This window comes from Photinus pyralis, unplaced genomic scaffold (genome assembly GCF_008802855.1).
Source record: "Photinus pyralis isolate 1611_PpyrPB1 unplaced genomic scaffold, Ppyr1.3 Ppyr1.4_LG3b, whole genome shotgun sequence".
Classification (NCBI taxonomy): domain Eukaryota; kingdom Metazoa; phylum Arthropoda; class Insecta; order Coleoptera; family Lampyridae; genus Photinus; species Photinus pyralis.
The window spans coordinates 15,936,794-16,080,972 of NW_022170510.1; the positions used below are offsets into that span (position 1 = coordinate 15,936,794).

Here is a 144,179-nt window from a genome sequence, read left to right on the forward strand (position 1 = left end):
CAGGGTCGTTGAGAAGTCTCGAAAGGTTTTTTTTTTTATTAATGTCTTTATCAATCTCTCTAGCTACTTCCATAAGAGTAATGAGTTGAACTGTAATGGTGATTCACTGGGGCTAGGTCAACTTCTAACGAGATGTTGCGAGGTTGAAGTACTGTTGCAAGGTGTTTTGCGAACATTTCGGCCATTTCATGCCCTTTTCTTACCCATTGCCTTTCCGCATCCTTGTTTGGCGGTATTTGCACTAGAGGTCTCGTCAGTCTACGAGGGGCCTTCCATCGACGCAATTCTGCTTAAATTTTTTTTATTAATTTGCTTAGTATGTTGCTCATCTTGTTAAAGATGCTTTTGTACATTGAGTAGCTGGCTACATGCCAAGTGCGTCTAGTTGTAGGTCTGTCTGTAGGCCAGTAAGAAGGTGTACCCGAAGAATGGTATTTGCACTTGGTTTCACTAATGGTGTTCAGTAGGGTTTTTCCTTCACAAGGTGTAATTAATTTTGAACCCCAGGCCGTATTTTTGACGTTGAAGTCTCCTTCAATCAAAAATTTAGGGCCAAGTTTGTTGAATATATCGGTGCATTATTGCTTCGTTATTGATCAGACCTGTTGTATTGGATAGTAATTACAGTAGCCTGTATAAGATTCCCTGATTCCTTTTTGCTGTAGGTATATTTTCTTTCACTATGATAGGTGTTCCTCCTCTGGCACGTTCACTAGGATGGTTAGTCCAATATGTATTGTCCTTTTATTTTGATGAAGTTACTAGATGCCGATAAATGCGAGATTTTTTAAAATTTCAATAAGAAAATGTGAAATTTTGTTGTTTCCTATTTCATTATGGAGATATCTATTTTTTGGCATCGGTGGGGAAATGTTGTGCTCAAGCTAGAATACAAACTGCTCTTTTTGGCAGGCAAAAATCGAGTAGGCATAGTTATACAATTTATAAGAAATCAATATTTTAATTTTGAACGTAAGTTTCGGTATATATACGTGGACGTGATTGCACTGAAAAGTTAAGTCACGTGTAGAGGCAATCATTAGGCAGCGGATGTATATAAGCGTCTTAAACGCTGCATGGAAAGTACAGAGCAAATTGGATAATATATTCAAGTAATATTTCTTATTAGTCAAGGGCAGCTGTGCTCGCAGTCTGTTACAGGGCGCGATTGTAAGGTAAAACAAGCTAATTATCGAAAGTTTAACAAATAGGATTTCGCCAGACGTTGGAAACAAACAATTTCGGTGCAGTAGGTTACATACATTCACGCCTGCACCCACATGGTAACTGGTCAGGTTACTACAAACAGCGTCACGAATTAGGCAAAGCTTTAAGTTAAATGTTGATCAGTTTTAATTGTACAGTTTTGACTTTCGAAAGATCGCAAGATATTGTCTCGAGAAAGAATGTGTCGTTCACCGGCTGTTCCATAAATGGAATTAAATTTATCAGAATGTCGTTCAATAAAAGTAATCCATGATTGCATTACTACCGTGCGCGTCATATGCATCCTGATGCTTTGGGAATAGTTATGAAATTCTGGTAGACAATAATAAATATAATTTCCTATCACGCAAGATCATAGATTATGATTCAGAAACCATCATATTCATATATTCAGGGGAGGACACGAATAAGGGTCGAATGGTGTACCCTCAACCAAGCGATGGCAGTAAATATAACTGTGATAGGGAAACTCGGATCGATGTTGCATATAAAACGGATCATCGCACCCCCAATACAATACTGCTACCATCTGCCCTCTCACGGAATCTTTATCGTACTATTCCGAACACATTGGCGATTGCGAATGGATGACTTACTATTAATTTTATATATAGATAACAACACCTAGCAGGAGTTTCAATAGAAATCAAACGAAAAATGAGTGATTAATATTCTTTCACCGAACACAGTATAAAAGTTTGTAAAACATAATTAAGAACATTAACTTAGAAATTCTGAATATTACCAAAACCATTTGTAAGTAAATGCGATGTAACTTAGTTCAAAACTTAATTACAAGAATTTAGATCCCTTGGGCAGCATCTGTGAGAACCTCAAACTGTAAAACGCGTTGAATAGAATTATTTGGAACCAACACAGCATAATACTAATTTCATTTTATGCATCGATAAAGCAATGTAAATGTATTAACTCGAACACATTCTTATCAATTTAATTGATACTCTTGTTACTTAACGCTTTTTAAACATTTTTTGTGTTCATACAATAGAACGGTTCGGTATGTAAGCTTTACTGGTACTCGTCAGGCATAAAATCTTAATTGCTACCTAAGTTAATCAAATCCATTAAATCTTCATTATAAATTCATTAAAGAAATTAAAAAATTAACATGTTTAGCGTCTTTGGGAGAACGGAGTCGGTCTACTCCATTGTACCGAGCGAGTTAATTTTAAGCAATATTAAAATTTGCGTTGTTTAAGGTTTTTAATTTCATGCTTTGGTATCACCAACTGCGTGAGCTATCAAAAAGACTTTCGTATTTACCGATGGTAAGTATTCTTATCGAATTAGGGATAGAGTCGCAACATCGATCGGAACAGTTGGTTTTAGTTAAAAAGCAATTTAAAAGCAAATGCACAGTGCCATTAAACGCAACTCATTCACACTGCGCTCTCTTATGTTTCACATTTTAGTTAAATGTTTGTTCCTATTAGACATAATGAGTCAAAATTTTCGCTAACACGCAGCAAATGGTTGTCTGCGGAGTAATAACAGAATGTTCACGGTAATTTCTAAAAACAAGGGAAGATCCTTTTTTCTAATTTAAATGCGTTATGTTTGCTTAGCCGGCAATTTAATTTAATTGCATTGCAGTACTTATTTAAATTAGCAGTCATTTTATACCGTGAAATTGTATCTACGAACTCAATCAATTTACCTTGTTAAAACTTGTGAAACTGCGTTGTTGAAATACCTATTAGCAATTGACACGACAACGATGTAAACATAAGATTTCATTAAGAAAAAATGGGGCTTTGTTTTAATAAGTAAACCCATTTTTTTTATCATTGATCAAAGTGCTCAATAAAATTATCATATTTACGACTATACCATCGCCGCAAATGACACTTTATTATATATGTAACGCTCCTCAAGCGGTATCGTGTCATTTGTGATTTTTCCTTTATTTCCGGAGACAACTTCCCTTCACTTACACCTATATTTCACAGTATTTTACAACGATTTACCAGGAAGTGAAATGCGCTTGGTTTTTTTAAAAGACTTCGTCTAGGTAGGACATCTTCGTAATTTAACAAATGCAGTTAGGGTTAAATCAGTGGTCATCAACAATAAAAATAGGTACATATATTATATTATTACATAATTACATATTACATAATCAAATTTAAGAAAAAAAACTCACATAAAGGAAAATATAGTTTGTTAATTCATTTCATAATTTTAGTAGGTTGGAAAAGTTAATTTTATAATAACACCCCTCGAAAAATAGTTCTCGGTAGACGCTGCCACAATAAATAATTTTTTTCACTACTAGCGCCTCGAGATGTAATCTTGGTGCTCAGGCAATAATACTGGACTTCTCTACCTTGATATATAATGTACTATTTGAGCATGAAGATTTACTTAATTTTTTGTAATCATCTCTGACACAATTAATTGCTTACACATAACAAACAAAATAATAACGTTTTTATTTTAACGCAAACTAATGAAATTATTACATTAATACATCCGTTTACCTTAATGTACACTTGCAAATTAATGCATTTTTTAAATAACAAGATCACTGAGCGAAGAGGCGGGGGTGGGGGGGGGGGGGGGGGGTGTAAATTGAATTTTATCTCTCATTGTATTGTAACGAAAGGAACCGTTTTGTACCATCTACTGCCCTTTTTTCTGTCCTCTTCTCAAAGTACGGGGTAGAGAGAGGGGGGGGGGGGATGGAACTAGTTTTATCCTTCATGGTACTCTCATGAAAGGTCTCAACGAAAGAAATTAATTTCTACCAACCATAGCTCTCCTTATCGACCTCTTATCGTGATCGGGTAATTCCCTTACCTATACGAGTACCTCAAGAACGGATTGTCGGAAGAGGGTACTCACAAAGGGCGATTGAGGACGTCTGCAAGAAATATATCCATTAGTGATGTCAAATTCAGTCGTCTAACTTTTCGTTGAAACCTTTTGGAAAAAAAAAGATTTCTTGCAACGGAACAACAACAATTTCGAATAGAAGAGTACTAAAGATTTAAAAATTTGAGAAAGACAGAGAGGTCTGAAGGGTGTAGAAAACCTTCAGCCATACACACATACATTCAAAAAAAATATTCCTTTAATCTCCTTCACGACTTGTTATTGGAATTCCAAGAGCTCTTCTTTCTTGGAATGTATACCAATTACCAATATGTGGATGGGACCCCTCGGTCTTAGATCCATCCCCAATTTCTTTAACTTTCCACATACTTGTGATGATAATGTTTAGGTAGGGCTTTTAAAAAAATAGTAAAAATTCAATGCCTCGCGGCTTTACTACTGCGGTCGGAAATTAGCGCATGCGCAAAGTGTGCCTTCTTTGGTTGGAAAGTCATAGACTGTATTTTACGGAATCATACGACTGTATTTACATTTGGTTATATCTCTTCAACTATTTATTCGTTTGTTGAATATGTTACATTTATTTATTTATTTATTTACATTTTTTGATTGGATGTTCTGTTGGGCAAATAGGAAATTCGTGCGGTTATTCGTTTTCTCAGTGGAAAAAGCTTAGTCAGCTGAAATTAATCGCCAAATCAATGGATTGTATGGGGAAATCATTACTAGTAATGGAATGGCTCGGAAATAGGTGAGGATCAATCACGAGGGGAAACCAAGTGGGCGCCTTCACTCATTACCCCCCCAATTTCATTCAAAAAGTGAACTGTTATGTGAAAACGACAGACCATTCACGACTGTGAATAGTTTCACGTGAATAGAAGTGCATAGAAAATCACTTGTTGTTTTAGCGCACTTTCCAACTCATGTTGGAAAGCGTTATTATAGCCATTTTCTCCGTCCGTCCGCCCGAGGCCTTAATTACTCCTACATATATTTAGTTCGTTATTTTGCATTCGGCTTTATGGCTCTGACACCTTAACCAAGAACAATCTTGACGATTAATGTGCGCATGCGCAATGTCAACTTTCTTATTTATGGAGATATTTTTTAAAAATATGAACTACAGATGCTTCTAGGAAAGACAAGTATATCGCACATTGTAAAAATCAGATATGCGCATGCGCATGCTGCGCAATGTTATTTCTTATTTATAGAGATATTTTTTGAAAGTTTAACCAAAGATTCTTCTAGTAAAGACAAGCATATCGCATATTTTAAACATGAGGTGTGCATATGCGGAAACTGTGCAATGCTAAATATTAAAGCCATAACTTATTTTCCTTTGTATACATAACTTGTTTGTTACATGACCTTTCGAGAAGTACTGATCAATTCATGAAAAATGCATTATACTTACTCGCCTTAAGCCAAAAACCATTTTTTTTTCAAAACGGTTTAAAAACATGCCTCGGCGCTAACGAAAATTCATCTCTGTCACTTTACATAAAATCGTCATGGTCAATCCTGAACTTCCCGAGATGAAATGGCACAAATCCTGAGATTTTTTAGGTATAAAATGCTGCCGTGAACCCGCGATCTGAGATCTCAAATTTGAGAGTATTATTTTCTATCATGTATCACACATGGGTTGCCACGTTAAATCTGTTAGATTTATGAGGCGCAAGGGGTAAGTATCTATGCTTGCTTATTTTGTAAGATAGCCCGTACCTGCAACATTTATATATTGTAGGTAAACGATATTAATGAAAATATTCCTTATTGGATTTTTGACACAGATTGAAACATAAATTCTGAATGCTAATGCCGTCACTCGTAGCACGTATCGAGTCGGTAGGGCGCCTGAAATTCAAAGAATGCAAAATGTCTGTGTCTGTTGCAATATGGTCGGGATAATAATTCACAAAAGGGAGAGATGGGGGATGTCTGAATACGTAAGGGCTTGACATGTGTTATGCTGTAGCCATTAAATATGTACGTTCAATGCAGTTGTCATACCTGGTGTAATTCGTGTTCATAATGGATTGACTTTTCAGACTTAGTTTGCCTACTCTTCTAGACTTGCTAAGAAGTCATTGCGGGGTGCTGTTGAGTTACCGTGTAAAATTATAAGGTGCTTACTTTTTATGTTCATTGTCAAGGTACGATTGTTAATGTGTGATCGAATTGTAGAACAAACGTTGCCGGTTTACAATTCTATTATAAGTGTTAAGTGTGTACGCATTTGAACATTCCGTATTCCTTAAGACCACTTTGTAGGATAGCCGGTACACATTTTCAGTTAGGTATATAGATGTCGTATTAGGGTACTACAGCACTTAATTTAATAGAAAATCTACCAATATCTTTCAAGTATTCGTAGGTGTATGGAGTTTTCAGCAAAACTGCTTTAATACGGATGGCACTGTTCACTGACTGGACACAATTTTTTAAACAGAATGATGGGAACACTTACAAGATGAGATATGGCGAATCTTCCAGGTAATGTAGCTATTATTGATAAGCGATAGAATTTGAAAATTTTATACTCCTGAACGACACAGTGCTACTGTATAGTACGTTGGACTATAAATCCGGAGGTCGGGTGTTGGAACCTGGGTTGAGGTGAATTTTTCTTCTGTGGCAGAGATGGGTATTAATTACCTTAGCCTTAGACCAATTTCGAGCTACTCTGAATTAGGTTTTTCTGCAGTTTTCCTAGTTCGTAAAGTATCTAAATACCGGAGTAATATAGAACAACTTAAGACCTTTCGCAGAGGCTTTATGCGGGTCACTCTGTAATTGTGCGCAAGCCTGTTGAGGGCCCAGAACAAAAGAGGGATAATAAATAAATAAATAAATAAAGAGAATTTCAAGCCCTTTAAGAATATTGCAAAAAAAAGCAACCGTTCCATTTAAAATCCATTTTCCTCTTTCCAATAATAAAAGAAATATACGCTTGGACACGCCGCTTGCACCTGCCCCGTCCGTGTCCGCCGGTCCTTAAAAATAGTTTAACTTTTTGCAAATCAATTTTGTAGAATGTCTGTTGAAAATGTGCACCTTTTATTTTGAGCATTTTCTTAAGATTAGACTGGGTCAATGTTCTTGGATTAAGTGCTAAGCTCAAAAATGTTTACGGTCTATCGCATAGGTCTATTGGTACAGTTTCCCTATTAGCAAAAAAAACATCAAAATAATCAAAATCGTTAGTTATTCGCAAATTTCGTTGGGAAAACGTCGAACAGCTGTGCACCAATGTGTCATTATCTCATTAATATTTATAAAGTATCAAAAGTGAGATGTATTGTCGATGGGGACGGTCTGTTGGAAGAGTCAAAACTTCCAATATACGTATCATGGAAAGGGAAAAATGGAGGACCTGGACGATACGTATTTTTCAATGAGCGCCCAACCTTCAAATTCGAATACTAGAGTCGGAATAGGGTACTCTCAAAGGGCAAATGGGAGGTCTGGAAAAGACGAATCGATCGATGGGGTGACAACCTCAAATCCTGACGTGAGCCAGCTTACTAAATAAGCCATAAGAAACGTTAACTTTAAATATACTCGGATTTGTATATTCGTAGCCGGGCTATTTTTAGAAGCTCAATTTAGTAATATGCGTCCTCGTTCCATTATAATTTTTGTTATTGGGTAAAACAAGAAGGTGGCCTGTTTATTCGGACGATATTTACTTGAGACAGTTTAAATGCCATAAATGTTCATAGTGTTACCACATAAAAATTGAATAAATAGATTTTAAGAAGAAATAAACGAAAAGGAATGGATATTTTAACTTGTAGTGGAAGCGGGCGAAAGAGTAAATAAAAGAACATCGTTAACTAGTAGAAATGTGCTTTCGTTAATTATATTCGGTTCCAATTCGCCATAAGAGGACTTCAAAGTAATTTCTTTTCATTTAGAATCGATTAATTGAATGAAATACATAATAAATGCACGTAGCCTGTATAATTAATGAAATTGCTTCGAAATATGTAAATGTATAAATGCAGCCACTGAGAGCGTGGTTTAGTGACATGACGTAATTTAAAGTTAACCTTGCCGCAAATTTACGTTGCGCGTTATTACTATTAATTAAAATGTAGCCCTTGCGAAGCTTTACGTCCGGCTATGGGCGCAACTTGTGCTGGTTTAGGGTAGTTGTATTTCAACTCTTAATACCAGTTCGCATTTCCTTGTCCAATCTGTTCCGAGTACTGCCCTTTATGCTCGCATGCGTAGTAGAGCCAAAGGGCTCAGTAGACGAAAAAGAGATATCACAACAGATCTGACTTTACACAGTAATGTAACATGGGTAAGCATTCACCTAAATAATTGTCAGAGAAAAAATAAATGTGTGGAACAAAAACACAGACACTTAGGTTTGCTAATTTCGAAACGCATAGAATTCGGTTGCATTGTTGACCAGCCGTTTTTGGTGATTTAAGTGTTCGCGTGTTGCGCAAGTTATGTTCGAATTTGTGGTAGAAACCAATAACTTTTTGGAAGATCACGAGTCTATCATTCGATGCAGCTTTTATCGAGTTATTAGCAGTTTGACAACGGTTTGTTCATATTATTTTGTTCAGATGATGAGCTATGGAAAATTGGCATTCCTTGAATCACGATTTTGGGTCATGTCTTTAAGCATACAGCTTTTTGAATGCCAAAAGCTTTTAACTCTTCAATTTATTGTAAACCTATTTCTTGTTGGCATTTGACTATTCTCGAACGCCCGTACGATTTTTAATTGGGGAGAAATTTTTGGTAGATATAGTTTTGCCGATGCTGCTTTACCAATTCAAGCCACTCGGACTAGATAATTAAGAAGCTTTGTTCCCAGACTCAGATACGAACCCATTGGTCGTAACAAAGCCTCTTATCTATCAGACTAATCTGACAACTTTGGTTAATTTCAGAACTATAAGATTTAATCCTAAAGATGTTGGCGTTTCTGCTCCTCGGGGTCGAGTCAGTCTTGGAAAAATTGCCTGGCGTTCACCCTGTGGTAATAATAGGCGGTCATAGAGCGTAGTGCTTGCAACACTATCATATTGGAATTCGTTTCAGATACGCTGGGGCCCTTAGACACTTATTCCGTAAATGGTAAACATTTGTAACGTGCAGGTACAAAAATGCTTGTTTTAGGGACGAATAGGAGTTCCTAAAACGCATCTCTTGTACTAGTATACTGCTTTTTGGAAATAGTACAGCAACATTAATTAATTAAATTAAGAATTAAGTTAATGTTATGCAACTCTCTGGTGTTATCACATTTTGCTCACTGTTCCCCGGTTTACTCATCCTGTATTACCCATGATACAACGCATAGTATTCAACGTGTTCAGAATTCTTGTCTCCGCTTTGTATACGGAATCTCTAAATATGACCACATTACATAAGTTAAAGGACGCTAATTGGCTATCAATGACGAGTAGACGGCATCTCCAAAATGCTGTTTTATTTCATAAAATCATTTCCGATAAGCGGCCACCATACTTATACAATAAGATCAGATTTAGGACTGACATTCACAATTTAAATCTTAGGCATAGAGGGCTACTAACTATACCTCAACATAAAACAGCACTATTTGAGCGGTCATTTAGCTACACCATTGCTGTGATGTACAATGCATTGCCGTCGCCTCTTAAGATTTTACCAACTCGTCAGTTCAGAAAACAATTGTTTAACATTTTATTTCACTCTTTAATTTGATTTCGTGTTACTGTTGATTATTCCTGTTCGTATTGTCTTTTATCTTTCAATCTGTTCATTCATCATTTCACTATACTTAGTAAGTAGTTATTCTAAAATAATTTATGTAATTCGTACTTACCAACGCCAACGCTATCAGGAAAGAGGAAAACAAAACAAAACAAAACAAAAATCATTATAATAATTCCTGTAATTTTATTAAATGGAGTTTATTGTGTAAGTGTTTCTTTGGCTTTGCGTTTGGGTTGAATACGAGTGGGTTGTAATAACGTGGTGTGTTTCTGTGAAGAAGGAGTTTTGTGTTTTTTAATTGTATTTATGGTGTTTCTTTGTTCCTGAGGTCGTATTTGTGAGGTTGCTTGGGTTTTTGGTGGAGATATTGCAGTATTATTATTATTATTATTATTACATACCCTTGCGATATATTTTCAGTGTGAAACCTCCAGCAGTGTCGTTTTTAAACAATTTTTATTATTGACATTGTAAGACGATTTTTGCCTTTTGGTGTGCAGTGGACGTAATAAAAAACGCTAACACACGTGCAGTAAACAACAAAATTTAGAGGAGGAAGCCAACTCTCGGTTAAAACAAGAAATCGGAAATCCAACATACAATTGAATATAGTGAACAAACCTCGGAAGAAACACCAAGTAATAACAGATAGAAAGTCATGAAACCAATCAACGGCCCAACTTTACGCTCAAACCAAGAAAAGTGCAAATACAGAAAATCTACAAGCCATAACACTTGCTCAACAAATATTAATTATAGATCGTCTCATACTATTTTATTTTTTATTTTATTATTATCCCTCTCTTGTTTTGGGCCCTCAACAGGCATGCGCCCAATTACAGAGTGACCCGCATAATGCTATTTGGAGGTGCCTCTGCAGAAGGTCTTAAGTTGGTCTATACTACTCCGGTATTTACCTTACGAATTAGGAAAACTGCAGGAAAACCTAATTCGGAGTAGCCGGTAGAATGCTCGGAACAGGTAATTTCCACCTCCGCCACAGATGAAAAATTCACTTCAACCCAGGTTCGAACACCCGATCTCCGGATTTATAACCCAATGCTCTACCACTGAGCCATAAATCCGATAATAATATAAAAACGGAATCGGGAGAAAGTGGTATAACTTCACAATAAGTTTATTGTTCATCTCAATATCGCTATGAATAAAGATAGGTATAAAGGTGGTAATCATGCGCACCGTTGGAACGACCCTCTAGACTCCCAATGAATGAGAGAAGTGTTTATAAGTGCATAGACCTTTCTAAGTGGAATGTTCCACTGTGCAATGCATTAAAGGAAGTTGAGCTTATCCAATGGCGTGCGATATTTACTGTTTTACAATAAATACCTACTCATATCATAGATAAAAACACACACCTTCAATGCTGATTTTCTGCTTAAATATTAATAGCATATATTTACTGATCATTACTCTGTTAATTTATTGATTGACCTGTCAAATGCAGGAAAACGGGTATTTATTTAATAATTTCAATTGTAACAAGAAGATTTGGGATCAGTTTTCCTTCCAACCATATCATGTCATCGTGGTAGTCTTCAATTTTGCTTCCAGAGTTAAAAATTAGTAAATTATTTGGCACAAATCCATCCTCATATTAGTGGTTGTAATCCCGTCGAAGTTCCGTCTGACCAACATCATATTTCCCCATGAGGAAATTTTTGTTGGAACGTTTTTCTAAAATGCATCTATAACAGAGATGTTGCGACCATACGTTATACAATGATGCACGTATCGAAAATTATTCAAAATAAAATAATACTGATATATAATAACTACACTTATGTCCGTCTTTCAAGGAAACTAACAGTCGGTCTACACCTTTTTCAAGTGTAATTCAGAAACCGTAAGATATATTTCAGAAGACATTAATTGTAATTCAGATTAGTCAATTGAATTTCAGAAAGTGTTAAGTGTAATTCAGAATGGTAAATTGAATTTGAGAAATCATCACATGTAATTCAGGATAGTCATTTTAATTTCAGAAAGCGTAAATTGTAATTCAGATTAGTTACTTGTACCTATTTCAGAGAGTGTAAATTGTTTTTCAGAGTCCGTCATTTGTAATTGAGAATGTATCAATTGTAATTCAGAATTCGTTATTTTTCTTTAAAAATTAAATTATCAAAATACCTCTGGATGTGATTTTGTTATTGTTGTCAAGGTATGTTTGCAAGCGTTAATTATTAAATAAAAAAGTGTGAGTTAGTGAGGCACCTGTTACATGCAAAATGTGCTGAACCCTTGCAGAATGGTCAAGACATTTTTTGTCCAATATTGAAAAGTTGCGCCACAATAGTGTACAAGTGTGACACTACCTTAAGTTACTGATCTGAATTACACTCCACAGTTTCTGAATTACATTTTATACACTCTCCGAAATTGAAATTATTGTTCCGAATTACATGTGATGGTTTCTGAATTACAATTAACATTTTCTGAAATCCATTTGACTAATCTAAATTACAATTTACGCTTTCTGAAATTAAATTGACTAATCTGAATTACATTTGATAGTTTCTGAAATTTAGTTTACTAATTTGAATCACATTTAACACTTTCTGAAATCCAATTAACTCATCTGAATTACAATTTACGCTTTCTGAAATTAACTTGACTAATCTGAATTACATGTGATGGTTTCTGAATTACACTTGAAAAAGGTGTAGTCTAGGTTGTTGTTTGTGGATTATATGATAATTGTGGATATGTCGCCTGAAAAATTCAATAGTGTGTAGGTCCACTTCAGATTTAGAACTGCTTCTGACGCGCTTGTTGCTTGGTGTGGTAAAATTCTCTTTCAGTCCACTTTGAATTTCCTTTCTGAACTTGTAATACCAAATTTTTGGAAATTGCCAACGCATTACAGCAACGTTCTAACACACATCCTAATGGAATTGTCACAACATTCGTAGACTCTTCTTTCATAAACTAAATTATAAAATAATTCTCGAATTTTGCTATCGTACACCATGACTTTATCGCACTAGATGCTCGAAATCGGATAAATGCCATGCAAATAACAAGAGAAGTAAATTTCCAAATTAATAATAATATGAGTTCCCTACAAATAAGTTACTAATCAATATTGACCATATCACCATTATCCCCAAAGAGGTTTAGTTACTAACTACAAAGATTAATAAAAGATTATTATGTTGCAATTTAAATGAATAAATAAATACTCGGTGTTTTCCTGCATTTGACAAACTGAAATCTAACGGAACTGGGCAAGGTCAATCAATACATTATCAGAGTAATTAAACTTGATCCATAAGTATCTATATCTTATAAATATTTAAACAGAAAAAGTCAAGAGTATATTTTTAGGTGTGATATGAGTAGGTGCTCTAAAACAGCCACTCGATTTACACAACTACCTTTAATGCCTTGTACAGTGGAAGATTAAGCGTCTAGCTAGAGAGTGGTCGCAACGGCACGCATGATTACCAACTTTATACCTAGCTTTATTCATAGCACAGAAACATTGAGCTGAACAATAAACTTAGCTATTGAGCCACTGTAAAACTTAGTGGGAACTTACACTACTTTCCCCCGATTCCTTCTTTAGCTGAGACGATCTATAAGGACCCACAAAGATACCAAACATGACATTTAAGAAATCTAATTTCAACTCGAACTTCAGTATATTTAAACTAAAAGAAAACATTTGAAAATACAATAATAAAGTTTTAATGTCACACTCAAAATTTCCAAAAAAGAGGATATCTCAACCTTGGGAAACTAATTTAACGCAAATTTCCAATGTTTGTTCATGAAGAACTCCATGTTGTGTTTGAGTATTCAGATGTAGACATAGAGAAATTAAAATTGAAAATTGAGACTCAAAAATTTTTTATTTCTAAAGGCGATCGATTTCGACGTACCACGTTATCATCAGGACGAGCGTCGATTATGAAAAGTACATAAATATAAATTTAACGGTGCGGTGACAAGTCATGTTGATGATGACGTGGTACGTCGAAATCGATCACCTTTAGAAATAAAAAATTTTTGAGTCTCAATTTTCAATTTTAATTTCTCTATGTCTACTTGCGCTATTCAAATCGATGGTGTAAAAAATAACTATAATTGTGTAATCAACGTGAATTTTTCTACGATAACCAGACAACGTTTTATGTTCAAACATGACACCGAATTGCGATTAATGAAACCACATCGTTCAATAAAACGAAAACAAAATTAGTAGTGAATTTTTATTTAAAACAAACAAACTGTGTATTACTGTAAACATTGTGAATCCCAACACTGAACAGTCAAAAAGAGGTATTTTTTTCAGAACAGTTTCGTGTTTGGGAATTGCGTATAGCGTACCACTTTATGGTCAGTATACGTTCAGCGTAGATTTCTTTGTGCATATATGGGTAAAAGTTGAATGAACATTTCATTCACAATATAAGTGATTATAGGGATTCACATTCGCAAAAAATCGTTTACATTATTCATGAAAACATTTTCCCCGATGTCTGTTGTAATCATGTTGTGATATAAATTTAAGTAACAAGAATCACCGAATTAATTTCTAATCCCTTAGCCTTGAAGCACTTTAATGGTTGGTATATTAACCTCTAATACCTTATGAAAGGAACGAAAACTCAACAGGGGTATGGTATACGTAATATGGAATGTTGCGATCTCACTATATAATGTGCACTTATTTATAAAGGATGTTACAAATAAAGTCTGGCCTTCAAGCACTCACCTAGTTTAATTAAGAAGTCGATGTGGCAGCGGAGGCCGTAGTAAAACTTCAAACACGATTCAACTTCTGAGAAACTACCATTACAAACTTTCAATGTGGTTACTTCGCTCTTCAGTACGAAACTTGGCGAAGGTTTATAAATTGGTATTTTGTAGTGATTTAAAGTCAATAAGAAATGATGACAAACATAAGATGAGCGTTTGTTTCGGTTAATACAGGTAGGGTATCAACCCCAAGAAGTTTCGTAGAAATTTCCTTTCCATTAGACGTCCTCCAAAGTAAAAACAAAATATATCAACCTGTGAAAAAAAATTGAACAGAACAAATTGATAGCGGTGGCTATATATTCAATATGTAGGAAAATGAATCCATATAGATTATTGAACGACCCATTTAAGCAATGCTGTAGTTAGTTTCGGCCATTTTTCGCAGCCGGTGTAAAGTTTGCATATCGGCCTTCTGAAACGAAAGCTTCCCGCCCGCTTTATTAAGACCCGTCTTGGCTTTTTATCCAAACTTGTAATACCAGTTTTACTTTAGCTCTGTCTGGGTAAAGGTAAATGTTTTAAATTTAATCCATCCGAAAATAAATAAGAAAACGACAAAATTTATTAACCCGCAATTTCAACTTTTAAAACCCCTTTGAAGAGGAGGTTAGAAAAGGTTTTGTGTTAGGAAAAAGGAGGAGTCCAATCTTTTTATATTTCGTATTTGTGCGTTTTATCTTTATCAAGTGGAAATATAATACTGTAAGAAAATTCGGTTCCCCAACAAAACTGGACTGCAGGGAAATAAGCTCTATCTTGCATACAAATGTTAAAAGATGCAAAATAATGTAGATAGGAGGTAGCGAAGATTCTCTATGCTTTAGAATGCATGAATTTATGTAATTTAAATTCCGAGTACTATTTGTATTTGAAAACATGTGAGAACTGAGAAGTTCCAGCAATATAGAAGCTTGACGTTTATGTATATTTTATCAATATTGCAAATGTTACCTATTCTCTTTTAAGTTCTGCCTTGTTTATTTATACACGTAAACATTACCTACTTCATTTTTATATTCCTTATAAAATGAGAAGGATAAATAACTGCAGATACAACATACGGTGAATGTTTAGAGGCACGTTGAGGATGTTGACCGTAAAGGTGTATCCAAATTTAACTGGTCATTTTTACGGATTTTATCTTCTGATATTAAGTACTGAGAAGATGACCGAAAGCTTGACTTTGGAGTGCTACGATCATTAAACTTTGAAAACGAAATCATTTCTTATTTCCGCAATACCTACTCGTAATTTATATCTTACGCACAACCATTTACCTTTCACGACACAACTATGCAAATGTAATTTCGTTCTAATCAAGACTTTATTTAAGCCCTTGTAAATTCAAACCCTACCTACCTACTTCGCGTGTCTCTTAGTTTTCCATAAAAGAATTTAATTAAATTTACATGCAATGCATCTCATTATAAACTGAAGTACCTTATTCAGTCATTCGCCAGATTTATTACAAAAATTAATGTAGTATTTTAGTTTCATATACACGCAGATAAAAAGCTACGATAGTAATTTACATAATAATTATACTGAACGCTTTCCATTTTAATATTTAAATAGTGTTAAATTCGCATATAAACCTCACATAAAGGATTAGTCTATATGTAAAATTAAATATTTAACATTTTATGTGTTGCTTTTATGAGCGTTATGTAAATATTATTTGATAATTAAGTTATGCTCAAAGATGCTTTTTAAATCTAAATAGGCTCAGTAGACTTTGGAACATGGTTGGGTGGGCATCTTTGGTTAAATGGTTAAATTTGGAGTCACTTCCCCAAACGGAAATGATAGAAAAAATACTATTTCAAGCAATCAGTTCGTTTTTACTCATAATATCACACAACTACAGTTTAAACCGCTGCTAATTCTGCAAAACTTACAGGGGTGAGCCTAATTTGGTCTACACGTGGTAGAGATTTTTAAAGAAATCACATTATAGGTACTTATGTAGCAATGTACCAACATCAAATGGATAAATACTAATCCCAGAGCAGTGGTATTGAGGTCTGTATGGTTTCAGCTGTTAGTCATCGTTCCGACTTTCTATTTTGTCTTTCTTTTCTTTCTGATTTTTATCATAATTTTGAGCAAAACTAGCGACCTGATTTTTTATACTTTCAAAGGTGATCTCTATTGGATTGGATAGGAGGGTGAATTAGGTCCACACGTACTTAGGTCTCACATTCGGGCCCTTTGTACTACCTCCCTGACGATCTCACATCAAGTTCTACCTAAATTTGTGTTGGGTTTGGGTGTTTTGAGGTCAATCGGCTCAAGGCAATCGCATCGCCCAGAGTACGAGAGTGGCCCACCTCTGTACCTCTGCTATTCAACAACCCCTTAATTTTAAGACGCGAGGATTCCAGTATGACCTGCTCTCTCACGTATGGATCTAGTGGAGGCAGACCCTGAAGGGCTTCCATGACGGCTGTGGGAGTTGTTCGGATAGCACCCCTGCAACCAAGGTACGATAGTCTTTGCACATGATTAAGAAGTGCTATATGGTTATCGAGAGTCTGGTTCTAGTGGGCCACCAGACAATAATTGCTCCAACAGAACATGGGTTTAATCACGTGATCACGGCAGTATACAGCCAAAGGACAGCCTTCGGAAATGATTCCCACAATGGGCCAATTGCGCGGCGATATTTCCTGAAATATGGAGAGTGCGTGTTGATTAGGGTGCGGCGGAAATCGTTTTAGCGCCGAATCACTTATGTATCTATCGCACAGTTTTTCAAGTGTCTTGAAATGTTATCTCTATTGATTAATGCCGGCTCGTGTGGCGCAGTTCAGTTGAAGCTGGACTGCGGTACTATGGGCCCCTGGTTCGAATCCGGATTCGGCCATGGATATTTGTAAATGTATAGTATGTTGGTTTGGTAGAGCAACCTTGGCTGAATACCCTAGTATCTACGTCAGCCAGTGTGAAATGAAATGAATTGGTAATTACTGACATAATTAATAATAATTATTAAAGATAATTTTTAAGTTTAACATTTAAGAAGAACCTATGATTGGCAACCGAATACTATCAAAGTCACGTAATTAAATTGATTATTAAATTAATTAAGCCCACTGGATTAAAACGCAAAAATTATTAATCACACCTACTCAAACAAAAACTCTCCTTATGCCCGGTTGCACAAACTATGGTTAAGGTTATTTAGAATGTTAGCTACCTTTGATTATACGCTCAGATGTTTTCCATTCTAATATTTTTAATCAGTGATTAACCTTAATCATCGTTTGTGAAACCGGACATTTTAATCATGTAAATTGTAATATGGCGACCAAACTTGCTATTCGTATGTCAGTAACCGCCCTTTTAAATTTGATTTCGATATCATTTTTGGGTTTGAGATATCTTATTCTCTAGGTCTCACGTTTTTTAAATTATACTTAATCGAGCTGAATAAAATTTTAAATTTTTCTGAACGAGACATTAATTCTCGGGCTGAAATATTCCTTATATTGAAATGATTATTCCTTGATTGGATTTGAAGAAAGACAGACCAGGTCACCAATTCCAATATTTTTTATCTTTTGTAGTCAGTAATCTAATAATCTACTGGTAGAAAACAAGAGAAGTCTTTATCTTTAGATAAGATATCATGCTTTACTTGTAATACCTACTAAGTAAAACGAATAACACGAGATCTTCGGAGGAACTTTTCAAAAGACAAAAATTCAAAATTACCCTTATGTGCTTTTTTCCCGTTGTTCCACAGTGTCTCCACTCCTTGACGCGAACTTGAGAATAAAAAGAGATATCCAACAATTGATTTCTGCGAATTTAATTAGTGGTGGAGCAAAGAAGGGCGTATATATTTTTTATTAGTTAATGGAACTCTATAAAATTAAAAAAAAACCTTAAGCCACTTGTGAGTAAGAGGCGAAGAGTGCACTTTCAAATTTGGTTTTTCGATTTTAATAATCCTTATGGACATTTCATGCCTTAATGAGAATACAAATATGAGATAATTTTTAATTTCAGATCGAATGACACCAATACCAAGTGGTGTAGTTCCGGAGCCTTTGTGACTCAGATATACAGACAGACCGACAGACATCAAGAGTGCAAAAGTACACTTTTTATTTTTTGAAAGTGAAAGTGCACTGACAAATGCCAAAAATTTCACAAAAAAGCGATCCACTTATGTTAAGGATAGGTACACTCTGCACCAACTACAACTGTATTAATTCTTTCCATGAGCACATTATCTCTTTAAATACCTATAAGTTGTGTTATGCGCGTGAATGCACAATCAATAAACTGCATTAAAAGATGAAGTTAAAGAAATTAGGTAACATTAGATCATGAAATTACCAATTAAGAACCCTTTGTAAACAAAATGATAACATCAGGTTTTGAATGAAAAATGTTATCTAATATTAATATTTTTCATTAATTGACTATACCGTTTGTGAACTGTTGTAAAAAAACAAACCTGTGAATTCTAGTGACCTACGACCTTGTTTATTGTTAATTAAATTAAGTAAGGCAGAAGTAGCAATTCCCAATGCTAAATTTTCTGTACCTAATTTGTACAGCTCGTTTGAATTAGACTTTAGGTAGAATTGCAATAATCGAATAAGACAAATAGCGTGAATGAGGTCAACATAGGCGAGCTTTATCACTTGAGAGCGAACGATATTTGATATAGGCACCATAATATGTGAAACAAACTGTCGCCCCATCGTACAAATATTAACATTGTGTTTTTGGTGGAAATGTTGACCCTTAAACGATTGGTATATACGTACAGATAATGCTGATTGAAATAATTAATAATAATAACAAATGTGGGATTGTTAGAAAAAGAAAAACAAATTTTGATCTGTGAGTTTAATGAACTTAAACTGAAACACTTACTCAATGCAAGGGTTCTGTCCACAGTTCTAGGGCCGTTTAAATAAAAAGCTCGTTTAGCAATGCGGATCATTGCCTCAGAATGCTATATACTTATACCTACTGTCGAATCGGCATCAGAGAAAGTTATATAATTGAAAAGTAAATAAGTATACCTACTTTCACAACGTAAGCGCCATCTGCTTAGATCAAAAGGATAAGGACAACAACTTACATTTTTACTGCATTTAAATGTTATTTAAAAAACGTTCAAAATAGTTCTGCTTTTATAGGAGTTCGCTGTTAAATTGCAGCAATTCTTGTGTTGAAAAATTTAACTATACAGCAAGTAATCCTAAAATAGTGAGGATGGGATAACATCAAAATGGGTGAGCGTGTTAAAATATAAGATGCAGGTGCTATATATGTACGTTACTCATTATTTATAAAAGAAATCTCTTCCTTTTATGCGTAATTCGAACACTTTTTATTACTACGGATTTGTAATAAGACTGTGTATGGATATTATTATTTACAAGACGTATAAGGTATATATACCACCGTGATATATATGTACCTAGCCTTAGATATGTGGCTACATAAATTTCATACTGTAAATTTATACCACAGGTTAAACTACCTATATCATACAAGATACGAGAGATAGAACCCGTAATCAGAATGTGAATTATTAAAAATTTCTTATTAAAAAAGAAGCTTCCAGTATTTGATATACCTCAAATATAATATTTTCAAACGCATTTCAGAAGAAAGCCGTTCATTAATAAATAAGAAGTTAGCATGACTCGTATAATAAAAAATGGATACAGAAAATTAATTTCCACGTTTTATTATGAGCTAGAAATGGTTTGAGACAAAGATAGACCGAAAAGTATTCGCAAAAGAGTAAGCTCTCCTGCTCAATTTCAGGTCCGACCCAAAGCACGTTATTTAATCCCAAACCAATCTTTTACCCTGCACACGCTTTCACACTTACGCCAGGATCTTTGCCTTAAATTTGTCTGAATAAGAAAATATTATCTTTCTCAACAAAACTTTCACAATTTCAAACCTTTTCTCATGAAAACGCGTTGTAAATATTTATCAAAGTTTTGGATACTGGATGTTTATGTTTTATATTTTTAAAATGAATCATTTCCATTCTGGAGGAAACTAATGGCGATCTCCATTAACATTTTATAAGTGTCGTCAAAGTATTACTTATATCCTGCGACGAAGCAACTTTCGTATAAACATTTCAGATAAAGCAATTTTATTTCCAAACTGCAAATTCACTTCAGATATCAAACTTTTCCAATTTAAAAGTCGTTATCTAACTTCGGAAGTAGAGAAATGGAGGTAGTTAAACAATAAAATCTTTGACAGATCATCGTTTAAGGTTCCTTAGCTTCCTTGTTTTTATGACAACTAAATGCGAAGTTACCAATTAATATTTATAAATTCCTTGGACGTATAACAAATATTCACATATCTACACAGTACCTACCTATTGATAAAAATGAGCGCCCTTTGTATAACATCCACGTTTCACAATGCTATCCAATTCATGCTGTGGAAGTGTAAACCAGACACCCTCTTCACATTTTTCTACTGTTTAGCTTGGCTTCATTCATTTGCATGAACCTTTATTAGCCGGAGAGCTGCTAAGCTTGTGTTGGAATAAGCTGGTTTAGCGGAATTTAGAAGCATCTCGCGGCATCCATTACACGTTATCAGAGAGTAATTCGGAGGATACTCCCTGATAGTTGTTTCCTAAATGGTTCCGGTAACAAGACTACCCGCTACAAAAAGCAATTTTACCAGTACAAGCACTGCTGATATTGTAGAATTTAAAAATAACAAAGGAACTTCATTTCATTTTGTAAGTTTTATCTAAACGCGTCTGTTGAATAAATATTAGTGATTTCGATGCGGCGCCCCAAAATATTTTTTTTCCGTCATTCGGTTCATTTTACACGGGATTCTGGGCAGTGGGCAAGCTAGCCTAGTGTAAAATTGAAATGAAACTTCCTATTGAGTGAAAATTATTTTGGTGTTTATTATTACCGGCCATACTTATGCGTTTTTTTTATATTATCCCTACAAGTTGAAATCTAAACTTTTTCAAAGGCGAGCGTTACTGTCGATTGTGGGGATCAGAGAGGGTTGCAGTTTCTTAGATTTTTGCACGAAAATAAAAAATATGAGTAGATATTGTAAAATAAATCCAAAATTGCAAAAAAATCAATTCAACCATTTTATGCAAATTCCCAATTTTATACGGCTAATGTTGCCTTAGAAAATTATGTCAAATGAACAATAAACGATATTAAAAGTGCCTCCGTCGTATACATGCAATCTGAAAGAAACATAGTTATATACATTTCATTTTTCGGGTCTATCTTGTATTAAATAAATACCAAACTAAGTAGGTACCTATACCTATATTATAAATATGACCCTAACAGCTGTTTGATCTACCGTCGGTATCAAGGTAAATCACGTGTTACTTTCCACATTTTTTTAAAGTTTATAACCAATTGCAATCTACATTATTTTTCCATAAAACCGATTACTTGCAATGCAACAACAACAATAAAAACACCGACATTATAGCTGCATGTTCGTAATACGTTAATGCTAAAATATTAAAATCTCTTATAGATGCTTGTCGGTGTACTAAATTTACAAACGAATAACTATATTAAATGGCATATATATTCATCTTTAAGTGGCTTTTCCATTTGTAGCACATATCTGCTTATCTGCGTATCCAAATTGCACACGGTGCATAACATTTGCATTTTACAATAGAAGTAAAAAAATAACTGAACAGACAGTCTCGATGTAGGTACCCCTACCTACAATACGATTTACTTTATGTCATTCCAAAAATATAAACTGTTTAATTTTATTGTTACTGTATATTTTTATTTTCACAATGTAAATAACGTAGCATGCCTAGTACCTGAAATGGTAGTAAAGTATGCAAATTGGACCATTTACACGCTTTATGATTATTCTTCAAAAATAAAGGTAGCGTTTTCTTCCACGTTCAATTAAAAAGTCATTTCCCAGAAAGTGTAAAATTTAAATACACGAATTAAAATTTCGTAAGGGTAGCAATGGAATTCATTTTACATGCACCTACTACAAACACTTAATAAAAATAATGTTTAATTAAATGCTGCTTTGCACACCTACGTCAAAGTACCAGAAAGTAAAGTCAATATTACCTAGGTACCACCCAAGTTTTATTCTGATTATCAATGATAGAGAAAGTAATTTAACAAACTGTGTTCAAAAGAAGTACGGACGCATTTAACTTACCTATACTTATTATATACAGGATTAAATTTGCAAATTGGTATTTTGGCAGATATAGGTAAAGAAGAGTTGTTATGTTTTATTAGTCAGATCTGATCCCAAAGATTGTAGATACTGCCCTGAGAAACACAAGTGCATAGACAAAAACAACAATCCGTACCTGTGATTCTTTTCATCCTACTGCTAACCAACATAATTCTTACCAAATGACAACCAAAATTTAAAATTTAGTCTGGAACATACTTCAAAACGAAATTTGATTATTATATAATATACCTATAGGTATGTTTTTTATGCAACTATATCCAAAAACATGTACTCGTCATTGATTGATTGGTTCATTACTAAAAATTACTAATAGTTCTTTAGCGTCATTATTACAAAGAACGATTTTTTAATTTTTCTTCATCCACCTTAGATTATTGTCCATATAGATATACCAAGCTATTTAACCGTAGTTGTTGTTGGAATTATGTTTAATGTCGATCTTGAGCGATTGCGGAAGTCTATTATAGAAATTTTGTTTATGTTTACTAGGTATGAATTTGTTTTTATGACACCATTTATTGAAATCTTCTATCACTTGCGGAGATCACATGCATGTTTGGGAGAGGAGTGTAATACGATTATTGCGGTATCATCTGCAAAGATGAAGACTATACCGTGACGAATGTGGTGTGGTATATATGTCATTAACGTATGAAAGATATATTAGGTGTCCCAACACGACTCCTTGATGTCCTTAGTGTAAATATTTCAGAATATTGATCTCCACATTTTACTATTTAGCTCCGGTTTTTGAGGTATGATGATATGTATTCAGTGGCGTGACCTCGGATTCCCATTGCGAATTGACATCATGCTCATGTTAGCAATAGATAATTCTAGCAGGTTTATTTTTTGTGTAGGCTTTGCCTATTTATACTTCACACTTCTCGTTAGGAGCACAACAAATAATGAATTCCTCGTTAATTATTTCGACACTTGGTTTTTTGAACTTCGCGAAACTGCCATGATAGCATGTCTCACATTTCTTGCAAATTATACGTTTTTTTCGCAATGCCATTAAAAAAAATAAGCCCCCCTGATCATGCAGATGTACGCCACTGACTATAATTTAAACTACGTAGATTAGTTTCAAACCTTTTATAATTTTCCATTTACCATTCAAGTTTCTTTAAAACGATAAAACTCCCTTGATAGTTTCAACACACTACCTGCTCACAACACAGTAATTACTTATCCAATAGAAATATTTGATGCAAACAGACCAAATTTTAATGACACAGATTCCAAACATTAGCGGCGTAACGTAATATAGGTGTATTGGGTCCCATTATTATTTTGATGCTTTTGAATACTTCTCTCTCTAAGATTATTGCGTACTGGCATTCAAAGATAAATGAATGCTAATGAATTGGTTCTAATCATTGTAGGTAGTAGGAACCCTTTCATATATATAATAATAAATCTAATAGGTAGTAATAAAAAGCAAGTAACATGCTAAATTCTGTTGGCGAGTAACATGCACTTTAGATTGTAAAGTTACTAATGTAAGCACATCGTGCACATTGGTACCAATTGGGACCGAAAAGTAACAGACGTTTGAGTTTTCACGACGAAGTAGATATTGAGGTCTTATGACCTTCTTGTACCTACCATTTTTATTCGTAAATCCGTTAACAAGGCCATGTAAATAAATTTCATAAAATACTTTTCATTCAGTAAAGAGTAAAATCAGTCTGTTGAGTCTATGTGGGTAGTTAGCAGAGGGGGTAGGTGTTTAGGATTTAATTTTAATAGACGGCTATAGGCAACCAGCATTACATACGATAAACGATAGTTGTTTTTAAATGATTAAAATGCAAATTCAACGAACAATTGTTGTCCCCTTTTTTCCCTACGACAGTGTACCTATATGGCCTTTTATAACAAAAATAATGCTATTAAACTCTACAGAAAACGACGGATATAATCAGATATCATATTATTCAAACCCAGTAAAACAATAATAAAAATAACATTTTCTACTTTTATAAATTGTTCATAAAATGAAAACAAAAAACATAATGAAACGAACTGGACCTTCTCTTTCAGTTCCGATTTTAAAATAAACTAGAATAAATTTTTCTCTGCTCCTAAAAATAGCAAGCTATATGGACTATTTACCTAAACCCTTCCCAAGCTGAAATCTTAGTGCCTAAAACTAGTACGGCATTTTCTCCCTGTACGACAATCTTCTGGATTAAAAATTGCCACAAAATGTCATAAAAAATTTTTAAAATATGACAACATAGCATTTGCTTACCAAATCGCTCTAAATTCAAGATTAACATGAATGAAGACATTAGCACACCAAATGAGTATAATAACATATGACAGGTGTGAGGTGGACCGTATACTGCATAATTAACTAGATCAAATTAATTCACTCCTTACCAATTAAGTTGACAATATGCAAGTCGTTAATGTTTATTTATTTGTATATCTATCACAAATTTACTACATTTTTTTTACAATTGAGAAATGCATAAACTCGTTTTTTTAAAATTTCTTTATTATCATTGTTCTTATCAAAGATGTTTTAAGCTTAGCATTTTAGCAATTGGTTAGCAAACTAGTAAATCGTTATGATTGAATGGTCCTCATTATTTGCTTCATTATTTGGGATAATAATGTAATACACCGTGTTACAGTTCAACACGACAAATAATGGTTGTTATATTAATGCTGTACCGTCGTATTATATATAATACCATTGTTTATATCCATTATATTTATTCCAAATACCATTCGGATTGATGTGGGCAATCAAATGAACGCGAATGCTATGATATTCAACTACCTCCCAGGCGTTAAACCGACTTTAAAATTTCTAGGAAAACTTGGTAAGTCATCGATATCGAATGGTCTGTTTATTGCAAAGAATGCCAAACACTTGTTACAATTCTAAATTTCATACAAATGAAATTCTTGAAACAATCTTTAAAACGATTTTTTCAATTAATTACTAACAAAACTACATATCATAGACAAAAAACGGAATAAAAAATAAAAAAATTATTGTTGTTATTTTTATCCTTTTGTTTGTGGTTTTAGTAAATTTTCTTTTTTCTATAATTTTTACTTGCAGTTGATATTCACTAAATGGAAGGTTATTATGTGTTCAAAATATTTAAACAGCTTTCCATTTTTTTTCAAAATATGAGAAATGCTATTATTTTGTTGAATATCTCACGAGATATCTCAATAATCCAATACTCAATTATTTTCCTGATTACACTATTGTAATCCTGAAAACAATTTAACCTACTTCGTGGTCATAACAATACTAAAGTTAGCAGTGGTGCCGGAACACACTGCGTATTGACATATTAGAACATCAATTTCTAAGTGCTAACTAACGCTACAAACTTTTTCAAAAATTTACTACTACTTTACTAACGTTTTGCCGTGCGTCCAACTATCCGTTCATTGCACCGCGTCAGGGGAGCTAAGGTTTTTGTGATCTACTGCCGAATGTTCTATTTGGATCTTGTGTTGATAGTTGATAGAGCTTTTTGGCTCATTTATTCACCAATTTCATGGGAAAAACGTTATTTTTAACGCGCAGTAACAAAAATGTTAAATACCTTCTATTCTTCTCACGAATATACAAACCCTGGTTAATTGAAAATGTCAATACGGGGCGTGGGATAGTCCTTATAGTCCCATCAGTAGCAACTGATGAAAAAGCCTGTTGAATTCAAAGTCGTGCTTGAAATACTCTTAGCATTCTTACAGTTCGTAATATTGATAGCATCATCAAAAACGTGCTTATTTTTTTCAAATTGCCTGGTCCACATATACATATAACGATAATACAATATGGAATAACATAACGTAACATCAGATAATATAGTATAACATCACAGATAGGTATAATCACATATCTGTGGTATAACAAAACACAAAATATCATAATAAAACATCATTCGCTAAATTAGATCCAGCGTAATAATCCATCTATTTGCTGAAGTTTCCGGCCACCGTCGATATTCTTGGGAGTTAAAAAAGACATGATGAAGATGAAGGAATGGAAACTTGAAGGAGATTGACAAGAGTACGAATCCTTGCGGTATACGATGACGGGTACCATTTTAGGTCTCCACTTCGACAGTTTAATCTCGAGGCCCCTTACGCCGACAAAATCTTCCAAGACACCATTTCGATGTAAAGTATGTAGAACTTTCTGGTTCCACGTCCTCTCGAATGGCTCTACAAAGTCAAATGCCGATGATTTCTTTCAAGTGGATCGGTGTCTTGACACTGGAAGGTGATGTTGTCCAGTGCATTGGAGCTTAACTTATGGTAAAGGCTGTAGTCATAGAGCAGCTTTCCTTGCAAATGAAACAGAATCGCCTCAAAGATCTTTGCTGCAGCAGACAGGGGGCTGATCGGCCCGTAACTTTGTCAGAAGGGCACAACGTTCACCGATCTTTAAACAATGGGAAAATATTTCGCTTAAAAGAAAGCTTTCAAAGCAAAGACTGCAGTGTGGTCATGTTCTTTATCGCCCATTTCTGAACATCTGATGGATGCCAGTTGCGCTGCCCAAGTTCCTATGGGAAATATGGTTGCTACCTACATTGTTAACGTTTTTTCTTTCCATTTAACATTTACGATATTTAAGATTCATTTAATACCCATTACATCTGTATATTTTCTCTAGAAATTAGTTTATATTTATTGGTATAGGTTCGTAGTTCATTGTTCTATTACTAGAGGTCGCGAAGTATCTTTCTGTCCCACAACATTATTGGTCGGTTTCCTTTCCTTGATCTTTTTAGATTGCGCATAAGCTGTATCTGTAGAAGAGCGTTCGTTATTTGTTGCCTTGTAAGTCGATTATACGCCAATTTACTCAACATTTTACCCAGAATTTGATGCCACTGGTACTTGACATAGTCATCTTATAAGATAAGACATTATGCGATCTACTTAGAAATTACTAAACCCGAAGATTTACTTAATGTTCTTGTTTTAACTGCAAGTATTACCGATATCCTTTTGGAATATTATTGGTAACCATTGAATTGCTTCGATAGGTACGCTTTACGATTTTATCGTTCCGACACCGATAAATTACCTACGTTATTTTTGTAAACTTAGTTATTTTGCTTTGTAAAGCAGTTTTCTTAGATAACGTTAACGACTATTTTTGTGAATTGCCGTTATACCTGACTTTCGATACAGCCAAGTAGGTATTATTTTTATTTGGTCACTTAGTCATTAGCGTTAGTTGTTGTGAAAGCCGATTTCGACATATATTTATCTTTTTGACTGCGAGTTGCTTCTTTTGAGAAATTAGATTGAATTTAAATTTGTTATCGAGTATACAGTCTTACATTTCGTATCATTTGTATTAAATTGACATATAGATTTTGACCAGTCCAATGACTATAATTTTTGGTTCTTTCAGCTGTAGCAAGACCTGAACAAGGATCTCTTAGTCTATCTTGCTCCTCTTCAGTAAGTATTTTCTTTCTTTTTCAATTTACCATAAGACTAAGTGGCGTCCATCCGGTTTACTTATCTATTTTTGCTTTGTTTTGACTAGCCGTAGAAGAGAACCCATTAACCACCCCGACCCATCTACATTGCCTGTGCTTACCGTGGTCAACTAAAGGTAATTTTGTTACGCGTGTTCAAAGTGCACGCAACAATTTGTACCTTCAGTCAATTTTGTCTAGAGGAATTCCCTGTAGGTTTTCGTGGAAACTCATGCAACTTATCTTATAATTTTAGTTCGCACGCGGTAGTTTCAGAAAAAAATATGTGTAAACTTGAGAAGAAAGTGTTTTTCAACTCTCGTTATTGATACACTCGCTACGCTCATGTGTGAAACTTTGAACTCAAGTTGAAAAACTCCACTTTCTTCTCTAATGGTACAAATATCTATTTTTCACTATACTAGCCTATGATGACATGATTATTAACCTTTTCTTCACTTGCAAGGTAACGCTCTTATGATATGTTGAATTTAATAAACCAGCAATTATGTCAAACCGTTTTTTTCTTAACAATATAATTTATGCTAATTTAGAAGACTTCAAGCACTAGTAGTGAAAAAATAATGTATTTACCACGGCAGAGAAGTTTATTATTGCCTTCGCACTTTACATCTGGTTACCCAGGCAAGAAATACTAACCTTCTCTACCTTATAATATATTATTATTGTTTTGATCTTTTATTTTATTTCCATCCGATTCTTGCGCCGGTCGGTGCCTCGTTTCGTTGGGACTTCTATACATACTATCTTGAAATGAAATAGGACTTCGTAAAATTCATTATTGAGCCTAGTAGGCACTAACGCGAAGAGTCATGTAGCCTCTGTGCATTTTCAACATAACAAAAATTTTGCAGCATATCCCTCCAAATTTACATTTTAGTGCGCTTTATACTTACTTTATCTTGGGGAGTATGCGCAAGCTATATAGGTCAGATTATAAATAGTGGTCGCGTAGCACTGTTCTCATTTGAATAGACGGTATTCCTAAAAAACCCTCTTCAAAAAACTAAATTAATGATTAAGTAAATGCTATAAATAATATAAATTCATCTTTTTTTAATACCTAATTTATGTAATTAAATCTAAGTGAGGTAAATAAAGAACTATGGGTATAATAAAATGTGATTAATAGACGTTTTTATTTAGGTGTAATAGTTCATTAATTCATGTAACCGGAAACAAATTATTTATGTTTCGAAGCCGCAGCGTGGATTTGCGGCATTTTCAAAATGAAATGGAACGGGACCTGAAATGGTATATTTTATGAATGGAATGGTTTACTGCGAAATTTAATTTATTGTTATACTTTGCATTTATCACAAATTAAAAAGGCATTTTTTAAATTTTATTGTTGCTTCTATTTGTGGTAAATAAAATTTTTAACTCTTTTCATGTGACAATTTCTCCAACCTACAAATACATCGTTGCCATTCATTAGGTAACACACGATTACGCATGAAAGAAAATCTCTACAAACCACTAGGTGTTAAAGAGGGGGCAATGCAAAGTTAAGAATCCAGAATGAATGGGATCCAGATAGCCTTGTGTAATATTAATTAACTGTTGATTCATTGAACTGCAATTTCTGAGTAATAGGAGCCCATTTATTTTGTTTACCACAGCCATCATCCGGAAATTTATAGAAGCCATTGTTTCTGGCTATGAATAAAAATGGAACTATGAGTTTAATCCAAAAGGACAAGTTAAATTCGAAGGTATCACGCATTGTTATTAAAATTACCTTGACCAACGCGTCCCGTGAAAACTAATTCCGGAAAGTGTAACAAGCAGAATTTCATATCAAAAGCTTAATGTTTGTTTTAGGACTTGTACCTACCTATATGTATTCGCTATCCCAGATTTGCTCACGATCAGATAGGATACCTCGCCATTAGTATTCCTCGTTAATTCCGAAATGGGTTCTGTTAGTAAAGGCAAGCAAAACAAGGCCATGATATCATCTCGCCGTTTTAAGATTGCAGGGGCACGATATACGCAGTTTGCGTTCACCGCTTTTATCGATTCAAAAACACTGGATAGTGCGATTTTCTTACTACCTACCTATCGTTTGTGAATCGTTGATGGCATTATGCAGCGTATATAGTTTATTGAATATTAATTGAAAACATTTATGTAATTTGATACTATATACTTAACTGTATCTTTAGAACTTATTTAAATAAAATGAATTGAAATAGATATTCTATAGGTTTAGTACCTATCGTTGAAATTCAATAAGTACGGAATATTTTGTTAGACATTTAGCTAATACCTACCCATAAATTTTCGTTATTATACTCGTATTTCCAATAATGATAGAAAAAGCATATTTATTTAAGTTTTGCATTAAAGGTGCGCTTCTTTATTTTACACAATTCGAAACATGGCACTCCTGGAAATGTAACTGAATCTAAAATAATATAGGGCCGTTGACAAGGCGGAAATATATTAGGTACTATCCAATTTTTCAAAAATCAGTTTCGGGTCGAAATGGGAAACTCTCAGTTTATTTATCTCTTCCACCATGTGATCTACAGTATTTTCATCATTTGCTTCTGGCTAAGCTTCACATTTTTTTCTGGTCTGTGTCCCGAGAAACGATGTCAGAAGAATCTATCTATCCATCTATCCTAGGTAAAAAAATGAAAGAAGATTTTTAGTCAAGTGCCTCCCATGCAAAGGAAGGTTTTGGTCTTCTTGGCTAGTTATCTAGGTAACCGGATTTACGAAGTTTCAGATTTGGTTTGGTCAGTGCGATTCGCTTATTTAACAAAAACCACGAATGTCAACAAAACACTAGTAATAATTTAATCTATTCTTATGTTATCTAGAATAGTGATTGCGATACAAAAATGTAGGTAAATGCGGGGTTTGCGCATTTTGACAAATCTTATACCAAAGGTGTCCATATATTTTTTATATATATTATACTGGTATAGCGAACTTAAATTTTGGGCGATGTGTATATTTTTCCATCAACGTACATTTGAGCATATTTTTACTCCACTCGGCGCGTTTTTAATTTGTCCATGACTGCTTTTATCTTCTGTAGTTCTGTCAATATACGAATGTCTAGTATATGTATCCTGAATGCTTTTGTGCAATTTGTTTATAAATTAGGTATCTTCATTGCTCTTCTGCAGCGTGCGGTATCTAGATTGATTCCCTTCTATACAGCTTGCAACTGAGGTTTAATCCACTTGAATCCTTGCATTCCACATTTTGTTCTACGTGGTATTGACGGCCTAAACAGTCAAAAACACATCGTTAGATATTTAAAAAAATTTACAATAGCAATAAATAAAATTAAAATTTTTTGTTGTTGCATATTTCGTCGTTTGGAATTGGCATAGAGTAACAAATAAAGATAAAGATATAAAAACATATAATTATGATACGACACATCCGGTACCTACCTACATATTAATTGGACGTATATGCTGGCAACGACTAAATGAATAAAATAAGCATTTAATTTACCTTAAGATTCCATTCAAAGTTTTATCTAATCTATACTGCTTTATAGTAGAGAAAAAATATTGCATTGCACAAGAATTCGTCTTCGTTAACAATCAAGGGATTAAACTAATTATCTCAATTGAGTTCAAATAGGCTACATGACAGTGGAAAAAGAATAAATAAATGTTTGTTTCATAAGATAGAGTAAGGTACCAGGGTATCGCAAAATAACTTTCTTTGGTAATGTACAAGAGAAACTATTATATTTTAGTAAAAATAAAATTAAAAAATAACGACATTTGTCACGTGATATCAAACGCCAATCAGAGCGCGTGACGTCACTATCCTAATCCTCTGTGCGTTGATATAGTTTGTCCACGTTTTTTAATTTAGTGCTTGTTCCATTTTATGGTGATCATATTATCCTAAAGTTTAGTTTTTAAAACCAGATAGGAATGGAAAGTGGGTATACGAAAGCTGATAGCATCAAATCTGCCAAAAAATGATGTAATGATGTTGGGAATATTTCTTGCATCAAACAGAAAGATTTTTGCTCATCAGAAAACTGCCATATAAGTCTTGTAGGTTTTTAAGTTAAGCTTATTACAAGAAATGAGTTATTTAGAAGAATGTGTACAAGACCGGTCCAGATTTGTTGCGTATCCTCGTATCGTATCCCCGTATCGTATCAGTGTAGACAGGGAGACGTTGCACAGAACCGTATCAAAACTGTGATATAAGATGCTTTGTTTTTAGGTCATCGAAGCTATCATATGGAGATGATTTAGTAAGCTATGTCCACTTTAAGAGTTTTCTGTACGTCTACGTAAGCGCAACTTTTTTACATTACGAACATTTTGTAGATAAAGATCTAAATTTTAAAGTAGTTCTTAAAACACCTTTTTTTGGAAAAACAGTTCCTATAGCGGGCGTTCTTATGGAACCTTACATTGGGTGCAGTCGAACAGAAGACTCTTAAGCGTGATGGCAACTTATTCACAGTTAAGTCAAAATTTGCCCGCAACATACGGTTCACGCAAAGCTGTATGCAGTTTCCTTAGTTGTCGACGAAGAAAACAATTATTTTCTTTGCCCTACCATCAAGTCTCTTTTATCACGTTTAACAAGTCATGATCTTTTTTTTACCACACACCGTCTGTTCGCAACGGTAGTGTGGGGCTCACACCCACTAAAACCCCTTATCCCTTAATCTCCAAAATATCCGCCTCCGGGCATCGCTCAAGCATTCTTCCAGAGGGGTCTCCATTCCTCTGCACTTTCCAGCATTGTTTCGATTATGTTACCCTTTTCTATTACTTCTCCTACTCTAATAGCGACGCGGTATCTCTCGGCTTCCCACCTTGGGCACTTTAACACTCCGTGTCCTGCATCATCCACAGCACCACAGTCTGTGCAGGCATCACTGTCCATCTTTCTTATTCTTTTCAGATACACCCCATTTTCTCCATGCCCTGTTAGAAATTGCGTGACAAAATAGTTGGTTTCCCCATGCTTCCTTCTTACCCATCTAGTCCGATTATTCGAAACCCTATCGGCAAATGGCTGAATCGGATTCGGAAGTTGTCCAAATTGTCGTCTACCGCACGCCTCGGGAGTTAATGTACGTGAAACATGTGCTGCTCATGTCAATATAGGTTTCTATATTACGTTTAATGAGCAGTCGTCGAGAACCCTTTTGGATTTCTCTACTCCATGAAGCATTTGAATGATACAGCATCCTTGTAACCAGATTTACCCGCCTGGTATACTTAGCTGTGCCATAGAAAAATGTGACTAGAGAGCCCTACCACCACGACAAGGTGTACCCCATGGTAGGGCACCACTTATAGTAGTTATGATTCATCACGAAATCTTTTAAACTATTTACGCTGGGGTTATGTGTTTATAATTGTCAGGACTGTGACGTCACAGACACCGCCACCGCCATGACACAAAACAGCGTTTTGGCGCTACAATAAAAATCTACAATTTAAATTGCATAAATTTGCAATAATATGATTTATTTTGCTGAAATATCATATTTTAAAGTTATAGTAGAGGTATACGAACAGTTATAAGTGGTTTAAAAAAATTTTTCATCTACCCTATTGACAACAGCCGCACAAATAAATCTCCACCCTCAACCTCGCGGATTCATTTCAGATTTTCAGCATAAATAAGTAGGTACCTATATACCAAACAGGGTAAGATCGCGAAATTGTATTAACTATGAGGTTGTAAATAGTGAAAACGATTTGTACTTTCATTTGGCTATACCTCTATTAACTTTACGTTTTTACGTGTTAAATGTAACTTTCACGTTACATTGTAACACCTTGTTATATTATTTTAACATTGATGATCCTCCAAAACGGCATATTATATCTTTGACATCATATTTGGAAATAATGGGTCATCCTGCATGATGGATCTATAAATATGTACCTATAAGATATTTACTTAAAAAACTCGTCGGGCTCGTCCTATGGCTCGCTTGGTATTCAGGATAGAATACACGCTGCATTGGTATAATATACTGGTAACTGGTAATAAAGCATTACCTACCGTATTGTTTCGGGCCTAAGTAAAAGTAGGTATGCGGGATAGAGAGCAGCTTATTATTTGCTGCATGTGTGTTAATGCGTAAAATGTAATTCCAATATACAAGCTGCAGAAGATTCCATTGTCCTGTATACTTACACATTACGATGACTATCGGTAGGTACTATATATAGACAGGGACTGAAAAAATCTGCCTGAAAGCACCTAGTAGGTACTTACTTCTTTGTTAGTTACTGTAGGTAATAGAAGTGACAATAACATAGTTATACCGTTTTTGAAACAACTAGGTATCACTAGCTATGGCAATATTTCTTAAATATCGTTGCGCTCAAAAACGGTACGAAATATCGAAAAAATGTCATATTGAATACAGAATGTGCGTTTTTTTCTAACTTCCTACCGTTTTGGTTAAGCAGGATTTTCGATTTCAATTTTCCTCTTTCGTTTATTCAAAAACTAGGTAGCTACTTATCCAATCGCAACCAAAATTAATAGGGTTGACGCATTCAATCGAAAACTTTATTCAAATCGATTCATGCGATAGATAATGAAGAAAGAATTCTGGACATACGCACTCACAGACACATAAGTGGGTAGACGACAACAATTTATCTTTCCGTGAATTGAGGTCATAACACGAGAATATGCACTGATGCGACGCGAGCAAACTGTGTTCATAACATCAATAGCAGAAATGCAATCATTTGCCTCAATTGTACGTAAGTATAGCTACATTTTTCTAAGCCGACTGTGTAAGCCGATACGAAGTCAAATTTGGACAACTTTCGCGTAATTGATAGGTAGCATTTGTAGGCATTTAATTTCGATTTCTAAAATACAATTTGTGGTAAAACTATAAGTAACGTCACGAGATGCAGATTATGACAGTGATTTAAATCCTAAGTATAGGTATAAAGTAATGGTATCCACTAACACCGTCCGTCATCCAAAGGTTGCTGTAAGGTTCATATTTTAGGTATATTGTAGAAGATTGGCATGATTTAATAATTTTCTCTACTAGAGTTACTAACGAGCTGCGGGTGCCTCGCCAAGGTTTTGATTTTTATATACAATTTATAATGTAGGACTGTAAGTACTTAAGAGGTTAGGTCAAGATATCTTGTGTCTGTCCAACACCGGACAAATGTTTAATTGTTTAGAGTTATATTATGTCGCATTAGGTAGGTACGTACATATCGTATAACAGATGTACACTGTTTTGTTAGTCAAAGGGTGACAACTTCACAAAACGAATAGATATCCTTTTGCTCATAAAATTGCATTAATACAGACAATCTGAGGATCACAACTAGCGACGGAATAGGAGCATCGTATAACGCGAATGTTTACCACGCTCTATAAACTGCAAACTTTAAAGGGCCGTTCATGTAACTGTGGTAAGCACCTTGGTACAACAAACGTGCAGGCTTCCCCATTATTTGCAGACATTAAACATACCGGTTAGACGATAAACTAGCTACTCTACAATGATGCAAACGTCATGGCTTTTATCATGATATTCATCTGACTTTTTTTAGGTGGTGGGCCGGGCTTGACGAGGATGGACCGTGACAGCTGAAATATCTACTTACAAAGTTGGTGACACGGTAGTATGTTGCGTGACGCTAGTGTGGTGAAGTTCTCTACGCACAATTATTCCGCGCCCGCGGCCCGACGGATTCAAAATATGCCTCGAGGTACACGCATAGAAAAGCAGCTTTGTTGTAAAATCACCAAAATCGATAATAAGAGCATAATGGGTATGTATATAATTCACCAATTCCCTTTGAAAGAACGATTTTTACATTAGAAGATTTATGATCCACAAAAAACAGACAAATCAAATTTCAAACAGGTGAAAAACAAGCATTAATATTTATAGGTAAAAAAATCAAGGTTACTGTGTATTTTATTTATGCAAATTTATTGTACATTACCAGTACCTATCAGCTACACGATCCCTTAATTGTCTTAATTGAGATTCGGGATTTAAAAATTGCTTACTTACGAATGAATTTTTTTTACATTTCATACAGTAATGCATACTTTTCATATATTTGAATTTTTTAGCCAACCACGCCCTTTTTAAATGGAAAATAGGATGCAAGATCCTCCTCTATGCAGCATGCAGTAATGTTTAATCTATCCATGTGAATCCGATACAGAAGGTGACTGCTTCGGCGGATATCCCCAAAATTTATCGTAAACGATGTATACCTTCTGACATTTTATCTGCGTGCATGTAGGTATATCCATATAACTTAAAGTTTATGTAGACAATCTTAGAATATGATTGTATAGAATAAACAGACTAGTAAAGAGCATTTTGAATCTCCTATTTCAGCGGTCTTCAGGTTGCATCCACCACACCCAGCCTGTCACAGTCTCTATTCAATATAGGACATAAAATAGTAAATCCTGCCCACAGAGTCGCGGGGAAGCTACCCTTCGAATTGCGTCGGCGTCGACGTCTACAGTTGAACGCCGCGACGTGAGATCAACATACCGTCAACAGACGTCCTTTAAGTTAGTAGCAGTTCTACCTTCCTAACAGAATCACATAGCACACCTCAACTTGTTATTCATACTTGACAGGTAAGTGAAACAAACACGTCTTCGAATTAATGACTTGAATATTTTTTAGTTGCAGACTTCTTCTAGACAACATTCTAAAAGTCTAAAATGATATACGGGACGTTAAATTCGCGTATGTTGGTGAGCATGAATTATTTTTACATAACTTTAATTACCGTACGCAATAGCGATTAGTGCAGTAAACGAAGGTACTTGTGCGGTACTAAATTAGAAAAGTGCTTTGATCAATCATCATAAAATGTGCAGGGTTCGCTTTGAGATTCTACAAAACGCTTCAGCATTCCATTTATATAGAACCTTAAAGTGACAGCCCATAAATTTAACTTTAAATGTATCGCGTCTTGAGAATCTTAGAGCTTTATTTTGTAAATGATGTATATTGCATTAAAGCACAGTCTAAGTAACTGCAATTTCCCCTGGGTTTAGCACCCCTTTAAATCTATCGGTATTGGGTAAGGATGTACAAAAAGCAGGTAAAATTTAGTAACCCCACGAGTACTTTCGTAAGGAAACATGGCTGCGAGCTATAGGAAAGTGTTCACCTGGGAACTCTCAGTAAACCCTCTACTTTCAAATATTGCCACTGAGGGATTAGTTATGTGGAATATTTCTGTATTTTTCGCACCTATATACCCTACCCTAATCTTATAGTAAACAGCACATGTTTATGTTTAATACCATACTTAGTTGTTATTCTAATTTATAGATTAGGTGTCTCTTCTGCTCGATAGGATCACTTTGAAGACAGAATGTAAACCCCCTGTACGTATACTGAATGTATCCTGAGTGTCTTCTGTCCGGTATACCTTCAGTATACGTAACAGGAGGCCACACTTTTCACCGCTGGACCTTCTGGACGCATCTTCTTCGTCTTGATTCAGCTGCAGAAATATAATTGTAAAACCGATTAAATTGTTAATTTATACTCCTGTATGTACCTACCTACCTATGTTATATGCACTTATTACTATTCAAATAAATATATTAAGCAACTTGTTTTAATTAGACCTAGAAGTGGAAGCATTTGGCCATGGAGAATAAATAATGCTCGAAATTACCTATAGGTATTTATTCTCCGTGATTACATACAGAAAAAATGTAGATATAAAGGCAATAACATCATCAGTAATAGTAGGATTGACTTTTGCACTAAAAATATCACTGAATAAGTTTCATAGTAACTCCATCAGTTAGGTACTTCAATTCAATTTGGAGCATAATTGTTGTTTTTTGCATTTCAAACAGTATTTGTCTTATTCTTCGAAATTTATGTTTCACCTAATCGCTTACTCGCCCTAAGCCGTAACAGCTCAGAAACTTTTCTTTTTATAGCATTTTTACATCTTAACTTTCGGGCAATGTGAAATGTCTCTTTGAAGTCGTCAGTTTTGGTATAAATTGAAGGGGTGCGGTGTAAACTGTTTAATTGATGCAAAAACTATTTGTAAGGATAGATTTAAATATTTTTGGTACAGTGGAGTTGCAAACCTTAACAAACAGAAATATGTTGTGGCAAATTACAAAAAAATTCAATAGATGGTCGCCTCGGCGTGTTTGAATTAAGAAAAAAGTGGCTAATTAGTAGGTACACGTCACACGAGGCGTAGGTAGGAACGGTGGATAAAAATATCGATTTGTTCGAGGTGTTATGCAGCCAAACGCATGTGCATACAGCGGAGTTGATATTCATGCTGCAGCTGCAGGATTTCCTCTAACGTCGGAGTCCGAGGGACAAGAGGGCAACCGTCAAATAATGGTGCCCCCTACACCCTGATTGGGCGCCCCCTGTTACTATAGCAACAACGGGTGGGGTCGCAGCCATGTTGAAATCTCCCGCTGAACTGTTGAGGCTGCTGGGAATCTCTCCTGGATGTCATACAATTTAGATGCGAGATGCTATCCCTACAACGGGACGATGTAAAACAAAAGAAGGAAATTGCGGTAGAATTAATTCTTTTAAAGTCCCACCAAAGTTTATTCGCGAAGAAGTATTTCTACAAAATTACAAGATATGCCACAAAATCTAGGTAGGTCCCGCCATTTTTACATTAACATCCACCCAATTTAAATTACACTAAACCCTGATGAAATGTGCATATGAAACCTACCACCACGCAAATTTATACAGTATAGACGTACCTACCTATAGGTACTCTGTGGCTACGTGCAAAAATAATTATACCTACTTAGGTAAAATTCTACTTATTTCATATTAAGAAAGCTATAGGTATTCAATAGCGCTTAGGTAAGCAAAGTGTTACTTAATAAATTTATTTAGTGAACTTTTTTAAGGTAGTAGGAAACTAAAAAAATATAGATAGCACTTAGGTACTTACATACTCTTTAAAGGAAACGCAGGCGGCTCTGCTTTATTAAAGGGAATGAAAGTTATACCTTAAGTTCAAACTTCAAATTATCTTACCTACACACACATCAAGTGTAAAACGTTACGATGCAAGCGATTCCTTAATTTACAAGAACATAAGGTACCACAATAAAGTTAATGTCTCATTCTAAATTTCTCACCTTCAGTTAAAAAGCGGAAAAAGTTAAAAATGTATACAACGTAATTAAGTGAACATCTTTAAACAGTCATATATCATAAAAAGACATAAATTCGCGTGACCCTTGATTTAAAACCGTGTTTACAGCGCACTTTATTATAGTTTTACTGCCTATCTTGTAATAAAATAATCCTTTTACTACGTGTAATTTAATAGCATCCCAAAACTGACTTTGTTATAAAATACAATGAGCATGATAAAGTTGTAATAGTTTTTTTTAGTTGTTATGTATCTATCATTTAGGAAACAGTCAATAAAGTTTATTTATTAAACTACTGGATATTTTACTAAATTCTATTAAGCGATTACATGCTATAAACACAATTTTATTAATCGTTGGGACGCCGTCAATTAGATACCTACTGTTGAATCATTATGATATGTAATAGTATATTGTGGTTTATTGAAACCATTAAAGGGGAAGAAATAAAAATTGATTAAGTTATAGTAATTGAACACAACCTCGCATCTTTATTAAGTTGTGGCATTACAAGATGATGCTCATCATAAAACTTAAAAATTGCACTAGGTATGCGTTTTAAATTACACCTACTACGAAATACAACTTTATATACCAAAACGAAAATATCCTTGATGATAGATAAATGTGACACTTTGAATGTGTTCTCTGACTGTTAACATGCTTTACTTCAGTTTACGTCCTCGTAATACTCGACTTATATCACACTAGAAACCGCCATAGAGGAATTTTATTAATAACATGCATACTTAGATAGGTGTGTAGCATGTCACACACTGACATCGAGAGTCTGCATTCGCAAAAATGTCAAGATTCAATATAGGTAGCTGAGAGAGTAAAAGGAAATTAAAAGCATCAGTATTCATTCAATTGATGCTTATAATAAACACCTTTGACACGTGCATCTTATAATTTTTATTGGTCATAAAGCAGCCACAAAATTAATAGGATATTTTCTGGAAACGCACACTACTGGAAATCCGGCAGTTCCATTGTGCTCATCAATCTCTGCCGGAATATTAATAATGACTACACAGTTGACTTATTACTTCCGAATATCTATGTGTTTACCTATAAACGTTATGACCTACCACAATTGTACAATTGGTGGAAAGTGTTCAAGTACGAACGTTTCATGAATAAAAATAATAACGTATGCACCTGTATAGGCACCTATGGATAAATATAAAAATCTTCATTTCTCTGATGCTTTTTCCAAATGGGTAAACATTCAATAAATTTGATACATCTATCTTCCGCGTGAATTTTTTAAAAAGAAAAATCTACCTATTTATATTACGATACGCATCATGTCAATGACTGCATATATAGTCTTGACCTAGGTAAACTACCTACAATGACGAAAACACAACTACACGATATCAATGACTGACAGCCCCTTACAGCCAGACGCATTACCACAATGACGTCACAGACAAGCTCATTACCAGCGTATCCCATTTGAGAAGTACGGAGGGAAAGCACAAGGCAAGCATTTATATTTAAAGAGATGAGTCTGTATATACCTACCTATAGGTACATGCATTTCACCCTACAGGTTGGAGTAATTAATTGAAAATAATGGGCAATATGTACATATATATCTACCTATACGTCTTATAGAAATTTCAGAAAAGTTGCGATGGTGGTTATAGTTAGATCACTACCAAAACGATCCCATTATGGTAACGACTACTAAATAAAACTAAGTGGCAGGAACTTGAGTATTATACAGATTTATGTAAATGTTCGGTAATCACGCTATACTTATATTGTACAATTTATATTATAGGGACATAGGTAATATAAATAAAGCTTAACTTTTATTCCATTTTATAACAAGGATTTAGTATTTGAAGTTTGTTTTGTTAATCATTAAATTGTTAATATGAAAATCGAGAGGAACGATGAAATATTTAGGTACCTACTACGCAACCTTTGTCGATGGTGGAATATTAAAAATATATTACTGAATTGAATCGAGTCGCAACGTTTTAAGACAGCTACATCTCGTTGGTGGCGGCAGTGTGTGGTATTGATTAGAGTTTTCTTGGATGAGACAAGCGAAGTTCAAATATTTCTATATTTTTGTGTGGCTTGTATTTTAAAGAAATGCAGGAACATCAATACATAGGTACAAATTTTGGAATCATGTTAATATGGTAGGTAGGTATATATTACAATCTGAAGATACACACCTGATGATGCGCATTTTTTCTAGGATCGCCGTTATCTACTCACACACGAGATAAGGAAAAGTATTTCATTTCCATTCATTTTTTATTACATGCATAGTATCGACTGCCATCATTGTAAGTTTTCTGAATGCAAACATTCCATTTCCTTTTTTGTAATTTTGTTGTGACGAGTATCTCTCGTGTTATGAAAGGAAATATGTGGTCGTTCCTTTAATTAATTCCGACCACATTTGTGTAGATCAATATTTTACTCTGCTCAATAACGAAGTAACACTTCTTATTTTCGTACGTGCACATTTTTGTTAAATAGCGGGTATATATTTTGACGCGTTCGCTGTGCAGTTGCATGTTAAGAATGCGCCTGTGCAAACAAAATTTAGTAGAGACTTCCATAACTGGAATCTCCCAAATTCAGTTCTGAAAATTAGAAATGATGGATATACGATTAAATAAATAAATAGGTATTTTTTGATACCTACCTATACAGGTAATCTAAGTGTCCTGCATATACCTACTTAGATACGCTGTTTACCCACTGAACAATGTATTGCAACATCGCATGCCCTTAGTTCTTAGCTAGGTAAATATAAATATAGGTAAGTATAGGTAATTAAACCTAAATTGGGGTATAAGGTTGTGCTAGAAAAATATCAATCATCAGAAATTCTAAATATTTGTAAAAACAGATCAAATTATGAAATTATGTTGTATGTACATACCTACTTCGCAAATTACTTGTACATAACTAAAATGCATAACATACCTACCTATAGCGCCACTTACCTATAGGAGATTCGGCTCGTTTACGAATCCCTGTAAATTATTGTACTCGATAGTTGGATATTTTTATCTATAGGTATATTGGGCAAATAAGTAGGTATATATTATTAGGTATACTCGTATTATACTGGCAGACCTCGCGAACTTCGTAATGCCTTTGAGAAATCTCGTTTTCGTGGATGGGATATGTGCTCGGTTTCATCGGCTGCGCCGCGTCACCTCGCGCTCTCTGCGAATTTCATATTGCCCATCTATTCTATGTTTTTTTGGATGAGACATACGCTCAGTTTCGGCGGCTGCTGTTGTAGTTTCGGCAATCCTGATATATAATTTGTTTAAGGGGGTGGAATTTTAAATTAAAAAAAATATTTCTTTTGGATTGAATACCTAAAAAAAATTATGTCACAGTGGAAGAGGTCTTATAGTCTATATGCCTTAATTCAAAATTTAGGCGACGATTTAGTTTCTCTATAAAAACGAAAAACTGAAGAAAAGGAAAGCGAAATCGTTCCATAAAAAAATAAATGGTATAACATGTTACATAAAAGAATAAGTACTTTTCAAGTACCTATACTCTCCAAATCTGCAAATATTCTTTTGTGGTAAAGTCCAAGAAGTCTTAGATGCTACACCCTATATAAAAAGCAAAAGACTTAGATGAGCCACTGAAAAATAATTGAAAAATCTTGGTTATTTTAAGAATTTCAAGTATGTTGCATTTTTTTTGTAGAAAATGTACCTAATAAAGTAAATGGTTCTACTATAATACAAACAACAAAATGTGTAATTATACAATTGTAAAGGTTGTACCTATATGTTAAGAAAGTAAAGAAAATGTAAATGAATAACCTATTCAAGAATCGTGTGCGGAACGTAGTACTCGTATATGTAGGTAGATAGAAGTGCAGTAGAATTCAGCATCTTCTGTTGGAAAAACATCAAATGTTGCTATTAATACGTGTTCTGTGATCCATTGCTTCATTATCTATAGCATTGAGTAACCGCTAATTTTTCACTCAACGATTATAAGTTGCATCAGCTTAGGTGCAAACTTGGAATTTTTTTGGATTCGTCATTTTCATCATCAAAAACCCAAAACTACCAAATTTCGTTCACATAAAGGTTCTTTCGCATGTGAACGAAATTTTGGGCGATAAACACCTTAGATTTTTCAAAATCCCAAAGAACATTAGATGTAGAAAAACTTAACCGCGGAGATCATATGTATTTACCGGGCCATTTGCACATAATGCGTACGTAAATAAGTATAACTGTTTTAAACTTCTTTTTAAATAAGTACCTTTGTAAGTACCTACTCGTATATCTGGTGTATGCGGCATGTTTGAAAGTTTTCCAAGACGATGCGTTTGTTAATATGTTGCGCCATTTTTATTACCAACGTAAGCCTTTATTGTAGAGGATGATTCAAATCCGTCGCTCACCATTGGGACCTCCCCTCTTTGTGATTACAAAACACATTTGAAATTTTTGAAAAATATTTGAAATTTGAAAATTTGAAATTTAAAATTCAAATCTCGTTTTCATTTTTCCTATAGCTTAAACGATCGGAAATCGACGGTTCCCGTTAGCATCTTCTATGGAAGAATCTGAATCTGTTATCAGTAGTATTTCGATAACACGCTATAGTTGTACACAGGCTACAGGCTCCCTCTTTCTTATTTCTTATGGACGCCATTTTTACAGAATGAGATAGAGGACAAAAAAAGAAGTGTGCATGTGATTATTTTTTTTTGTTCTCTATGTCATTCTGTAAAATCCAATATTTGGTCTAAAAGAAATAAGAAGTAACCTGTATGTTTTACATCTACCCTATAATGGAAATACTGTTAACAGATTCACATCCTCCGAAAAAAGGTGCCCATATAAGGGTTTAACCCGACAGTTTAAGCCAGGGAAAATGAAAACGAAATTTAACATTTTCAGATTTTCCATGATCTCAGTTATTTTCAAAGATTTTCGAAAAATTTCAAATGCACTGTATATTTGTTACTGTTACGGAGATCTCACAAGTGAGTCATGAATTATTAGCCACCCTGTACAGTTTGAATAAAATGCAAATGATCAAATATATAAAAAACTTACTGAACACATCGGGTTGCTGGAGTTCTAATATCCGGAGGCTATGCAAGTACAGAAAACGCCAACGGTCAGTTTAGGTTACTTATAATTGTTTTTTTTATGTTTTTCGTTATACCTAAATTTCTTAGCCTATTATACTTACTCAGATAAAATTAGTTGTCTAGTGCCCGGTTTCACAAACGAGGATTAAGGGTAATCAATGTTTAAAAATATTAGAATGGAAAATCTGAGAAAAATTTACTGAACCGAAACACAGAATTCCAGCAAAATTTTAAGTTTTTCTTGAAAAAACTGGGATACGTGGAGTGAATGTATTAATTTCCATGCGCTTACTGTTTTTTCTTTATTGTTTCTTTTTGCTCAGCATTAAAGAAGTCATATTCCGTAGGTATATTGAACTGAAGTAAATTCTTGGAAATAAGACAGAACATTCGTTTTGAGCATGAATAAAAAACTAGAAAGTGGTATGATTTCAAATACAGAAAGAAATGCTCGATAACCAAGAAAAGTTTTGAAACGGAATCATGATAGGAATACTCAATTCAATTCGACTTTGGTTTTCCTAAAATAAATAGGAAATACCTGAGAGCCTTTTCACCTAAGTAGATGTTTGCTAAAAATTTGTCGATTAACCAATCCGTATTCCAATGTGGTTCTTCTCTCCCATCATAAACAGATTTTGCTCAGTAAATTGGCACCGTAATACCTTTTATTCAAAGGAAATTATAAAAAGGGAGAGGTGTAATTCTGCCGCATTGCAAGTATGTTAACGTCGTGAGATTATCTAATTTTTTGATCGATTTGGCTTATGAGAGGCATTTCTTAAAACGTAATTTGCAATCAAATCAGTAGGAAATTTTAAACGCTTTAGTTCTAAATTGGGTTATAAAAAGCAGCACCGCGTCAAATAAACGAGATTTCTTATTCTGCACTTTTTCAGCTCCATGCCTATATAAATTACGGGATAGCGTTTCGGTGCAGTGAAATGTGTTTGTACGACTATAAGAACGAGTCTGGACGTACGAACAATCAGCTTACAGATGTAGTTTATCGGGAAAATTCCGGGAACAATTGGAGTTCTGTAAACATAGCCTATTTCGTTGTTCACCTGTCCCCCATTCCCGTCCGTCTTTCTTACTACTATTGCTTATTTCGTTTTATTTATAGAGTTATTTTGCTCACCCTGCCTACAATTTCCCAATGTTATTTCTGGAGATCGAGCAGTATAAACGAAGATTGTTCTTATATCTATTCAGAACACGAAAAGATTCTACCTCCCGTTCTAAAAATATACATTATTTCCAGTTTAAAGAGAAAGTTAAATTCAATTCAAGCTTTTACTTATTTAGTCAAAAAGGGTTGAAAGGGTTATACCTAAAGAATTATAAACCTTTTCAAGATTAACGTTTCACACTGCAGCGTATAATACAACCTGATGGAGTTTTAAAAATAGAAAGTTTTCCAATTTTTAGCTTAAGAGAGAGCGGCGTCGTAAATAAAAGCGTTCACATCGGGGGCATTCTATTAAAATAAGATTAAACGCGCATCTTGCCCTAATAACAATTGATGGTTGCATTACTTATTAAATACGTTAAGTTAAAGTGTGAAATTTCGACATAAATATCCGGTTAGTGGTAAAATTAAACAAGTTATGTATTCCATGAACGTGAAGGTACACTAGTCGGTATTTTGTCTATTTTACGACAAGAACTTGCACCTTAGCCACCGTATAAAATGAGCTTATATTCCTTTCTCTTATCTGCAAGGCAGACTATCTCCTTTCATTTTCTCCCTTAGAGACTATTCGTACTTAAACATTGCCTGCCTCGACGGCCCCAGACAGTATAGATACAAATTTGTGTGCCATTCCTACTCTATTTCTTCTTCTTATTGGATTCCGCGTGTTCGGTCTACTTTTTCCTAAAAGTTAAAGTCACGCACTTTCAAGTAAATATTTCCACAGAAGTAATAAACTTCTCATAATTCAACACACATGTATATCTCAGCAAGCATACTATTTGATTGTTTATTAAGAAAGAAATATGTATTTATTTTAACATAAATGCCCTTGTTGGGTTTAGACTTTTTTGTGGTAAATATAGGCTGGCTATATTATTTGAATGAGCCACGATTTATAATGCTTTGTACTTGTTAAGAGCTGCATATAATGTATATAATTGGAAATTGATAAATGATCTCAAATGGATCACCAAAAGGCACATTAGGCATCAGGTATTGGTTCGTTATGATCTAGTGTAAGTAGTATAGTGTATTTCTCATAAATTATAAAAAAATTCGTTAAGCCGCTTGTGAGCAAGAGGCGAAGAGTGCACTTTCAAATGATGTTTTTTCGATTTTAATAGCCCTTATGGATTTTTTCATGCCTTAACGAGAATACAAACATGAATAAATTTTAATTTCTGATCGAATGACACCAATACCAAGTCTGCAAGTGGTGTAGTTCCGGAGTCTTTGTGACTCAGAAAGACAGACATCAAGAGCGCACTTTTTATTTTTTGATATTTTTTGATATTGTTTGATATTTTTTACCAAACTTATCCTTTTAGAATGGCAATAATTCCAAAAAGCAAATAAATATGTACATTTACCTATTATTATTAAATCTTGAAATAATGAAAACAAAATTCTGACGACCTCTCTAAAAGAGCGACACCCTAAATCTCATTGAAGTAAAATAAACCTACCTGCCAGAAATATGTTTTAACTTAATAAACAAATATAAGAATTAGGTACCTATTCTTAAAGGAACAAATCTAAATCTAATAAACGTTCGAGATGACGCACAGAAACTAATAAGTTAATTTTAATTCACTCTCTTACGTAATCAAATGTAAGTAATAAAACAATGTACTTTTTTTTAAAAGTGACAATTGGAGTATCGCTGACCTTAGCTGGATGGAGCCTTTAACGACTCGTTTCTAATTTCCAAAGACCTGCTCGCTGGAACATTACACGTAGTGGTTTTTGACCCTGAGATGCCTATACTGCTTTACCTCGATTTTGGCCGAATCTTCTTAATAGAAATTTTCCAAAAAGGCAAATTTAAAGCTGTCCCGTGAAATAATCGTGGGCTGGTGAAATCACAAATTCTAGCACTATTGTCTTTTTATGAATCGCACTCTCCTAATACATGGTCGCTTTCAGACTCCGCGAGTGAATACTTTCTGTACATTCCGTACTTCGCGAGTCGTAATTGTCGCGATATAATTTCAATTGATTTGCTTACCATGAAAGATGCAAAGTACTTTGATTTATTAAACAAGATCAGCGGAATTGTTAAAATAATTATTAAAATAACTGAATTAACTTCATTAAAAGTGAAAAATAAATCAATTAGATAGTATTTTTTTGTTAATCTTACGTCGCTAAGTATAAATTTTAAGTTTGTCGTAAGAAAAATGGAAGAAAAATTAATATTACCGTTTGGTGAGTTCCCCGTTTGTAATGTCAAGACCTGCGGCTGTATAGTTCCTATCCGTAAAGCGCCGAATATTTAGGTACAAAGGTATAGGTACACTTAATAGGGTCCTACCTATACCTAGTCAGTTGATATGTTTTGGTGTAATAGGATACCTAATAACTTCCGATAATGAATAATGACATTTATTTATTTATTTGTTTATTTATTTATTTATTTATTAATTATATTATTATTATATATTATATATATAATTATTATAACTAGGCCACACTGCCAAAACACCTAATTCGGAGTAGCCGGCAGAATGTTCTAAGTCTGGTCTCGTCTAAGGAAATTCCCATCTCTGTCACAGATGAATTATATACTCAAATCCATACTATTACTTAGTTTCCATTTACAGTAACCGTTTCACCATATTAGCATGTTCTGGAAAACTGGCTGATGTATTGCCTTTTGTTCATCGGGATATGTGAATTATCCTGTAAGGTGAACAAAAAATCACATCATCTTCTATTTACTCTGTGCCATTGAACTCACGTTGGACATTGAAAATGATACAATGGCTAAATTCCATCGAATTTATATAGACAGTGCGCCAATGAAGATAATTTTTTTGCTGACTCGATAGGTATGAGCATGTGCCGGTATTTTGACTCACTTCGCAATTATTTGGCACAGTTAAGGGAGATGAAGCTTTCATTTCAAGACATCTTGACCTATCGTGGGCACCGACACTTGTTGAATGAACACACTTGTCCCCTCAGCACAAAAATATGATGTCGCGATATTTCCAACTAAGTATCTACCAGTGAAAATAGGTATATGAGGTTAACATTATGTCGCGTGTCTCAACTACATTCGATCAACGAATGAAACTAAAAGTAGGGTATAAATACAGGGTGACACACTCTAAGTAAAACTTCGACATATAAAAGATAATAGAAACCTACGTACTATCCGAGTTGTATAATACTCCAAAGGTACCCGAAATATAGGTAGTTGACCAATAAAATCTAAGAAGTATACACGCACTTGTTCATATCTTGACATAAGAGGCAAAGTAAATTGCGCACAAAAAGTACAAGGGATGTCGCACGTGCTGTGGATTGTATTATGAAAACATGCAATAAATATGCGCAAAAGAACGGCGCTTTTCATGTATGTATGGTATACGAGTTAAATCCGCACAGGCATATTTATACTTACACCCCGTGAAAAAAGAAAAAAGTCGATCGAAAGCGACTCTGAAGTCAAATAAAATTCAGAACAGTGCATAAGAATGCGGTTTTGTAGACTGGTTTAATTGTAAGGCGGGTTTACAAGATAAGCGTTCAGAAAATGCAAAAGAAAAAGTGAACAAGTGCATGGTCATAACTTCTAGACTTAATGGTACTTATAAATACTTCTTTTCGATCTTAACTAAATCTTATTTATTCCTAATTATAGGCGACTTTATGTGACGGTATGGATAATTGACGGTAATATAAAGTACCTACCTCCCTGAATAAACGAGTTTGTATAGTGTACGAATTTTTTGTGTTAAACGGAGATGTATATTTTATCAGATCAGTAGCAGTATTGAATACCAAAGACCAACTGGGAGTTATACAATCGCACGTCATTCTGTATGTCAACCCAAAACAAAGTGAGAAAATGTCAACCCTAAGTAGGTATTCAACAGTTCTACTATAACGTAGTTGCACCACACCGTTAGGAACCTGAACGAATATTATAATAATTCACAGTAGCACTTACAACGTCGTATTGTTGTGTGGTAACTATTAATTTTTTGATAACGTCCTAACGACAATCATAAAATGGTAAACGTGCCTTAATAAAGATAGAGATCAGACAGGTGTATGATAAGTAGGTAGTACTGAAATGATATGTAGGTACTTTGCAATATTTTGGATGAATCGATAAATTGTATTCAATTTGCATTCATTTCTATTTGCCTCTAACACCTAACACCTTGTCATGGCCTCCAACATAAAACATTCCGTAAATTTCAGATTATAAAGTAATTCAATCCTCGACCGTAGTATACCTATAGAGTGCCATAACTACACATTGTCTTGTAGAATTAAATACAATACCCTCATTAAATTTGCAAACCTTTCTTCCAGAAAATTAATGTTTATGAATACGTTGGAGTTTTTAGATAAAATCTGAGGTAGGTACTTATAGATATTGCTTTCGCACATTTAAATACATTGCTATAGGTACATACGTCTTTAATTGTTAAATTATTTTGGATGTATAGTTAATATTAATGTAATTCTTTTGCAAGACACTTTAAACGTCAATAACAGCAATTGTTTAATGTAAATTTAATGTAATGCAATATTTGTTTGCACAAAATTTTTGACACACATTAATTATTCCTTTCGAAAAACTAAAATAGACCTTACAGTAATTGCGTGATATAAATTTTAAATGAGCTGATGAATGAACTCTGATATTGCAGCGCGAATAAAAGGTAAACATTGGTAATTTATGGTATTGCTAATTACTGCCATAATGTATAGGTACTTTAAAGGCAATTCTTCAACCAACAACGTCAGCAGATACTGTCCACAAGGTCTTGCAACGTCTAAATTACGCAAACTTAGCCATCAACAAATGCTCATAAATTAAACTATATACTCACTTTTCAAGTTGTATACCAACCCACATAAAGATTTGATACTATCACAATTTATAATTCCTATAAACATGAATCTGTGCAAGTGTGAACATTCGAATTTGATTCAAACAACTTTCAATTGACATAAGCATCAACTTCCGATGAATTTTGTCGTTAGGCGTACCCATAGTTAAACACCTTTATAGTTTTAAACAATTTATCGATTTCCTTTCCATTTTGACACTAATACATTCCCATATACCTACTCATAGGTACACATAGAAATTGTAATTTTCCAGTTTTATAGTTACAATAATATGTTTTTAACTTTTCGAAATACCATAGGTAAACAAAATAAGAAGATAAAATTACTTTAACCTAAAGAACAGTTATCTAGGTATTAAGTAATAGGTAACATGTTTTACCCTAATTTTTATTAATGAAATAAAATTGATAAATTCTAGGTAACAACTTACCTACCTACCCATTGTCGTTCCACGCATAGGATGTTTTGGTTAGGTATAGGTAGGTATATAAAAGCCTACAACCTAAAGAATGATTGATCGTTATTTACCAATTATGCGATTATTATTATTACTTACCTATATTACTACTAACGCGGTTCAAATAAAAACGCAAGAGTGCAAACATAAGTATAGTCTAAACGATTAGGTGGATGGTAGGTATTGCTTTATTACTTTCAGAGATATGCACAAACTTGTACCACCGATTACCTTACACTGTATAGAGTAATCAGCGTGCTTGTACTTACTGATCTTATTAAACGTATCTAAAGGCCCGTTAAATTATTAAATACATTTTCTAGTTTTTAAAGTAAATATATAGAATCTAAATTGCCTGGTATCTATCTCCTCTTCTTTCCGTATGTTTGAATAATAAAACGAACAGTCTCGAATATTCATTAATTCTTAATTAGATAAGTAGGTAGGCAAGTTTTCTTAACTTTACGATATGCATGAATTGGGTAATTAATTAGCTAATTATAAAAAAAAACTGTTATCTAACCATTAATTTCGAAGTATTAAAAATAGTACCTACCATTGTCTAACTATATATACCTACTTTATGATGAAATGCAAGTTTGAAATAGGAAATCGGTTCATCTTCATATACAGTTACTTTCGTAGGTAGGTACTCACTCATTCGATCCCTTTAGGACTTAAACGGGTTAGCGTGCGTAAAAGAGATCTTAATTGTTAAATAACAACGGAGATAGAAACAGATGATTTACAGACACCCCTTTAATTTAATTAGATAATCTAGCTGCAGGCGGTGCGCCACTGGGTGAACTGCTGACAGGATAAAATATTGAGGATGGCATTTAAAGTAAGTAATTTGATTTATTAGTAATACGTTAACAGTAACAAAATTGGTAATTTAGATGATTATAGAAAATGGCCTGGCTAATGCCACATGTACCTAGAGTTTACAATGCATAATCATTTGTAGGTAGTATATTAGTAGTCGCTTATATTTGCTTACATATTTCATTATACCTAGTGTCAAAACGAATCATGATTATACAGGTTGAAAGTGTTGTCTGGAACACTGAATTTATATTTAAAACAATGATTTTTTTAAAGAAGCTCTTTATGGTATCCAAAACTATAAGACGTTTGCTATACCGCAATCTACGAGCTTTAAATCTGTGGTCAGTGGCGTGGTGTACTTCTTCATGGTCAAGAGGGTTTATCTTTTTAATGGCAACCGCTAGTTTTCATTCCACAATCCTTAAAATGTATAGGTACCTTTTTGGGTAGGTACCTACAACAGATGGGAAAAGTAATACCTATGTATATTATTACATAATCAAATTAAAGCGAAAAATTGAAATTGAGGAAAACGGTTGTGTCTTTGAGTGTGCCAGTGTTGGACTGGACCCCAAAAGGCCCATCAGGAAGTGGGAACAAAAAGCCCACTCCCTACCAATCAGCAACATTCGGCAACGTCGGGCGTGATCAGTACTTGTGGATGAGTGGCCGCTTCGGAACACCACGTGCCGTTGTACCTTTTTTTTTTATTTTTTACCCATGGTTGTCTATTGATTTTAGATTTTATTTTAATGTCACATATGGCAACATTCTAATTTCGTTATTCAATGCATATAATTAATAATCGTAATTCCTAATTAGATTTAATTTAGTTTTGGCGAAAAAAATATTTAAGTCATAACTTTGACATTTAGGTATATTTCTTCGTTTTTTGTAATAAAACCTGGCACAACTTTCGTAGATTATTATAGACGGAAAAATAAGGTATTTAATATATCTAAAAATTCAATGCCATTGCCATTGCAGCGCTCCAAAGTTTTTTTTTTCAAAAATCTGGCCCGTTATTTTTCGTTTCCGTGTATGGCTAATATACATAGGTATCGAAAATTTGAATAAAATTAGTCGAACCGTTACCTCGGAAAATAGTCAACGTATACGCCCGTACGTACACACAGATCGAAAAAATGTTTTTCTTTAAAAGTTTAACAGCAAAATGTTGACATTTGATGAGATTAATGAGATTTTGACATGTCTAAAACATGGTGATCGCAATAGCTATGCTAGGTACTATATAAAAAAATATCCTTCGAGAATATGTAATGAAAACTAGTGGTTGCTAATTAAAAAAAAATATACCCCCTTTGACCATGAAGAATTACAATTTTTACCATTTTTAATACCATAAAAAGCTGTTTAATAAATTTTTGTTTAATTTTAAAAAAAAACATGTTTATAATGTAATTTAATTATCTACATAGGTATAGGTACCTACCATTTTTTGTGCAATCGACGATAGCTGCTTTAAATGGTATCGTACTTTTAGTCCGTATACAAAATGTAAATAGACTCACTTACTTACCTATAACTATTTGCGATATTGTTTCTGAAATCAGTGAAGATACATTTTTTGAATCCTACTATAACCGATAGAAATTTTGTAATGAATATGTATGGTTATACATGCGTCTCAATATGATAGCATCATATCGAAACAGCAAGGCATTTGACTTTTGGCGTCACTTCCTCCAGTACGGCGGCTATTCAATATTCTTAACGTGTACCTATACCTATAGTGCTGGCGGTACACGACGATTTTCATAGGAATGGTGCATTTAATGATGCAAGCATACCACTTTGCATAATTGTAGTATGGACCTTAAAAAATGATTTGATCCGTAGTTCCTGAAATTTCATCCCTTAGGATTGGAATTTCAGGCGGGGGTTCAAGTTTCATGTGAAAAATGTAAATTTAGCCACCAAGGCCTGTTTGTAGTTACCGCCGCAAGATTCTAACCTGTTGAACGCAACGCAATGCAATGGTCAGAATTTCCGAACAACCACCGGAAGTCATGATAGACCTCCATTTTTAAAAATGGCCGCCAAAAAGTGTAACTTAATGGTGAGCTCAAATGTTGGAGTGTTGGGTATCATTTCAAATGTTTTTGAGGTCTCTGAATACGTCTGTTGCCACAAAAATACGAATAAACACACCATATGGCCTTTCGGCCGCTATATAGAGAATATCGAATAGACAATGGATGTTTTATGAAAATAGGATGTGGCTAGGTAAGTTTCAAGTTTTCGAATTAATGATAACATATTAAGGTATGTATTGATTTTAATGTAAATTAACTTCTATTTTAATGCGCATGTCGGTGCTAATCATATCGACATATCCTCAATATCTTGGTCGGGGTCAATTTCTGTCTGGTTAGAGCATTGTCCTTTGCACTTTCTGCACGTCAAGATACACGGCAGTTGGAACCGGCGGCAACAGCATCGCTACGTCTTGCAGCCCGTTGGGCAGCCGCATTTATCCAAAACTCTGTAAGAACTCTAGATCTGCTTGGACGAAACGCTCTTCGTCTACATGGTTCCACTAGCCTACACGGTGTTCCGTGCAGACATAAGGAGGAAGCTGATGGCCGCATCATCCTGCACACCAAGGATATGGTGGTCCACGGTGCAGAACGTGTTGTGATCCGGAGCACTGACACCGATGTTCTGATCCTGGTGATTTCGTTCTTCTTCGAACTGAAAGAGAAGGGGTTCAAAGAACTATATGTTCTCTTTGGATCTGGACTCCATCGTCGCTACATCAGTCTGCATGGCATTGCTCAATGTCTCGGAGAGGCGAAATCAGTCGCATTGAGAGGTTTCCATGCGTACACCGGCTGCGACACGGTGTCTTTCTTTGGATCCAAAGGGAAGCGTTAAGCGTGGGCTGCGTGGCAGGACGAAACGGCCATAGGTGCATTCGGCAGGCTTGCTTGGCCACTACATGAAGAATCTGACGCTGAGATCATGCAAGCTTTGTAAAGGTTTACAATCTTTATACGGTGTGCGGGATGGCTCATGTACTAGTGTTGATCAGGCGCTGAAACACCTTTTTGCTACACAGCATAAGCACGTAGGCGCTATCCCTTCAAATCGTGGTGCCCTGGTGCAACACGTCGAACGGTCTGCGTACCAGGCAGGCCACATCTGGGGCAGGCTGCAGTCCCCCAACACCAGCAATGTGGGGCTGGACTAAGGAGAAGGACCAGTGGAAACCGCTCTGGACACTTCACCCCGAGATCTGGAGTTCTTGCAGAGCTTTGGATAAATGCGGCATATGTCGATATGATTAGCACCGACATGCACATGTCCACAAATAGAAATTAATTTACATTAAAATCAATACATACGTTAATATGTTATCATTAATTTCGAAAACTTGAAACTTGCCTAGCCACATCCTATTTTCATAAAACTTGCCATCCACTGCCTATTCGATATTTCTCTATATCGCGGCCGAAAGGCCATATGGTGTGTTTATTCGTATTTTTGTGGCAACAGACGTATTCAGAGACCTCAAAAACATTTGAAATGATACCCAACACTCCAACATTTGGGCTCAGCATTAAGTTTCACTTTTTGGCGGTCATTTTTAAAAATGGAGGTCTATCATGACTTCCGGTGGTTGTTCGGAAATTCTGACCATTGCATTGCGTTGCTTTCCACAGGTTAGAATCTTGCGGCGGTGACTACAAACAGGCCTTGGTGGCTAAATTTACTTTTTCCAACATTTTTCACATGAAACTTGAACCCCCGCCCTGAAATTGCAATCCTAAGGGATGAAATTTCAGGAACTATGGGTCAAATCATTATTTAAGGTCCATACAACAATTATGCAAAGCAGCAGTTTATGAAAATATAGGTGGGCACACAAAAAAAGTGATATCTAGTAACAAAAGATGTAGATAAATAGGTACATAACAAACAACTTTTGTTAAAAATAATTTTTCCGAAACTCAATGACTAAGTAATACCTAAATCCCGTATTTAACCGCCATTTTTCAAAATGCCCGCTTTAGCACAGTTTTCTGTTTGTGGATTTTAAAAATTTTCAATGAGAAAGCAACAATTTTCAATACCCTGTTGCTTCGTTTCTATATAAATGATGATAGAATCTGTGTTAAAGTTTTTTTTACCAAATTTTAATTTAGATTCAAAATTGATATCGCAGTAACCTGATAGATATTCAATTATGTTTCTGATTTGAACATTTTGATTAAAAATGCTCCCTTTAGGTACCTATGCTAATGTATCAATCTCATATAGCTAAAAAAAAGTTACTGATAGTAGGTGCCTAAGTAGGTATAATTTTGAGTTACTGAATTGTGTATTTCAAAATTTAGCCCAACTTAGAAAAAAGGGACAACCTCAATAGGACAGATTTCAGACTGGAGTTGCCAAGAGTAGGTATAACGAGCGATCAAAAATATGAGTTGCTGTCGGGTCGCCTTTGGAAGTTCAAGTTAAGTAGGTAGGTACCTATACGATTTTCCAAGTAAACAAAAATTCCAAAGGTGACTCGACAGCAAAAATTAGTAAAGCGTAAATAAGAAAATAAAAAATACAGTGAACCTATTACTTCAGTAGTTATTTATTTGGTACAAATCCTTTTAAAAAGTAAAATTTCTTAAATTCCACCTAATGTGTAAAGAGGAAAACAGAATAACCTTCTTATCGTATATTTTTGTGAACTTAAAAATTCAGCCTAACCCTAACATTTTTCCTAAAATTAGAAAGCACTTTGTTGTAATTTAAACTGAGCGATAGCTACAAGAAAACAACAGTTTTTAGAAGACTATTACTCCGAAACCAACCCGCTATATATGTAAAACTTTTTATGACAGCAAAGACTTGTAACGTTGTCAACTAAAGAAATGAACCATAACATACATAAAAACTACAGACTGGTTACATATATGAAACTTAACATTATTGCTTTTCTGATTGGTTTCGGCTCTTAACTCGTAGGACATCACAAAATCAGCTTTTATGTGTTAGCTATATTAGACATGGAAATTAAGTACATTTTTTGAAATAAGTATTAAGTAGGTACCTACCTACCGACTTATATAGGTACTAAACGTTTATAATGGAATCAACATGTGTTTCTGTTCTAATTAATCTAATTGTAAGGATCGTATTAAAAGTTAATCCCATCATTCAGTCTTAGGTGTAGGTAGGTATGTAGGTACATTTTCTATAAGTAGAAACACGGTTGTAGGTATTAAAAAGTAAACATATAGGAAATGGCCGAATATTCTGAAAAATAGCAAAACATTTTGGATTAGAAAATAACAAGTGTTTACATCCCCTTAAAAACCCGTCAGAATTCATAATATTTATCTTAACGTCTAAAACGGATTCTAGAAACATAAACTAGCAATAAAAAAACATGTTCCGTCTTTTTAAATTCATGATGAGTTATGAAAAGCAGAAAACTAAATGTCAGTGTGATTGATGGAGAATAGAGGTGGTAAAAAAGTGCGTGAAGGTTTGTATACCCACCTAGGCGTTTGCGCTAGATGGGGCGCAATGCGGAAAAAGCGCGAGAGATTAATTTTTCGTATAGAAACCCGTATTAGCTACCGCTATAAAGTACAATTTATTGATTTAATCGTCCGTTCAGTTTAAATCATTCTTCTGTCATCGATTTAACGGAAAATTATTAGTCAGGTATAGCTCACGTGCCCCACAAGTACCTGGTACCGTCTTTATGTTTACATTAATCCAAGTCTACTAGGTATACCTATAATAAAGTTACGTAAATCTTTCATTTACGATTACACGGTAATTACAAAAAGTTACCCTTCAGTTCAAATAGGAACCGCTTCATTCTGTGCTACCCTCTGTTATTGCAAAGCTGAACTACGTACACTCACGCGGATCGTTTCTATGGCATCCTGCAGAACCCAAACTAAACTTGTAGTCGAAAATTCTGATTGGCCCTACGCTGAACTGCCATTATGGTTTCTCCACATTTTACATAATAAATGGTTGGAAAGCTCTGCCTTTTTTTTATCCCTCAACCAACCAATCAGTAGAATTTAAGCTCTCCCCGGTCGGCCATCGCGATTTGGGACGGTCCATAATATCAATAAGATACACCCACGCAACTGGAGGGGAAGCAAAATAAAGCAATCAAGCCAATTATTGACATGGAAAATAGAGAAGTTCAAGTATTTATTCCAAGGTAAAAATAAATGTAAGGAATTTACATAGAACGTTTTTAAATAAAAGTAATAAGAAAGGGAGAACCTACTTTTCTGGCTTCTGGTGACTGACGTGTGCTGCCAACGCATACCTATATTTTATAATTAGATTCGTAAAAATGGCTTCAATTGCATTTATAAATTCACACTTAAAGGTGTGCAACCACCGGCGTTCTAAAAGCCATAGTCTAGGTGCTGTGAAAGTATCTCATAAACGGTTACTTTTATGCCTCGTAAAATTTTAAGAGTCAATGAAATACTGTCTGAGACAATCAGTAACAGGTTGTTGACGTGTGTAGGTGTAAACAGTCACTAAATGAAATATTATTATTTACAACTTCCTATTATGCAAAAATTGATGAACTCAGTGGTAAAATGACTATAATATCTAACTTGTTAAACTTTAAGCAACGAATTAAGATCATCTTGAAAAATTTGACTTTCAGATTGGCGCGATAACCTCCATGTCAAATTTCTGAACCCACACTAGAATATCACCTAATTATGATTTAAATAAATAATAACAAATCAAGTTCAAGGTCGCAGATACTTCACAACTAAACCGGAAGGAAGTCTACTAACTAGTGTTGTTAGGCCGATGTCTATAAAATACTGGGTGCGGTGCTTTTACGGCGTACGACTCCTGACTATAACAGTGTTTTACGACCCGCGTCCTGACCTGCCTTAACCGTTTTATTCGCCGCGTTTATTGCGTTTTTATGGTCGTTATAGTGTAATTTGTAAATGTAGGACATTCTACTAATTTCGGATGGGTTTGATATTACTTACAACTTTACAACTCTCGGTAGACACCATGAATGAAATGTTTTCGACAGTTTTATGAGATATATTCATTACCGACGCAATTTTTAAAGAGAGATAATAGATTTATACGATGCTAGAAGATATACAACGGCCCATAAAAAACCACCGTATTCACACAACATAATCTTGAATGCTTCTGTGCTTCCGTACACGCGACAACACTTTCCTACGCATGAAATAAGTCGGTTTATGATGTTTAAAGAAAGTGGCAAAGTCGTCAAAACATCAAAATGTGTGTCACTGTTAAAAAACGATGCCCCCAAGGATATAAACTTTGTTTTTAAACTATAAAGTTGCAAAATATCATTTATACATCACACTCATAATTAAAGGGATTTTAAAAAATAGACGAATTATTACCTACAAGTTTTGAAGAGGCCGCGATATTGCAGTTATGGGAGATTGATGCGGTGTACCTATAGGTACCTACCTACCTACTTATACTTTAACTCATTATACCAACGTTTTGTTAAATAATGTCAACAACCTAAGTACTTGCATGTACCTATTACCTAAGTACCTATGCGTAAAATTTGCCACAAAATTCAAAAATGGATTTTAAAGAATATACTGTTCCGTTTAAAAAAATCAACTTTTAACATGTAGCTAGGTACGTATTTATCTCCTATATACAAATGGAGGATTACAGAACCCTGTGCACGACTAGAAACTGGAAAGTATCAACTTGCAAAAAATGTATCCAAATGGATTACAGTAAGTGCATTAAAAGGAGTATTCTGAGCTGCGTGTGAAAGACGGTTTTTTCTGAGTTTATTTTGTATAGGTAGGTAGGTACCCAATAGGCATTTTGCAGCTACCTATTATGATCTATAAAGCTATATACCTACACATAAAAAGCCACGTTAAATAGATTATTAAGATTCTGTTACAATGGGGCATGCGCACACCCCTGCGCCATCGATATCACGCCATTTTGTTTTACACCGTTCAACAATTTAGGCTAGACGGTAAGGTTAAAGATATTTATTTAAAAAATATATTAGAAAACCAGCTTTATGTACCTACCTACAGTAAACATTCACTCCAAGTATACTTATGTTTAATTATTTAATATACCTAGGATATCACTCATCGCATAGGTACCTACCTACCTACCTATCTATCTACTTACATTATGCAGTAAGAACTATACCTAACAGTAAAAATTTGAAAAATGTAATACAAAATATTTTGTAACGATTAATTAAGTGGACATAATTTATTGTTACAGTTTTGGCATCTTCTCTAGTTATAGGGAAGGTAATTTGATGCGATTGGCGACTTTTCTGTGCTATTTCAGTAGCAATTCATTTATTAAATAGGTCTCTATATACATACACATAGGTACAAAGACAAGGTTTTAACTGAGACTAACTAGGTACCTACCTATAAGTACTCGTATATTTAAATAAATAGGTACCTACTAGGTACATGTTATATTACCTACCTACTAGGTATAGGTGAGTCTACCTATAGAAACCAACAATTTTCATTCTGCTGATGACATTTCATTTGCTATCCTAACGTTTTAGTATTCGTTTCAAGTTTGATTCAAATAATCCATATATACCTATACCTATATTGTTCCTTGTAATATATGTAAATGTAAGGCCTGAAATGTTTATATTTTATCACAATTAGGTACCTTCAATACAAGTAAATTCAGGGTAGGTATAACTACATTTATTTTATTTATTTATTGATTTATTTATTATCCCTCTCTTGGTACCTACACAAAGTCTTGGAAATATCAATTATCTGAAACTAAATCTACTTCAAATTTGTTATGTATACAGGGCGGTTCACATTCGTGGCTCACCATTGGGATCTCCGTAACGGTGAGAGATACAGGTGAGTTAAATGGGGACAAAGTTCCTTTTTTTATACGAACTTGAAAGAAATTGTACCTATAGGTAAGAAAGCACAGCATGGGGAAATAGGAAACCATATCAGAGATAGGAACACAGTGGGTTAAATTAAAGAAAAGTTGCGTATTTTGTTGTTTTAAAAATTCGGAAATTCCGATCAGTTTCGAAGGTATAGGTATAGGTAGGTATCTATCTACCTACCTATTCGAAAAAAAACCGAAATAACGAAATTTTTTTTTCTGACACATGTGTTTGCAAAGATATCAAAGACACGCGTTTTTTAAGCTGACAAGATGGTGTCCACGATCATCATCATTTCATCCACTTCGTACCTACTTTTATATGAACCGGGAAAAAAGTATAGGTAGGTACATACCTACTGTACTGAGTAGCATTTTTTACAGCCATCAATGAATTATTTTGAAATTTTGTCAACACCTATACTATAGGTACGTACTAATGTAAAAAATTTAAAAACAAACCTTTTTCTCACTTCATACTATGCACAGCGAAAATTACCTTATCCCACAAAATATAGGTACCTACGTTTATATTCAGATTCAAACTTACTCTGAGTTCGAGAATTAAGAAATTAATTATAATAAGTATTAATTTTACGTATCTATGAATTAAAAAAAATACAACTGAATCATGGGGAGGGGGGGGGGGGGCAAAAAATAAAAACGAATACAGTTATTTAATTGCGGATTCTTTCGAATATCTTCGGAACGGATCAGAATTTCCGAATTTTTAAAACATCAATTTACTAATCCATATAAAATACGCAACTTTTTTCTAATTTAACCGACTGTATCTCATATGGTTTCCGATTTCCCCATGCTGTGATGCATTGTTATTTTGCACATAATGCGCCTATTTGAAGAAAAAATTGAGAAAAACTTTAGTGAAACTTTGAAAGAATGCTGTATGGGAGCTTCAGATAAAGTTGGTTTATGAAAAGGTTGAAAAGAAGAAGTTAAGAAGTGAACGAAAAAGTGACAAGAAATTGAGAACAATTCGTTGGGAACCTTAATATAGGAACTAGGAAGATATTTGAACGCAAATTAAACTAACCTGAAGAATTAATGGAAAAATGAAGTGAAATTGAAACTCAAACAGTTTTTATTATTTCTGACGGCGATCGATTTCGACAAAAAGTCATCCTCAGGCCGAGCTGGAAACTGTACATTAAAAAGTGTATAAGAAATTATAAATAGTTACCGTTAAATTCTAAATTGAAGAAGAAATTTTAGAGATTGACTCGAGGAAAATGTGAGGATATAAAAGAACATGAAAGAGACGAACTTGAGGAAGGTTTGAATTACTTGAAAATAACTTGCCAAAATGTTAGAAAAACTAAGGAAAGTGTCTCTACATGTATTGAAAATGATCCCCTCCAATAGAGAATATAGTAAAAACAAGTAGAAAGGTTTTCGCCCTAAGGCTGATCTGTACTTCCCAAAAGGCCATAGCTATGTGCGTTATGTTTTTCTTTATTGGAGGAATATAAGGTGAAATTTCATGTTTGCAATATCAGATATGTTTGTCTTTAAGAGAAACATCTGTGATTAAAAAAAGATATGGCGATAAATAAGACATCCTGCGCAGGCGCATATTAATCTGATTTTTGCAATACCTATACGATACGTTTGCTTTTACTAAAAGCATTTTTGGTATGCGCAGTTTAATCGTCAAAATTTCCCTTAGGTAAGGTGCCAGAGCAATACGCTACCGAATGCAAAAAGAACGAACTAAATATGTATCTTGAAAACTGTAGAAGTAGTTAAGGCTTCGGATAGACGGACAGATGGACAGACGGACGGACAGAGAAAGTGGCTGCAATATAGCGCAGTCGACTTCGTTGGAAAATGCGCTAAAAAGTTACTTGTATACACGAATTAAGTTAAAGCAATTTAGATGACAATGACTTTATAGGTCATTACGATTTATTAATGACAAATTTAAAATGCAAACTAAATACCTATAGCAATGTATGTTAAATGGCGCTATACATCTGTGTCTAATTTTACCAATAATATACCTATAATTGGCACAGTCTGTAGGTAGAAGTCCACCCTGTAGGTATAGGCATACGTCTACACACATCCCACGTTTGATTAAAATTACTCAAAAGTTTTGCACACAAATTCCCGCTTGCAATTACCATCGCAATTTGCCTGACTATGTTATTTATTTTGGTGATAAGAGGGTGCACGTTTATTTTATCTTGAAACAAATCATTACTATTGTCCCAATTTGTATACATTTTGTACCCCTCATTTGTTGGATCCAGATAAACACAAAATATATTTGTGGTAAGAATAATACGATAAATCGCTTTCAAATATAGTAAAACAACAAATATAGCGCAGCAAATCCCTGCATGTACAAAATTAAAGTCAAAGCAGTTAATGTGGGTGAAGAATTATCACCGCGTACACATGCACGGTAGTTTATATACCTACGTTATATCCCCCTGGGCCTTGAGTACCTACTGATGTCTTTAGACCTGGCTAAAATAATAAACGTATCACAAATGGCTTAAAATTATTATCTGATGCTAGTTAACCGGAAAATTACGATTGAGACTGCTAGGATTTTTGTTCAAATTAGCTGTGTGAGTAGATACGAAGTTAAAACTATATCCAATTTAAACGATCATGTAAAGATAGTTTCGTACGAAAGCTCGCACTTTAAAAACATGGATATTATTGATATTTGTTAGTTGTCAAATATGTCCCTGACCACTTATCCCTTTTATTATTATTAGAGACATTGCCGGTCAGACCATTATCATAATTCCGTTTCGAAATTTGCAACTTGTAAACATACTGAAGAGAAGAATAAAAATAATGTTCTAAATGTATCATACCGATTTCCCAAAATGTAGGTCATATAAACAAAATCATTTGCAAAATCCGAGTAAATCTTAGTCTAACGTAAGTAATCAATTGTCTGGAGGTAATGCGGCAAAATGAGGGATGAATATACATTATCCATTCGAATGAAAAGTGGGTGGTGTGGGTATGTTCTCTATGTATAACTTACCCAAAAGCAGTCGTCGCGCGGCTTGTTTCAGTGGAGCCGCCCCTTTGCCACTGAAAAAAATATTTTAAAGTTAGACATGACCTAGTAGGAATGATAGGTATATTAAAGATTATGTTTATTTCTGTTCATGCGGGCAAAGTGGAACATACCTATAGGTACACGTTTTACGTTTGCATACGTTTCTTATGGAAAATTTATGCGGGATTTCGGAAGAGAGGAAATTGCGCATTTACAGGATGTTTACCGGGAGGTTAAGTTCGTAAAGTTGGGATAATTATCTGTAAACCAGATAAGTTAGTATAGTGTTAGACCAACAACAAAACTTTTCACAGATTTCCTCATTTAGAGATCACCTGAGGGGATAAATTACAACGATAATTTTATGCATGCAGATGAAGTATATAGGTACCCCTATATATGCATATAGAGTCATTAATTACTTTGAGCTAAAGGATAGGTAAGTATATTCATAATAAGGAATTGGAACTGCTTGAAATTCACCTAACATATATCCGTGCGAGGTAGATACCTACCTACCTACTTTGCATAGGGTGAATGAAACCAAGTCGCCCTTTCAGTTTGAGTGCATATTTTATTTATAATCAATTCATACCAATAGCTTATCCAGTTGAGCGATTATTATTCAACCTAGTGCACTAAGTAAGTTAGGTACCTACCTAATGAATCAATATGTAAGTAGGTAGGTATATATAAATATAGGATTGTAAAAATCTAAATATATCTATGCCACTTTCCAATGTGTAAACCTTTATTAAAAATTTAAAGCTGGAACTTTTCGATATCATACATCAGCATTGTCCATGTTAATATACCTATACCTATAGGTATAATATAAAGTTAACTAGGTATTATGATCAATGGCTCCTGCTGAGCGAATAGCTTTGAGTGAAGAATTATATCGTAGAGACCTTGTAAGGAGGAACTAGATTAGGGTCAACCCATAGTACCTATCACAGGAAGTATGATCAAGCGCATACTCTTTTCGTTTTTAGAGGAAATGAAACTTCTTGGTGTAAAGGGTGGAAAGATTGGAACGGAAAAGGCACAGAATTCCCTAACATTTGATCATTTATTGGAATTCTAATTCCTATACAGACATTCAAATTCGAGGGCCACACTGGGGATCTCGGAAACTGTAAGAGATAGGCAGGTAGTTTAAATTTAGCAAAGTTGCGTATTTTGATCCTTAAGAAATGCCGTTTTGAAACTGAAAAAATTCCTACTACTTCCAGAGATATCCTGAAAAAAAACGAAATTTTGCAAAATCGTTTTTATTTATTACCGAAGATATTGAAAAATATATTTTAAAATAAATGACACATGATTATGGCCACTTTTATCCCTCTACAAAATGCTAGTTTTTAACTTTTAGTCTTGACATTTCGTCTCCGATTAACTATGCTCAACTTTGTTTTTTCTTATGCAAGTCATTTTTACCATTTGTGTCAGTAGTCGGAATTTTTTTAGTTTCAAAACGGCATTTTTTACCATTTATACCAGGTTATAGTCTAATTACTGTGACTGTGACTAAAATGCTTCACTTATGAAAATAAATATATGGACTGTCTTATTCAGGAACATACCTACTTAATATGATGTTTTAAAGACACAACACTTTCGAGATCACGGTCCGCGGATCAAGTAGGTACCTACCTAGAGCCCGCGGGTCTAATCAGATCTGAGAGTGAAGTTGTTGGCAAGTCAGGTCAGATCCGCAATTCAAAAGCACTGCCCCCATCAAAATAAAGTAGGTAGCATGATGATTTTTGACCGTACCTGACTTGAGTTGAAAATCGAGCATTTGAAAAAAAAGTGCCAGACAAGACAACGATTGCATTAATACCGCCAGAAAGGAAACAACTCTCATGCAATTACACATTATCATTTTAACTATTCAGTCGTATAGTCTTACCAATGACTACGGCGTAGGTGACTGTCTAACTGTGCCTCCTTCTCTCCATGAAAATTTACTTGATCCATCTTGGAACCAATTCTTTCCCTAATAATCCTGATGTGTCAAAAGTAGTAGTGTGCAATATACAAGGTGAACATTTTGTTTGGAACACCTGCTACCAATCTACATACTTTACATTTGTGGTCAGTGGCATTTTTAATGGCAACAACTAGTTTTCATTTTCTAGAATTCTTAAAATCACACTTTTTTGTATTTACCTAGCGTTATAAAAGTATACTAATCAAATTTAAGAAAAAAATTGAAAGTAAAGAACATAGTTGTGTTAATTAATTTGATGGTTTCACTACTTCGTGTTAAAAAAAACTTCTTTTGTTAGTTACGTCAAAGCAATTTATTGTACCAAAAATCATTAAAGATTTATAAGTAAATGAATTTTTTTACAGTGACGTGCGTCTACAGAACTAAGAGGACCACTTTTTATGAAAGAAAGCACTATTTTCTGTGAAGTACTATTAAAGAATAGACCTTTTTTTAATATGCCAACTTTGCCACATTTCCCTATTTTCCTGTACTAGCTCCACAAGACTTTGTTTGTTATCCTGTCCATCCTCATTATCCTTCTATAGCACTACACTTCGAATGTCTACTTTTGTCTTGTGTACCTAACCTTACTGGGTATCTAAATTGCAATAGTTATTTACCTAACAAGTTCGGCAAGTTAATTTTCCCGCATGAGCACTTTGTTTGCAGCACGACCGTAGGGAGTGCTGCATTTAGTGCGAATGCGGGAAAATTCTTTCCGAAAGAGTTAGGTACAATATTTTTTGTAACGAATTGCGTAAAAAAAGGTCAAAATTAATAAAGTTTTGTAAATTAGCTTTTTTTTAATCATGAGTTGGTAACACAATCATATGTTTGGTTGGTAACATAATTTTGTAACTACCCACTTTTAATAATGCACTGGTCACATTTAAAACTTCCACATCTTTGGTTAATACATATTTTGCCTTTGCAATGAGTGCTACTGGTCACGGCATTGCATCGTTTGCACTGAATATCTTGAGTTGCGTAAATACACTCGTTACATTTAAAATCCTTGGAAGCTTTGTGTGTGTTAATATGTGCTTTCTTAAACTGCATATGCGAATAGTTGCAGAATATCACTGGTCACATTTTAAGACGTTTTAACAATAAATTTTACTTTTTCTTGAGTTCCAATTCTGAAAAATAATTTGATTGCGTTATAAGTTCTTGTTTATATATTTACGTAAAACTTAGTGTACGTCTGTTTCCGATTAATCGCACTAAATACCCTCAACCAACGGTTTAATTGATTTTACAGCAGATGACAGTTAACCATGACATGACGTTCGTTGACTTCAATAAGTACTACCAACTGAAGAACGCGGATAACCCCTTCTGTCCAGCGGAAACTAAAAAACACCGCGATGCGGGAAAGTCGTTTTCCCGTGCATCGAGGATGCTTGGAAACATTATCTTTCCATTCAATGAGTACAAAAAATTACTTTACATGCTTTAAAGTGTGGTTTCCTATTCGGATCTTTTTCCTATCCTAGCTCTCTCCTCAACAAAGCGCCGTCCTGTCTAGTCCCCATCTGCACATTGGCTTCCGCCTCCTTGCCTTCTACGTTTCCGCTCTCTGTTCCTTGTAGCGGGTGTAAATTATCCTCCCAGCTTTATTATGCTATCTTTGCCTCCTTCATTATCCTAATAGTGTTCCAATTAATCCTATCGAATGCTTTTTCTAAAGCTACGAAAGTTGTTTTCCTAGTAACTTCTACTCTAAGATTGTGCTAAGCGTTAATATAGGTAGCTTCGCGCGTGCCATCATTTTTCCTAAACTCCAGCTGGTCATCCGACAGCCTCCCTTTGATCTTCTCCTCTATGCTCCTTTAGTCATAGATTATTAACGAGCTCCCAGCGCGTTTATAATTTTGTTGTGTCTCTCCGTCCGTCCGTCCGTCCGTTAGCACGATAACTCATAAACGAATGGACCGATTACGATGAAATTTTGCAGGTGGATTCTTTATCAAATTTGTAGATCGGAGTTCGTGAATTGGCAATGGAGCCCAAAAAATAAGGAAGGCCCTTTTGACATCTCCGTTAGTTATGAACCGAATTGCATGAAATTCAATATGCGCATAGCTTTAGCCATATAAAACACAATTCCAAAAGTTGAACCTAATCGATCAGCATTCACAGTGCCCTTTGCGCATCTCGACCATTTACAGACCGAATTACAAACTTTCTTATTTATGAAGGTATTTAAATGAAATTTGATACATAGCCACTTGGAATAAAAGTAAATTTAACGCCAGTTTCAAAATTTGGTTTTGCGCATGCGCAGTGACAACTTTCTGATTTATAGGGGGATTTAAATGAAATTTGGTACATTTACATTTACAGACCGAATTACAAACTTTCTTATTTATGAAGGTATTTAAATGAAATTTGATACATAGCCACTTGGAATAAAAGAAAATTTAACATCAGTTTCAAAATTTGGTTTTGCACATGTGCAGCTTATTTATGGAGGCATTCAAATGAAATTTCATACATATACACTTTAAATAGGTAAAAGCAAAACTAACATCAGGTTTAAAATTTGGTTTTGCACATGCTAGCCATACCCAGGAGCTCGTTTGCTATATTTGTTTAATTTATTTTAGCTAGTATTTTTGATGCGTGCGCTAGCAAGCTAATTGTCCTGAAGTGTTGTCATTTTTCCGCGCCTACTTTCTTCGGGATCATAATCAGCCTACGTACTACGTCGTTCGGCATTTGCCCTGTCTCGTAGGTATATACCTACTTATAGGTACCCACTATTTGTTAGTTTAAGGAGCGTATCCTGCGCACTAAACCAATCTATAGCAATAATTGTGATACTTTAAACTTTTCTAAATCTATCCTGCCTTCTTTTTTAGGTTTGGCCAACCATTAAACTGAAGCCTGCATCTCAACGAAAGCTTCCTGGGGAAAGATTCGGTGATGGTTTCCCATGACCTTCCATCTAGCCTAATCTGCTTGTTTGTCTCGATTACCACCCCTGCGGTCCCTCCCACCGATCCGAATTTCTGGAGCCCGCTATATGGACGCATGTAACACTTGCTCGCATTTCTCCCCAGATGAGGCACATGATGCGGAGACTGATGCCATACCGAAATGGGAGCGTAGATTGGTAGCAAACTTTATAGTTTTGTATACCATAAAAATATTGCTTTTGAAGAGAAATATCCAATGTTTAAGACAAAAGTTCACCATGTATATAAATTTTTATGAATGGGGTTAAAAGCGTGGAAGGTTGAAAAATACAAAAAATATCACTTTCAAAATTAGTAGCATCTCCCTGAAATGTTGTCATTGGTCAAAATGAATTTGTTTGTTATACTCAATATAATCATACAATAGTGTACGTATAGGTTTTAATCAGTCATATAACCACCGAGAAATAAAATAATGGCTTAATCTAATTGCGTGGTAATGGAGTAATCGATAAACAAATTACCGATAATTGGAAGTAAAATCATCGAGTCATTGGTAACCAAATAATTTATCAATGACCAGTTAAATCCCTAAATTGTTTAAATTTTTTTAAGTTGTTTTAATCAGTGACCACAGACTCCTTCTATGAAGGCTGTTCTGAAAACTGCCATCAGTCAGTTTTAAATAAAGTATTTTCAACGGGCGGAGAATTGCTGATAATAAACCATGTATACCGAAAAAGTAGGATATCGTGAGATAATCGGTGAGGAAAATGGCGTGAGAAGACGATAAGCAAAAATAAATATTAGGTATGCTTAATTGTTTGGTTTTCATTAATTATGAAATGCCAAACTGTTGCTAATTAATTTTTGTTCTTGGGTTTTGTTTATATAACTAATTATGAATTAGCTTAACCGTACACTAATTTATAAATTTTTAATTTATTATATTATGGTATTATATGTCTTAAATACATTATTTTAACCGTTGTTATGGACCTACTATTGAAATAAACCTAAAACACGTCGAATTTTATTCTTAACTAGCATTATCGGTGAACTTCGTAACGCCGTTTGGAAATCCCCTATTTCCCGTACACCGTTCCCGTTTTACACCTTCCCCGTGGGAACTTCGGGAAATCTCTTTACCATTTACCTAAATAAATGACGGAAAAGAGAAAAATTGTTTTTTACATCTTTCCGTTCAATTTTTTCGGAAATTATCTTTGTACAAACATTGTCCTGATCATATAAAACACAATAAAAAAGATTTATCTAATTTGGTGCAGTTGGTCGCATACCTACATAGGTACATTTCGGCGATTCATGTTTATTTACCTATATACAGAAGATTTAACAATTTATAATATGAAAGTATGTTACCTATATATACCATCTTCTAGCACTCAATCTGAATTATAAGAACCCAGTCGAAAAAGTTAGTTATTAGTTTTAGTTTGATGGAGGTAATCGTGAGAGACGTCAACCAAACGCAATGGACTACGACTAGAATGATTGTGAACGCCCAATAGCCGAATTAGTTATAGAAAATGAGGTGGGTATTATAGATTGAAAAATATATGTTAAATGATTGAATAAAAATGTTTTATTGAATGGTTAAATTGAGATTTGAGCGAATAAGATGAATTGATTGATCTATAATAATCCACTATTCAATAACATTCACTTATAAATTTCGGTAGCGTTCACCAATGAGAATTGATTTAAAATTCTCGACATTCCCATCAGAGTATAGTTATTTTTTTACATTTTCAACGTGCTGGCGATGTGGGAGCATTAACTTACTTAAGTCGTATTTATATAGAAGGTCATAAATAAATATATTTTCAACCCAAATAAAGCCTTGAAGGTTTAACAACCTTCAAATCAGATAAAATAAAAAAGAAAAGGGTTACGCAAGAACTAGGAAGCGATCCCTATACAATACAGTCATAAATAGCTCACTTTCCTTTTCTACATCTTTAGCATTTGAAAAAAAATTCTAAAGCAAGGTGACAGGACCGTAGAGGGACTAGGAAATGAGTGCTCTTGGAAGAAATTGAATAATAAAAATTATGAATGAACAGCTATTCTACACACAACATTCGTTTTCTTAACTAGGTGTGTGCTATGAATATTAAAATGCATGAACCAGAAGCTTTTGTTAGTTTATACTGAATTATGAAGCGTTCAACAAAACTACCTTCACGTGTAGCTATATAGGATTAATAAACTATATTTAGTATAGACACATGCACAAAACACAGAATTAAGAACGTGTTTACAGATTACACAGTCTTTCAAAAAATTAACTGCAACCAAAGTATAAAGGACATCAATTTTTACCCACGGGTCATTTTCTCAACTCTAAAAGTCATTATAAAGTTAAATAAACAAAGATATAAATAATAATTGGTGCATAACGCTCTATAAACAAAGTGGCATTATTGTGTTAACGACTAAAAGCTGAAAGCCTTTTTAAACAAGCGGGTATTTTGTATAGAAATCTTATAATTTTAATTAAAAAAGAGAGGTATACATATGTCAACAGTGGAGCTTATGGTAACATACACAAGATCTATTTAAGATCAAAGATGCCTACAGCATGACTAACATATTGTACATGTAAGGCAGATTCAAGTTATAAACGAATCATTATTAAATCGACCTTTTACACATGCGTTAAATATAGGATTATTTTTATTTACTTGCATCTTTTATCCATTTAAAGAGCCGCTGTCGACCTGTTTGTACGTACCGCAAATATACATAATTAAAAAGTCACGTTCTTGTTTAATTAGCAGCCTTAAACAAAAGTTACTGGGCTCCAACGCAGTATTTAAATTAGTCTCGTGCTACGAAAAATGTTAAATTCCCTGTATTATGTATGTACCTTATTATAGAACAGGCATCTTCAGTATCTCGTGCAACATTTCATTCTACGTCAAGAGTGATGCCACAGATACATTTCATGTTTTAGGAATTTTCTATATTTTTTTCATGAGATTGGGCAAATACCTTCGTGATAGTATTACACCACGTGATCCTTTATATACCACGTGTATACTGACAAGGCAACTTATATATTTAAGGTTACGCATACTTCTGGGCTTCCTACGTATTTTCTAAAAATAAGAAACTGTTCTCCGGATAAGTTCATTTTTGAGTCATTCAATGAGATTGCGTCGAAAAAATAGTAGAGAGGGTTTTGTGCACAACGTAGGTAACTTCTTATGATTACGTCCGCTATACAGCGAAATAACTTTGTGGAACTTGTAGAGCTGAGGTGTTCTCCAAATTAAAGCCATCGCTGCTTGCTTTCCGTTTCATTTAATATACATAAAAGTTTTAGAAAGCATCCATTTTCTGTTTATACGACATAATATGCAAGACAATAAAATTATTTCTTAGGGTTTTAAAATAAAATCCTTTACTAATTAAATGCAAATGACTGAGGTGGAAAGGAGCACAAAAACTTCCTGTTTACTTACTCTTATGTCACGTAATTAATTTTAGATTAAAAACGGGGTACACTCGGCATGGTAATTAGATAGCAAAATACATGAACATGCTTAAACTCATTACTTTTCAGACGCAGAGTTTACGATATTAATTGAATGTTACAGCTTTCTTTCGATGGATATAGGTACAATAATTACTAACAGGAAAGAATGACTTTCAAATGGAAGCTCTTATATATTAAAAAAAATGTATGCAATTAAAATAGGTAAGCACCTACTTTTATATTCAAATTCTAATTTACTAGCTCGGTAACGCCAATATGAATACCGAGCTGTTATTAATTTTGTTTTCAAGTAAAAAAAAATTATAGTCAAAATTTATAATGATGGAGCCAAGTAATACGCTATCCATTCGGAATTAAAAGCACATTCACACGTTTTTGAACCCTATTCAGATTTTAATTAGGATTTTATTTTACATCATTATTAAGAAGTTATTTTTAATGAGGTGGGAAATGTAGAGATAAATAACGATTGCAGTATACAGTGCGTTCAAGATAAGAGGGTCACGTCAATATCTCTTTTACCTATATTTGGTGAGATAGGAAAAATTTGTCGAATATAATGTTATATGTGACATTACGATCTATCCGATCGCATATTGAGGCTTCCGGTATCACTTCCGGTTTAAGCGAAATTGGAGGCTACTTTATAATGCCCATGCTTTTTTAAGATATTTATGCTAATTTCTTTGTCGGCACTGCGCGCAATTGGATCAAAACATTTAAACTCTTTATTTATGCACTAAGATCATTGGGAACAAGATTGATAGCTTTATATGGATGGGCAAGACATCGATATTATAATTTTTGTGGATCAGGTCTAGTTTCAAAAAATCATGTCAAAATCCTCGTTTACGCACCAAAGGCATTATTTCAGTGACCGAGACATTCATTTAATGTGGACCAAGATTCATTTTTGATAACCGCGTGTATTATGAATCTTGATCAAAGGATGATGAAGTATTATGATCGAAGCGCTAAAATAAATGTCCAGGAAAATAATTTGTGATAATACTAGGGACCCTGCAAGATTGATTGGTGTCGGTTTAGGTGTATGTAGTAAAATCATAATATATCACATTTGATTACGTCCGAAACCGCGTTCTGTGTTTATAAAACGGTACAGAATTGACACACCCAGCAGGGAGGCATCAAGTTCAAATGTTATTTGATGAAGAACAAAGCGATAAACATTATCTTTATATTTGAAAGGCCTACCCATCAACCGGATTTAAATCAGTAACTCTTTTAGTCGTAGTCAACGCTCGACAACCCATATGTCACTACATCTGGATATCACAATTTCCTAAAATACCTAAATGATCTCTATTAAAATCCATATTTTAAATTTCAGTTCTAATTTAAACGAGATGAATTTGCCCGGTTTTTAGGGATAGGCCCCGAAAATCTAAGTAGAACAAATATTAAAAGTAATAAAAAATGTAAGGTTGAGATTGCATATAAATGAATAGGTATCTATTCATCTATATCTATGGATAGGTAAATAAAGGGATAAATAAATAAACAAATAAGTACTCACAAAACAATATCATGACCCCCTATGGAAATGCGCTATACATTCAGCATAAGTACCTATAGTTATATCTGAAGAAGTTTATAGCACGTGCACAAGGAATGGATCGCAAGGAAATTCGCGACTATTTCAAACTTTTATCCCTCTATCTTAGAAGAGAATGACTTGTTCAACAAACCTGGATCTTTAACATGGAATATGGATGAAACGGGCTTGTAATTAAACAATGGTCCTAGGAAAGTGGTAGCGAGGAAGGGATCTAAAGTAGTTCGAGTGAGCACCTATTCAGAAATAGGATAGACCATTAGGTACTGTTGTGGCATGCTGCAACGCCGAAGGGTAATTTCTTCCTCCAGTAGATATCAATATTTACGGGCAAAAATAAAAAAGCAGATTTTGAGGAGGGAATGCTTCCAGGTGCACTAGTAGTCTACATGTCTGAGACTGGCTACAGGAACACTTTCTCCCTAGAAAACCGGAGGGTAAAGTCCGATACTTGATGGGCATGCATGCATTACCTGCAGTCCCTGGACCGAGCCGTTTTCAAATCAATGAAAACGGATTATTACCAGCGCTGCGGTTAAATGACAGAAAATCAACTCAGGACGTAGACTCACAAGGTATCCGTTTGGCCCTTTACTTAACGAAGGGTAAAACTGCTACACCAAAAAAATTCAATATCTGGAGTCAGAGCAACTCCTTTCAATCCAGATGCGATTCCCTACTACGCATATTCATGGCCATAAACATGCCTACCGTTAGTGTTCGTTCCAAAACTAAAAGATTATGGACGCAGAAACAAGTTTTGAAACGAATGCAAAGTTACTATCTAATTTCAAAATGGTGAAATATTTTGTGTTTGAAGTGTTCGTAACTGTTCCTCGCAGCATGTTTAGGGTGGAGGTTTTCTATTTATAATTTATTTCGCGCAATCGCGAAATTTCGGATTTACCTACCGACGCGCATTTCACCATCACATGAAGGCGAGTCAAAGCCCAGGAAGAAAAAGAAAATAATGATCCTCGTACGCGTTTTTACCAAAACCATCTTTTGGGAGAAAGCCAAGCGGCCTAATCTCCATACAACGCTCAGTAAGCAGGTTACGACCCAGAAGATATCTAACAAGCGACGTATGGTACTTCAAATAGCAGCTCCGATTCCAACGAAGAATAAGATATCTGTAATGAATCTCGTGATGGTAAATGGATCGATCGAGTGTGTTGGTTGTGGGGAAGATTACGGCTAGACAAAAAAGGAGGTAGATTGGATTCAATGTGTACGTTGTCAACGGTGGCTTCACGAAACGTGTACTACGTTCACGGATGTGTACTTACCTTGCGGAAATCTATTTCCAAGAAAAACACCACTCATTAAGAACGTTTCTTCTTCTAAAATGTATTTCCGTTAAAAAAATAATTAAACAATATTGACATTGTGTAAAAACTATATGACCAACTATCCCTATACCATATGTCCATCTCAACCTAACGTCTCCAGTAAGATTCAGTATTTTTCCCAAAATTTGTCAGTCGGTAGTATTTCCTTTATTTATATCAAACACGCGTTTTTTTGTAAGGATACATGTCTGACAAAAGTATTTCAGTTTTTACCAGTAATATTAATGAAATGATTATGGAATCTAAAGCAAAATATAAAAACTTTAGCCATCTATTCAAGACTAAGTATATGTAATGTGCGAGGAAAGAGGTGTTAACTGCATTCGCATTCATGTGCAATTATTGAACTGATATGAAGCAATTAGAGCTAGAATTTGTTATTTTAAAAGAAAGTTGGTGCGATAGTTAAGGGCTAAGTGAATTACGAAAGTGAGCGAACGAGAAGACATTTAGTGTCGAAATTCTTCGTCAATGCCGAAATAAGTTACCTAGTAAAGAAGACCTCTCATTGGTAAATGGACAATTGAATAAACCAACGTTTTGATTTTCACAGGTCAGCTACGTCAGTTGTCAGAATTTTGTTTTTATTATTTCAAGATTTAATAATAATAAATGTACTTAAATTTGTAATTAACTTTTTGGAAATATGTATTGCTATTCTACAAGGGAAAGTAAAGAGTTTGGTCAATTATACACCTGAATGCGAATTAGGTACATATACTCTCCAAAACATACTGGAGTATGAATTTCTAAATCAGTATCTTTCCAAATTTTGGTTCCAAATTTTTGGCAATTAATGAGATATCAGTGAAATAGAAATGAACTAAATTCTTTCCTCTTTTAAACGTTTTTTACCTGAGCTAGCTGGAAGTAAAAGTACAAAAGGTAAGTTTCAAAAGTACTTTAGCAACATAATAAGACAAAGAAATTACAAGAAGAATTTACACCACAAATTATCAAAGTATCAAGTATAAAAAAAAACCTGAGAAAATCTTAAACCCTTTTGCAAGATACAAATACAAATTGACACCCCTCTTCGGGTCAGAATTCCGAACCACCCTTTAATACAAATACAAATATAAAAAATTAAAATACATAAAACTAGTGAACATTAGTACATAGTAGGCCGTCTGCATTTGATTACACTTACTTAAATTTAAAAAAAAATATATAGGTATATAAAAGGACAAAAAATGTGGAATGAGATTCTTAACTAGGTTTCTATTTTATATTGGTTACGACCATCCTCTACTAATCGCTTCAACTTTAGGTTTTTGAGTCCTAGGTTAGCTTCATAGCAATGAAGGGTGGTAGATTTGGGATTTACTACTCGTACATTGGTTCCGTAAATGACTACATAGTGTAGTAAATTCACCTACTCTGATAACAGTCCATTCTTTTGAACTGGCGAGCCCGCCGACCTGACCTTCAGATTGCAAAACGAAAAGAAGCGTATATCGCCAACGCAAATACGATGGAAATTGCTTAATTCCATGATAGCACGAACTTTATCTCAGTCTAACTAAAATTGATGTATCTGTGTTAGATTCATATCTGACTAAATGATATTTATATGAATTTGGAAAATATGAAATATCGCTTCATCACATAGGTGGGTAAGTGTGCGTACTAAGGACGTCTCCTGCTATTTTTAACCCCCTTGAAATATGCTGAAAGCTTTTCGCCATCGATGTCAAGGAAATCACATACATCGTAAGACATTAAAGTATTCTATTGAGAAACGAATTATTGTTTTATGCTGTAGAGAGAGAATAAGAAAAACCTAATTCTGGGCGCGCTGTTACATTTCCGCATTAAAGCTGTGGGTAGGTATATTTCATAAAAACCAAATCCTCTCTAAGTGTTCATAACAGACAATGTACAGGGCAAGTTTTAGGCTATAGAAATACCGAATGGTAAGAGGGTAGGAAAGTATAAGAATTAGTTTACCCATCTGAGTACATGATTTAACGTAGGTAGTAATTTGCATGTAAACTGCGAGTAAAAAGGGTATCGTGTTAATGTCACAGGATTGCTTCTGAATTGTTCGAAACCGCACTGTGTGAATACTTATCTCACCTAATTTAAAAAGTGAGGAAGTACGTATGGCAATAATTTGTAGTTAATTGATCGAGATCCCCCAAAATGTTGAAATAGGGGCCAGACTATGCTAATGAAGTAAAAGTCGTCTTATTAAAGCATGTTAATTACAGCTTGCAGGTGGTCGTTATGAAGTGAAGACGTGGCTTGAAACCAAATTACTTTATTTCGCAAAGAACTTTGCAAATGCAGGGGTTAAACCAAACTGTTGAGAAGGGTATTTAATATCTTTCTGTATATCTATAAAATGGAACGAACCAAGTTCTAAATTCATAAAAATATAATTGCCGCGCCTCCGTTGATTTGCCGAAATTTTGGCTGAATACATTCAACTCGAAACTAAAACAAACACATGCCAGTAATTACGTATAACAGTAATAGATACAATACCAATTGTATTGGAATGAGTGGAATTGCTATTAGAATCACCATATGCTGCTGATTAAAGGTAATTACTGGCAAATGCATAGAATGTGTTTGGTTGCCCGTTCCGTAAAGCTTCGCCATATTAAAGCGAATGAGAAGCGATCATATCAACGTGGTGGAATTAGTTCAAGATGGAAAAACTTTTTAATCTAAAGGGCACTTTTATATCTACGTACGTTGTACGTTTCTTTTAAACTCACTTTCTGTAACTATAAAACTTTATTTAAGTACGGAACATTTAAACTTTGTTCTTTATTTAGATAAGTCAGATTAGTTTCACTGACGTAATTTGTTTCTATACTTCGGTCAATGCTGTGAAATGTTATTAATCAAACCGCGGTAGGTGTTTGTACAAAAATGGATAAAACGTCAGCAATTAAAAACTTTCGTTCCATATTATCAACGGTTTTTAGTATGTATATAAAGTATTTCATTCGATTACGAATAAATATATATAGTAGCAGTAAAAAAACATGAAAAATCTTTTATGATACAGCCTTCCAATTTTCTACTCTGCAACGAAAGTTGGTTGCCTCCGCATAAATTCTAGATAATTTGAAGTTTGATAAAATTTATCTTTGAAGGGACGGTATAAGAATAATGATAAAAGAGTGAGTATAATCACAGCGTTTGAACATAAAGGAGAACTTCCGATTCACATCTTTACTTGATTCTTTTTAATTTTAATTAATAAGAACCAAAATGTAGGTACCTATATACTGCACGAGACAGCTGCAATAAGAAAATTGCATTTTTGTCTTTTGGATGCAGTTGCAGTATTGATGTGTTGCGTGCGCATAATCTATGATAAGTATCCAATGATGCATCCGGGGTATTTCGAAAACTTCTTTCAAACACACATTACATTATCCTGTCATTTTATGCACGTAATTTCATATCATGGAATAAATGTAGATTTTCTTGGAAAATTAAGTCATTGGTATAAATTTAGGGTTTAGTAGCGCCCACCACGCAAGAATAGTAAAAAAATTAAAAGTTTGTGGTGACACTCTAAATGACTTCACAAGTTAATTAAATGCACTTTAGGTATTAGTCGAAAATATTTGTAAAGATAGGTATGTTGGATGCTCACACAATTCTTTTTATTAGCATATACCGATAATAAAGAAGTAATATAACTATAAAGGAACCGAAGCACTGGAATCTTAATACTTTCGTTTTATACGGCTTCTATACACTTCCTTATTTGGTAATAATGGTAACTGCTGCATTATTCTAAATATAACACTTACTTAAAGTCATTTTATCCCTTCGCAGTATGCTAATCAAATACCTGGAGTAAACATGTGAAAACACATGATGTAGTAATAAGTTATCTATGTTATGTGATTGCTATATCTATAATGCTTAGTTTTCGTTGTGTCTCAAGATTCCTCTTATTATTACTTTAACTATTAATGCTAATATGTTTAGTATTATTAGCTATTATTATTAATGTAATGTAATGTGATGTAAAATGTAAAACACATATTTAGGTATATTATGTGTGGTAGAGGGGACCAACACGCACATTTTTTTGAAATAATCTGAAAGAATAAAATGGTTCGGGCAAAACTTTGGGAAATGTTTTTTACAGAATTAGAAAAAAGCCAAAAATCTAGGTAAACCCGCAAGTTTCACCTATCTGTTCGTTGTAGTTCCTTAACAATAAAATTAAAGAAGAGTCGCGAATTTTGCGGTTTCTGAGAGCATTATAACAGTCCAATTTTTTTGTCACACCTTGTTCATTAGGTGGTTTTTAGACGTTATTGTCAACCAAATAGAACATTGTAAATAAATTTATGTAGTTAACATTTGCTTACAATTAAAATGTTACAATTAGTACCTTAGTTTTAGTTTTACACTAGAATAATGCGTTGCATTGTGTTTTGTTAATTCATCATTAATCTTTGTAAATCTATAGCAGTGCGCGAAGTTGTATAGAGTAAATATTTACTGGACTGCTCTAAAAGTGCAGACATATTTTATAGTAATTGCGTAATGTCGTATGGTATGGTATCGCATGGAATCGCATGGTACCGTAGGGTTTCGTATAGTATATTGTACGGTATCGTATGGTATCGTGTGGTACCGTGCGGTAGCGTGTGGAATTGGTGTGGCATCGTGTGGCATTGTATGGTATCGTGTGGTCTTGTATGGTATCGTGCGGTATCGTATGGTTTCGTATCGTACGGTGCCGTACCGTATCTCATCATATCGTATAATATCATTACATATCGTATTGTATTCTATGGTTTCTATTTCGTTCTTTTGTAATGTATCGCATTGCATTCTGTTGCACTGCATTGCATTGTACTGTGTTGATTTGGTTGGGTTGTATTGCGTCGCATTATATGACATTACATCTTATTTCATCTTATGGTATTGTATCATTGCATCATACAGGGTGAAGATTTTGTCTGAAACACTAGAACAAAACAAGATTTTTTAAACAACTTTTTATGGTGTCCAAAAATATAAAGTTTCCTACCAATTTATGTACCTTAAATTTGCGGCCAATGCCGTACTGCTGCATTGTGAAGGAGGTACATTTTTTTAATGGCACAATAATAACTGGTTTTCACAATCCATATTCACTTAACAATGCAATATTAAAATGCTCCACTTGTGATACCTCTCTAGAAAGCTAATTAAACTTGCTCTTCACTGGTCATAAAAAAGTAAAGTGAATTAACCTCAAATGTTAAGGTAAGTCTTGGAAAACGTACAACGCCTATAATGTTCACGAATAGAGATATCTATTAAATGATAAATCTGGTTGTTGTAAAAGAATTCTAATTGCGTATTTTTCAATAATTTCAATTGTTTATTCCACGCTATAAGCTATTTTTAAAAATAAACAAAGAACCAGACATTTAAAAAAAGTGATAAAATAGACTTGCTTTAATTTATTGTCAGTAAAAATCTAAAATCATGTTTAATAAGCTTTTCAGAGAGGTATAACAAATGAAGCATTTAGTTTAAGATTCTTACGTCAGTATGCGTCGTGCTTAAGGAGGTGGTTTAAAAATGTCATTTGGATTCCCCCTGGTTTTCGAAGAAACGGTATTCTTTATTTTTTTTCCTGTGTAATCAAAAAAATTTAGCATTGTAAGTTTTCGAAGGACCACACTGTGTGGTTTTTACGTATTGTTTTGTATTATGATGTATCGCATTGTTTCTGTAAATATATATTATCCAAATTGTATTGGGATGTGAAGTTTACACGATAAAGGTCTTCACCAGACCATTAATATTGAAGACAAATGTAAAATAATTGCACTATTTTGACTATTTTCTTCCAAAAATCCATCTCAAAATTAAGACCATCTGAAATCCACTCCAAAAATAATCCAACTAACCCAAGTGAGCCCGCACGAGCGAGTGCCAAGAGTACCTAACCTAGGTATTAAAATGAGTGCATTCTGATCCGAAATACTACCCTTCGATGCTAGTTTGTAATTTACCGAGAGATCACAACTGGATCATCCCCGTACAAGATCCTAATACTGCTCTTTAGATTCAAATAGCTGGGGTTATAACGTACGGAAACCAGCAGTCTTAAAAATGCCCGTTGGTTTGCAAACTAAAAAGTAATATAATGTAGGTACCTAAGGCATTTAAATCAATTTATTTTCTTTCCTGTATGCAGATAAAGTTAAACTTATATCTATCGCAGTATCATTAACACTTTTTGACGATTGCAAGATGGGCAAAAAAAAATCAAATTCATAGGCAAAACAGCATTAATGTACTTTCAACGTACACAACAATAGTCAATAATTCCCGAAGTTCAACAGAATAAATTAATGCAGTTCTTCTATTGCAAATGCAAACCATAGGTACAGAATTCCCAATTTTTGCTCTAGGTCACGTACTGGGGATTACTCTAAATTCAAAGTGTATAATTCCGAGCTTCAGTATAAATTCAATGAAAAGATCTGACCCTACAATTTGTAACTCCTATAAAACGAACAATACAACGTCAAATATAATTGTAGCTGCTCTCATCTAATTTACTTAACGTTACGTTCCAAATTTTATCAGATTTGGAAGAAGGGTTCCAAACGGTAAGAATCAGAGCTAAAATGAATACACAAATACTAAGGATACAAGAATTAGTTAAGTAATACCATTGAATCAGATTTATTATTCAATGGTAATACCTATGCTCAGAAGAGAATTATTGAAATTTGATTGCTTTAGAGCTTATGCCGACTGTGACATGTGTCAGTAGTCAGTACAGCGTGTTACATACGACATACAACAATAAAACTTAAAATACAGTTTGAATATGCATTCCGCCTTCCGCCGCGCCGAAAGAAGACCACGAGCGACGAAATGTCATAAACATAAAACAAATTTATAGCGAGACAATGACACGCATCCTTTATAACTGTTGTTTATGCAATGAAGGTCGTCTGTCGGCATTGAAACAAATAAGAAAGATGTGCAAATATGCTTGTACTTTATTACCTTTTTTTTTATTACCAAAAGCATTTTTTATAACACCGACACTTGTACGCGCGTATTAGGTTTATTCATACTATGTCGTTCGTTAGATACTGAATCTCGTGCGACAAAAAAAGGAGGAAAGGCAGCGGTCAGTGGACCCTGGTATTATTCTGTATATAGGTACACTCTATTTAGGCCCATAAAATTTAACAAGGGTAGGGTTTTTACATAAATTAACACACTTACTGATGGAAATAATAAAGAAGGACGCAACATTTAGGTAGAAAGTGAAATTTTTCAGGTGCAATAAAATAGACAATGGAAAGTATGGGGTTAAAACGTAAGGTAAGATTCAACTAAGAAATTGTTAAAGGCGAAAAACCGCGTCAGGGTCAGTTCCTGTTTGTTGGCGTTTACGAAACCAAGGTTAGGATGTGATTAATGCTTACTGTTTTAAATAAGAAAAATGGTACTATTGGGGGTAAGTCACGACAACATAATAAAGTTGCTGTAGATATTAATAGACGTGTTTTTAATTAAGTGCATGTTACGTAAGTTTGTCGTGGATTTAAAAGGCTTCATTAAAATCGGTTGAAAATTTTAATATTTTAATAAAATAATGTGTGTATTAAAGCGACATAATTATTTCGTTATTTTAATTTATTTATATTACTTTATTATACCTTCTGTATACGACCATGAATATTCATTGTGATAAATTAATTTTTGCATGGTGGCGAATACTTCAGAAACCAATTTGTTTTTCTTAATTGGTGCAAATGATCCCATATCCTATACCTAATGTTTTTGAACTTGAATAATTGCAAAAATCTGCTAAAACTTGACTTCAATTCTATTTCGTAGAAAATCGATGGTAGTATTATTCGGAACTTGTAAGAAAACACTAATCGTACAGCTTTTATACTCAACTGGCAGAAGAAGGATATATACATGAAAATTATAGCTATAAAAGCCGGTTTAGTTGAAAAGAGCACTTAAAGATTATCTAAAATTGACTTACCAAACTCATTATTTAAATAGCAACCAGCTTTCACCAATAACTTCCCCAGTTGAATTCACTTCCTCTATTCCCAACCCACTATACACTTACCAAAATTCCTGCCTGAACCAGAATTCAAGGTCGTATGATGGTATCTGCTAAGCTAGGCAAAGGTTGGATCATGGATGTCAGTTACTTATCCAATCAAGAGGAAAAGTCATCTCGCATCATCTTTATTAATTTCGGATGATTTTAGGAATAGTTTTCAAAAAATGTTTGGACACTTTCAACTTGATCGAAGGGAAGATTTTTTACCATACAATTTTAAACGGCAACGTAATGATTAGCCTTATTAAATTCTAGCCTTCTCTGGTTTCTTGGATAAGTGCTAGAAATTCGTAACAGACTAACACATACAAGTGGGAAGTTCGCTGACATTTTTATTGTAGGTATTTATCGCATATAAAAACAACCCTCTAATTTATCTTGTATATTTTCTCACCAATTTGAAAAAAACTTTTTAAATCTCTAAAGTTGAGTCTTACGTGATAACTCTCTGCACTATAACCTGTTGTGGGTTTTAGCTATTCCGTAGAAACACGACCAATCCGGTTGGTAGTAAATAAGCTTTTGCTACTTACAATCCATTGATGGATTTGTTAAACCGGCACCGAAGATGGAAACGCAGCACAAGGATTATTCCAAGCTGGAAGCTGTGCTCCCACTCAACGCGTAGTCTCTAGGGTAGTCCGCTTCAGTACCTACATTTTCTCTCTGGTATACCTCTTAAAGTTTCTTTGTCTGATTCACAAAAATCGCAAACTTGGTACCCCTTTCCAATGTAAGGCTGATGCTTGTCCAAGTTCTGTAATGATAAACAAAATGCAGTCCAATTTCAATTCCATGACTTGTATACGCACTTTTTTTTTGGTCTTTTAACCGCATTGCTTAATAATATGAATGTTTGCTTTATCATCTTCAATTCTGGATCCGGTTAATTGAGGTGATGCTGTTTACTTTGCACCATCCAATGCCACTGTTTAAAGGCAATATTTATGATTGTTTTTAAACGAATCTTATGTATTTTTCACTTACAATTACGCATTAAAAAACTACCCTGTGTTTAAATTGTTTACATATTCTCCTTTACTTTTTCCGCCGTTTACTGGACCCAGCATAGTATGGTCTCTACAAGTACCCCCGCGAAATCATATCAAATAATCTATTTTTTATTATACCTGAATCACAATCTCCGTTTTAAATACTCAAATGCGTGCGAAAAAAGGCCTTTAAAAAACACCTGCTTTAAAGTTGCTAAGTAACGATACTTCAAGTATGACTTTTGAAACTGTCATCTGGGACTGAAATAAAAAATCCTCTTAGGTCGCTTTCTGTAAATGCAGAACATTTCTTTGGCTTGTACCTATCCTTTGCTTGAAGCTTTCACAAACGCGCGTAATTTAGGGTATGCTTCCAAATCTGTTTCACTTTTTAATCGTAGCATTGTTTGAACTTCTGAATGTATGCACCAAAAGATACAAGATTTAAATACCTTTGACATTTCCTTCATATATGGCAGCATTATCGATGCATTTAAGACTTTATTCGTAAGTAACTTCCTATATTCATCCATGGAAACAACTTTTCATATTCTTTATAATAGGCTTTACTGGATTTGGATTTTACACCTACCAACGTTTGTTTAGATTTTACAGCAAGCGATTTAATGGACGACGTATTATCTTTTTCAACGGAAATCGTTTTATTTACAGACGATGATTTTATAAGCAAACGTCAAGTGACATTTCCATGGCAATCGTGAAATTTCGAACACCCAGCCCACTTAATTAGACATGTATTCGAGTATAACGTCAATATGATTTCATTGTATTTCCTATTTTTAAATTATACTGCAGGTATAATAAAAAATACTATAAGATACACGTGTATAATTGGTCTTTAAAGCACTTGCAACGTTAAAGGCACTCCGCTTTGCGTCGTGCCCTTAAACTCGTTGCGCGTGCTTTAAAGACGTGATTATACACTTGTATCTTAATATACTATTTTGTATACGTACGTCAAATGCGACATTTCGCTGATCATAATCAAATAGCTAGCTTCTCTGTTTCTGTTGATTTCTATATCTGTGTTGACTAGCCATTTATATACAAGCAATTGCAGCATAGTAATAAAAAAATTTAGTGTTTACCACGAACGAGTGAGATCCGCTGACTTAAGTGCGAACTTAAGTGGACACACTGTATATTATGCCCACAAAATTCGCATGAATGTTGCGTCCATTCCCGTTTGAAATGTCTATAACTCCAGCCAAATTATGCAGTCAACAATTTTCTAAATGCATCATTTTACTCTGAATTCAACGCAATTATTCAACAATTCATATCTCTCAAACCCTTCAGGATAAGTGAGTGCACTTTTTTATAATCGAATCCTTAAAGTTTAAAGGAATGTTTGGAATCACCGCTGAAATTCTTGACAAAGTTTCCAGGGCTGCTGCGATTTTTCAAAATTAGCAATAAAAAATGACAACAATCGGTTTTTCAAATTGCAGCTATTATATCCGATGCCAGAAATAAATGTAGATTTGAATTTTAGGACCAAAAAAAGAATAATTATTTCATTCGATAAATGGCAATAACTCAAAAACTACCGGATATAGACATACCTACAGAATGTTAATAAATGTGGTTCTAAAATTCAAAGCTATACATTCATTTTGTGGCATCAGAAATAGTAGTTGCAGTTTTTGACATTTTTTGATTGCAAATTTGGAAAAATCGCAGCAGCCCTGAAAACTTAGCGGTCACTCAAAACATTCCTTCGATTTTAAGAATTTGATTATAAAGCCAGAGCACATCTTGAACGGTTTAAGAAATATGAATTTTTGAATGCATCCTTTCATCTCCACATTGTTAGAGGACAAATGACATATCAAAAACTATGACGCGTAAGTATCTGTATCTACGCAAATATTAAATGCATTAAATTGAATAAAATGACGCATTTAGAAAAAAAAAAAAAATAGTATGATCCTATTTAACAAAACCAAAGAAGCGCCAATTTCCGATGTCTCAGAATATTCATATAATTTTGGCTGTTTTTCATCGGTGATTAGGAGTCTGTCTTAAGAACCAATCAATCGATTTCCTTTTCTTATCAGGGGTGAGTAGAGAATTTTATGTCCTTTCAAATGATGCGTCACAGAGTAGGGGGTGCCATTTTAAATTTCGAAGTGGGGTGGCTGGGGGGCGAAGGAATGAAACCTAAAATTCTTTAGGTACCATTTTTGAACTTCCCCCTCGATATCTAAATTTGCGTGTTTCCACTCAAAGGAATAATCAAATCAGATCAAGTTAAGGGTGGATACATTGAAAATGAACACACTGTATATTATTAGGATGTTCACCGGGATAGGTGATACAACGTTTATCAGGTTTGCTATTATCTACTTATATATACATAAAAATGAATGTTTGTCTGTCCCTTATGCCTGTTTAAATCGTTCATTCGATTGTGATGAAACATTGGGGAATGGTTGGACGTATTCTCGTGAAAGTTTCTGAGTTACTGAAACACCGAAATTCCCACGGGAACGGGAATTCACGTTTCTCAGTCGAAAAAAGACTTGAAATTTAGAACGTAGGTTTCTGTGAAGGTGGACTCCGAAAGAACTTCTCAAAGTTTCTACAGGAACAGGGAAAACCAGCAATAGAATACGGGAAAGAGCACGATTTTTTCAAAGGCGATACAAAGTTCACTGGGACTGCTCGTATTCCTATAAATATGAAACTTAACATTGCGCAGTCTACGCATGCCCACACCTGTAAATTAAAATATGTAATATGTTTGCCTTTACTATAGAACTGTGGTTAAAATTTAAAAAATTATCTCGATATATTGTACAATGTACAAATAAGAAAACCGACATTGTGTAACTTGCGCGTGCGCAAATTAATCGTCAAGGTTTTTCTTGGCTCGGGTGCCAGATCACAGAGAAAATCTAGGAGTAGTTGAAACCTCTGCTGTCGACGGACAGGTCGACAGACGCACGGAGAAATTGGCCATAATAGCGCCTTCCAACATGACTTCCTCTAAAAACTGCAATAAACAGTACTATGAATAGATATTAAAATTGCAGTCGTGATTTGCCCAAATTCGTTTGTGACGTTCCGATTGTAATGGCCAATTGCCATACATTCACCGCAAGTTTTTTGAGGATTTTTAAGTAAATGGCACTACTCTGTTGCCTCTTTGAAGAACATGATTCAACGTACTTACGTGAAAAATGACGATTATAAGTATTTTAGGAGTGATTCGATATATGTAGACTGTTAAATTCGATCTTCTGGTATTTTTCACAATAACGGCATACAAATGGGTACCTACTGTCGAAAAACATTTTGAAACAGTTTTCCTACGATATCACACATGGGGAGTGATCATTTGAAATTTTAAGAGGGTTCTGGGGTTCCCTCCCACTCACCATATTTTAAGTTGGAAAACTGTATGCAATAGGTACCTAATAATTACAATTTACATTGTACTTATTTGATTAAACAAACTTCATTCAATTTATGTGATTGTGGCCAACCTTGTTTTAGTAAATAGTTAATGGTGTATAGGTATCAGTGTTTCTCAAACTTTTTTCTCTGGCAGCACACTAAAATTATTTAACAAAATTCGCGGCACCTCTAGTATTATTATTTTTTTGCTTTTTTCCAGTTAGTAAAGAGATGACGGATGAGAAGTCTTTACAAACAAAATTTCTAAACACATCAAAAGCATTAAAACTAGTTGTCAGGTAAACTCCTTACTTGACTTTCCGACTACTTTTAATAGTCATTGCAATTATCTTTAGCCATAGTATAACATTTAGAAAATGCTTTCTAGCGCCTTTATTTTGAACTCGACGCAAAGAGTGCAGAAGCCTTTTTTGTAGACCTCATCAAGACACATCATTTTTGTGATTGACATTTTGCACTCTGATGCTTACTTTTAGAGAAAAATGAAATTTAGAAAAATAAAATAAATAGTTTAACTTTTCAATTCAAAACTTCTCAAAAACAGAGGAACTCACAAAAAAATTGTAATGAACTTTTTGTTTTTTAGGCCATTTTGGCCAGTGTATGCGAAAAAAATAATAAAAAATGTTTTCAAGCCGTTATGACTCTTAAAATTGTGACACCCTCAACAACCTTGCAGATAGTTACGGATCAAAACCAAAATAGGACGTTTTCGATTCCCCATATCACCCTATATGCACCCCAAATATAAGTTATAAGATTGAGGAAATCTGATGTAATGCAATACCAGCATATGATTGATTAATGAATTATGAACCATAGAAATAAATAAAATAGAAACTAAAAAACAGAATTATAATAAAAAACGAATATTCATTTTTTATAATTATTTTAATTCCTTTTTTAATTTATGTAATTTTAAGCTTATTAAGTAAATATTTAAAAATTTCGCGGCACCCTTATGAAGTGCTTGTGGCACCCACTTTGAGAACCACTGGTGTATATAGATAAGTAGTGAGTAAAAGTGATATGAGAATGTGAGCAAACTTCAAAAAATAAACTTTTGATTATGTGAAACACATTGTACCTACCTTTAATTTTACTTTTGCAACATTTCAGTTTCTTCTATACCAGTAAGTTAATTATTTTTCTTTAATTAAAGCGAATGTGCTGTGTGCACATTAGCGTCAAAGTGCTAATTAAAATCTTTCGACAAGAGTGACACAAATGCGCGATCTTTTAAAGTAGGTACAGTAGCCAATTGCCCTTACACGAGAGGAAAGAGATCGACGCTGATGGCGCATTGTCACAGAAGGTAGGGAAAATTGTGCATCCAGCGAAATGAAACTTGAAAGGATCTTTATTTAGAAAACAAAAACTTTTTGTAAACGTACTAGGTAATGACATTGTAAACAAGTCACGTGACGGAAGATAAGGTCCCATGAGCCAACAGATAGCCGAGGGTTATCATAGCGGGCCCCGTGTGTCGAAGTCTAGCCGCGAGTTACGAGACAAGGGTTGCGGTTTGAGACACGCAACTACCCTGTTGGGACGGAAATATTTGCGGAAAAGTCAGTTGATCTAAGTTATTACACGGTGTCACGTTATTATTTAATTTTTGGGGGGTACGTCATCATCGATATTTATAGAATAGTTAAAAATATTGGCGAGGCCCGTCAATTACACCGCAAATACTCGCCATGTATACAGCGCGGATCAAACCTTGTTGCGTTTCATTTTAGTTAAAATATAAGCAATTTTCTTTTCCACTTTAATCAAAGTACAATAGAAAATATTTACTCAGGTTCGTATTTCGTCTGCAAACATCGCTTAGGTATAACATCAACACCCGACATGCAACGTGACAGAATTCAATTTCCCCAGTTCGTTGGAAATGTAATCAACTGCAAAATACGCTCCAAAATAAAATCATATCCATATTTTTTTGTTTAGTATTCCGCCGTGTTTATTATGTTTGTTACGAAATTACTGTCGAATGAGTTAGTCTTTTTTCTTACTGATTCGTGACGACAAAAAACTCTAAAATCCAATCCATAAAAACTTGCCGGTCTCATTATCGACACGTTGGTTGCGCTTATACCCATAAGTTTAATACATATGTATAACCGTTAGAAACGAAAACATGGAACATAAAATTTTTTTTATTGCCTTCAAAGAACCGAATGTGAAACAGCATTTGGACCCAGCTCTCAAATAAACTAATTGAGTATAATGCCCTGGTGCTGTCACGAAACCTATAATTGAAATGATAGTGCAAATGCCCTTGGTCATTAGTATTTGCATTATCTGCTAATTATCATTCAATAGGCGACAACAAGTTGTGATTATCTGAAGTAAGGACCACCACAGTTTTCGTTATACCGTTTGCAAATAAATTCGAGAAATTATTACAAGATTATTACAGTTGGAGCGTCGAAGTATAATTTTAGTAAACCGAAGTTTAAAATGAGTGGGTAGTTTTGAATGTCTGAATGCTTGGAACGCTGCATGCGAATTGCACATCGTTGAAATTGCATGCGGAGTACCTTCATATACTCCCAACGAACTTTTATAATTATTATTCACGGTAGGTATAGGTCTATCTAAATGACAAAGTAATCAAGGAAGGAATATCAATACCTTTCTTTTACAAACAAATTTAATTGCCTCTTACACATTTTTTTATAAAATCACATCCCCATCGCAGATATAAAGTCGTGGCATCGTACATATTATTTTCGAGCGAGTGAATATAAATTGTGAATAAAGTTCTTTTTCAATTTGAATTTAAATTTCGTATATCCTTTCTTTACGTATGAAAAGCGTTAAAGAATACATTCTTGGAACAATTTCGATATCAGAACCTATATATCAGCAGAGTTTAATACAAACAAGTAAAGAAATTATGTCGGTAACATAAAACTGTGCACTTACAGTCGATAAACAAAGAGCTTTATCAGTTTAATAAAATACTATCAATTTGAAAGTGTAATTAAAAACGTATTGCCATTTTAAGGATCCGTAACAGAACGAATCTAGTTAATTGCAAATTCAATTCTTGAAATTATAGGTATATGTACCAATTAAAATTAAAGTGTTTGATACCTACTTAGGAATGCATTAGACTGAGGCGACTTATAGGTAAGTTTCGTATCAGGTAATTACCATGATTGGTTCATCGTAAAGTGATTTAAATTATAAGATAATCTAACAATAACCAGACATCGTGTAAAGTATGAAGGAGGTTGTTTTGTAATGAAAGCAATAACTAAAACAAAAAGAGATAAATGACTTTGACGCTTGACACAATATCTCAAGTGGTCAGATAGAGCCAACGTTGACTTGCATATAGTTTTTTGTTATCCAAATTTCTAACACAAGAAAAATGAAAAGGCAATAAAAGAAATAAAAGCTCTAATTTCAAGGAATGAAGAAAATTAGAGAGACGTGTAAATAAAACTTAATTAGTTTAATTAGATTAATTAGTCCAAGATCCGTAGGTCTGTTTGCTGTTAATGTGGTAACTGCAAAACTCGAGGGTTACGATAATTTAAGGATTTTCTGGCAGTTTATAATGACAACATTGGTATTCTTAGCTTGTGGTTAATGTCGCGAATGCAAAGGGTTTCTTTAGTAAATCGATTAGGTACTTATAGCGCGTTCCGAAGTCGGCATATACCAATTATTTGTCCGCATCTGTATAAGTTTAGGTGTTCTCCGAAAAATTTGAATTGGTATGTAATCCGAGAATTGATCTGCACAATTTAATGGTTCTTAATTACAAGCTTGCTAGACCAATTAACTGTCATCCATATAGGTATTTGGCCTCACATTTATAAATCGCAACGAAAATAAACCTGAAAACTTTGAACACTTTACATTTGAAAGTTTCATCAGAAAGGCGAGGATAAAATGAAAACCTTAAAATGATCGCTACCGTTCACTTACATTTTGTCAAAATATCTTTATAAAATCAGAAAATCGTGCAGTCATTTCATCAAAAGTATTCGTGTTCGAGGTATACTAGCTAGAAAGATTACTCCTTCCAATCTAAACTTCGTCTGCTCTTGTTTTTGTTTTTAAGAAGCATTCTTTTAGTTGAAATTCACAGCTGTGCCACCCTTTACTTATATAGCCCCTTAGAATGGTTATAAAAGTTCGTGTTAAAAGAAGTTTGGTCACAGTCTAAGATTATGGTCAAATAAAATTTCAACTCATTTTGTTTTCAAAGATCGTTGCAAAAATATGACGCCATGTTCTGATACCCACTAAATTGATCGAATATTTTCATAAATCCCACAAAATTAGATTTCCCTTAGATGTAATCTAAATATAATCCTGATTTATAGATAAACTTTTAAGCTGAAGATTACATTATATCAGACTTAAAAAACAAACGCCTGCTTAGAAGATGTGTGTTTGATGTTGCTGCTTTTCTTACAAGCAACGTGGTTGATACAAATTTATACACAGACGAAATGTTTATTATTATCCAAATGATTACATCTTGTGATTACGCAGGGAGCAAGCATGTTTGAATCTAAAACAGAGGTTTCCGTAAATAACACAGTTATCCAAATTAAAAATATCGATAACACGTTATTTATAATTCGAACGAATGAACCATGATTATTAACTTGGGCTTGTCACTAAAATAAATCACACTTAATTTACGATAATATGGTAATAAATTACACATATTTTCAATTTATTTCTATCCCCATTAATATTTTCTTAATTGAAAATATATGACTATAGTTCATTGTAACGAAAGTCCAATCAACTACTTCATTTTTCTAAGTTAGGAGTAAAGGCACGTTTTCCGTCGCTATACACTTAGAAACAAAGATAAAAATTTGTATATTAGCGCCAGCAGTGGGTAAATTGAGGAACTATACATAACACCGAAATTCTCTACCTGTTGCTTGATAATACTAACCAATGTGAAAACGTTTCCGATATTTTTTGTAGATTCTCATTCATAACCCCATGGCAAAGTATGGTTGCAGTAAATCCCACCCACCCTTTATTCTCGTTTTTGCGGCCCAGTGCCAATAAGAAATGGAAAGGGACGAAACGGCTTTCATTCAACTTGCAGGCAACCTAATTTAGGAAAAAATACTTTTAAAGAACTTTTAATAACTCAACTAAGTTTTAACTCTTTAATAAAAACATCTATCTACTTTAAAATTTCACGGTTTATACAAAGATGCCTCATCATTTGACTACTTACTATCATTATAACTCAAGCATATGTATAAATTTATCTAACTTATATGGATATTAGTAAAGAATAATAATGCCTCATTTGCATATAAAATAAGTTATCTATAAATATGAAAAATAACGACCGAATTCCTGAAGCATGTAATACAAGAAAAAAACACGTTATGTGAATTCAAACGGAATCTTTACAATAACGTGGCTACAGATGGCAGTAAGTGTTCAAAAGCTTTCAAATACCTTGGATCAATATCGCCAATTGTGGCTGTAGACTGACTGGTACAGCTGGTATGGACTAAACCACTGGATTGTACTCAAATTCGTAACTCAAACGTGCGTGTTACCGTTTAATAACAATTCAAGATTAAATTCGACTTCCTAAATAAATCGTCGTTTTTAAATAACATTGGCGTTATTCGGATTGACGCATGTATTATAATTTTAGAGGAAAAGTTTATGCGAACATCGTCGTAATTCGCTTCAGGAAAAGCAAAAACCTGTACCTATCTAATGTTTTTAACAAGCTCCAAATCTGGCTGGTTTTTATGTCAATAAGCGGATATTTTCGACTTATAGGCGACGGCTACGCTTTAGTTTGTTTATTGGTTTAATGTGGGAAACTATAAAGTAACTAAGGTAAACTGGCAGACGTATGACGAAGTCTTATAACAGAGATTCTTAGTTTCTTTGCTAACATAAGAAAATAAACGTTTTTCTACTACTGTTTTTTAGAAGGAGCACAATGAAACTCCGTTCTAAGTTATCACTTATCAAAACAATTTGTGATTGCGCATCTTATGCTATATCTAATAGGTTAATTATAACCAAAACTTAAATGCTTGATTAAAAAAATATATTCATTGCATAACCAGCGGTTTTGCAAAAAAACAGCGACCTAAAAATATACCTAAATCACGATTACCGTTATCAGTTAGGTAACTTAGAATTATTGTACGTGTGTTATAATTATAATTATAGGTAAATGACACGTTACAGATTTGATATACAGTATAGGTACCTACTGCAGCGAGTTTAACAAACATGTTAGGTATATAGGTAGGTATTAACAATCACTATACTTGAGTTCTTTAATATAGGGCTGCGGAACCCAGTTGCTCGGAGGATATCTAGTAGTTTAGTGTTTACCTCGGTGTTTACCTATAGTGCTCTCGATAGTGACACCAAAATTTCAAAAATCGAAAATATACGAAATATTTTTGTAAGTTTTTTCACGTTGAAAACTGTATTAGGAAGTTACATGGGTAATTATTGTAACATTTCTGCGACACCAACATAAGAACTGCACTTCGGAAAATACAACCTAAATATTTCGAAAAAATAGAATTTAAACACTACAATGATTTATTCTTTTTTATCCATATTTACCATGAATACTTTGGTCCCTTGCAAATAAATAAACTCTATGGAATGAAAATTTAATAAAAATACAAATTATTTTTAGGATTTCGGAACGTTGCGCCGTATCTATTGTTGAATTGAATACTTAAAGAAAGTGTTAGTACCTATACAAAAATGATTGGCGTGAAAAGTGTAATGGCGACAAAACTTGTAAATTCGGTGCTTTTAAATAAGGAATAGACAGAACCACACCTAATGCCATTCTCGCCCCTCATACCACCAAAATTTTCGGGTGGATTACTTTCAGGTGGGGGTTGGAACCCATATAAAATCTAGGTCCCGGTTCTGCACTATACTTATAAGGTAGAAGTATTTTTTAGGCGTGTCGGTTCCGCTTTTGATTTTATTACGACAACTGTGTTCGGTTTCGATCTTGTTTTTTTTGGTTTTCAAGGGTTCTGGCAATAAAAATAAAAACATATGAATGTACGTTATTATTACCTTACATTGTTGGTACCTATAATGGTATAAACATATTTTTTTTATTTTAATTGCAATTCCTTTTTAGTTTGAGCTCTCGACGCATTTTTGAATACTCACTGTCTTTTTCTAATACTCCTTTCTTCAAAGCAAAAGACAAACTATACTATACATATCGGATTTCCAGGAATTCGGTTATAATAATTTATTAAATAACGAAGTCAGAGTCACAATCGATTCCGGTTCTTTTCGGTTCCGGTTGCCCCTACCTTTAAGTCAACTGAAAGTAATCTAATTCTTTAATGTTATGCTCAAAAATGTTGCCCAGGCTAGCATGTCTATCCTTGCTGTCCTGGGGAAAAGAGTTGAAAATGCCTACATTCCCATTTTCACAACGTTAGGATCAATTCCGAAGGCGTTAATAAATTTGTAAATTGTATTCACTTTTCTCTATATAATAACATCTCCTGAGTGTCGGTGATTAATACCTAGCAAAATAAGAAACTGCCGAAACACCGCAGTGTAGTTGAATCATTTTCATTTAAAAAATAACAAGCAAGTTGGAAATCCTCCTTTTGGCGAGGGGAATTTCGTAATTCTCAATTTTCCGATTCTTCACGCTAGAATAATTATTAAATTATTGTTTAAACAATAGTTAACTATTGTTATCATGACGTAGGTACGTCAGGAATAACATTACCTGTGTTCCGTTTTTAGACCGAAAAAATCGGTCGCGTGAGTGAGAAAATCAGCAATTTCGGAAATTGGCCGCCATCTTGAATTCGGAACTTCCTGTTCAGATTTCGAGGTCCATCCACCCATATTCGTGTACCAATTACCAATTAGTAAAAATGCCTGTTGGTCAAATTACCTATGTCTGAAATGCCTCTAAGGACTCAGAAACTTTGAAAAGTGAAGCAGTTTACAATTTATATAATCAAAAAGTCAAAATTTACTCTCATTAATAGTACATTATATATCAAGGTAGAGAAGTCCAGTATTATTGCCTGAGCACCAAGATTACATCTCGAGGCTCTTGCGCCGAGGGGTGTAAGGTGCGAAGGCAATAATAGACTTCTCTACCGTGGTAGGTATATATACTATTTTTTTCACTACTAGCACTTGAAGTCCTCTAAATTAACATATTATATTGATAAGAAAGTGAACGGTTGGACAGAATTTTTTGTTTATTAATTTAACATGTCAATCAAGTACGTGGAAGTACAAGTCAAACAGGCCGTATGGCGTATTTTGTTCTGTCATTGAGATGTTTTCAAAGAGAAATTTCGTTCGATTTTTTTCAAAATGTGATAATTTTAGGTATGTAATTTCTCTGGAAATGGCGGATGGTGGCAATCATTCATTTTAGAGAACTTGTGTAAGCGTTTATTGAGCGAAATTTTGGTTGTGTTTTCTAAAAGTGACAGTTCTCATTATTGACTATCTACTAGTTAATAATGTCACATTATTAACCACTTTGAACAAATGCCGAGAAAGCCTACTTTACAAGTGGAAAAAGGTTAATAATCATGTCATCAGACGCTAGTAGCGAAAAAAACCTCTTATATTCCATCTTGCCAAAGTGGAGAGTTTACACCATTCCTCTCTGTAGTTAAGTCAACAATTCAAAAAATTAACCATATCTACCGAACTGTATTGCCATAAAAAAAATCAATGTCTCGTAATCTAATTGTTATGCAATTTGTACCATAATGCGGTATGTTTCAGAAGTTTTTAAAAACTGGATCTTTGATATGCATAGGTATGCAAACTCGAATAACATACCACTATGTCCAAAATAAGGATGGTGATTATGGTGATCTCGGAAATCATAGCACATGGGATGATAGTCAAGTTAGAGACAAGTTCTGCAATTAAATAGTAGGTAATTATCATGCTATAAAGAAAGTTCCGTGTACTTCGGAAGATAGCCATCAGTGAAACCGATTTCGGTTTTATTATTATCTAATGGTATTTGAACAGATAGAAAAAAAGCCTTCCTCATTGCCATTACTTGGGCTCTACAAAACACCGTTGAGAGATTTTCAATATAACGTTTCGTTTCGGAGAAATTATTTGTTTCTATTCTCAGCAAAAAAGTACATACTTGTATTGTATAAGTGCGCGTTTCAATCTGGTGTTCCACGAAATAAAATTGATGACAATAAACACCTGAGAAATCAGCTATACCTACCTACAGCGATGTCAATGTTAAACAAAAAAATTATATTTGATTCCAGAATAAAGAAAGTACAAAGCTACTATGCAGAAATAATTAGGTAGGTATTTAAAACTCTCCAGAAACAGATATCAAGTAATGATTACCTTTAAAATCCAAAAATGTATAGGTATATACAACACGGTACATCGATTATAAAATCAGATTTCATATTTCAAGCTAACCCATATAATTATGGAACCTACAGGCCACATTCTATACCTAAGAAAATTTTTTTTCCGTGTCGATCTGAGACAATATTTTCTTCGGGGCTCAAAAAAAGGCAGGCATAACCTTCCTTTTTTCCAAAAATCGACTACACCAACATTTCTCGGGAAAACACTTTTTCTTATTAATTTTGGTGCGTAGAATCCAAAACAATTCGTACTTTTTCGATTAGACTTCTCAATCAAAAGTTATAGACTAGAAACCAATTTCAAAAGAAAATTCAAAGGGCTTGTTGCAAACTTTTCACACAATTAAACACGTTTTAAAAATAATTTTATTATACAAGATGTGTATTAACAATTTTTTAAACGTAGAATAAACTTGACTGTACAATCCAATTTCCTAGTGCAAAGCAGATGTGAATGGAAGAAATGTTTTGCATATAATCCTAGACAGGTGAGTAATCGCATTGCACTAAGAGATTCACGCTTCTATAATTGAGTCATACAAAGAGAATAAATTAAATACTATACTCAAGAAATGTGTAATTTCGGAAATCCTAAGAACATGCTTACATAATTATTCAACACAAGATTTTCTAATGATATTTCAGGCAAATAGAAAAGTTGCGACTAAACGGAAAGTTTAATACTATACATGAAAATAAAGCAGTGAACTGTCTCTCTGACTTTTTTGAATTTTCTTAAAAAAACATGAGACATGAAGAGAATGGAATTTCAACCAAACTTGATATCTAGGTGTTTTTAAATGTAAAAGTACCTAACGAATAGGAGGTAAAAATTTGAAATCCAGACCAAACCCTCGAACTGTAATTATTATCAAAAAAACATAGTATATGAAAGTGGTTCCGATCAAGTTATTAATTCTCTAAGTTTAAATGCTTAAGTTGATTGAAAGCAAATGGTTTCTATTCATGGTATACCTATACATAATACATAAAGCAAACCCAAATCGGCAGGAGTCAATACCTGGTCCAGTTTTATTTCTGTTGTACCTATCGGAATTTTTAGCACCGGTTGGAGTTTTCGAAAAACGTTTAATCAAAACGCAAAAACCTATAACCATCAAGGCAAATTTTTCCCACATTCTACTATTTTATGAGAATCAAAAAATTTAGTGTGACACTATGAAAAAATGTGCACCTATAGAATAGAGAGAACCAATGATCGAAAAGTTTTCATACTGTTAAAATTCTTATTTGCTGTTTAAATATGTGCTTCTTTAAAAATCCCTATGGCTATAAGGGACAGATGAATATAGTTACCATAATTATTTTTATAAACACTGCATTATTTAATTTTCTCATTGGGGTCAACCCAGACCAATTAATTTGAACGGAAGATAAGATACCTCAAGAATTTTCACATTTACCACAGATCACTATACCAACAAATTCGTAAACGTTGTTAGATGCTAAATGTCAGATGCAACCTATGCAAAGCAAAGGTATTTAAATGTTGTTTTGAGGCTTGGCATATTAACCAAAGGTTTTTCTGACAAGATCTGCATATAGAATTGGCATTCTCAGTCTCACGGGATAGATTTAAAACGTCTATAATTTTAATGCACATTATATAGGTATTTATTCAATAATGCACATATATTAATTATTAATCGCAGAACATATAAAATTCATTTTCCATTTTGTAAAATATTTTTATTGACCACTTGAGTAGAAAGCGTTAACTTATAAACTCAATTTTATGTTATGTACCTACTTATATAATAACAAGTAGCAATTTGTACACCACAAAGAAAAAACTTAGACACTGACCCAATGCGTATAATTTTCATGATGTAAGTACTGATTTAAAAAGAATTTATTGCACACAATTATACCAAGTGCCCATTTCGCACTTTATCCTTTGAAGGATTTTTACGTGTCGATTAAAGTTACTGGCGGTTTACAACCTAAAATGTGCATATATAGGCACCACCATTGATTATTACACACTGCACTAGTTAGTGTAGTGGTACGATTAAGTAGTCGATTAACAAATTTAAACATTTTTGTTTATCTAGATCCCCATCACGGCGGTAGGTACTCGAAAATAATGTGTGCGTACCTCATAATGGGAAAAACTGAATTTGCATGTGTTATGCTTATGAAAATTAACGACACAGTTAGCATCATGTGACTGATGTAGTTTACCAAAAAAGTTTATTAATAAATGAAAAATAAATTGATAGTAAAGCCATGGAAATATTCTTGCATTTAATTTAGTCATATATTATACATTTTTATTATTATAATTAACTGGGGAAACCGCGCATTAGCCATTTTGGAATTCATAATTATTGCTTTATTAACTTAAAACTCTTTCACTGCACATGCAACCTGTTTAATATTATAATTCCTTCATCTTAAGGATTATTTATTGCAGCGGTCCACCCCGTAGAAGTACGAAACTGATGGTAGATTTACATATTGAACGGTCAGTATTAATATACCTATGGCTTTATTTGTGCGAAAAATGCATGACCCTCCCGTTGCTTGAGAAAAAAATAAGTTTCTCTGCATCATATGGTTGTAAAAGAGAAACTTCGGTCTTTTAATAATGACCTTCATTATTCCGTATACTGCAAAGCGTTTTTATTTATCAGAATTATTTAACAACGCTCGTGCATTATTTAGGTAATTAATTCAGTTCTGCGGTGGCATTTCTTAAGTAAATACGATCTAGGTGCGAGTCATAAAGTTTATAGCCACAAGTTAATTAATTGTAAATGTCATGTAATGATCGCAATTAACAAATGCAAATTGGAATGGATGCAGCAATAATCCCAATACGTTCATGTACTTAGGTATGTCACTCAAGCGTTACGCGGTAATACCTATAATTGGATTTAGTTAGACGAGCTCGTTTCTCTTGAAAATGCCACTCATGTGTGTGGTGGTTACAGAAATCTTCACTTACGGTACGTACGAATTACCAACAAAAATGTCTGTCTAATCTGATGAAGGGTGAAATTGGTAACATAAAAATGACAGGGCACATCTGCATTTCATCCCTTCAATTTGATATAATCAGTTTAACACTCTTCGAAATTCCGTGTTTATGTTTTTACTATAATTGCACACTTATTGGTTAAACCGAAAATGGCTGAACGAAAATTACAAATTTGTTACCTCTCTCACAGGTAAAGTTAATTTAACTTTAGAAGATCTAAGTTACCTATTGTCAATGCTTCAGACGGAATAAAAAATAGTGGCTTTAGTACATCCAATATGTGTAACGGTTTATATAAACAATCTAATTTACTAAGATATTGGCATTCATTTTGGTAAAATGTATGTAATTATTACCTGGTCACACACAGTAGGTACCTACATACCTATAGAAATGCTCGAAAACTGTGGACCACCCTATGCATTACGGGTAGTATAGTATTGGTCTAATTCTTAATTTTAGGAGCGAACATCATCCCTTTTTAAAGGTCCATTATTAACATTTGTTAATAGATACATATATAGGTACCTTAGAACAATGTTTCGAGGTAAGTTCGAGTCGATCGTAAGTTTGGTTAAAAAAATAGTAATGCACTTTCGTTCGAGAGTCGGGTCACTTTCCGAACTGAACTTTGAACCGAATGGATCAAGGTTTGTTTTCCTACGTATTGAATGTAAAATTTCTTAGATTATCGCATTAAAAAAACTTTAAAAAGTTTATTTATTTTATAGTCGGCTTCAGTAGATGCCTAGACATTACGAAGCGATAAACACATGTAGGTATACGCTTGGTGATTCACACACCAAATCCTCTCGCTCGACCATTCCTTTTCCTGTTAACACGCGACACTATGGCGTTGTTAAGGCCAGTCCAGACGCTACGTTTGCACAACGTTTTGTCCCGTGCAGTCTTACGTTGCAATTTTAGAGCGTCCACATGGTGCAGAGATATCTGTATATTTCGCCCAGTTTTTGGCATCGTCATGGAGGAGGTACTACTCTGGTCAATTTTTGCATGCTGTCAACAAAATAGGAAAACGGAGCTACCGTCTACACTGCGCCGGCTTGTCCGCGCAGTTTAAGGATATCTATGCTCTCTAACTCAGTTATCACTGCAACTGCACCGTCTTCGCGCTGATTTCAAAACTGCGCATTTTTCCTATCCACACGCAAAGTTTTATCTGCAACGTGTTGAACTGTGCAGACAAAACGTTGTGCAAAACGTAGCGTCTGGACCGGCCTTTACGTTACCTAACTTGGAGTAAAGTTGCTAAAGTTGACATCAAAATTCAAACTAACCGTACCATGGGCCATGGCTCTTTTTAGGGGTTAATGATTTGGTTCTAAATTTGAGAGTGCAATTGCAAAGCAAATGACTTTGTTTTTTATGATGACCAAATTGTATTTTTGGATTTTTTAATCACCTTTATTTTATAGTGGAGAAGTTTTTACTTTTGTGTTTTAATTAGGAATAATAATAATTTGCATTTACAGGTTAGGTAATTCACAAATTATTTGTTCTCCTTTATAAACTTTAATTAATTTTAGCATTTTATCCAAATCATAATAGAAAACCAGAGTTTACTTTTAAAAAATCTGAAAATGCAAATTGATCCCCATACGGAAAAAGTAACTTTCTGGTATACATCATACAAACCATCAATAATACCTATTAAACGTTTTGTATAATATTGTTTTAGTCAAAACCGTCCATTTGGAAAATAAAAAAACTAAAAAATCCTGATTGGGATTCATATAATTCTTAGGAAAACTAACTGGGTTATCCGACGCCAAGCGTGTAAATTTTACACCAACATCAACTCTCTATTTAGATTCCTGTGGTGAGACACGGGAGTTATGTTTGGTTAGGTATTTGTCAATAAATTACGAGTAACTACCAATTTAATTTTTTTATGTTTTGTCTGTCCGTATGGCCCTCGTCTACCTCGAGAACGAAAAGTGACCGCGAACTCAAACCTGCGCCGATTTCCACGCGTGTGGAATTTCAAAACATTCTCCTAAAGATCGTATATAACTATATACGATTTTTTGTATCATGCTTCTTTTATGTTTGCATCAAAATCGCAAAAAAATGTATGTATACCTTTTTGAGATGGTAGAACCGAAATCAACTTTATTTGAATCACCATACTAGGTAAACTTAAAATGCAGTAATAAGGATGGAAAAAAAATAGATGAGTACTAGCAAACGAGACCAGAATCAAAAAGATACGAAGAAATCGCATACGATTTTCAGTAGAGAAATTTTTTGACACTAAGCGCCCATTCGGAAGCACGACTTTTAATCCGGCTCATATTCAATAACGCTGATCCTTGAACTTCTAGAATTCGATTGAAACCAATTCATTAAAAAGCGAACTTGCAGAATGTACGTAGTTATGATTGGACTTGAGTAGAACTTCTTTTTAGGGGAATTTTTCGAAAGAAATTTCCCTCATGTGATAGTTTTTCCCTAGGTTTTGCACGTCCGTCCGTCCGTCCGTCTGTCCACTTGTGCCTCGTATAACTGAAAATCGTATCTTGTCTGCATTTATATTCATTATTAACCAAAAATGTCACCACAGGGATAGGTAAGTATATTAAGCATCAAATATTTCGATAAAAGTCGATAAAACAGACAATATTAGGTAAAGTTGTGACCATTGTAAGGTTAAGATATGGTTTCCATTTGAGAATTTCGAGTTTTTGACCAAAAACGGATTGTCAACTTTGAACGCTTATTCGTATTATTTTCGAATCTCATAATTGAAAATCAGACCAACACCATTTGAAAGCGTGTTCATTCTGAAAAAAACAAATTTCCTAAGATTGTCAGGCAGCAGTGATAGCTAATTTACTGAACCTCTGCAACCGTCAAAAAATGTCAAAAATGTCAAATAACTTCGAAACCATGTCACTTAAACATAGCATCATATTGACAAAGTCATACTGATTTGTTATGAGGAATTCGAAACTGCCATCAGAAATGATAGTGCCATTTGAAATAAGAAAGTTCCGGTATCGTTCTGATACAACCGAAAGAGCGGCCATCTTTACAATCTTTTAAATGATTCCTTTTGATCGATTATTCATTATTATCATCGGTTTCACTGGAAATGACAATCTTTGAATTTTAAATATGACTGTCTACAATCTGAATATAATGATACCTCATAGGTATCCCAAATTTTGTCATTTTATTTTTTTCGAAATATGTATGTGACAATATATAGGGATTCCCACTATAAAATTCAAAAGTTATCATTTTAGATCAAACCGGAAATTACAAAAAACAAGTGAACACGCCGTTTAAAGCAACCGCTATCTACAGTAGCCAAATTCCATTCAATTTGGACAAAAACTATTGATAGTACAAATTACGGCGTTTTTTTTAAATCGCAACTTGTATAATCACTAATCAGTATGTAACGAAAAATGTACCTACAGTGTGTCCTTTTCGACACTTGCACAGGGTGTCTCTAAAATTGTTAGTGCTATCAAAAAAGTAATATATAGGCGTCATGTGCTCTTTTTGGATAAAACTTTAAACAGTAAAATCAAAATGTAAAGAACTACGATCGCTTAACACGTACGGGGGAAAGGAATTGTAAATTCGAGAATGACCATATATTTCCTTAGTTAAAAGAGATACAGAAAAATGTTTATTACAAACATTTCATTACGATTTTTGAATAATCTTTTCGGTCAAAATAATTATAAGTGGCCAGGTTAAAAAGTTATCGATCCTAACCTCATTTTCTTAAATGGATAATAATTTTTTTTCAAAAATAGAACACTAGAAAAAGTTAAACATTTTTATCAACCAAATTTGAAAAAAAGATATAAGCAAATTTTAAAAATTCAAAAGTTTTTTAATGTTTTTAACATTTTTGCATTTTTTTGAATTGATTTTTTAAATATTATTAAATATTTTTATATAATATTTGTTATTTTTGAAAAGAAACTTATGCTATCTTTTTAGATTAAGTGTACCCGCTCATGATGCCTACATTACTATCTTAGTAGGACTTACGGAGACACCCTAAGGTTGCGAACTGTCACTAGGTTACATATTTCACAGTAGGTCAAAAAATTTTGAAGTTTCTATTATAAATTAAAGACCGAAGACCGATTCTTAATTATTTCAATATTAAAACAAAATTACTATATGAACCTTGTACTAAAAGAGGGCACTCTTGAAACCCTTATGTTTGTCCTCAATTAAGTAATCATGCAAAGTTTTGGGAACAGAGGCTATTTAATTTCCAGCTTAAGACCAGTATAAGGATCTGTTAATAAATATTTGGCAATAATCCCTATCGCTAAAAATTGTTATGAAATTGGCGCGCAATGTGTTTCATAAATTACAGCTGATAGTAAGTAAACCCGCAATTTGAACAACCACAAAAATAAAAAGATAACACAAATAATATTCTTTAAATAGACAAAGCAGTTATTTTTAGCTACACAGTAAGTAAAATATATCTATTACACATAAATGATGTAACTTCGCGTCAACAAGATTGAGGTTAGCTATTTTCAATTAATGTTTTCTGCTCAAAGAATCAACGAAAAACTTTACTTGAAAATCGAAGATATTTTATTTTCTCTTGAGTGCAAGTGGAATATAAATGTCCGTTTTAATATAAACCGAGTGCAGTGCACAAGTTCACGAATCGGGTATATGTAGCTAATTGCAGAGAATTTACGAAAGGAAATTGTATAAAATGGAATTATACAGACCCAATAAAATTAATTACTCTAAAAGCTTAAGAAAAAATATTAAAAGAAAGGAAAAAAATTCGTCCTTATGAAATAAGTATTTGCATTAATTATGCCTTCTATCCTTAAGTTTAAAGGAAACGTGACCTAAACTTTGAAAGTAAATGGAATAATAAAAGATTAATTATCGACGAAAATTTTTAGGTTTTATGAATTGAAGTGTAATAAAGGCAATATGCGCCTTAAATGAAAACGGAAAAATAAAGTGGGTATCTACAAAAAAATCCTACCGGAGTGAATAGAAAAATAAAACAAAATGCATTCTCCCTATAGGTCCCTGGAGCTTCGAGACCAAATAACATGTCTGTATGATTTTCAGTGGGAAGGAAACATTATTGTAAGGATCTTTATACAGCAAGAAGGGAGACGTACCTGGATCATATCAATACATACGCCGGCATGGCATTATAAAGGTGTATTTGAAGCAAGATATCCAATATAGAAGACCGAGCTCAATGTAATTTTATATATACGTAATGCACCCGTCGGTTTGTATGGCCCTCATATACAACGTAAACGTCCAAAAGTCTTTTAGTCAGGACAACCTGACCCGACTGGGATCACGTACTCTGAAGGAATTGGCGGCGAGGACATATCTGTGTGACGTGGCCAATGTAGGAAACTAAAATTTATGTGGTCTAGTTTTTATGCTGTTCGTACAATAATAAAAATATTATGTCTTGGCTCTTTATTTATTTACAATAATAAGAGAATATCTTAGCAATTCTTTTGGTAATTGAACTAAGCAGTAAGTGGGTAAGATAATGCTATCGTATATTTATTTGGATGCGATACTGTGAACATTTTATATGTATTTTATTTAAATAAGCTAAAACCCCGTTCTAAAGCGTATAGAAGAAAACAACTTAAATAAATTAAACAAGCTTGATCTTTTAAAATGTCGCGTACTAAACGTACATTATACACAATAGAAGGGAAATAATTTTACACCCACCTGTATTATCTTCTTTGCATACAGAATTAGTTTAATTATCAAGGAGGATCAAACCCTGTAGTCGCCATCTGCAAAGAAAAACAAAAAGATGTAGTTAAAAAGAATCAACATTTTTAATGTTATTGTCGCGGATGGTGCATCTGTTAGCTAGAATTTAATAACAAAAATTTGATTTTATTGGAAATTAACGGCGCGAGAATGCCATAAGACAACTTGTTACTGACGGCGGATTACTTTATATCTCAAATTACCTGTCGCGTATAGTGTATGCATTTGGGAATAATAAAAAAATACCTTATTTTCATTATAATGTCTGTTAATTTCGTTCTGATGCAAAATTGTGACCGATATTAATGAGTGCCGTGTGGGTTTCTATGAGTATAAATAAGATTATAATCTTAATAACACACGAAGTTTATCTGCACTTGGGCATCCAGAGAGCTTTAGCTAAATACTCATTTATTTGCAGGAATTCAAAGTTTGTCCGTCGTATGTTACAGAAGCAATGGGGCGGTTCAACGATAATGACTGCGACATGAAAGTCGGGACGGAGCTTTGCCCAGGCGCGCATTGGGCTTTAAGGACATGCGCTATCATACCAGAGAATGCAGGTTCCGATCTATACAGCCGAACTATTTGTATGATGCAACGCCATTTTGGTTGCACATTTACTTAATTGCTGTTTGTTAGAACCTAGATAAGAAGGTACTTAACGTTGGTACATCTTATGTAATTGCAGTATTGTGATTCATCTATAATCCTTGTGATGCTTTAACGGTGAGGCATTTCGTAATTGTTCCACTAAGATATTTTAGCATGTCATTTAATCGATAGGTATAAAGCCACTTTTATATATTCCCATTAATTAATTGTAATTTATAAACGGTTACAATCTTTTTATAATTTGCAGGTATCCAGTAATTATACCTTTCAGCAAAAAATATGGTAAGAAAAAAGTTAAAACCATTTTTACTTTTAGGTATTAAATATTTGCATAATATATATTTAATAATAAAATAAATTATATTACATGTTATGTTAATATCATCATTAAAATGCAAGTGGTGCTGGTATCAGTTGCACATAAAGAACGATTCAAGTTCCCAGTCATGTAGAATGAATAAGTATAGAGAATTTCTTTTACAAACTCGTGATCCGATATTTAGATAGGTAACATATTTACTAGGCCGATAGATAGGTGCCCTATCAACAAAATTAAATCTCGAAAATGCTATTGATTTGCTACCTATATTTCCAACCTTGTGGTCTACCTACTCTGAAAAGTTTATTAATTCAGATGTCATGACCTATTCATGCCGATGCAATTATGGGTAGGTACGTACTTACCTATATAGTAGTATAGGTAGGCAGTATACTCGTAAATAGCTACCTATCTAATAGTAAGTTTCTGGTATTTCTCGTCGATTTCTACCAATTACGCCGGAAGTAATTGCAATTGCGGACTGCAGCCGTAAAGTGAATTGCATTCATAACAATTTCAGCCAATAATTGTCGTCTAGTAAACGTTTCGTCTAAAATATCCATCTAAAAGCTTTACAACGCAAGTGAAAGTAACAATTATCTTACAAATTTCTGCGCTTATGGAAAAGAAATAGCTAAGAAAACTAGTTTTGAATAAGATCATGAGAACCAATTCTCTATTAGCAAAGAAGTTAAGGTGGATGAAATGTTGCAGTACCTACGTACCATAATTAATTGGCATTAGGGCGCAAACTTAGGAGAGCTAATGAAGGTATACCTACCCATGTGTTTATTATATAATTAAGTAGTTAAATTTGCCTACCAAATCTAATGGTCGTTTACATCGTCATATTTAACCACGAGTTTAAAATTGAGCAGGAGCGTCGCAACGGAACCGAACTTTTTTTCAATAGCAAATTTTTGTTAAATTATACAACTTTCAAAAATTTTGCTAGGGTTTGTTACAAAAAATCTCAAACACATTAGTACATTAGGCATGGAAGTGGTAACACTTTCAAACATGTTTTTTTTAAGTATAGGTACCTATATGTTTTGATCTAAAGGAGTGCTGTCAAGAATTTGGCAACTGGTTTTGTACCTACGATTTATGTGCAGATTTACACAAATTTATTTCAAACCGCTCCTGGTAAATGTAAAGCGCAGGGTAAAGCGTGAAAAATCTTTAGTTGGCAATAGACGGTTGAAGGTTATATAACGTTTCAGATGTATTAATATTAATGGAAAAGGTCAACTTAAATGACACGATATGATAAAGTCTTCATAATACGAAAGTATCGATGTATTTTAGATGTAGGTATAGGTAATCACATTACGAACAAGGAGAAATTTACGTGCATATTTGTTATTCTTCATCAATGATCTGTGATAAGCGATAAACTAAAATTGAAATCCGTTTTATTCGTTGATGCATTATTTTGGTGTTGCAGTCATTTTAATCTTTTAAGGATTCTAATCTAATCTAAGGATTCTTCAAGGGTTTTATTGACGTGACGACGAATACCTGCAGCATTCACATTCACGTTCTCCCCCAAGTCTGTAAGATTGTTGCAACATGTCTGAGTTGATTAGCAAAGTTTAAAAGCAATAAAAAATTGCTTTATTTGTGCGAAATGCGATTCACCTTTTAAAAACGCATATTAAATGAATGACATTTGTCACGAACGTTCATTAATGTATATTTTTGTAGAGAGAAGATGGGTATTTCTATACCAATTTGTGACATACCTATAGGTATTTTACCAAGTCGAACACTCCATTAAAATAAGATGCATTGACTGCTATGTATATAAGGTAATATTTCTCGCAGCTAAAATAGGTAGGTATATTTTGAGGCCATTGGCAACACTGCAGTTTGCTGTAATCTACACAAACTTAGAAATGTTTTTGGTTAAGTTGTCACGCTTGTTAAACTGACCGTTATTTGGAACCAGCCAAATTATATAGGTAGCTATTTTAATATAAAAATAAAAAATAATAATTATATAAATTGATTTATATTATATTAAATTATATAATAATTAACGAGGGAACCCCCGTGCCCCTCAAAGCTACCGTGGAATCCACTATGACTGTAGTCCGATGTTTCCCGGGAAATTTAAGGCGAGAACATACTGATAAATTAGGGGGTCCCTGCAGGATCAAACCTTAGGCCGCTGTTGTTTATGAAATACATTATTTGAAGTTATATCCATTACCTGGATGACTTAACCGTTATTTGCCAATTTACCTACTTGCAGGTTTAGAGCAACTCGTATGATTAGGTATCATACAGAAAATGGAGTCTTACAAAGTCATAAACAACGATACCTTTAATTGAGGAGGGAAGCAAGGTAAAGAAGAATCGTTCTTTCAATCTTAATAATGGAAGTAGGCACAGCAGGGTTAGAAGTACATGGCAATGGAATTAAAATTATAGAGAAAAATGAGGCAAGTATTTGTGGTACAGGATTGCACTTTTTTTTTTCTTTTTTGACTGCATATTTCGTGACTCTTGATGTAAGATTCTTCAATTTAACTTGACATTTTTCAGTATTTCTGTTATTAATATAGTTTTTAGTCAGTAAATTGATTTACTTGTGAAATGAAAAATAATTTACCTTTGCTCAATCCTTAATGTGTTTTTCAATTTTTAATTAATAATATTACTTTAGTATAACAGCCAATAAAAATTATGGCACGGCATGCCACGCGGAAATTTCCAAAAACTGAAATGTTGTTTAAATTAAAATTGACGTTTAAAAACTTAATACAACTATTAAAATATTAAAATTATGTTGCAGACGAAATTACAACTTCCAAAGTTTTGACAAAAGTAAAACACATAAAATTAAACTTTAATACCATAACATTGTTCGGTATCTATACATACACCAAGATAATGATTTCAATCAATTTTTTTTATTTCATTAGAAAATAAACCTTTTGAATTAAATAAGGATTAAAATAAAAGATTACCAATCAATTCTAACTTCTACCTCTACCCAATCTTCTTCATTACCATTCACAAGTAGGATACCATAGGAAGTTGAAGGCAATATATTTGAGAATTGAAATATCCTTCGTTTTCACTATAACTCATAACTAAAGCTATACGTAGAACACCCCATTATTGTCACTCGTCTAATTAGTAGTCAAGAAAGCTTGCCGACAAAAATGATTTATTTCAAAATTAAACAATTCTTGTGTAGTGTCACATTCTCTTATGGAATTCCGTAGCTATATACACCAATATCTACGAAGTCGCGGTGTTTAGAATATAAATTGAATATTTATAAGACTGGCTGGTGGATGGAATACTTCATTTACGTCCTCAAATTTTGCATGTCGAGCTGTTTTAACGAAATACTCCAGATGAAAAATGAATAATATCTGTCACGTCTATTTTCAAGTGCATCTACGAAATTGATGTCGACATTTCAAAATTAAGTCGATATTTGCCATTTGATTAAATTAAAAGCGTCTATATTTATGCTGGTCATGAAAAGAACAGTTTACGTTGTGCATCTTATGAATTCTTAGGTATCTACTTCAAGTATATAAGAGAACACAATCGAATGAAAGATTGTGAAATATACTTAATGTGTCTGGTGCGACGTAGATTGCTTCAAATAATTTCAAATTGAAGCGAAACTTGAAAAGATCGTGCACTTGTTCTGCCCAACTTTCCTAATTTAACCGCATTTGGAGCTCAATAATAAAGTTAGCCATATAAAGAGATAAGACTTTCTAGCTCTTGTATAACGGGAGTTGTTTTTTATCACTGTGGGAGCGTCAATTTTGCGTTCGTTCCGTACAGTACAATAATACGTCAAACGAAAGGGTGATCTACTCCTTAATGTAATCTTATAAACCGTTTGAGCTTAAGTTATGCAGAATACGCAATTAAAATTCGTCATTCAAATGTGTGGTACCTATTCTGTTAAAATGGGGTATACGTGCTGTAAATTTTATGAAAGTGTAAGAAAATTGCGAGCCGTTAAAATTGTAAATTTGAGATAGATATATCGATATCTACATAAAATATGAAGAACAAAGGTACCTAGTAAGGTAACTGAAACCTTTAGAGTTATTTTGGAAGTAGCTACCCACGTAGTACAATTTGGGTTGTCTTCTGCAAGAAAATTAAAGAGTGACTCGAATTTGCAATGAAAGACCAATTTAGAATACTTGAAGGCTGTTTTACCTTTATTAAAAGTGAGATCTAAGCCCTAACTGATGTGGTAAGAAGGGTTTAATTTTACGCTCTAATGTTGAAAAATTTTAATTAAAATCTCAATTTCCTTATTGATGCAGACATTTTCCACTTTGCATTTGAAGTGATTGCAGTAAGATAGAATTGGCATACGTTGACCTACTTAAAGGAAACTGTAATAATATTCGGAGTCTTCATGGCAAGTCAAAATAAAATACGTTTACCGATAGGTATAAACCTTTGGCTCACCTTCAAGTAAAGCATACCGAAATTGGAGAATGAAAAGTCAAAGTAAAAAATAGACGAGGGTTTAGGTCAATCTAAAACCAAAAATAGTACGCTAGGGACTAAATCTACGTTTCAGCTTTCCCAAAATGAAAGGCTTTCATTGTTTGCAAATGTGAGTTCTTTACATATCAAGAACCCTTTTAAAAATGAAGTACATATACCAAAAGCTGTGTAATAGGCCCACATCGGTTAGGTATACTTGTTGAGAGTTTCGTGCATCTTTGAGGTTAAAATTTAGTGGCGCTAATGGAAACTTCAGAATAGGTAATATTAAAACTCGGCTCCATCAACAGTATAGGTAATTCACGGGACATCCAATACTTCTTCGTAAATGTTGAATTAAATTAATGAAAAATAAAGAAATATCAATTTCCTAGAGTACTGAAAGCGATAAGATCGTAACCATTTCCGATCGAGTCCCTTGAATGGTCAATTTATATATAGTGCGGCAACCTCCAAACAAGCAATAGCAGCAAAACGCAAAATCTAACATTTACATTTCTAATTTCAGGTCAAATTATGAAGAGAAGCGCTTACCTTCACGCTGAAAAACACGAAGAATGGTCTTACTTCGCAAACGAACTATAGCGTACTGCAGCGTGTAAAGACCATTGTTTGTCATTTTATAGGTTTTATAAATTGCAATAATTATCGAGCCTTATCGAAGATTTGATAAATAAAATCATTGAGTTACACTTTAAATAACCGTGGAAATAAGCTATTGTATAGCAGCGGGAATGATTAGAAGAGTAGGCGTATTTGATAATGAAACATGAAGGCCTTCCTGAATCGATAATTAATAAATCAGCTAGAATTATAGGATCTGTCGATAAAACTCATTTTTTTATGTATCTCCCTGGTAATTTGTTGTTAATAAATATGAAAGTTTGCGTTTTATTTATTCACCGCGCAGCCAAAACGAAATTTAACAAGCTTTTGTATGCCTAGAGATGTTTGTATATTTTTACCCATAGGTATGTAATATGGAAATAAGCCGAGGGCATATTAAAACCACCAAGACTGCGCGTAATTTATGAAATAGTCTTATATTAAGCTTACCAAATTACGTTTTGAGACGTGTACATACTAGGGAGTATATCTTGAAGGTGAAGTGGCATTTTATGATGTGAGGTAAAAAACGCCTACGTGTTATAGTTCATGCATACGTAATTGAATCAATTATGCCACCCAGGGTAGCATTAGGCTTTAATTATTACATTGACCTTTATATTAACTATTGTATACAGTAACGCTAACATACTTAACGGTGAGTAGACTTCTTATAAGTACTGGTGCACTTGTAATAAAAGCATTCCCTTTAAATACCCTAAACGGCAATGTGAGTATTATTTTACACTTTTATTGCAAACCCTATTACCTTTAATTACCTACACAATTAAGTACCTACTGTACGTCCATGATTTAAATGAGCCTTTCACTTTACCTACAGATTGCTCCTCATTAAATTACTAACCTAGGCAATGTATAATTGATATGGAATAAACACTTACTATAAAATTTACCGTGATGAAGTACACTGTATATTCATACTATACTAAAAAGACAACCTAAATTCTACATTCACCAGGGGCGTGTTTGGTAACATTTAAATCATTCGAGACAGGTAAAAATCCATGATGGCCACCAGGAGTTGTCAATTACAAAATGATTTGGAAGCCGGATTCTATTGACCCTGGAATAAATGCCGCCAATAGGAATAGAGGTAGGTGTTAATGTGTCTTTAATTTCACATACCTACCTATTCTTGTGTTTATACCTTCATTGTAAAATTATTTACCTCCCTAATTTAAATAAATTAAGTGCAGTTCCATCCAATCACGTTTCAAATCTCTTTATTATTGTAACCCTTTTTTATGGTCGGACTTTTAAATTGATGCCTGCTAATTTGTATAGCGCCGCTCCCCGCCACTCGGGACAACGCGGAACTAATTGGTGATCGATACTAGTCGCGCAAACTCTTCCAAACTTTTAAAATTATTGACCACGTGCAAGGAAATTTAAAAGTGTTCGTCTACAACCGGATATTAAATCAGTTACAGTTGATCTACTCTTACTAAGAGTTTCTTAAATATCAAAATGCATCTCCCTTTTTCGGCGAAGAAGCTTGGGAAAGTCTTAGTTTGTTTAAAAGAACAAACCGTGACGCATATTTTGAAAACCAATCAAATTCAAACAAAGAATCGTTGTAATGGGGAGTCAGTGGCGTAGACCACTTTTTACCTATGAGTGGGTAACGTTCTGCTATAATTGGATGGCTTTTATATAAGTACCTAATCACTGTAAATTAAATTGTAAATAAAACACGTTTGCCTACGAGAAAGCGGAAGTAGGTACTTCAGATGGTCAATCTAATTTTTAACACACAATTTAAGATTTGCGTTTGCTTCAAAATATTTGGTACCGTTAGTTTAAACGCCCAGTGTAATTTTTTACTTAGGTATATTTACTTACTTCCGTTCATTTAAATGTAAAATTAGGTATATAGATTAAGCAGTAAGCACCCACGTTTATTCTATAGAGTTCCATTTTGAAGTAGGTACCTACCTTTTATAAGAATATTGTACCTACATCCATAAGTTACGTAGTCATACTACCTATCATCTCTGGTATTATCTATTAAAGGCAAATAGGGAACCAAGGCAAAAAATTGGTTCATAGTTACATCAAATCAACGGCCCCTATATACTGTTTGTACTTGTCTATTATTATACATGGTGACTATTAAGGATGGAACCAAAATTTTACCGCTTCCATTTGAAATTATTTCACATATTTTGAGGTTAAGCAATTTTTTTGACACATGGTTTTTGAACATAGGTGACATTCGGACTTTAGCAAATAGTGCAGGGAAATTAAAAACATACGCTTGGATGGCTAATGTATTACCTACACTTAAAATTTAGGAATCTAAATAGGTACCCCTACCGTTAAATTAACAGAGCGTTAAAAATTAACAAAAAAACAATGAGCTGATGTTTAATGTGACATAACATCAATACAATATACATAATGGTGTGTTTCGTTACAACTACTGTAGGTACCTATTACGTGAGAAATAAATTCTCTGAAATATGGACCATTTGACAGAGTTTTGTCTTCATCATTTTCTCATTTAACACTATTCATGATTAAGGTAAGAAAGAGAAAAAATAACCTTTTTAATGACCTATGTTATACTATTTAAAAGAATTCAATAAAGATTCAAGAAAAATTTTTCTTTACCTCAACATTTGTGGAATAATTCCAATTTTTTTTTAAATTTTCATATCTAGGTATATCCTTTGGTATATCTCAAACGTAGTATATTTACTACTTATAATACTTAGGTACCCAATGTAATCTGGTGTTTGTCTTTTATCCTATATTTGAGTTGTACTTGAAGAATTTCTCATTAGTTATACTTATACCACACTTTTCCTTATTTGATGATTTTTCAAAAAGTGCTTTGTTGCTAAGATACAGGGCAAAACATTTTTCGAAATGATTGGAAAATGGGAAATATCTTTTTGGATATAAAACATATTTATTTAATAAGGTATGAGCAACATAATTTTGATTGAGAGAAGACAGTGAACATTTTAGGTCACGTCTAATATTAATTATAGTTTGACAGCTCGCGTTAAGCGGTTATCAGTGAGTTGATTGTTGTTGAATAAATACAGTTATGGACAAAATAATAGCCGTGTAATATAGGTATTGATCGGTACGATGGTGAGACCCCAGCTCAACCGCTCCACTGGCTGCCATTTTTTATTTGTGATTTCTCATAAACGATCAGACAATGCCAATATCTTCTAAAAAGCGCTTCAGTTTTGGTTAATGGCAAGTTTCTCACAAATTATAACATCAAACAATGTACAGCTATCTTTAACGAACATCCGCTTCTCGAAGAATATATAAGGAATTGTGGTACCTACCTTCTATTTAATTATCTGATTTATTGCGAGATATGAATGTGCCCTTTTTACATATAGAGAAAAGCTACAAGGATCACTTACCTATATACGAAAAATTATTTTTAATTAAGATCCATACCCGATGACACCATTTTCAGAATATAGGCAGCCACGTGTTTTTTCTTAAATTAATTTCATTAACGGTTCATAAATTTAGCCTTTGTGTGTTTAAAATCTATTAAAATTTCAAGGTAGATAATTATTTCCTTTGTGTATAATTGCATGCTAACATGAGACATCTTAACTATAGGTAATTGCAGCGTGCCATGTGAAATATTTCACTTAAGAAGTTCACCGAAAAATCTCCTTTCTTAATGATCTAATTGAACATAGCTGATAAACAATATTTAATTCTTAGCTAGCTTTCGTTTCCATTTTGTATAAAACTAAAATTTTGAAATTATTATCTTGGTTCACGCGTTAAATTTTGAAATCTCGACACCTGCAAAGCTAAATGCCATATATTTGGGCTGATTTAGAAGAATTACAAAGAATTTGATTTCATCCATCAAAATTACATTAATTAGTGTTGAAGATACAAGTCTTAATGACTAAAGTTATCATTATACGGTTGACCGTAACAGAATGTTACAAATTCAAGTATACGAAATGGGTAACTTGAAAGTATCGAAGTGGCGGATTTCAATGAGTTATTGATTAATGAAACGAAGTTTTTGCAAGTTTCGCATTATACCTATGTACTAAAAATAAAAATAAAATAATTAAAATTCATTTATTGTTTCATTTGTTCTATATTTGGATTATATACTATTTTGTTACTTGTGTTCTGGCCAGATAAGATAGGCTCGAGTTGGTCAGCGACTGTGTCATACCAGTATCTGTTAGTTTCATATATATCCGCTTTAGTGGTCGACCAAAGATGTTGTTGGGTTAGACATTCTTAAAATTCGCTGTTAGTCGGCAAAAATAGCAGTATCTAGGTACCTTTTGCTATCTACAAAAATAATTCCCAAAGAACCAGGAGTATAAACTTTTAAAATAGAGTTTAGATAAATCAATACATTTGCATTTTATCTCACTACACTGAGAGAAATAATATAATCAAAGTGTCTACCTGAAAATATTTTAATTACAATAAATGTCTTTTTATTTGCCTCAATTAGTTATCAATTTATGACAATAATCTCATATACTGTGCTAAGTAAAATCGATTTTCTAGAAGTGGTGGATAAGGGCAATTAGACATACTTGCTAAACGCTTGTAGATTTTCATAGGTACAATAACAGCAGATAGCGTTTTCGCTGCAGTTATAAAACTGTTGCATTGAATTTGATATTCTTGTTTAATTACGTTTTTGTAACTGCCACAAACGTTTAGTTTAGTTGGCGTTATGAAATACTAATTTATGGCGAGTAAACATCTACTTGTAGCAATCGTCTTCAGAAGCCGTTTTCGTTCGTTTTTTGACGACCATAAAAGCTGTAGGTATATAGCAATTTCTTCATATACGCATGCAGGTACATTGTGCTGTGCGGGTGTAAGTTTTATTCGGTTTTATTATATGTACCTAGTGTACCAAGAGCTGAAATTTACGCCATACCTACCCCAAAATGAGCGAATTTAAGTCATTACTTATTAAATGGGGACTTGATGTATATTTCGACTATTTCTTAGGTAAGTAGAAAGAGTTATATTTTTGCTACTATTGCTGTCTACCGAAATTATTTTTTAAGTTTTTAAGCTACTGAGACCCAGTTGCACCAAAAAAATTAAGCCTTGCTTAAAGTTAAGTCGAACTTAAAATCTATGGCAACAATTATTAAGACAATCGTTGCTATGGTATTTTATTTAAGTTATGCTTAACTTTAAGGGATACTTAATTTTGACGGTGCAATTGGCCCTCACTGATGAAAATTGTTCAAATTTTATGTCGTGATGTGTTCAAGGTGTAACGTACAGACACGACCGAGTATATTATGCTTTCAGATATTGTTTATGTCAATCAGTACATCATTGTAAATAATGAATATTACATCACAATTTATTAATTGTATCCTAAGTGGCATTTTCATTTGATTTTCATTTTTTATTGTTAGATAGGTATAGGATTGTTGTTGTTTTTAAGTGTAATATGTACGTTTTTCATTTTTGTCTAATAAATACCATTGTGAATTACGTTATTACTAATTCCAATTGCCCTTAAGTTAAGGAATAGATTTTTAACACAATTAAACAAGATGTACTGTAGTAAGTCAATGAAAAACCATTCTAATTTAACTACGTTTCTACAACACCTCGCTTTGCTACCCACAGTTATTTTGCGGTTAAATCTTCCTAAATATATTATATACTTACAACAATTTAGTGTACTATTTAAGGGGTTACGTTGCGCTAACAAGCTCCCCAGGTATGATCATGAAATTGATAGAAATGGATAGAGGACACCTTAATTACACGTTATCAGTTAAAAAATTTGCGGAAGAAGCCTTACTTTTTCCACAATCTTCATTCAAAGTTCACTTCATTTCGTCGTAAGTGAGGTTATATTATTCAAATTACATTGTTGATTTTAAGTTGGTTATAGTGTTCTTAAAATTCCTCGGTGCCAACTTTAATTTCTTAAGAGGTTATGTTATTTTTTCAGGATATAATAAACATTAAATAATGATGTACAAGTATTCTACATGTGTTTTTAATTATATCATAATAGTAGTAAGCAGTTCCCTACATGTTTTGTTCCTTCCCCTCTCGACCGTATTAGGCGATGGATGCTAAGCGGCGATGGATACGAAAAAGGCGTTCCAAGTTAAGCGGCGATCGCTAACGTAGCTGCGATCCATGGGAAATGCGAGAGATGTTCCTTCCCCCCTCGACCGTATTAGGCGGTGGATGCTAAGCGGCGATCGATACGAAAAAGGCGTTCCAAGTTAAGCGGCGATCGATACGAAAAAGGCGTTCCAAGTTAAGCGGCGATCGATACGAAAAAGGCGTTCCAAGTTAAGCGGCGATCGATACGGAAAAGGCGTTCCAAGTTAAGCGGCGATCGATACGAAAAAGGCGTTCCAAGTTAAGCGGCGATCGCTAACGTAGCTGCGATCCATGGAAAATGCGAGAGATGTTCCTTCCCCTCTCGACCGTATTAGGCGGTGGATGCTAAGCGGCGATCGATACGAAAAAGGCGTTCCAAGTTAAGCGGCGATCGATACGAAAAAGGCGTTCCAAGTTAAGCGGCGATCGCTAACATAGCTGCGATCCATGGAAAATGCGAGAGATGTTCCTTCCCCTCTCGACCGTATTAGGCGGTGGATGCTAAGCGGCGATCGATACGAAAAAGGCGTTCCAAGTTAAGCGGCGATGGATACGAAAAAGGCGTTCCAAGTTAAGCGGCGATCGCTAACGTAGCTGCGATCCATGGGAAATGCGAGAGATGTTCCTTCCCCTCTCGAACGTATTAGGCGGTGGATGCTAAGCGGCGATCGATACGAAAAAGGCGTTCCAAGTTAAGCGGCGATCGATACGAAAAAGGCGTTCCAAGTTAAGCGGCGATCGCTAACATAGCTGCGATCCATGGAAAATGCGAGAGATGTTCCTTCCCCTCTCGACCGTATTAGGCGGTGGATGCTAAGCGGCGATCGATACGAAAAAGGCGTTCCAAGTTAAGCGGCGATGGATACGAAAAAGGCGTTCCAAGTTAAGCGGCGATCGCTAACGTAGCTGCGATCCATGGGAAATGCGAGAGATGTTCCTTCCCCTCTCGAACGTATTAGGCGGTGGATGCTAAGCAGCGATTCATATGAAACATGCAGGAAGTGCCCGGGTTTCCCCTCTCGGTGAGCGATACCAAGAAATCGATTTTTGCCACATGCAACCTTCTCTACGACATCCTTCTTCCCTGATGCATTCAAGTTTAGATTGTATAAGTTTCAAAAAGTGGTGTTATTAAAATGTCAGTCACATGGAAGTGTCGCTTATTTGGTGTTTAAGTCGAACAAAACCTAAAATTGTATTGTATATTATACCTGTTGTACTACTTTTATTACATTCTATTAATATACACGTTAAATCCAGCACATTTCATTTTAGTAGACGAAGAAGTTAACATAACCCCCTACACAAATTTACTGTCACCTGTGTTTATTAGTGGAAAAAGAGTTGTCACATAAAATTTTTCAGTTTCGCCAACTTAAGAATTACAAAATATACGTAAAATAACACCAGATTTCCAGAAAATGAGGTGAACTTTTAATTAAGATTGTGGAAAATTTAGGCCCTCTTCCGCAAATTTTTTTATTCTAAACGTGTTATTAAAGTGTCCTCTATCCATTTCTATCAATTTCATGATCATACCTGGGGAGCTTGTTAGCGTAACGTACCCATTTAAGGTTATTTAACGTACACTTATTCTAATTAAACTGTTTATTATTCATAATAAATGCCTTTAATTGTCTCTAAAGAAAGTTTATGTCTGTTGCCAGGTTTTCAAATACCTACGGTAATTGATGTAATTACAAATAAAATTAAAATTTGACTGTAATCAAACAGGTACAGAAAACTCTATTTAATTATCGTGAATAACAAGTTGTATAGTCACATATAGTATTAAATTTTTTTTATTACTGCTAACAGATTTTTCTCTCAGTGTAAATATGGAAACCATGCTAATGCCCATTATTTTAAAATGTCATTGAAACAGATTTAAATAAATTATTGCAATTATCCAACCTTTAATCAAGATTAATACGTCAAAAAAGATAATAGAATCCCACGATGACAATACCTTCTGTTTTGCATATTTGCACTTGACGTACATACGTCTATGTGTATAGAAATCAGATGAACACATTTTGATCCTCGTAACTTGTTTTTGGGCTGCCGAACTTCTGGAAGTACTTGCAAAAAGGAAATATTCATGGCAAATTATAACCACTGCAATTTTGAGCTGATAGAATTGCTTGCATATGGTACCTATCTCTATCTACCATAATAACTTTGCGTTATCCTTCCATGTTGATTGAACAATTATACATAAAGCATTGGAAGGATATACCAAGAACTGAATATCAAAAAAGGGCGATACCTTATCCAATATGATTTTTTAACAAAGAAGAAAAACAGCTCTTCATTCTTGGATGTACTGTGGTTAGAGAAAAAGCAGAAACAGTATGCCGATCCTCATAACTACCAAACTAGCACAGTGTTTTAAAGTGTGAACTGCGTACGTGATGAGGAATTACATCTCGATCCTTGGGATACCTAAATCATGTGGTTCTTCGAACAAGAAGGAACCCCCACCTTTTAATTAACTTGCTATGCTATTTTCTAAATAACTAATACGTAAATATGAACGTATTCAACAAACAAATACGCATAGTAACTTTACGGAAAATTTTCAAAATCGTTGTGCCTTCTTCATTCCTTTTCAATAGGTTATGGTAAAATCTTGTGGTATATCCTAAGCAGTCCTTATAATCAAAATGTTGCCACTCGTCTAATGCATCTTCAAACTGATGGTCATTACCCCACCGTGCCCTAACAGTTCAGTGAACATTTCGCATCTCACTGTGTCTAAGGAACTGGTTTTTACATTTTCTTTATAGGACACCAGAACCTTCTCGCTCGTTTCCAGAATTTGGGATTGAGTGCATTTCTCATCTTTAGAAACATTATCTATTCAAGTAGGTAACGCATTGTTTTACCAACAGTGGAGGTTAGGTCTGCCAATAACACGAAGAGAGTTACATCCTCGCATTCGCGATGAAGCTTTGATCATATAACGCTGTATACAGAATCATCACGTCTGTAACCTTACGATGAACTGCTATTCGATTTTTCGTTTATATGCGGAATAGACCCTGCGACCTCCCCAAACACTAACAAGAGCATGACGCAATTTTGCTCCAGTTATTTGAGATCCCAATGCTGTGTTAAATTAGCAAATAGCGGCTTTTCTCAGGACACAATGGTGGAATCACAATTAAATGCTCGAGACACGTACTCAACAAATTAACATCTTTAAATATACAGTGTGTCCCCGGTAGAACGCGTCATAGGGAAACGGCAATGTATTTTTTCGCGAAGGACCACGAGACCTCTGAAATCAGTGTTCAACGTACCTATACTACTCCAATCTCTTTCTAGCATCCGGCAAGCGCAATAACGTATACGTTGAACAGGGCTAGAAAGCACTAAACATTAAATGCAGAAGAGTGTATCTTCAGTAAGTACAAAAAATAGAAATTAAATTACATAAATTAAAACCACAAAAAGAAATTGCAATCAATAGGTTTCCTTCAATCGGAACGTACACAAAACAAGCCAACGGGATAAGATGGAAAAAGCAACGGGAAACAACTGCATTAAAGCTCTGTTGATATCCCAAGTTGACGATGGCAGAAATGAGAAATAAAAAAACCGATACTTCGCATATGGAAGTTAATATATACCTAACGAAGGTAAAATATCACCTCAGATTCCGGGAGGAGAAATATACGAAGTGTGCACCAAGAATTAAGAAAGAGAGGAATAGGATTAGATGCGGGACGTTGAATATAAGAACCCTTTTTCCAAAGGCGAAAAACTAGAAAACCTAAAAAGAAAAAATGCTAAGAACTAATTTCGACTTTATTGGTGTCAGTGAAGTGAGATGGGGTAGAAAAGGAGAACAGTTCACCTTCTATTATACTTAGTAGAGATAAAAAAGGAAAAAATGGAATTGGGCCAGCAATAAAAGTAAATGCGATACCAAGAACAATGCTACAGTCATCCAGGTAGGTATAGGTACATGACGACAAATGATTATGTCGAAGAAATAGAGAAAAACTGCACGAAAGAATTAGGTAAAGGAAGAATAGGAAAAATAGAGGAACTAATTCATGTATTACCAGTTCCTTCGGAATTGTGTAAGGGACGTTTCCCTAATCAACATAAAGTAAAGTCCCCCCGACTACCGGCTGTGCTAAAGGGGGGGAGGGTAGTGAGAGGGCTTTGAAGGTCCCATATTTTTGGTTTACAACGTGGAAAAGGTACACTATAGCAAAAAACATTGTACATAAAAATGAAAGCTTATTAAATTTGCTATATCTTTGGGTGGATACAATTATGAAAAAACGCATCGTTTTTATGTTATTGACTCTTCAAGGTTGAATATTTTCATATGTGGATTTTACATATCAATGTAGTATCTGACCAATACCTACATCATGATTTCCTCTGGTTTTTTCCCTCCAAGAAACCTCATCGTAACTGCATAAAGGAGAGGTAGTAATTCGAAAGTGGATCGTGCTTTATACAATGTGTAACAGATATTAACAGTACCTTCTAAGTCTAACACTAATTTTCGCTGTCCGAAAAAGTGAATATGTCGATGTTGTCTTCTTCATCGCCGTCCTCGAGGACCGTTGGCCGTTAAAGTACGCACTTTCACATCCACAAGCTGAAGTGCAGTTGATGCCCGTCTTAAGACACCCCCACCTCGGGCCGCATCAAGTTCCAGTTGTGCAGCGAGTCGCTAGTCTTGATGGGGTGGAGCATTCGATCCTCTCCTCTCACCCAACCCCACCGCTGTGTATAATCCACATATTCAATTTTGGTGGGTCAAAAACTTAAAAACGGTGGGTTTTTTAAGAAAGTGTATAGAATCAAAGTTGTAGCAAATTTAATGAGCTTGTATTTATATGAAATGTCTTTCTAGGACCGTTTTCGAATTGTAATTAAAAAACTTTAAAATGTGACCATCAAAATCACGGTCTCCCCCCCTCACCCCTCTAGCACACCCCGTAGTCGGGGGGACTTTATTACAAGTTGATCAGGGAACCTTCTTCTACACATTTCCGAAGGAATTAGTAATAAGTACATGATTTAGTTCCCCTATTTGCCATTTTTTGATCTATTCTTACTGGACTAGTAAAGAAGGACAGCGAGACTGGAATGCCAGTGTGAAAAAGGAGGAGGTTACCGGGGTGGTTGGAAAATATACGGACTCTGAGAAAGGATCAAACAGAAGATAAGGTGATTGAGTTTTGCAAAGAAAATAATTTTATTGTTACGAACACATGGTTTGAGAACCATAAAAGAAGGTGCTACATCTGAAAAGTACCAGGAGATCAATTCGGGAAACAGATTTTATATTGGTAAAAATCAGATATAATATGAACAATGGACGGAGCTGATACATTCAGCGACCACATTCGCTTAGCTGCACATGTAGAGATAAGACTGAAAAGAGTGAGGAAAGTTGCTGATAGTAGAAAATGGATTTCGGAAAATTGAAATGGACAAGGTTGAAATAGGATGTAAAATGGAATGAGAAATAAACACGTGGGATAGAACACCAAGAACCGAAGAAAGTGCGGAGAAACATTAGGAGAGGGCAAAGGGAGCTGTAATAAAAATTGGTAAATAATGCATCGGTTTCAGCAAGGGGCCAAGAATAAAGAAACCTTATAAATAACACACAAAAATGAGAAATAAGATGGAGAAAGGAGGAAAGCTAAGCATTTAAGGACAGAAGAAGGAAAATATTGTACAGAAAAGACCTGAATAGCATTGTTTGAACAGGCATGTAGGGAAATTGAAGAACTGGTACCTATATAATAAAGTGAAGAAAAATACGCTAGATATGGAGAAAAAAGGTGGAACTATGGCAGGGATAGAAATAGAAAATAAGGATGGCAAGTTACTGACAGACGAAAGCGAAGTATTGAGAAGATGGAAAGAATATATGGAGGAATTATATCCTGCAAAAAACAATAGCACATTTTTTTTAAATTCTTAAAAAAAATTCTCTAAAAATAATATACCTATGAAATAAATAAATTTGAGTATATTAGGTATTATTAAAATGGTTAAAATATTGGGGCATTCTTTTAAAATTGAAAAATAAACATTGTTGATTGAGTTGCAAAGAGCTGCATTTGAATGGATGTAGAGACATATCATTATGCTGTTTAACCGAAAAGTAAAGTTTTCTTAGAGGTATTCCAATGCAAACGATTGTAAGTTGATGGTTGTCGCTGTTACTATGTGCTTTCCGTGTCAGTTTTAGCCCATCTATAGTTCTTGGTTGAACTATAGTTTAGGTTTAGTTTAATATTTGATCTAAATATTTGCAGCACACTATTATAAATAGTTCTAGTATACCTTTATAGCGTTAACGTAAGTTAGGATTCTATTTATTCTATCAAAAGATCACCAATAATTTCCCTATAGAAGAAATGTGGTGACTCGCTTACTGGTATTCCTTCATTTCAAATACCAATAAATAAATGTTAAAACTTCAAACTAAAGGGTCGTTTAGAATTATAACGGAGATACGTGAACGAACGACCTAGTTGGCCTTAAAAGAAATGACATGTTTTGTCGTTTAGCCGACAAAATTGGTGTATAAATTAGTTTGTGCTACTCACTTAACCAAAAAGAGAGAACCACAGCATGAAAATTCATTTGGGTCACGATTTATTCTGGCTGCAGCCACTTAATTGTATAATTATAACAATAGTGTTTTATTTCAATATAGTATTATACTGTTGGAGGTTTCTTTATTGTATTGGTAACTATATAGCTTTTGCCATCGTTTTGTTTTGGTTGGTCGGTTTTATTTATAAAGTATTCAGTTTACCAACAGAATGCAGTATTCTAAGCATCATATTCAAAACTTTGGGACAGGAAGAGTTGAAAAAGTCTCATCTTCTCAATTACCTCCTGATACCAGAGAAGGAACCGTTGGGGGGCAGGAGCATTTCGAAGCTTTGGCAAATGATAACTTTGGTCTACATCTTTTTTCTGTTCATTGCAGTAGATTTACTCCTGTGCTGTGCCAGACAGTTAAAAACTTGTTTAAAGACGCCTTCAAGTCAAAATTAAATAACGTCATGGCGATAAACATTTAGATAACCACATGCAATATTATTATCTTAAATGAGCATCCAGCCATAATTGTTGGATTGGTTAGTTATAAATGCCTACAATCTTTACATCTAGCTATCGCTTAATGGGATTATGAATAAATAATGTACGTCGTATAGGTAATAACTGCTGCATATGTAGGTATAATCGTTGTTTATTAATCCTTTGTATACGACATCTGGTAAAATGGATTTATCCATACCTACGTGTAGTTTGGAATCGTATGTAAAATGATGTAGAACCTTATTTGTCCATGTTACAATTAAAAGTCTAAATAAGAGAAGTTAAAATTTATGGTGTATTGACACAATTCGTATTTACGTAATTACTTACAAAGGCGTTAGTTTACAAGACAACTTTATTGATGAATGTACTCATTCATAACTGACACATTTATGAGAACAATAATGCTGCTTTGAACTACTTTCTACAACGTTTAAGCTGTGGGTACGCAAAAAAAATCGAAAACATTAAGAGGGACCGTGATTACTGTAAACAAAAAATACGGATACCGTTAACAATAAAGGGTTTCTGACTGGACGAGGCCGACAACAATAAGGTGCTGTACCGTTATGCAATATTACGCATATTCCAAAGGCAAACTTGACCTCGGCAGTAAAATAGGTAATAAAACATGCATGGGCATACCGATATGATCCCGTTATTCCTCTTCATACTAGAAGTTGGTTCGATAATTCTGCATCAGTTTAGTTTTAAGAATAGTAAAAGAAGTGTCACACTTGAGAGTTATGTATAAACAGATTAATGGTAAGTCCAAATGCATTAGTAAGTACAACAATTTGATGAGAATATTCCAATTCTATAACTACATGTCCTTTACGCACGGTATTTTCTTCATGGAAACTCTCAACGTTTTAAATAGTAAAGATAAACGCCACTTTGTTCAATTAGTAGAGCTGCGAACTTTTACATGAAAACTTTTTCATTGCTAGAGATTAGAATTTATAAGGTCCTTTAAGCTTTATTGACCTTTCAGTTTAATTTCTTCAGTAAGTAAATGGATAAAATTTGATAACTTTTTAAATTTACAGGTTAACCGTAATCCTTTATCAAATCAAACTATAAACTTAGGTACAAACTAATTTTCTAATTTCACTCCCTTGACATCTATCTAATTAATTGCACGAGGTCCAGGTGTAAACAAGATTGACAAGTGCATTTTGCGCATTGTTGTAGTGCACACTTGAAAATTTCGATGGCAGCTTCTTCAGTCTCGAAGCATTTCCCACATCAGCTCGAAATATAATTAATATTTTTATTGCAGCTACCGTTCACGGTTGAATGCAAAGAATGCCAATTTAATACAGTTGATTTAAATAGCCTAGTACCTAGTAGCCGGTCCCCACCGAACGAATTATTAAACAAGTTTAAATTTTGCACGATTGGAAAAGTCGATGAGGATCAACTGAACTATAAATGTTTGCAGTAAGCATGCAGCTATTTTAAGTTTATATGGACAAGGAACTTGAAGAAATATAAAATTTTAAGTAAGTAGGACATAAACACTTCAAGGAGTGTTTAATTATTCCATTGCGACTCCAGTTTAAGAAACTCACTTTTGTTTGTAAGCTGCAAGCTTTACCCTTTTAGCAAAATTGTTCTCTAAGAGAAATTTATGAAAGATTGTTATAAACAAAATTATCTAAAATTCACGAGCGTCTGGTGTGGAGGTATTACCTATGTCTTCTTCTGCTTTTGTGCTCGGAGCATACCTACCGTTCCATAAAAAATTCATATGATGTAGTATTAAATAAGTACTTACGTTCATTAATTCATAGAAATATTTCCGATTTTGAATGTTTGAAATATATTAATTTCTCCCATAAATATTAATTTTTCTCTTCGTAAAACTTTAACACTAAGTACCTACACAACATCATTAACCATAATGTAACTTTAAAACTGCAAAATAATAGAATTTAATTCTTGTAACTTGTGTAAACCTTTGTACTTGCAATGTATATGCAGTCAAAATCGAGTGGGGACTTTTTGCTTCGTATTGATTTTAGATGGTAAATTCGCAATATATGACGTTACGAGTTGTTATAACATTGTACTGCGATTGTTCATCCTCGGATCACTTGACGGATAAAGAAAATTTCATTATATTATGTCAATTGGACTAAAGTTGAACTGTCGTGCATCCGGAACATATAGTCATAATTCTTTGGCGGGCAAATTTTGTATTTGGTAAAGCGTTAGCACTTTTTTCTTTAGGAGTCTTCCAAAATAATCTTGCCGTGTTGGTTATTGCTTATACACAGTGTCCCAACGAAAGCGTGTATCCCCCAAAACTCGTCAAAATAAATGTTTTAACAAAAATACAAAAATCGGTAATTTTTTTACCTATCGTTTTGGACATTCAAACAAGTATGAAAATTATTTACCTATCTATTGGTTATTTCTTAATGATGTACCTACTAATGATAATGATTGTATCAACCCGCACCATTCTGTAAGTTGAGTTTTCGTTATCATATATCCGTCGAGCGTATACGAAGTCGCGGGTGAAAATCTAGGAGTATAATAAATTCTAATTCAGAAAATGGTGCTGCATTGGTCCAATACATAATATGTGACTGGGCTCGCATTGCTCAAGTTGGGTCACAACAGCACCGTCAAATTTTTGAATATTCGCAAATGATACTATAAGGCAAACATATTATTTTCTATATTTTTTCTGATTTATATAGGTACCTTGCTATAAGTAATCAATAATAAAATTTTTTTCAGTTGTAGAAGTAATTTCTTTAATATACCTAGTCTTATTTTTTTCCTTTTGTCCACTAAAACAATTTTGGCGCTTTAGGTATGTTCTTGGTGTTTAATATTTGCTTCATACCAAAAAAAATTTTGGTTTGTAAGAAGGTCCCTCCCTCGGTCCCTCCTTTTCCGTGGGTTCAACAAAAAAAATTTTTTATTACCTAAACTTTGTGCCTCTGCATGGCATCTAGTAATTTTGCATGCTCAAGAAGTAAAGTATTAAACGAATTCAACATATCCGCATAATTATTTGGTTTCTTCAACAATACGATTCTATCCCTTTACCTACTTCCAATGATCCATACTGCACGATTACAGGTCTTTTTAAAAAAACGTGTTTGCGAATAGACACACAAAATATTGTTAATTTCCAAATGCGCAATGGTAACATTGAAACTAATTTGAATCTAAATAAATACACGTTTTTCCGTACATTAATAGAAACAACCAGATTACTGCATACTTATTCCACAAGCAATATATTACCTACCTAATTACAAAATTAGTCCAGAAATAATATGTTACAACCGATATAACCATAGTTACGAACGAGATACGAAAACAATCACTCTGTTTTTGTTGGCGTCATTATCGTTTGTTTTCACTTATTTTTAACTTGCACTTGACTGGAGAAAAGGGTGTATAAAGTGATTATAAAGTGCGGTAATATACTGCTGATGTATAGAGGCACCCGATTTGGATATGGTAATTATGGTAATTTTATGCAACATATTTCTCTACCGGTAATTTCTAATTGCATATTTACGTTTTTGTGTATTTTACGCCCATCGTGCTTTCACCAATACTCTTTAATGTTTTGTGTACCTAATCTTAATATTTGTTTCATACCTATCCTGCATACTGATGTTATTACCTACAGGACTGACTGGATTTATATATACGTCTAAATTCATTGTCGTCCTTTTGGTATGGTCCCTTTATTGGATGGACGCAAGGACTGACTAATGGTACCTATGTTGTATACGCTACTATTACAAAAATGCAGAATTACCGCAAAGTTACTAGTAACTTATCACTGCGATTAAATTAAATAAAATTTCCGACTAGCAGCTGTGAGTATTGTGGTAACATTGAATCAAACATTTTCATATTTCCAATATTTGTGGAAATTTCCCTATATAGGTAGAATGTATAAATACCTACCTACTGCTAACTCCACTGCACGTCAATTGTTGTGTTTTTATCCCTCTTTAACTATATCCAGCCAAACCTTCAAGTTCAGTAGTACTTATTCGTTGTATGAACTAAATTAATCTTTCGCTATATCTATCAACGCTATTATGCCTTTCCTGTGGTCATGTTATGAAACGTACAATGTATTTTATTAATATGCTTTTTAGGTTCCTTGTACTGACGAATTACTCCTAATATTCCCATAACGCCTGTAGGTACTGTTCTTGGATGTTTGGACAGATATATACAGGGTGTTTATTAAACATGCGGCAAAAATCTAAAGGGTTATTCCTGGGACTATTCTAAGGATATTTTGTCCTTCGATGATTTTTGATAGGGCGCCTTGATTTGATCGCAATCAGAAACGATCCTGGTTTTTTTGAGAGTTCGATGAGGATTCTTGCATTCAAGCGGGGGTAGTCATTTTGAACAGTACATGTAGATTAAGAAACATTACATGTAATTTTTTTGGCAATAAATTGTTATTGTCGAAATTCTTTTTCGCCGCGTATCTTCGAAACAAAGCGTCCTATCAAAAATCATCGAAGGACTAAATATCCTTAGAATAGCCCCTTAAATTTTTGCCGCATGTTTAATAAACACCCTGTATAGCGGTTTATCAAGTCAAGTTATTAGATTATTTTTGACATTATTAAACTTGACTTATAAAATATATTTTGAAAACCTAATAGATACTTGATTCTAAATATTGTATAAGTAAACTACTCCATCTACCAATTGAAAGAGAGAAAATTCACGGTAGTAGGTATAGAATAATTGAGGGTATTCATGTTTTCTTGAACTCAAAATGGGGTGGACATCGAAGAAATTAGGGAGAATTAATAACTCAAAACCTTCCCCATGCGTCTAAATTTATTTGATTAAATTGTGGAATAAATAGTTGCGACTAGTTTCGACGTTACCTTCATAAAAAACAAGTCCAATAATTTGTTCTGACCATAATGCCACGCCACATATGGATCTTATGCATTCATCACCCTAAAACTTATAAGAAAACTGGGGTTTACGCCACAGGAGACCATAAACCACTGACAAAATGTAGAGCGTCTCTCAAACCCTTCAGGGAATAGTGTTTGAACCGGTCCCTAACTTGTGTTTTTTTAATATCCTCTAAATTGTGACTAACGTCAATTCGCTGTCTAGAACTAAATCTCTATAATGGAATTGTTAAGATGAGCATAAAACTAGCTAAAACATTGATTTCTGTTGCTGTTTTTTGACCTTATTTTTTTGGAAATTGCCTAGTAAGGTCTAGTTCATTGCTCCTAAATTTACAATACCAGAACTATCGTTCGAGTGGGTGACTGGCGTTCAGGATATCTTTGACGGTGATTGTAATACCGCTGCAGCATTTTTCGTAAAAAAAATCACGTAATGATGAGGTGCAAAGTGGGAAGTTCAGATCCTATACAGCGAATCTGTTCTATCACTTGACCCATATATATAAATAAGCGTGGTTTGCACAGATAACATTGCAAAGGGAAACATGAATACAAAAGTAACAATAATTAAAAAAAAAGAAAAGAAAAATTCTCTAAGTTGTTTTTAAAATTATTAAACTGTTAGATCCAATGCAGAAATTTTGATCTTCTTATCTGACGAATACGATGTTGTGTTGATTTTTTAATTACAGGTTTGGATTAAGTAGAAAAAAATGCACAATTTTGATAATTTAACGGTCTTTCTTAGAGTATCTATTTACGTTTGACTTCTTTTCAGTGTTCCTTGAGATGATAAACTAATGACATATGGCCAAAACTATCTAAACTAAACTAAATTTACTAAACTCTATTGACATTTAAACATCAAACGTATCTATAGAAATAGAGTCTAAATATTTGTTTCCAATTATTTTAAAATACGCAACGAATGCGTTTTGTCAATTCGACATATTACCTTGTGCACAAAAACTTGATCGCAGATTTAACTTTAACAGTTGAACAGGCAGACATAGGCAAATATACTATAGCGATATTGAAGAAACGCGGTCATATAGATTCCCCTATACGCAAGCAAATCGCGGCAAGTTCCAATCAATTTGATTGAATCAAAATAAGCAAAAAATACCGATGTCTGAGGCGATGAGATGAGATCGACTTTCATTCTGTATCTCATTGTAGATTAATTATTATAATTGATTGGTACTTGAATAGCTTTGTAATTAAGTACGTATAGCTTTATGAAAACGAAAACCGACAGCGCAGTTGCATTTAATGTTGGTCTATTTTTAAATGATGTGGCAATATTAATTACTGTAGCATAGCGATGAATTAAGTAGAAGTAATGCGAGTAGGCACAGAGGGTACAAATTCTGACCGTTTAATTAAAATTGTTAAGTTTATCTATATACCTAATGATAGACCGCTGAAATAAATCGAAACCATTTAAGTATATATGAAGTCACTATGTACATATACAAAGGCGTAAAGCAATAAACTTTATTTGAACACCAATTAATCTAATATGTGTTGGGTTGTTGTTGGCTATGTAATAACGCACTGTTTGCTCTATTGTCGTAAAACTGTCTAAATTACTTCGACCGTGTCGCGCGCTATTACCATATTTCTTAAGTTGTATATAATTTTGGGAGAAAAAGACGTTATGGGAGAATGCAAAACAGGTCATTTGTAACGGGATTTCTCAGAAGTGTTTATAAGGAGAGCTAGCGCGATAACACGTGGTAGAGATCAAGTAGTTTATCGAATTGGGGGTTATGTTACTTTTTGTTTCGTTCAAGGGACTTTAAGCTTTATAAAAAGATTACGAAAGCTGTAAATTCTCCAACTCGCTTTGGCAAAATATTGAAGTGCTCTGTGCGATAGGAAAACAACCCTTTACTTGCAAATGCTACAAAGAGATTTGAGATCAAAGTCGCATTCTCTCTGGTATTGACTCTTTGACTTCTTACATGTGCGCATGCCACCTTTTTATACAAATTTGTTATATTCTCATCCCTTCACATTCTAACTTATTGTCTCTGGAGAACTCGAGGCCATATAAACAAATTACCCAGCTTAGACTGTGGTTCATGCAAATCAAACGATTGTAAAATTAAAGACTATCGGAGATAGGCGATGGATAAATTCTCTATTAATTTATTATAATATAAAATCCCCATATACATGCCACAGCCTGAAGTTAACAATTAAACCTAGGTATAAAGAACGTGATCAGAAATTGTAAAACGTTAACTCGTATCCTGCAAAGGAAAGCGATAAGAACTTTGAAATTTTCCGGAAAATTATGATTTAACCATTCGTATTCGGTGGCAGTGTTGACGAAACGTGAAAAGACTAAAATATTTTACGTATATATAACGTGTTACATTTAGAAGCCGAGGGAAACCTGGTCGGAATTATATACCTAAATAAAGCGACAATTTTCCCAGGCTTATATTTGGAAGATGGCGAAATAGCAGTTGGGACGTTTCTTATATATAAAATAGGATTTGGTAACACCGAGACAGATATATTTAGTTTCCAAAACTTCGAACATTTCAGTTTTCTGTTTGAACAGTTTCAATAAAAGCAGATATACTTCTTGTTAAAGTTTTATCGGGAAATTGCTCGACCATAGTAAACGGACGAATCCAATCACTTTGAAGTAGCATTTTACTGATTAATATGCATGAAACCGTTGTACAATAAATTAGTCTAATTAAGCGACTGTTATTAGTTTTATAGTATAGGAAGTTTATTTAAATTTGAATTTAGCAAGATACACGCACGAAAGCAGTTCACAATAATTCTAGTTATATATCAGCCGAAGGAAATATTCTACTCGCGAGTGTAGTCATAAAACAGTATTTGTTTTTGTTGCTCCACGTGTGGAGGTGTATCAAAGATTTCATGTAATATACATTCACCTACAGGATATGTTTATGTTGCAGGGAAAAGGTTTTCTTATTCCGAGGGAAGTGGAAGTGGAAATAAAAAAGGTATACCATCAGCCAACGGGAAAAAAATTATTTACTCGACGATGCCTCGACAGAAATACAAATAAAAGGTATAAAATGTAGAAGTTGGAAACTGATGAAAAAATCTGCAACGAACATGCCAAATGTATGTGTTATAAAACTGTATACTGAAGCGTTTGTCTGGAGAAGAAAATGAAGGCATTCGCAAGCAAAGTGTTTCTCGGTAAATTTGAATTGAAAACGTATAGGAATCAAATTTTCAATGTCATGCACTAGAGTAAACACATTTTGCCCATTATGCAAATGAGGAAATGTGTTACATTGTAAAACCCTCCGTTTTGTGGGAGCGCAGTTAAAATTAATTTGGGCTTTAAAAAACAACAACCCGAATACCGTTTAATAAAAAAGTTGACAACCATAAACAATTTAATATACAAGGACAAGCGACAAAACTCGAGATGTTTGGGTGGTCTACATAACGCACTCGCTTTGGTAGTCGGAAATCGATAAATCCGAATTTGTAACTTAAGTAACCCATAAGTTATTAATTTTCAATATTTACCTATACATCTAGTTGATTAACACAGCGATTTTTGTAAGTTCGGTGAAACGAACAACGAGCATGATAACTCATTTTAGACAAATATGTCTCTACCTAACAGCTCAGCTTATGGCCGATGCAGGGTGTTTTAGTACGACGTCCATGACTTTCATTAAAAAAAATTAGACACAACGTATTGCCCACAGTTTTTTATTACTACCCAGGAGAAAATTTAGGTACACCATTGTGTAAGCGGCATTTAGTCGCAGTTCTATAAAATGTATTTTTTTATGACGTATAGGTATATACCTACTATAGTACACAATCAAATTATTTCAGTTTTTCTGAAAAACGAGATCCAAATCCAAATTGCAATTTATATGAATTTATGAATTTAAGCTCACAATCACAGTTCATTTAAAAAGGAATTCATTTAATTCATAACTTCAGAAGGAATTATAACGTAAAACTCCTAATTCGTGGCTATACCAATTACTAGAACGTTTATCCAGCGGTTACGTAAAGATTTGCAGTATATTTTTTTGAAAGGGACTTAATTACTACAAAATACATTTTTGGTACCTACTTAATGCATTTATTAACTAAAAGTAAGGATCGGATATACTATACATTTGCAACTTTAGCACATTGCACATTCCTTTCATTTAGCATTTCTTACTAGAGATAAATTCGATTTAAGTCTTGTGGCAATTCAAAATTACATTTTTTTAAATAATGGATGAAATTCACGGAATTGAAAAAATCACAAATTTTTTTTAATCTACAGTTTTCTTGTTTGATAAATTTCAACAGAATTGATGCGTTGAACAAGATGTTAAACATAAGTTATGGTGCACGATCTGTCACTACCACTTTGTCATCTGGTTATTGCTCTCGATAGGTTAAAAAAAGTTCCTAAGGCGACTCGACAGCAACTCATTTTTGATCATACGAACATTGTACCCAATGACATAAACAAAGAGTTTAAAAGTTTAATGTGTAAATTAAACGCTTAAATCTAATAGGCAAGTATAAGAGTTATAGGCACCCGCATATTCCGGATTTATCTATAGCTATTCAAAATTTTATAGGGTTTGTGGCTATAGTGTCAATAGGTTCCCATATCAAGACATGGGTACTTATACAAGGACCTTTATAGTAAAAGTTTTTTTTCGAAAGTGTAGTATATAATTATACGACATATACTATCAAAAGTTGCTCTGACTGTACACTCTTACATGCACCCTCACTCCATTTGTAATAACCACACTAATGCACGATCCGATAAAACTATATACCTAGATAAAAAATCACCCCAAATCTATCATCCTGGCAAATTTGATGTAGGTAAGTAATCAGCACCAAAATTGAGTTAAAATGTTCTTAATTTGAAGTCGTAAAAATCTTCATCTTAGAATTGGTAATAGTTAGGTACGCTCTCTTAATCAACCAACCGTACTATATGAGTTACCAGAAAGATTGAGACTCATTAAGGTGTGCCATAAGTTCCAGAACGGTCGCATATCTCGGTTAAGTATCTGTAAACCGATCTTTTTTAAAAATTAAAGTAAAACTCCAAAGGGTAAAATGAAAAGAATTCATTGGTCATAATGGGAATTTTTTTCACTTCACTGGTTTGGCTCAAAATTACATTTTTTAAGAAATAGAACAGGATATTATATACCTAATTTCTGAATACACGGTTACTCCAAACTGCGTATTCTCCAAAAGGAAAATGAACGCTATTGTCCGCACTTTGTCCGTCTGTGTCTACAACTACTAGTGTTCCAGTTTAAGCTTTTTCGTTGTGGTTTCTTTCTTATACGATGTAGCACAGCCCCGAGGCCAGAACGACAAAAGACTTTTTGGATTAGTCGCTTCCTTTCCGAGTTATTACTGATTCTGTGAGGGGGAAATGCGCTTTCGCCGATCGCGAGTGACCGCGTTTTTAACTTGTTTGATTGTGTATTGAAAAATAAAAAATATCCAAAAAAATTGTTTTTTTTTCGGTCAAACTGAAAGTGAAAAAAATTATCATTATGCCCAATGATTTTTTTGCCTTTTTCTTTACAGTGTTACTCTAATTTGAAAAAAATCGGTTCATATATAGGTAACCGAGATATTGGATAATCAAAATGAAATTAGCAAATTTCGGTTTTTTCCGGTTGTCTAGCTCCGAAAAAAATCTTACGGAAGGTACTCTAATGTGTGATAAATTATAGAAATAAAATCACTCTAGATTGATCTCCGTATGAATCACTATAGATTCAAGGTTTCTAATTAATCACGGAGCGACCGGTATGACCCTCTTAGTCTTTGAGAACTTTCTGAAGCACTGAACGCTGTTTCTAGGTGTGTAATATTATACATTTATTGGTAATCTGAAACTAAGGTACCTACGTACAACATATACACCAATCATAAATGCCATCATTTTGTAAATCAGTCAACAAATTCTTTAAAATTTGTTTAAAGATAGAATGTAGGTAATATTGTAATGTTATTATTAAGTTAAGGTCAGTTGTCATGTAAGGTGTGTCAATTGATATATTCAACTTATCAACTGAGTAAATATGTGAATTAGTAGATAACCAATGGCCGTTAGAGTTCAATAAGTTGCGTAAAACCAATAGACGACGTGAATCAGGCCTTTTAGTTACGCCCCTAATCAATGAAAACGTGTCATTCTAATTTTACATGAGTAAGAAATGTGCGAAACATGGGTAAAGTAATATATTGACATTGACACAGACTGAACATTTGTACAACTAAACATTCACTTATTCACTTACTAAAGCCCGACTAAAAAAACAAGACGCTTCATTGCATAATCATAGGTTGTCTGAAGAAGGGAAAAGAATTCCATGTACCTAGTTTATAGGTACAGGGTGGCAAACCGAAAACGAAAAAGGCTGAATAAGTCGTAAGGAAATAGTTTTTGAAAAAAACGCGATTTTGGTTGGAAGGGGGGCATAACATTTACACCACTGGCGTCAACCCCTAAAGCAAGGTTGGCATCCCTTCCATAATTTTAAATTGAAAACATTGGGTATAGTATCAAGTATGACACATCATTAGAAAGGATTGCCTACATGCCCGACCTGTGTGGCGCAGTTGTCTGGAAGGTCGACTGCGGTATTAAGGGTCCCTGATGGTTCGAATCCGGGTTCGGGCACCGATATTTGTAAATGTAGGTATAGTAGGTTGGATTGAAAGAGCAGCCTTATTGGATGAAACCCCGGTCACTTAAAATAATAAAGACAAAAAAAATATGGTGTATAGTTTTCAAATTCGAGCGACCCTTTTGAAAGATACACTTGGCAGTAGGGATCAGGTAAATACAACAAACTATATAACATAAATACGTCGAGTACACTGAAATAAAGTCGTATCAGTATTTTACCACCGGTACCTAATAACCAAGACAAAACATTGGCATCTGACATACCAGCAGACCAGACATCAGTTGCTCAGAATAGGGATACCTTTAGCTCGTTTTAAGAGTGTAATATTCTTCAGGGAGTTTTATTATGTTGATTTCTCATAGTTTATGTTCTCCAGGATTGTTTTGTGTACCTATAGATGATATTGTTTTTAGAACGTGTTCATTCACCTAAACCATTGAATAATAAATCTGAATATTATTCAATGCCTAAACGCTTGAATATTCATTTGAACTGCTTGTTCTGCATCCTTTGAAGGATTCGCAAAACTAAACCATAGAAGTGTATAGGAAGCCTTCCCAGTGATGTGTAGGAGCAAATAATTTAATATTTGGTACTTACTAGGTAGGTACCTACGCTCAAAGTTCTTATTACAGTCTAATGTAACGATTGACTCAACCATATTTTTCAGACAGAGAAAAACATAATATCAAAATGTTTAATTTACTTTTACGTGAAGTATCTATCCATTTGTAGTTAAAGTTTCGTTGACATATCACAGAAAATAACAGTTTGGATACGCTTTATTGTTGTACGCATCCTACTCAAATTTAAATATAATTGGTGAGACGGACGGACGGTATTCACTCAACGATGTTAATTAAACTCACTTGTATTGACATTAATTTCTTAAAATCTCTAGGTATATTTTGCATACCAAAATGTACTTTATATCCTGTAAAAGGCATTATAGCCTTTGGAATTAAATAAATAAATAAATAAAAATAAATGTTTAAGAGTTATACAGTAAAATTGATGTGTGGGGACCAGGGTGGGGACCAAATCAATCAATTCTTCTCTTGCAATTTTTCAACAGTTGTAAAGGTAAGATTGGTTAACATGTATACCTAAACGGCAATAACATGGCATACGGTGCCATTGAAGGCAGATTTTTTCAAATAGAGACATAATTGTATAGCAATTTAAACGGTAGATGTACCTATATCTACAAATCAAAATAGGTATCTACAGTGTGTCCAACAACGAACGAAATTTACACTATTACCTATGGTGGAATGTCAAGTCTCGTATTTCGTTCATCTGATATATTTTCAGTTTTATGCATGATGCAAAATTACACATCTGCGTTTTATAACTTAGAAGACCTTCAGCTTTATTGGATAATTTCAGTTTAATTTACTACCGTTTACATAGTAAACTGCTTTTTTGTAAAACAAACGAAACCAGCCCATATGTTAAAATAGATCTGATGTGGGATCAGATAGCACTAAAAATTATAAAAATATTTCAGTGCTGGCGGCGATTGTGAACTTTTGGATTTGGATATGTGCCCCAGACGCCAAACATTTCGGACTCCCCAACCCCAGTATTGACGTCATCTAATGAGGAACCAAAAAACTGATTTTAAGCACATAAACATCATACCTATCAAACGTCATAAAGATTATTATTTCTGCAAATTTGACCTTTCATCCGCGTATATTCGTGTCAATTTTCAAAATAATGTTGTTGTTGTAAAAAAAGTAGTGGTACCTACCCAGTGAAGCTTTTTTGAGATGAATCTGTAAAGAGATACACCTTTACCAGTGCATCTCCGCCCCCCCCCCCCTTCCGCTGTATATTTTGAAATAGCCGACAATTAATGTAGGGCTTAAATATATTATTAAGGATCCTGAGAACCTTGATAATTTTGTATTGGTGTCTGTCCGTCCGTCCGTGCGCGCTAAAACTCGTTTTAGAAGTAACAGATCCTGTTGATATTTTGTGTACTTACGGATACTTTGGGCATAAGGTAAGACACTATTGATGAGATGGCTTAACAGGAACAAAAGTTATAGGACTTCCAGTGATTCGGACGGAATCGGAGGAAAAACTGTGGGCTCAATCAATCTAATAGGTATAAATTAACATATTTCATTCCCATCCCATGTATCGAGTTCGGACTTTCGCTAGATTATTCCATATGATTCTTAGATTTGTAACAATTCAATAAAACTCTTCTCTGTGGTCTAAGTATAGGTGAAAAGATTTAGAGCAAAATGTTCCTATTCAAGTGTATTCTTTACACATGAATTTGGAGTTGCAAAAGCTTTCAACCGCATTAAACGCATTATCTTATGTGTGATTCAAATACTTATGTTTTTCTGAGGCCACATGTATTTTGATCCAAAATGCCAAGATCGTTATTCATGCACCAAAATCGTTGGGAAATATACCAAGAGCATTATCTCAATGCCCAAGACATGAATTTGATGCATTTTTGGCGATTCATGCACACAAATAATGCAAACTCTGTAAATAGAGCAAAAAAAGTATAAATAATGTTGTGTCTAAAATGAGCACGTGTAAAACAGTGATGATGGTAATACTGAGGATTCGTCGATATTTCGTTGTATCGGTTTATTATAATAGTATCTTTTGATCCTCGGATTGATTGATTACTGGTGGTAGAGGTTCGAAATTTTGGGGTCTGATGGGGCAATTTTTGCTCTTTGATGAGTGAAAAGTGTAGAGTGAAATTTTGAGATTAGCACCACTTTTAAAAATCACCGTGTAAAAGGTAGTACATAACATAGGTACGTATCTAAAAAAAATAGTGTAGGTATAAGTATGTACCTACATATACGAGATTGAAACAAAAATTTTGGAAGTTGTGAATCCAGAATTTGCGTACCTTTCATTTTTTCACAGTAACGATAACTCAAGATTTAAAAAAAAACTATATAATTAGGTATACCTAGGTATATATTGATTGCCACGAGCGCAAAAATCCTTAACCCCTGTTAAATATAAATAAATATGGCTTCGTCAAATTATAGGTTATAACAAATAACGAATATACTTAGGTATCGTAAAAATACGCTGTGCTTCCTATACCGATTTTCTCTTTCTATAAATCTTGATTTATATATGCAATTACTCCATGGTTAACTAAGTACCTAAACATCTTTTCTAACGTGGTAAAAAACTTATTGCTCAAAGAATAATTTAAGATAAAAAACAATGAGATAGGGTTTTTTCGAAACTAAGGTTTTGCGGTAGGTACTATTATAAGTCCTTATAAGTATATATATACTAGGTATATACATCGTAAATGCAATTTAGGTCCTTTAGGATAATATAGGTATTTTCAAAGGACCCTAAACAAGTCTCACAAGAGGTTTAGGTAACTGGTAATATAGGTATTAAATTAATCAAATACGCTTGCTTTCTCTGAAACGTGCAGTGATTTTACTAAAAAGGATTGCTTTAAAAGAAAACGGTTGAATTTTGATTGACCTTGTACGTAGGTATGTAAGATTGTGGTAATGATCCATTACAACTGTCAAATATAGCAAGTTACATTTATATGATTTATTATAATTATTATATAATAACAAAGTTATTTCTCAACACTCGCACTTGTAGAGCACCCTGTATATATAAAAACATTTTTGCGGTATGCATCTTACATAATATAATTTTGCGTTTTACAATTTTTTGGAGCATTGTTCGTCAAGAGATATCGTTCGATACCTGTCACACGATAGCTACCTAAGGGGAGTTATAGAGTCACCTACCTAATCTTTAAAATTTTAAACAATTCTACAATATAATATATAATATAAGAAAATGTATTTATGACCGTGAAGCTAGAGCTATGACTAGGTTAGGCTAATAAAATTAATTAAATCATCAAAACCAAATTACATGGTTTACTTCGTAAAATATTTCTTACTTATCTCGCTAATTGTATATTTGCACCTTACATATTTATGTAGGTAGGTTTGTTTATTACTTAGTAATAATTAAATTTAGAATTATACACGATAATTTTTAGTTGCCAAATCGTAAGTGTTAATACTTACCTACCCTATATAAATATTTATGTTGTCAAACCTAAAAATAGCTACTAGCTGCTTATTAAATAATGTAATTCCGAAAATGGTACTTATACCTAGGGTTTATATTTGCTTACCCCTAAATGCGTCAATGATGTGCTGTAGACAATAGACATTTTAAAATGCGCGCTATATAGGTAAGTACCTACCATTTTGGTATATGTAGGTATTTAAATATAAATGTGATGGATATACCTATACGTATAGAGGTATCACAATCATAAATTTAGGATCATGTGTAACTACATAATCAAATAAGTACCTATAGCTTTAATAATAAATCATGTTCCTACCTATAGCAATTTTTGGGTTAAGTAGGTATGACCTATAACTAAGATTATTTGACCGTAACGGAAGTATATCTAATTCGTTTTCTTGTAAATAATGATTTAAATTAGATGATTGTATATAAAATAACCCGTACGTATACACGTATCTAAAAGAAAAATCAATTTCATTGAAGTTTTAGGAAATTCGGGTCGGCGCATCAGACGTTTCACGTAAATAAGCAATCCAATCATAGAAGAAGTTCAATCTGAAGGGTGTAAAAACCCTAATCGGTAAAAAGTGTTTTAATCAGTCACGGAGCCACACCCGTACATTATTTGTAAGTATTATGGATAAGTGCTCAACATTTAGATTTTGTTACAAGTAGCATCATTGGTATAAACAGTTCTATTTACTTAATCATTAGATGCTATTAAAAATAATGAAATTGCGCACCTATTGATGAATACAAATTAAATTGATTTCTCGTGTTCATAGGCTTAAATGGTTACATTTATATGCAAGTTACACATTTACCTTGTATAGAAACATTTTATAAGAATCTCACATCCGACGGTCGTGCCACACCCAACGAAATGGCGGGCGTCTACGGAACTACTTCATGTCATAATCTTTCAGGCAAAGGCTCTACGACTGGCCGGTAATGCACGTGCCTTTCCCGGGAATATCATCTATGTTACTCGGCACTGGTGGCAACCAAATAGCCTTATTATACGAAGGTTTGCAATTTTCACTAATAGAATCCTCTAATTAAGTATCGCAAGCCTTTGTTTATTCTCTATACGGTTCATATAACCTCCCACGTTGCATACATACGATGTCTTAATTATAGACATGCATACAGCACCGCACCAAAACCGATACATCAATGGCAAATTGAATAAAAAAGATTAAATGGGTTATATTTCCTCTTCATTCTAGAAAAGTTATTTTCTTAGTTTGGTAAACCACAAAATATTTTATAGGTCAACAAAACTTATTACAGTATCCATCCCTTTTATTCCAAATACTGACTATATAATAAATTTGATTAACAAATGGACTTGTTTTGTACTCAACACACTGGCTTCTACTTATGACTTTTAGTTTTATTTTAGAGAACTTTATCAATTGGTGACTGGTTAATATGGCTTCGGCACACAATCCATTTACGGTCCTCACTTTACACTCCTTCCCATTATTTCATTATACCGTATGTGTGATATTGATCTAAACGATTAATGTCGGACAGTAACCGTGCCATACAATCGCCATTATGTAAAACGATTCAGCAATTGAAGTGCTGTTAAATGTAACGATACAAAATTTACATAATAGCAGTTTTTTCTTCTTCGCGATGATGCTCTCAATTAATGTAGGATTTTTATCGAGCAATACTGCAAAGGATGTTTAAAATTATTAGAGAGTAGGTACCTAAATTTAACATTTGTAAGCCATAGTGTGAGCTCATCCATGCAATAGCTGTCAAATACATTACATTGTTAGTTCCATGCAGTTTCATCTTTAGGAATACAATTAAAATTTATAATCAACGATACAAATTGTCACAGGAGGGAATTAACTTGGTAATTATGTAAATTAAATGTTACCTCTATATTATGTTATGAATCTTGAAAATAACACGAAAAATAGTCTTGACTTAAAAATATACATTTAGAGGCATTTTTTATGCAAATGAAATCATCGGTTGTAAACAAGCATTTCTCATACAGTATCTATAGTTTTAAATTATGCATGGAATTTTACTGCATTTAGGTATAAAGCTTACAGATTGTTTACTTGGCAAAAGTGCGAATTGTATAAGTATAGTACTTGTTAAATAAAATAATTAAATCCCATGCAAGACAACGCACGGTAAAAAATTGAGGCAAAGAGATATTTTCATATCTCTAACCTTCATAACGGCCCAACGTAAAAATGCTTATCTCGACCAACGTCGAAATTTCTCTTCAAATTACCTACCTTTTAGTCTTTTCATTTTCAAATCCTAATTTTCCACAATTTTTGCGTTAGTAAGAGAATTGTCGCGAGTATCTTTGGAACGGGGAGTAAGTACGGTATGTTCAGCTAACGTTTTAATTAAAAAGGATAATACCAGGTTCTTAAAAAATGCGCCAGAACGAATTACGTTTGCTCATGATCAAATCACTATCGGTACCTATAGGTAGGTACCTAGTAAATTTGTATATACATTACTTTATTGAAACGTGTAAGTACCTATGACTAATACTTCAAAAATAGAAAATTAACTAATAATGATAAGAATTTTCGTCGGCGAGCCTTAATTTTAATCACTTTGGTTTAATTTTGAATAATTATCTCCCTTTTTTTAAATAATGAAAGTTTTAATTAAATTATACATTATAAGTACCTACCTATAAGTAAGTATACCTATAAATAAAACACCACACCACACCGATAAGCAACATGAGTTGTGCGATTTGTATAAAAAGAAACTTAAACCTAACATTTTCGAAAATTACTGACACCGTAGGTATTACAGGATACCAGATTAATTGAGGCAAAAAATTCATCACGCATGATTAGATTAATTCTGTGTATAAGAAATATAGTTTTTAAGGTACGGTTTTAAGAGAAAAAAAATCTCTCTTGCAACAGGAAAGGGAAGCGACGGAAGCGGCCATCACCACTACTGAGAACATATTCTTATACAGTGAGTTTTTTTTAAATGCGAACATATGAGTTTGCATGCAATGTAATTTTCCTATGTTCGATTTAAAAAAAAAAACCCAAAACAAAACAAAAAACGCGCAACTTGTGTGACTATGAACA

General features: G+C 34.0%; 5 long non-coding RNA genes across 8 annotated transcripts; 2 read left to right on the forward strand and 3 right to left on the reverse strand.

Moving 5' to 3' along the window:
• Positions 1-29,470: 29,470 nt before the first annotated feature.
• On the reverse strand, positions 29,471-112,436 carry LOC116166656. Of its 3 annotated transcripts, XR_004144373.1 has the most exons (6): positions 112,053-112,436; positions 106,034-106,101; positions 84,254-84,369; positions 83,975-84,198; positions 63,961-64,010; positions 31,061-31,600 (listed from the first exon to the last, which is right to left on the reverse strand). It is a non-coding gene; the product is annotated as an uncharacterized LOC116166656 (long non-coding RNA). The 3 variants fall into 3 exon arrangements; XR_004144371.1 differs by lacking the exons at positions 83,975-84,198; positions 84,254-84,369 and adding an exon at positions 29,471-29,601 and having other exon boundaries at positions 30,632-31,600; positions 112,053-112,426; XR_004144372.1 differs by lacking the exon at positions 84,254-84,369 and having other exon boundaries at positions 112,053-112,429.
• LOC116166660 lies at positions 31,726-33,697 on the reverse strand. The gene is made up of 2 exons (XR_004144376.1): positions 33,339-33,697; positions 31,726-33,286 (listed from the first exon to the last, which is right to left on the reverse strand). It is a non-coding gene; the product is annotated as an uncharacterized LOC116166660 (long non-coding RNA).
• Positions 35,829-37,908, forward strand: LOC116166659. The gene is made up of 4 exons (XR_004144375.1): positions 35,829-36,136; positions 36,447-36,618; positions 36,721-36,971; positions 37,021-37,908. It is a non-coding gene; the product is annotated as an uncharacterized LOC116166659 (long non-coding RNA).
• LOC116166661 lies at positions 56,788-61,559 on the reverse strand. Of its 2 annotated transcripts, none has more exons than XR_004144377.1 (2): positions 57,816-61,559; positions 56,788-57,756 (listed from the first exon to the last, which is right to left on the reverse strand). It is a non-coding gene; the product is annotated as an uncharacterized LOC116166661 (long non-coding RNA). The 2 variants fall into 2 exon arrangements; XR_004144378.1 differs by having other exon boundaries at positions 57,806-61,559.
• Positions 106,575-109,470, forward strand: LOC116166658. Its single transcript, XR_004144374.1, has 3 exons — positions 106,575-106,810; positions 106,944-106,978; positions 109,273-109,470. It is a non-coding gene; the product is annotated as an uncharacterized LOC116166658 (long non-coding RNA).
• Positions 112,437-144,179: the final 31,743 nt, after the last annotated feature.